The 144,179-nt window shown below is 32.3% G+C and overlaps 3 protein-coding genes across 4 annotated transcripts; 2 read left to right on the top strand and 1 right to left on the bottom strand.

The window, feature by feature from the left end:
- Window positions 1-27,386: 27,386 nt before the first annotated feature.
- Window positions 27,387-48,588, top strand: LOC133190709 (S-adenosylmethionine-dependent nucleotide dehydratase RSAD2-like). Its single transcript, XM_061326395.1, has 7 exons — window positions 27,387-27,681; window positions 46,979-47,140; window positions 47,367-47,509; window positions 47,669-47,761; window positions 47,963-48,112; window positions 48,258-48,290; window positions 48,379-48,588. Exons 1-7 carry the CDS (start codon window positions 27,387-27,389, stop codon window positions 48,541-48,543), a joined length of 1,041 nt encoding a protein of 346 aa, XP_061182379.1. The 3' UTR covers window positions 48,544-48,588.
- Window positions 48,589-56,766: 8,178 nt separating this feature from the next.
- Window positions 56,767-58,934, bottom strand: LOC133190708 (E3 ubiquitin-protein ligase Midline-1-like). Its single transcript, XM_061326394.1, has one exon. It carries the CDS (start codon window positions 58,909-58,911, stop codon window positions 56,767-56,769), a length of 2,145 nt encoding a protein of 714 aa, XP_061182378.1. The 5' UTR covers window positions 58,912-58,934.
- A 2,388-nt stretch (window positions 58,935-61,322) lies between these two features.
- Window positions 61,323-82,970, top strand: LOC133190896 (pituitary homeobox x-like). 2 transcript variants are annotated; one of them, XM_061326578.1, is made up of 3 exons: window positions 61,323-61,518; window positions 80,088-80,287; window positions 81,804-82,970. In XM_061326578.1, exons 1-3 carry the CDS (start codon window positions 61,362-61,364, stop codon window positions 82,329-82,331), a joined length of 885 nt encoding a protein of 294 aa, XP_061182562.1. In that variant the 5' UTR covers window positions 61,323-61,361; the 3' UTR covers window positions 82,332-82,970. The 2 variants fall into 2 exon arrangements, with proteins under 2 accessions (XP_061182562.1, XP_061182561.1); XM_061326577.1 differs by lacking the exon at window positions 61,323-61,518 and adding an exon at window positions 76,801-77,372 and having other exon boundaries at window positions 81,804-82,964.
- The last annotated feature ends 61,209 nt before the right edge of the window (window positions 82,971-144,179 follow it).

The raw sequence follows: 144,179 nt of genomic DNA, 5'->3' as shown, positions 1-144,179 counted from the left end.
TTCATTTATCCCTCTGTCTTCCTTACTCTAACATGACTAACCATCTCCCTTCCCCTCCTCTACTCTCACCTCTCTTATGTCCTTTCCCAAAGTAACAGTCTCCTTTTGCTAACTTAGCTTTCAAGTAATTTTGTAATTTTTGTTGATAATTTTGTGAATTTTTGCAATTGATTTGTGAATTTCTATTTCATTTGTGTAATTGTTTTGATTTTTTACTAATCTTTTGTCAGTTGTATATTTTCAGGGGTTCAGATGAGGGACGACGACAGAAGAGGAATTTGGCCGGCCAAAAGAAGAAGAGGACTGCATTGCCCAGCTATGAGCAGAAACCAACATTGGCCAGAGTGGTAAGAACATACTGCATTTGTTGCTATTTTGATTCCCTGTTGTTTTTATTCTAAGTTGATCTAAACATTCAGGGTATTTCTTTAACATCCTGACTCTCTGTGTTAATAGGAGGATGCCTGGATCCCAATGTTAGGAACAACTTCCTTGTTTGTCAGGAGGAGGGTGGGGAGCAGGGAGGGGAATTTACTGCAGACAAGCAGAGAAGAAAAGGTAAGATTCATGTGATGAAATGTATCTTGTGTGGATTTCTTGGACTATTGTTGAGTTGATATGAAGTCTTAAAATTCATTTGACATCTTGAATTTTGTTTCATTTCAGCAGTAGGCGGTTTGGATGATCTGCAGCCCCTGGTGTGGACGAATCTTGCCTGCCAATCAACTGCAGTCATCGTTGAAGATGCGGTAAGATTTGAGATCTGCTCGCTACAAACTTTCCCCATCTTTTACTTGTCAATTGATGTTGACCTGGTTTGGCCTTGACCTCTTGACTTCCACTGACAGGACGCAGAAGAGAAGGACCCATCCCAAGGAACAGAAGAAGACCCAGTTCATCAGCCAGAGAGCCTGATAGAGAAGCTTTTTTCGTTTATCCCTCTGTCTTCCTTACTCTAACATGACTAACCATCTCCCTTCCCCTCCTCTACTCTCACCTCTCTTATGTCCTTTCCCAAAGTAACAGTCCCCTTTTGCTAACTTAGTTTTCAAGTAATTTTGTAATGTTTGTTGATAATTTTGTGAATTTTTGCAATTGATTTGTGAATTTCTATTTCATTTGTGTAATTGTTTTGATTTTTTACTAATCTTTTGTCAGTTGTATATTTTCAGGGGTTCAGATGAGGGACGACGACAGAAGAGGAATTTGGCCGGCCAAAAGAAGAAGAGGACTGCATTGCCCAGCTATGAGCAGAAACCAACATTGGCCAGAGTGGTAAGAACATACTGCATTTGTTGCTATTTTGATTCCCTGTTGTTTTTATTCTAAGTTGATCTAAACATTTAGGGTATTTCTTTAACATCCTGACTCTCTGTGTTAATAGGAGGATGCCTGGATCCCAATGTTAGGAACAACTTCCTTGTTTGTCAGGAGGAGGGTGGGGAGCAGGGAGGGTTATTTACTGCAGAAAAGCAGAGAAGAAAAGGTAAGATTCGTGTGATGAAATGTATCTTGTGTGGATTTCTTGGACTATTGTTGAGTTGATATGAAGTCTTAAAATTCATTTGACATCTTGAATTTTGTTTCATTTCAGCAGTAGGCGGTTTGGATGATCTGCAGCCCCTGGTGTGGACGAATCTTGCCTGCCAATCAACTGCAGTCATCGTTGGAAGATGCGGTAAGATTTGAGATCTGCTCGCTACAAACTTTCCCCATCTTTTACTTGTCAATTGATGTTGACCTGGTTTGGCCTTGACCTCTTGACTTCCACTGACAGGACGCAGAAGAGAAGGACCCATCTCAAGGAACAGAAGAAGACCCAGTTCATCAGCCAGAGAGCCTGATAGAGAAGCTTTTTTCATTTATCCCTCTGTCTTCCTTACTCTAACATGACTAACCATCTCCCTTCCCCTCCTCTACTCTCACCTCTCTTATGTCCTTTCCCAAAGTAACAGTCCCCTTTTGCTAACTTAGCTTTCAAGTAATTTTGTAATTTTTGTTGATAATTTTGTGAATTTTTGCAATTGATTTGTGAATTTCTATTTCATTTGTGTAATTGTTTTGATTTTTTACTAATCTTTTGTCAGTTGTATATTTTCAGGGGTTCAGATGAGGGACGACGACAGAAGAGGAATTTGGCCGGCCAAAAGAAGAAGAGGACTGCATTGCCCAGCTATGAGCAGAAACCAACATTGGCCAGAGTGGTAAGAACATACTCTATTTGTTGCTATTTTGATTCCCTGTTGTTTTTATTCTAAGTTGATCAAAACATTCAGGGTATTTCTTTAACATCCTGACTCTCTGTGTTAATAGGAGGATGCCTGGATCCCAATGTTAGGAACAACTTCCTTGTTTGTCAGGAGGAGGGTGGGGAGCAGGGAGGGGAATTTACTGCAGACAAGCAGAGAAGAAAAGGTAAGATTCATGTGATGAAATGTATCTTGTGTGGATTTCTTGGACTATTGTTGAGTTGATATGAAGTCTTAAAATTCATTTGACATCTTGAATTTTGTTTCATTTCAGCAGTAGGCGGTTTGGATGATCTGCAGCCCCTGGTGTGGACGAATCTTGCCTGCCAATCAATTGCAGTCATCGTTGAAGATGCGGTAAGATTTGAGATCTGCTCGCTACAAACTTTCCCCATCTTTTACTTGTCAATTGATGTTGACCTGGTTTGGCCTTGACCTCTTGACTTCCACTGACAGGACGCAGAAGAGAAGGACCCATCCCAAGGAACAGAAGAAGACCCAGTTCATCAGCCAGAGAGCCTGATAGAGAAGCTTTTTTCGTTTATCCCTCTGTCTTCCTTACTCTAACATGACTAACCATCTCCCTTCCCCTCCTCTACTCTCACCTCTCTTATGTCCTTTCCCAAAGTAACAGTCCCCTTTTGCTAACTTAGTTTTCAAGTAATTTTGTAATGTTTGTTGATAATTTTGTGAATTTTTGCAATTGATTTGTGAATTTCTATTTCATTTGTGTAATTGTTTTGATTTTTTACTAATCTTTTGTCAGTTGTATATTTTCAGGGGTTCAGATGAGGGACGACGACAGAAGAGGAATTTGGCCGGCCAAAAGAAGAAGAGGACTGCATTGCCCAGCTATGAGCAGAAACCAACATTGGCCAGAGTGGTAAGAACATACTGCATTTGTTGCTATTTTGATTCCCTGTTGTTTTTATTCTAAGTTGTTCTAAACATTCAGGGTATTTCTTTAACATCCTGACTCTCTGTGTTAATAGGAGGATGCCTGGATCCCAATGTTAGGAACAACTTCCTTGTTTGTCAGGAGGAGGGTGGGGAGCAGGGCGGGTTATTTACTGCAGAAAAGCAGAGAAGAAAAGGTAAGATTCATGTGATGAAATGTATCTTGTGTGGATTTCTTGGGCTATTGTTGAGTTGATATGAAGTCTTAAAATTCATTTGACATCTTGAATTTTGTTTCATTTCAGCAGTAGGCGGTTTGGATGATCTGCAGCCCCTGGTGTGGACGAATCTTGGCTGCCAATCAACTGCAGTCATCGTTGGAAGATGCGGTAAGATTTGAGATCTGCTCGCTACAAACTTTCCCCATCTTTTACTTGTCAATTGATGTTGACCTGGTTTGGCCTTGACCTCTTGACTTCCACTGACAGGATGCAGAAGAGAAGGACCCATCCCAAGGAGCAGAAGAGGACCCAGTTCATCAGCCAGAGAGCCTGATAGAGAAGCTTTTTTCATTTATCCCTCTGTCTTCCTTACTCTAACATGACTAACCATCTCCCTTCCCCTCCTCTACTCTCACCTCTCTTATGTCCTTTCCCAAAGTAACAGTCCCCTTTTGCTAACTTATTTTTCAAGGAATTTTGCAATTTTTGTTGATAATTTTGTGATTTTTTGCAATTGATTTGTGAATTTCTATTTCATTTCTGTAACTGTTTTGATTTTTTACTAATCTTTTGTCAGTTGTATATTTTCAGGGGTTCAGATGAGGGACGACGACAGAAGAGGAATTTGGCCGGCCAAAAGAAGAAGAGGACTGCATTGCCCAGCTATGAGAGAAACCAACATTGGCCAGAGTGGTAAGAACATACTGCATTTGTTGCTATTTTGATTCCCTGTTGTTTTTATTCTAAGTTGATCAAAACATTTAGGGTATTTCTTTAACATCCTGACTCTCAGTGTTAATAGGAGGATGTCTGGATCCCTTGACCTCTTGACTTCCACTGACAGGATGCAGAAGAGAAGGATCAATCCCAAGGAGCAGAAGAGAAGGTCCTTAGCCAAGAGGTAATAGAGAAGGGCCCATCCTAAGGACCAAAAGAGAAGGACCCAACCCGAGGAGCGGAGGAGAAGGACTTATCCTAAGGAACAGAAGAGGTGGACCAATCCCCATGAGCAGAAGAGAAGGACCCATCCTAAGGACCAGAAGTGAATGACTCATCCCAAGGAGAACAAGAGAGGACCTCTCAAAGAGCAGAGTAGAAGTACCCATCCAGAGAAGCAAAAGAGAAGGACCCATCCCAAGGAGCAGAAGAGGACTCAGTTCATTAGCTGCGAGTGGGTTAGAAGCAGGGAATTTAATGTGGCAAATAATAGACTAAAGGGTGAGATTCATATCAGAATAGTTGTATTGTCATAGGAAATTAAGGGGGGGGGGGGGGGGCTGGGTTTGCTTTTGAGACAAAATTGTAAATCGTATTGAGCTATATAGCAAATCTTTTATTATAGTATTCCTTTGACCCTTTGTTTGCAGTATTCATGAATCATTTGACCCTTGGTTTATTTTCTTTGCTAGCAGAAGGAACCTTGGCTTACCTAGATCCCTTATTGAGAAGAAGCATGTCTTGAACTCAACTGCAGCAATAATTGGAAGATGCAGAAGATTTAGGCTTGGAAATTGGTTATAGAGGTACTAAGTCCAGTCAACAGAAGATGGAGAGTCCATTGCCCAGCTATGACCAGCAGAAAATATTGGCCAATGTGGTAAGTAACAAGTAGCTCTTTTGAATCCCTCGTTTTAATTGTAATTTGATCAATGCAGCAAGTAATAGTATTACTCCGTTCTTACTTTTTGTGTTAGCAAGAGAATGGTTTGGCAAGCTTCAATCCCAGTGTAAGATACGACTCCATTATTTGTCAGCAGGAGCTTTAAGATAAGAGATCGATTGTGGCAAACCATGGACAAAAGGGTAAGATTCATGTCATAATGCCAGTACTCTCTAGTTTTTTGGGTAGCTCATCCATACTATATTGAGATTGTTTCTCTACTTTTATTGAGCAGTTTAAGATAAACCTCTATCCAGAATCCTTAAGAGAAGAATCTCTCCTGAAAGCAAGAGTGCTGAGCGCTTTGGGATAGACTGCTGTAAACCCTAGGATGATGGTAAGATGCGATGTGCCAATCCAGTATTCTATTGATTTTCATCATTTTTCCACTTTACAAGTGTAAGGAATTCTTTTAGTATTTGATATTTTTTATTAATAGGTCAGGGTTAGATCTAGTGTAGTGCTAGTGTAGATCCCGAGACAAGCTTGTGACTCTCATCTGACAGAAAGTGTGCAAAATGTTTGAGGGATCAAAAGCAGGCAACCCAAGAATTGATGGTAAAATATTTATATGTAGATGTGCTTCTGGCTCTCTGAAGACCTATAGCTCTCCAAGTGTCAAGAACATCCTTTTTCCTTAGACCTATAGATGTTCTTTGTTCATATATACAGGGTTGGGCTGGTTTTCATTCTCAAAAGAAGAGCATACAGTTACCTACCAGCAAAAGTTCAGGGATTGGCTGTGACCAATTCAAGACATGATGTAAGACACAATGGCACATCTTGCACTGTCTGACTTTTTTTTTTTTTTATCAAAATTTGTCTGTTGTTGTCAGCGTTGTCATCATTCTTTTCTTTGTACACTTTTTACAATTTCATCTTTTCTCGACAACGTATAGAAATTTCATGGAAATCTCTCCCCGAAATATTAGGCTTCGAATTGTCAAATTACTACAAAAATGCTTTCAAGTATAGTTTAAATTGAAATTTGTGTAAATCTTTGCCCTTTAAATCTTGATGAAGCTGACTCCAGTTTTGTGAAAAAAGTAGTTTATAACAAAAGAACAAACTTTGGCTCAGAAAAAATTTCAGTGACATTCATGTGATTGTAAAAGCCTTTGGACCTCTGAATTTGGTATTGTTTCTCAAATGCATTGGTTGATTTTATATTGTTGAAATACAGTTCCTTACTTGTTTTTATTTTCATAGGTACTGAAGTCTATACAATATCACTTTTTTTACTTTTCATTTGTTAAACCGACATTTTTTTATTTGATAGAACACATCCTATGAATCATCTGAGCTGTCTTGATATTTGTGGAAGAAAGAAAGTTGGGCAACACATCAAAATAAATTCAAGTTATGGATCATTAGAAATGAAAGGAGAGACATTTGTTGTTGAAGGAGATTCAGAACTCTATTCTGAACAAGTGTGAAGGATTTGTGACCTTGTATTATGGATCTGTGACCTTATGTGAAGGATCTGTTACCTACATGTAGTGTGAAAATTGGTGACCTTTTATGAAAAGATTTGTTACCTTGTGAAGGATTTGACCTTTTGTGAAGTATATCTGTGACCTTATGAAAAGGTTCTGTTGCCTTGTATTAAGGATCTGTAGCCTTGTGTGAAGGATATGTGACCTTTTGTGAAAGATCTGTGACCTTATGTGAAAGATTTGTGATCAAGTGTGAATGATCTGTGACATTATGTGAAGGATCTTTGACCTTGTGTGAAGGATCTGTGATGTTATGTGAAGGATCTGTGACCTTATGTGAAGGATCTGTGACCTTGTGTGAAGGACCTGTGACCTTATGTGAAGGATTTTTTACCTTGAAGGATCCGTGACCTTATGTGAAGGATCTGTGACCTTGTGAGAAGGATATTGCATTTTCCAGCCTTAGTTCTTTTCTTTCTTTTGTTGGTCTTTTGAACCAAAAAACTTATGTACTATCATCACCCCCAGCAGTAAATTTCCTTGTTACACAGGTGTAGTATTGACCAGTTTATAAATCCATCAAATGAATGTACGTCTTGCATTCACCCTTAGACTTGCATTAATTTTTTGCCTTGGACACATGTGTGAATTTTTATCCATGTTCTCCCTGGAAAGTTTTTAATGTCAGTGATTATACTCTAACCTTTGATGTTTAATACTGATTGGAAAGTTTAGGATGAGTGCAGTATAACAATTTTTTGTGCTACGTAGTATTAGGAAAAATTAATCGCCCAAACAACATGTAAACAATGCTACGGAAATGTCGTGTTACTAAGTTTTATTTATTTAGGCTACAGCCAAAAAATTTCAGAATATATCGCATGGGCAAACATTCGAGTATTAAAGGGGTATTATCAAATGGTCACTTTCTAGTGCACACTATCCTGAGGAAGTCCAGTTTTTTATCAATATAAATTTATGTCTATATTGCAAAATCCATAATTCTTGAAAATATTGTCTCATAATTAAATAGAGTGAGGTTCCGCCACTCAAATTTTTGCTTACTCTGCATTTTGCCGCGGTTCACAGGTTTCCATCATTTTTTTCAAATTTTGAAATATTTTGTTTTTAATATATGGTTTTTCCTGGGCGGCAGAGGAGGCTTATTTTATTTTTGGATGCATTTTAATGTGCATTTTGTTATGAATATGCAATGTTGTATGAAAACTGCTTTGTTTGCATGTTAATTTCTTTGGAAAATAAACCTGGCCTAAACCTGCATGGTGCTCTGTAATGCAATTTAAGGGTTTTTAATAACCATTTATGTAGGCATCAAGTGTAGTGAAGAGACTTTGCTTCCTAAAATCTTTTCAGAGTTATATGTATAATAGTAACCATTATTTTCAAATATTCTTTTCAAAGTACATGTACATGTAATAACATGTAAATTTAATATTCATGTAAATCTTCACAAATTATGACAACAAATAAACAACATTGAATAATATGTAAATCTGAGTACTTTTTTCATTGCAGCCATCTTAGAGAGTTTTGTAGTGAAATGTTATTGGAACTTTATATACTTATCAAATATAAAACATAACTGCCATAATTCTTCATGTTCATGATGTGATAACAAATAAACAGTAAGTGACATAAATCCAGGGTTTTTTTTCTCTGTATTGCAGCGATCTGAGAGAGTATTTTGCAATGACGTTGGGAAATCTATAGTTATCAAACTTGACACTGACATATACTGTTAATCTTTACTTTGTGCAGTACTGGTAAATGAAATGGAGGTTTTTTCCTTCCTTTAAATTCCCCTCCTTTTTATTGTAGCCAATTAATTGAATTAATTAATTAAGATACATATATCTTTTTTTCAAATTAGACCTTTGAATTTAAGATATCAAATTATTTGATGCATTACACAGCAATTCAATTAGAGATATCTTCAATTATTCAAGATAATTTTCAATTCTGAATTAATTTACAAAATACTTCATTAATTGTTGATATATAACATTAATTCATTTGCAGAATTGTCTGCACAAATGATTGAATTTGTTGCTTTCTTCCAATGAATTAACTAATTCAATAACAGAATCAATAAATTATAATTAATTATTAGGGATGGCAATCGAATACAGAATTGCTAATCGGTTAACCGCAAGACGTTCTGACCGATTAACCGGTTAGTTGTATCGTATCAAAATACACATTTTTTGACTTTTTTGATGTATTTGTATTTATATACACAAGAAGACTGAAAGAGAGACGCGGTTAGCAGTTAGAAACATTCTGCTCATTATCTTGATCAGGAAACTATATGTACATATAAATTATTTTATTTCAATTTCAATAGTTAGACTAGAAAATAAATAAAAAAACCATGAATCTTGCATGAGAAATCAGACACAGAAAGATATCTTTCCAGCGCAGATGTCGCACAAATTCATTCTTCATTGTCACAGAAATCAAAACTTTGTCCGAACTTAACTTATACAATGTTTTTCTAATAATATAATAGAGAACGGCAAAAGATCGATACGTATACATACTCATTAAAAGTGCTCAATGGAGATTATGTAAAATCAAAAGTATTACGGGAGGGTCAGGGTACCAATATAATGTTTTAAAAACAGTAATTAATACTTCACAAACTGACCAATTATTACCTCGCGATCTCAATCCGGAGAGCCATAATTACCTCCAAATCAGCTTAATAAGATGTGTAAAAACGCTGAACTACAACTTTTATGCAGAGATTTCCTTTTTTAAAAATGAAATTTAAGAAAATTGCGTTCAATTTTACATATCTTAAATTTTCCGACTAACCGATTGCAGATTTTCTAACCGATTACCGTCGTTCCGACCGATTAATCGATTGACCGGTTACAAATTGTCATCCCTATTAATTATAAAAAGCAATAATGCAATAAATGCACACAATATATATTTTATTATTTTCTCTTTAATTTGTTAAAAAAAATTGAGGAGTTGTGCTGATGACAAACCAGGCTTGGCTAATGGTGATGATGTCTTCAATTAAATTCAAAATTCCCTTAATTCTGCAATGATGCATTCATAATTCCTTTAAAGAGAGCAGCCACTTATAAAAATTGCATGCTGCTATGGAATTCCATATATGACAGCCAACTGCTTACTGCCAACTGCCACTGCTCATAGATGATACTGCCTGTTTTGTTATTTTTAATATCTCTAATACAAATGGTAAACCCCATGATAGCAAGAATAATACAATAATTACAAAAATTAAAAGGTGAAGGCTAGGTAGGAATAAATAGGAGGAAGGAGTATTTCTTCTTAAATATAATACATTTAATCCCCACATTTCCTTGCAGGCAATTTTTTTTGACAGGGGAGAGATTAAGGCTTATATAACGTGAAAGGGGGGTGTTAGTAGGATCCTTGATAATATTTTTGGTAAAAGCATTTTTAAAACCAGAAATACTTTTGAAAACTTAAAATACAAGGCATTAATTTTACTCTATGTAAAAACAGTTGACCTTAAGTAAAGGGGGGCACAGCCCAACAGAAATCCCTTGACAAGTAATAAAAAAGGTCACAGGCGTCTTTATTGAGGAAGCGCTAATGTATAGTTTATTGACATCCCCCCACCAGTGTTTTACAGATAATCCGTTTTCTCAGAGATCACCATCGTCTAAGCGGAGTAGTCTATCATTCAAATACCGCTTCTACCATGTACACACACATGCATGGCTCGCTTTCGACATATTTCCTTCGTCCTCCGGCATTTTCAAAGTTTTTTATGGAGTTTTCCAGAGTACAACATAAAATTGTATGGTTAACTGCTGCCCCGTTACGTTCTACGATGTCATCTTTTTTTGGCTTTTTCAATGAGGACTACCTATCTTCTGAAACTGATTTCTTTTCAATGAAGCAAAATATTGCGTCAAAATTTGGAATTAGAAGAGATTAAGCAATTCTTAATTTGAACGTGTAGAATTTTTCCGATTTTGTTTTATTTTACAGAAGATATGACCTCAGACATTATTTAATCTCTTGATTGTAAATTACAAAATTTTGACCTGCTCCGTGATCCGATTTTCGCATTTTTTAAGTCTAAATAAGTTTGAAATAAACCATGATATTTTAAAAAATTTTAATATATATCATTTAAATTTACTGTTGAAATATTTCTTCCAACTTTGGATATAATATGACGTTAAGTACATGTAAAAAAGTTATGACGGTAGTCCACGAACTTTCCGAACATCCCTCGTATAACCCTTAAATCTCTCCATTTGTTTAACTTATGTAGAATTCAACATACATTGTATCAGATTATTTATTTCTTTATATTCAAGCAAAGACTGTAGACGTCTTATGATATACTTATTTAACGGTAGTAAACTCCTGTCCAAATCTGCGCTTGTCTCGTTCTACATTGAGTCTATTTTACAGATACTCTTTATATTTAGCTTTTCAGTCATCATCCTCTAACTCATCGAAAATTTCTCAGTCTCTTAAAGTCTATTTAATCTGACATTTTTACAGTGAACATTCAAATCCATGATTACTGTGTACAATTTACTTATAATGATTAGTGTTTATAACCTAGGTTCCACTAGTATTTCAAAAGTATCCCAAAAATAAATTTTTGCATCTATACACGTATGCCATGCTGAGAGTGATATTGGAATCAGTTATTAATAAAACTGCCCCCCCCCCCACGAAAAACTGAAATTCATATACCAGTATTAAATGGAGATAATTATTTTCTTTAGTGCATAATATGAATAGAGGAATGTTTTAACGTTGAGATTTATCATTTAATGGTTGTAAATATGTGTATAAGATAGTTAAGACATACTTAAGTCACCTCTACCGGCCGCTTAAGTTTTGTCAAATCTTAGCACACTTCTAGTTACGGTCTTAAGTCTACTGTCACAGTTGTAATTAAATTATTATTATTATTATTAAGGGAGCCGACTGGGGTTTTATTGTGTGAAAACTACTATAGAGAAACTCTTTAATTTTATACTATATGTACCTTACATTGACTTCAGTATATATGCCAAGTTTAGTGAAAATCTACCGTCTGGTTATTTTTTAGGGACCATCTCAAAATACAGGTACATTTACTATAGGATTATATAGGAAAATACCATTTTTTCGCACTTAGGAGAAAATTATACAAATACTACTATAGACTTTTTGCTCAAATTACATTATTTGATGGATAATACTATATTGTACATTTTGGGCAAGAAACACAAAATTCTACAAAATTCTGGTTTCCAGATGGGGCATCACAAAATGTCAAAATTCAAGATATTTTCCTGTTTTTTATGGAGTACAACAAAACATGACATATACCACAGATTTACATAAAAAATAATAAAAATGATTGCTAGATTCTCAATTTCCTATATTCAAAATTTCAAGAGCATATATTTTATACTTTTTATTTTATGGCATAATTAATGACCCCGCTTAAAGAATTCCGGTTATTCATAACGTCAAAAACACACTATCACTACGTCTGTCTACCCATCGTTTCAAAAATCGTTTAAAAATCAGTTATTTAAAAACGTAATTAAATTTTTTAACCTGAGAATTCCTAAATTTGTTAATTTTTATAAATTATGTAAAAATAGTTGCTTTCAAAGAGTAAATACGCTTTATTTTACTATGCTGCGCGAAGTATTGCGCAATGAAAACCCCAGTCGGCCCCCTTAAATTAAATATACGCTTTGCGAAATATTTAGTATCGTATTCCGATTGACGCGCATAGCCAATCGAATACAACCGGTTTTGCAGTTATGTGAGAGCCATGTGCGAGTGTTTCGTTTTGTACAGGTGAATTTCTATTTTTAGCATTCCTATACATGTACGTATGACTGGTCAGTGACCTACCATGGACCAATGGATTTCACTATACTAATTTATATGTATGCTTTTACTAACTCGTGCACTATATAAAGTAAGAAACCCGTCAAATTCCCCACCCTAAGCTTTTGTGCCTTTACGGTAACAGACCACGTATTTGTTATACCTTAGATCGATTCAATCGATGTGTATTATTTATTCCTGGCTTTAATACTGGATGCCTGGTATGTTGTACATTAATCTTGTAATTCATTTACTTGTTAAATATATGTAACGATCTTCTGGCAGTCGTATTAATATCTTAATTACCCCTACTTTTCGTTTAACTGTCTTTTTGTTTCGTGTTTGTCTATGTCTATTGTTTTAAATGAGTGTTGTGAGCGTGTTTTTCTATTTTCTAGGTTTTTTCTGTATCCATAATTATATTATAAGACCAAACCAGTTTTGTTTTAACTGAAAAAAGCAAGACCGTGACCCTGTGACACTAAGATTGTTCTTAAGCCCTTCTTAAGCATGGTCATAGACTTAAGTAGGTCTGGACGGCCTCCGTTTTTGGAGGATAGGTTTTATCCTCTAAAAACAGAGGATAGATGTGTCGCCACCTACCGGACTTTTCAAAACAAAGGGCAGTTAACTCTTAACCAAACAAATAACCATCACCGTACTTGAACGGCCATTTATCAAAAATGAAAGTACACTTTTAATCAAACTTACCAAATTACGATAATTATTATGCGAATGAAATCTGAATATTGTTCACGGACTTCATCTACGAGGGTTGTTAGGACAGTTCGCGGACATCTGTCATAACTTTTTTTACTTAACGTCATGTTCTATCAAATTTGGTAGAATGTTTAAACGATAAATTCAAATGATATGTATTAATTTTTTTAGTAATTTACAAACAATAGACTAAATAATATCTGTGTTCATATTCTCTGTAAAATGGAGCAAAAAAGAAAAAAATTCCTAGACGTCTAAATTAAGAAATGTTACATCGTTTCAGATTCCAAATTATGGATTAATACTTTGCTTCATTGAAAAGAAATCAATTTCAGATCATTGTAAACGACAAAAAAAGATGACGTTGTAGAACGTCACGGAGCAGCAGTTAACGATACAATTTTGTGTTATACTCGGGAAAAACCCCTGCAGGCCCGTAGGAAGCAATTTCACTTTGAGGGGGCACAACCATACATTTTCAGTGGGGGGGGGGGGGTGACTATCAACTACCAAAATTCTTTGACAAGCAAAAAAAGGTCATCAGACGTTATTATTGAGAGGGCACAAGCACATAGTAGCTATATTTTCTATAGTATTCTATATATCGGCAAAATTATTGGGGGGTACGCCCCCCCCCACTCCCCCTGGTTCCTACGGCATGTCCTGAATAAACTCAAAGAATGCTGGAGGAATCAGGAAATATGTCAGAAGCGAGTCGTGCATGTGTGTCTAAATGGGACAGGTGGCATTTGAGTGATTGAGACTCTGATTCGGACGAGGACGATCTGTGAAGAAACAAGTTAAGTGTAAAAATCTAATAAAAACTTTAAATTTGGAACGTTATGGAGAGAATTGGTGCTTCACAGTTGCTGATCTTGTTAAAGCACAGTTAAGTTAAGCTGTAAAAGAAATTAAAACATTGACAAAGAAATTATGCAACTGGAACAATTGTTAGAAAAATAAATTTCAAGTGATAGAAAAAGGTTTTTAATGAGTGGGTATTGGACTATACAGTGTGAAATGTAGTAGAAAGAGTATTTTTGAGAAGATCTTGACGCTATGTTTTTGACGTTACATTGTTGTTAAGTATGCTCCGTGGTTACAAAACATGTTGATTAAAAAATTTAGTAACGTGATTTCTATCAAATCACATGGAATGAAACTTCACACATCAACAAAAACTTTCCGAACAACCTTCGTAATATACCTAGTGTAATATTAGAGGATTAAGTATGAACTCTGGTGCAGGCGTTTCGGAGTTTATTTGCAAAATTTACTAATTTATAAGCATAGATGACTAATATGTGCCGTATTTATAGAACTGAGGCCCCCTAAAACTAATTCCATTTGTGCTTTAACTTCAAATAAAACCTTTTTTTTCACTGTATACATGCATCTCCTTCTAACACTGAAAGAAAAGAAAAAAAAAACACCTATACATGTATCATAATGTACGAAAGCCTAGAAGGGTCAAATAAAGAAAATGAAAAAAAATAATAAAAGTCGTAATAACGACTTTTTTTCCTCGTTAATTATGACTTTTTATCTCGTTATTACGACTTAAGAAAGTCGTAATAACGACTTTTTATGTAGTTATAACGACTTTCTTAAGTCGTAATAACGACTTTTTATCTCGTTATTATGACTTTCTTAAGGTCAAGATCTAGTAAATGACTTAAGGTAGAACCTATGTCGGAAAAGTCTTTGTCACAAGATTTTCAAACTTTTCAAAATGATAAATTAGCTCTCGCTTATCAATCAGTTAAAAATATTACCACTTATACGAGCCTGGTCTCGGATAAGTGAGTTTATTTCAGTAACCCTAGTAATATTTATCTATTCCGGATAAGTTACGTACATTCGAATAAATATAAATTTTCACCCTTAGTCACAAGCTATCATTCCGGATAATTTAGGTCCATTTGTATATAGTCTAATAATAAGTTCTTTTCTACCTCCTTTCTAGAAGAATCAATTAAACGGTAAGGTCATGGAAAATTTTTGGGAGTTAAATTGTGGCAATGTTTTAAATTTTTTTAATCAAATAAGTTTGATTTTTAGTATAACTATTGGGGTTTGTAGTTTCAAAGCAAATTAGACGTATCGATGGCGAAGTTTGACTTTGGATTTGGCCTGATTGGACTTTTTCGTAAATTGAATTGATTTTACGCGATGTTGTAATTTGTGAGACTTTACAGGTAACAGGAATATATTAAGATCAGTTTGGGGGTCAAATGATTGTTTAACTTGAGTTATTATTTTTAGGAGCGAAATGTTAAACTGCGAGTCCATCATAGCTATAACGGGGGGGGGGGGGATAATTTCATAAAACACGGAATATCCTCAGAAGCTGGGCTTACTAGAAGGATTTTAGTTTGTTTTCTACATAGATTTATCGTGCTCGAAGGAGGTATATTGATTCGCATTTTACAAAATGTAATCGTCGTTAAATCGGAGAAAGCATTCACGAGAATTTGTGCACTTTCACTTTTCAAGTAATCAAAGTACTGTGTGTACTGAGAGGAGGTTTATTAAATTGTGTAAGTGTTATGCTCTATTTGCAGACTTGTATCATTTCATTTGTTTGTTGGTCTTTTGAAAAGGTTTGGAACAGAACTGTTTGTCATCTTTTTTTTTTTTTTTTTTTTTTTTTAAGAAAACAAAAAGGTGTAAGGTTTTATGGATGATATTGTATGAACTGATTTTCCTATTACATAATGGGATGGGCGTTAACTTGTATATTATGTTACACAACATATGGGAGCTCATTTGGTCCACATGGTCAATTTCTGCATAAAAATCCAACTAATGAAAGCAAAATCACAGTTTATTGAAATAGGATGAAAACATTTCTTATTAATTTTGCAAGCATTTATTTTTAACAGTTAGCAGTCAAACTGCAGCAAAGCTGTGGAAAAGTATTCTTCATATGCATTAGAATAGGTAGGCAAATTTGCAGGGTTCAGGCACAAGCAAGGAGCAAATTATATTGGTACAAAAGGCAGTAAGTACATAAAAAACCTTAAGTAATTGATAGTGATTACAGATGTATGTTACCATGATTATTTATTTTCAGGTACATTACCAAAAACAGGTCAACATTTTTAATTTTATTTTTTTAAGACAGCTATATCAGTGAGTCAACAGCTGCAATGGGCACAACATTCCTTTCCATCAAAGCATGACCTTATCACTTCCCCAGTAATTCATTAGAATAGTAATTAAAGATTTGCAAAAAAGAAACAAGTAGGAAATGTTGCAGTTGTGCTAATACTAGATATAAAAGTGGAATTGGCAAATGATATAGATCCTAATCCAGCTTCAATTAATCGCAGCTATTAGATTACATTCTAGGGAAAAGTATAATTTGGTTAAGCGAGTCTTTGTGTGAAGGGGGGGGGGGCATATTTCAAATAAACTGGTAATTTTTTTTTAAAAAAGATGGTCAAAATCAAATTGGTTCCTCGTCTCCTTCGGATGGACTAGTTCTGATATTTAGTTAAGCTATTAGAGCACTGTGATAGGCAGATTAATAAAAGTGATTGGTCAGGAGTCTCACTAGGATAAGCAGCACCCAGTACTTGCTCCGTATGTTGCTTATCAGGCTATCTTTGAATGGATAGTCTGCTAATGTGTTCGACGAGACGGGGAAACAAAACTTGTCAAATAATCAGTTAAATTATATATGAATCAGTTATTATTATTATTTAAAGATTTAATAGGTTGATATGAAATTGCAATATTGAATTTACTAGTACATAAGAAAAGTCAAAACCAAGGAGTTAATAATGTGTTGTCAAAACAATATTGATCCATTTATTTAAGGTACACTGACATTCAATTTTAAGCTAATCTGGTAAGGGATATCCAAGATATCTCCAGAAGTATGCCTTATAAAGTATACCAGTTTTTTTCCACCGCACATACCCATGGACAAAGAGTTGCAACGTACTCAAGAATTTGTTTTCTCGGATATTTTATTGTGTTTATCTATTTTATTGCACACCTATGTCAGTGTCTAATGGGGATTTAAGCCTTGAAACTAATTTTATCATTCTGTTTAATTTTTACCAAATACATGTATAATTGTGTGTAATACACAATGGTCCACGATTATACCTTAAATTTCCCAGAGATAAAACTACTCCCTTACAGATATTTTTTGTATGCTCAGAACACTTAGTATCGCAATTACCTCGAATTGTATAACTTACTGCGGCTGTTTTGCAATAAAGTCAAGAAACTTATAAATCTCCATTCATTTTCGGGGCATAACATGTTGTTTACATATATTGTTTACGCTAGTGACAATTGAATGATACGAACAATAAGTATGCCGAAGGTACAATGTAATGCCGATGGTTGCACTTCAGAAAGCAAGTCAAAGTATTCGGAATATTTAGACTTCCAAAATAACGTTTATCAGAAAGAAAATGATTAAACTTATTATTAGAATAGTCTACTTAGCGGGAAATATCCACAAAAAATTAACACAAGAGAGCTAGCATTTTAATTTCATAGCGTGGTGCAACGAACATTTAGCTAGGTATTTCACCAGGGCTTCTTTCTTATATTATATGTCCCTTAAGAATCTGCAGTGATCGATCTCATAGTGTAGTCAATAGCTATAGCACATTGTCCTCAGCTATTAATCAACGTTTCCTACATTCAACGCAAAAGAGTTTCATTACGTTAAGTAATAGCGGTATAAAGTATTCTTCCTTTTGTTTGAAATAGGTTAAACTACCCTTATGGCATGGGGTTATATAAAACTATATAAAACACTTAATAGGTGATGATTAAATTAATAAGCCTTGGCAGTTATTTTTAATTAAAACAGTTTAACGATTCGAATGTAGTTGCAAGTACTTCCATGACCAGTCATAAAAGGTGTTTATCCTTTTTTCAGGGAAACTTCGAGCAGGTTTAGTCAGTATTGGATACGGCATATCATGCCCATATGTTTTATTATTTGTAGAATACAAAATTTAAATCTCATTCACTACAATTGGGGAGCAACCGCTAAAGCACATTTGCCACCAACATGCAGGGGGGTTATTTTAGCTTTGAAACGCTGGCTATAAAATGTACATGTTTAGGCATCCATTAAGTAGTTGTTACAAGGCTCACATATTTTTACTTTCTTTCATTTCAATGATTTATTTAATTTTTTTTTTTATTTTACTATGGATTATAGTTGTTTGATAAATTGTGAAGAGGAAATATGATTTATGCAGCTGGGGAAATGAGAAGGGGGGGGGGTTAAGTACACAAATATTGTTTTTAAAAGTATTCTAAGTTCAGAGATGACGTAAATATCTCGTTTTTGTTCAATTTGGGTCTGATACACTCCACACTTTTTAGTACAACTATAACCAATACTTGCAAAGATAGTTTAAATTTTTATAAAAGCCATAAAAATGCGTAACAGGAGTAACAACCTAGTAGGTAAGTAATACAATAAAATAAACCAACGGGACAGGGAATAGAGTGCAGGTATGGATCCACAATTTTAGATTAAACCGGGAGTTATTTTATTCTCACAAGTCCATAATTGCATTTCAACACATATAACGGAATAGGTCAATGACCGTTGACGATTTAAATTCATATTTTGTTTTAATGTATTGTATAGTAATTGACTAATAAGTCACTTGTTTTATAAGTTGTATTGGTGAATGAGCAGGCCCTGGTCGACGGTGACCATTTGCGTTGAGGTACTGCCGCCGTCACCATGGTTCTTGGCACCCCCATTGGTGGCGGTTGCAGTTCCATTCTTACTCGTGGTAGACACGAGTATTCATGGCCCTTGCAAGTGGCGTATTCCGTCGCACCTCAACGCAACTGGAGGAGTGCAACACATATTCTTACGCTCATTCCATTGTTTATCCTATTGCACATGTAAATTGAAATTCAGGATTTGAATTTGTGCATTGGCTTGTAATTGACAAGCAGTTGACTTGATTGATATTGAATTGATTGATTGAATGATGATTGATTGATTGAACTTGATTGATTATTGATTTATTGATTGAACTTGATTGATAATTGAATTGGTGACGTTCATGCACTTGTGACCTACCCAGTGCATGATCCGCCCGATTTGGGTCGTCACATTTGTTGTATTGATTGTTGATTGTGGGGCAGCCCTGTGGTAGCCCCAGCAAATTGATCACCGCGGCCAGAAGCGCCACATTAAACAAGCAAAATAATATCTGTTGTTTGTTTGATTAATAGGGAATCTGTAATAATACCACTTATACGAGCCTGGTCTCGGATAAGTGAGTTTATTTCAGTAACCCTAGTAATATTTATCTATTCCGGATAAGTTACGTACATTCGAATAAATATAAATTTTCACCCTTAGTCACAAGCTATCATTCCGGATAATTTAGGTCCATTTGTATATAGTCTAATAATAAGTTCTTTTCTACCTCCTTTCTAGAAGAATCAATTAAACGGTAAGGTCATGGAAAATTTTTGGGAGTTAAATTGTGGCAATGTTTTAAATTTTACCCACCCACCCTCCTCTTGTTTTTAGAACAAATACTGCTGCTTTTTGTTATGTCATTGTAGCTGAAGACTGCCTGCTTCGCCCAGCTTCCACAACAGCCTATGTCGCGGTGGTGGATTATGTGTGTTCGGATATTATATGTACGTAGGGACGGCTTGCTTGGTCCAGCACCTACATCAGCCGATATGCCGATGGTGAATTTTGTGTGTTTGCTCATTCCGTAAATACAGCCTGATTGGTCCAGCGTCCACATCAGCCTATGTCAAGGTGGTGAATTCTGTGTGTTTACGTATTCCGTGATGACTGCCTGCTTGATACAGCGTCCATTTCAACCGATGTCGCGGTGGTAATTCTGTGTGTTTGCGTATTCCGTCGCACCTCAACGCAACTGGAGGAGTGCAACACATATTCTTACGCTCATTCCATTGTTTATCCTATTGCACATGTAAATTGAAATTCAGGATTTGAATTTGTGCATTGGCTTGTAATTGACAAGCAGTTGACTTGATTGATATTGAATTGATTGATTGAATGATGATTGATTGATTGAACTTGATTGATTATTGATTTATTGATTGAACTTGATTGATAATTGAATTGGTGACGTTCATGCACTTGTGACCTACCCAGTGCATGATCCGCCCGATTTGGGTCGTCACATTTGTTGTATTGATTGTTGATTGTGGGGCAGCCCTGTGGTAGCCCCAGCAAATTGATCACCGCGGCCAGAAGCGCCACATTAAACAAGCAAAATAATATCTGTTGTTTGTTTGATTAATAGGGAATCTGTAATAAATGGTATGTTTCTTCGTTATTAAATGTAGTGCAGTCTGTGCAACTTGGAAGGATAATTTTACACAGCGACTACATATTTTCAGCCATTTTTAGGGGTACTGGTCATAAGGAGAATATAATAAATCACTAAATTACTTCTTCAAACATCATCGTTTATAGACTTTATTAACTGAACCAAATTTAGCAATATTATTCAAGAATAAATTCTTTTTTATTCAATTGACATAAAAGATTGAGTCCACATTTCAACGAATATAGGCAAATGTGCTCAATATTTTTTGAGTCAATTTACCACCTAAATTTGTAAATATTTTTCTAAAGTCTTTGTCAGAATGTCTTCAATCTTTAATATGATGAAGAACACACCCAAATAATTACAAAAAGTGATTAAAATATATACCTTTCCCCGCAAACGAATGAGAACACTCTATTTATCCATACTTCTTTTGTTGACCTTTTTGCACTTACACAGGATTTAATTATTAAATTAGTACTGTTTTGGGGTTTCGTTCAGATTTACAATGTGAATATTTATCAAAAAATGTATTTTTTTATTTAAAAAGATAATATTTTCGGGAAACATTATTATTATACACCAACCATTATGAATAATTAACAAATAATTATGAAAGGGAATGCACGTCATTTCATGATAGACATTACAAAATTTACACACAATTTTTAACAGATCTTTGACTCAGACACTTTTCATCAAGATATTGTACTATTTAGATTTCTTAGGATTTTTGATTTCCTTCAAAATAGTTGCATGTCATTCACATTATCACAGTTGTGTAACTTCATTACATGAGACATTCTTGAAGAAACTACGGGAAAAAGTAACATTAAATGGATCTAGCACCAAAAAAGACAGTCTAAACTAATTTTCTCAGTATGACGTCATACGACGTAGGTTCTACGTTAAGACTGTCTTTTTGGTGCTAGATCCATTATGACGTCATTATCAATTAAAACTTTCTTTATCCCGTACTTTACGGCTCTGATAGAATTATGTAGAACAAAATTTTTTTTCATGGAATTCAATTTGAAATCATGTGAAAATTAATCCCGAAACCTATATTCAATTTGAATTTAATTTAAAGAAGAGGATAAGAACAAACAAATTACCGTTTTCTGAGAGACTGTAGGCAACCTGGATACATTTCCTTTGTCCGATAAGGAAAAAACTCCCATATTCATGACTTATTTTATTAATTTTTCATCAAAAAAGACAGTTTAAAATATGATTTTTGATCTTGTTTACCTAGAAAATATGCTCCGATACACCTTATTTGACCAAGCTATACTTAAAAAGCATCTTTAAAGGAATTTATTTCTCAAATTTACTTGATCTTGACCTTAAGTCGTTGTATCAACTTTTTATTTCGTTATTACGGCTTTCTTAAGTCGTTATAACGACTTTTTTTCTCGTAATTACGACTTTTTATCTCGTTATTACGACTTTCTTAAATCCTAACAACGACTTTTTATCTCGTAATTACGACTTTCTTAAGTCGTAATAACGACTTTTTATCTCGAAATAACGACTTTTTGACTCGTAATTACGACTTTTTATCTCGTTTTTACGACTTTCTTAAGTCGTAATAACGACTTTTTATCTCGTTATTACGACTTTTTATCTCGTATTTACGACTTTTATTATTTTTTTTTTTATTTTGAACATTTTCCTAATTTGATCCTTTTAGGTTACGAAAGTGTAGAAGTACGGAAAAGTATAACTATCTCATGCTGTTGAGTTGGAATGCTATTTTTTTTTATTATAATATTGTCCAAAACGGTTAATTGCTTCAAAGTTTGCAGATTTATCTGTGACAACAATCCCTAATGAAGGACACTTTTTTGACGTGTTTTGGACGACTTGCACACTATAATCATTCAAAGTCGAATTCATCAATGTCGCACTTAAATAATTCATATAAATTATACCGCTAAATTGAATATCGCAGATATTACTGCTGTTTTGAACATATTTTATTGAGTACATCAAAAGGATTGGAAACAAGTTCTTTACAACTTACAAAGTTCCTCTCCTTATATATAACAATTTGTCATGCAAAATAGAAGAAAATAATACAATTAATACAAGTGAAAAAGCAATTAAATAGCATATCAACTAGAAAATCTACATGTTTCGTCAATAAATTTATGAACAGCAGCAAAAATACTGTTATTTATCTGTAAAGGCAAATTAACATCACCACATAATAATAGATTTATATCAATAGTAACCAATTCAAGAGTGAACAAGCGATTAAAAAGAGTACTTCTTGCATTAGAATAATTTTTGCATGCAAAAAAGAAATGGTACACATCTTCATTTTTTCCACATAAACATAAGGGACTATTTATAATGTTTCGTTTATAAAGATCATAATTTAGAATACAGGAATGTCTTAGCTTAGTATGAATGATATTGGTGTATCGCTTACCAAAAGAGAAGTATGATGGTGGATTTTTAATTTTTGTTATCAAGTTTTTTCGGAATGTTTTGATTGAGATGGCTTCTCTAACCTCTGTTTTTAGTAAATTCCATTGTTTTGCAGCATCAGGTACGAAAGAGTTTCTAAATAATTCTAATCTACACCTTGGAACAATATAATCTTGTTTATTACGGGTATTGTATAGAGATACATGCTCACGCTTATTGGGGATAATATCATGCAAATACTCAGGTACTCTTCCCGTGTGAATTTTGAACATAGTTGTCATTTTTGCAATATATCGCCTGCTTTTTAAAGTTTCCCAACCAGTTTCAGAATATAGTGCTTCTCTAGACACAAAAATCGGAAGTCCTGTTACAATTCTAGCGGCGGTTAATTGTACTTTTTCAAGCTTTTCAGAATCTCGTTTAGAGCAGCCATCCCAAACAACTGAAGCATATTCAAGCATAGGTCTGATAAACGAAATATACAATTTTGATAAGTTTTTTCTACCCATTTTGAACTTCAATTTCTTTAAGAGGCCTAGTTTTTTATAAGCACTGTTTACAACACCATCAATATATTCTGACCAACTAAGATTTTGTGACAATAGTAAACCCAAATGGCGATGGACTGGAACACACTCCAGTCTATCGCCTTTAAAAAATAGTTTAGGCATAACAGAAATGTTTTTCTTACTGAAATAAACGACCTTTGTTTTGGATGGATTGAATTTAAGAAGCCACTTGTTTGACCATAGTTCCAAATTATGTAAATCATGATTCAATTTATATTCCATATCTAATATATTGTATGATGATTGTTGAAGGGAATTATCATCCGCAAACAATCTACACATTGAAATCATGTTTTCAGCAACATCATTAATATAAATGAGAAATAATAGTGGTCCTAAAACAGAACCCTGAGGTACACCTGCAAAAATATCTTGTTTTGATGATAACAGATCCTTATACATAACTTTTTGTGACCTTTGACATAGATAACTGGAAAACCATTGGAGAAGATCACCAGATATACCATAAGTTTTTAATTTAAAAATGAGACCTTTGTGCCATACTCTATCAAAAGCCTTTGAAAGATCACAAAAAACCATACAACATGATTTACCATCATCAATGTTTTGAACTATACTATGATACGTTTCTAGTAATTGATATACAGTTGAATGACCAGGCAGGAATCCTGCTTGGTATCGATAAAATAAATCATTAATATGAAAATAATTGTACACGTGTTTAAATATTATTCTCTCCATAATTTTACTAACACAGGATAATAACGATACAGGTCTGTAATTGGAAACCACAGAGGGATCATCCTTTTTGAAAAGAGGAATAACATGTGCTAATTTCCAAAACGATGGAAAAACTTTATCTGACAAAGACCTATTAAATAACATAGTAAGTGGTTTAACAACAGTAGAAAGAGTGGATTTTAACATTTTATGACTAATACAATCAGGACCAATAGCTTTATTCACGGGAAGTATTGATATTATGTCTAATACTTCTTGTTCATCAATTTTAATATTGCATAGTGTGTCATTACACATAAAGTACATTTGTGGCAGTGTTTCTTTAGAATCATCAATAGAAGAAATCGAAGAAAAATACGAATTTAATGCTTCAATCTTGTCTAAGTCGGAATAAGCTACTTGTCTTAAACCGTCATTAAATATTTGTATTGGTGGTATTTCGTTAGATAATTTAATATTAAATGAATCTTTCATTAACTTCCAATATAACTTATTGTTATTTTTACTTGAGTCTTCCAAGTAGGTTTCTATATTACCATAATAATTTGAAATTGCGTGCTTTTTCATATTGTTAACTGAATTTCGGACTTTTCTATAAGCAGACCTATCAGAATCTTTCTTAGTTTTCTGTGCTTTATTACGAAGACGGTTTCTAATTCTTATTGTTTTACGTAACATTGAATCAAACCATGGTTTGTCACGAGGGCGAATGGTTATAGTTTGTTCTGGTATGCATTCACGAACACAGGAAAGGAATTCTACTGTAAAATTTTCAGCTGCAAGGTCTATAGTTTTAGCTTCGTTGATGTTTTTGATCCAATCACAATTTTCGATAAGAGATATTACTGCTACGCATCGCAGACATTATTTCAACGTATTATATATGACACATAGGCGTGGGAAGCATATTTGAAACGGGGGGGGGGGGGGGGGGCTAAACCAACCAACCAAAAAAAAAAAAAAACGTTTGGGGGCTAAGCCCCAATTTTCAATGCCTATATCGAAAATCTGTGTCTTTGCAGTCTAATAATTATATTCATTCATAGAAAAAGTACATTGTAAATGGAATTGTAATTGCCATAACCGTTTTCTTGATTATAACTTCCGTTTATAATGCGTTTTTACATATTGATGAAATTTTTTTTATAGAAAATCGAAAACAATTACGCGCAGAGAAAATAAACTAATTTTTTTACACTATGTGCACTTCTACCCATTACTTTTAATATATATTTTGCTAGTGAGTCAAATACCTAAAGGATCGATTAATTTTTTTTTATAGTAGCTCACAAATAAAATAAAACATATTTATTTTTTCATTGTTTGATCATTCGGTCAAGAAAAATTATGTGAATTTTTTTTCATATAAAGCAGCAACGACAAGAATTTTAAAAGAATGGTAGACGAAGTAAAAGTACATGTATGGGGATTTATAAAATTAAACTAAGTCTTATCTATTTACAAGTGTAATAAGTGAATATGTAAAATAATGATTGTGTTCGATTAGGAATAAAAGAATACATGTATCTACGTTTATACATTTTTTAAAAAATAATGCAGAAAGGCTGCAACCAAAATATTTTTTTCATCCTTGTTATACAGTGTTTGTTGATTTGTTCGATTTATTTCCAAAATATCAAACTATAAATTAAAACAACATAAAATAAATAAAAACTAGTCAGAACATAAATTTAAAAAAAAAAGATAAGAAAACTGGTTTCATGTAATAACGAAAAGTTAATATTTATGACAACTAGTTAAAAATGCTTGCGACACTGTCCTTTCATTTACATAAAATAAAGAGATTGATAAATAAATAAAGAATGAAATGTATGGAGATAACGAACAGTATTCAAGCTCAAAAGTCCATCAAACAATACAAATTTTGGAGCAGAGCAAACACGGACCTCTAAAACATCAGAGGTGGGATCAGGTGCCATGAAGGAGTGAGCATCCCCTGCCGACCGGTCACACCCCCGTGTGCTCCTTGTCATGATCGGGAAATAACGGGGGAATCTGTCGACGATTCAGTGTGTAAATAATGGCCTAACAATTGGTATGAAAAACGTCCGTCAGCATTTGACTTAATGATAAATTGTATTTGCTGACAAGGTCATTGTATCGACCATAGAACTTACGAAATGACGACATGAAACGAGACTGTCGATATTCTTGTTTCATCAATTTGTTTGTCAATAACTTACCTCGTTTTAGAAATTGTTCATACGTAGAGCATGCTCTTGCGTATCGAATCAACTGAGAGATATAAACCCTGTATGCAGCTGGTGATGAAGGTATATATTGCTGCATAAGTAAGGGAAGTTGACGATTGAAAAGTTAAAGTCATCACGTTTATCATAAAGCTTGGTTGTTAGATTACCATTAACGTCTTTCTCTAGTAAAATATCCAAATATGAAACAGATGTGTCTGACTCTGAGGTATCTTTATTTCAAGCTCACTGGGATATATCGTATCGACAAGAATGGAAATAAGAAAGAATTAAAAGACATTATCTAGTAGCCAATTATTTACTAAAGCGTACATGCAGGTTCCGCCCACCTAATTTGAATACCGTACCATCCACAAAACGAAACGAAACGTTCACAAAACGAAACGAACCGTGCACAAAACGAAAAGTATCGTTCACAAAAACGAAACGCACGTTTTGGGGTCTGTATCAAAATTTTCTGACAAGTCGAAATATAATTATCTAGGTCGACTTGTCAGATGTTATATCGACTTGTCAGATAATTTTGACGACTTGTTAGAAAGTTATGTTGATTTGTCAGATGATTGTTGACTTACTAGATCTGTATGTTGACTTTTCATATGATTATATTGACGTGTCCGAAAAATATTTTATCAATTGGATGTTATAAACTGGTCATGAACACGTTTCCATGTTAAAATTTTACTCAAGTGAATGAGTGACATGTCGACATACATGTAAAGATCTGACAAGTTGACACAAAGATCTGACAAGTCGATATGATCATCTGACAAGTCGATATAAACATCGTAGAAGTAATGGCAAAAATATGCCACCATACAAAACAAAACGAAATCAAAACAAAGAAGTAAACATAGATACGAAGAAAAGGTAATTTAACAAAAACAATAAACAACAAAATGCCTTTATGACCTAAATACTATGTACGCGCGTATTTCAAAGAATCAATATAGAAAGTAAAAGTAGACAAACCCAATTTATTTTTGAAAACTATTCAAAACAGGCTTGTATTCAGGTTGTTCAGATAAACATTACATATCAGCTGTACAATACAAGCATAAACATGGAAGAAACAACACTCTCTATTGTCGCACTGTCTGCATTTGCTATGATTTTTCTTTTTATACTCTTTGCACTGAAACAAAAGAGAGGAATTATAAAGGGGAAAAATTATTCAAGTTCAATTGTCACATATGAGGAAGAAGGAGGCTCCAAAGAATTAAAACCGACAAGTGTAAATTATCATCTAACACGACAGTGTAACTACAAATGTGGATTCTGCTTTCACACAGCCAAAACGTCGTACGTGTTACCAATCGAGGAGGCAAAGAAGGGATTGACGTTGCTGAAAGAAAATGGTAATCTTATTTCATCTTTTTATGCCCCTGGATCGAAAGATCCCGGGGGTATATTGTTTTTTTTCCTGAGAAACTGAAACATTTTAAATTTAGAATGATGCATTATTTTTTCTTTGGGTCAAACCAGGCTTGGGTGAATTACACATGTTCATTGTAAAGTAATGTATTACATGGGTTACTATTACTTATAGAGTTTGGGTAGTTGTAAAGTATCGCATTACCATTACATTTTGGGTTTTCAAAAATAGAAATTCAAAATTTGTGCAATTTTCTTGAACATTCCCACCCCTTCAAAACTAAATGTGATGAATGTTGATTCGAATTTGATTATCAAGTGCTTGTATTTTTGTAAAAAACTTAATTAAATATCTTTTGTTTACTCATAAGAGGAAACTTTCAATTACCAAGATAAAATCATGTAAAATGTGTACTTTTTGTGTAACTTATTGATGTCAGACAACAAAAAAATTTGTGGCACTTAACCCTTTGCTGAACTATTTGAATTTCAGACATACATGTAGGTTGTTTTGATGGGTAGTTTATTATGAAAAAAAAAATCAATACATTGACAACTAAAAGGGTTTGGACAGTGTGTATATGTGCATTTTGTTTACTAAAAGTAATATGTCTGTCTTCCATTCCTTTTGGTCCAATGGATTTGTCATGGTCAGCACTTGCTATAGACCAGTTCAATTAATGTTTCATATATTAATAACAACTAGGGGAAAGGGACTGGTTTTTTAGCACTTCTAAAAGCAATATATTGTTTGTGTTTTGTTGACACTCAATTAATTGTATCCTAAATTTAAAAAGATATTTTAAATGCCATTGAAAATTCTTTGAAATTAAAACTAATCTAAGTAAGAAAATTCAAAGGTAGTATATGTAATTGTAAATTAGACAACATTACTCTATAGTTTTGAGAAAGTAATGCATTACATTACTATTACATCTACATGTACATGTACATGTAATGCAGAATTTTTTGGCCTTACACATTACTAGCATATTTTGATTACTTTGATTTCAAGCAATGTTTTGCATTACATTTCCTTTACATTTAGCATTACCCCAAGCATGGGGAATACATTTAGTGCTTAGAGAAATTTATTTACTACACTGTATCGGCCAATTTAATTGGTTTTCGGTCTACTCTGCTCGCCACAAAGCGGTCCTTTTCCGTGGGAAGCGGTGCAGATCGAAAACCCTTGGTATGCAGAGGTGACAAACACTAGGTCATGATAGGTATGTACGACTAGGCGTTCGTTCCATTTTGATGAGAGAAAAAGATTTCAACACTGATAATACAATATAAAATCATGACATAATGAACATCTCATTCCGAAACGGGTCTCATTCAGTTGAAAATCGAGGAGGATCGAGGACCCCCCCCCTTTTTTGTAATAAATTTTTGCTATGCCGTACGATCGAGATACTGAGACGTACAAATGTACGTAAGGGATAATAAGTCGTAATTACGAGATAATATTAGTCATCCAGGTCCAATCAAGGGTGTACGGGGATTTACCCCGGGTTTTATCCCATGGATACACCCTGAGGCCAAAGGCCGAAGGGTGTATGGAATACCATCCGGAGTAAATCCCCGTACACCCTTGATTGGACCTGGATAACGAATTTATTTCCTATGTACTCTAATAAATTCTTTTTAAAACAAGTCCAATCAACTATGTTTCAATTTACTACGTCCTAAATTTGCATCGTGACGTCATGTTATTTGCTTTTTATCATAGCGAAACTATGCATTGTGACGTCACGTTTTTTACACCCGGCTCAAGTCGGGTGTACGGAAATTTACACCCTACTTTGTAACCAACCAAAGCTTGTGTTACAAGCTACATAGGAAATAATGTGTCGTACGTACGCGATGCTAAGTCGTACGAACGACAAAATAAGTTGAGGGACATAATTATACGAACTTAAAGCTGTACGTAGGAGATAGTAACACGTAATAACGAAAGAATATGTCGTAATTAAGAGGAGATACGTTATACGAACGATAGTCGTAATAACGAGATACTAAGTCGTATAGGAATTGTATAAATACGAGATAATAACTCGTACAAACGACAAATACTTAGTCGTAATATCGAGATAATAAGTCGTAATAACAAGTAATAAGGCCATCTTTAAAAAAAAATGTTTGGTTGCCCTCTCCCGACCGACTGGATAAAAATGGCTCGACTCAAATCTTTTTTTAACTTCAAGGGAACACCAATTTTTTTATGCATTCTGGGAAATATAGTTTGAAAATTCAGCATTGATATTGAAATTTTCTGAGAAAAAAATGTTTCCACCTACCGACCGAATATTTTCATCCTGAGTCGGGAGAGGGCAAACAAACACTATTTTAAAGTTGGCCAAAGTCGTGCGAACGACACGATCATGCAGTCGTTATATCGAGATACATTATAGGAGAATAGTTGTTTAATATCATACATTATTATTGAATGTAAATAATGTTGCTGAAAATATGATATCTGTTTGTAGTTTACATGCTGATGATAATTCTTAACAGCAATATTAAGATAATTTTATCGAGCAAAATCTTAATCATACTGATGATACGTATGTGAATGTAATATAATCTTCACATTTATCGTACTTTCCTTTTATAATTCTTTTCAATATCGATTTCTATTATCATGTCACCCCGAACGAAGTCGGGGGACATATTGCTATTGTACGCATGAAAACGTTGTCCGGGGACTTTCTGGCTGATGGCTGGGGCATTGTTGCTGGAACTTTCCATAAAAGATGAAGACCAACTGTATATATGTGGAAAAAAAATTCAGTTTCAGCATGGCTACCGTTGCCGTGGAAACGTACGAAAAGTGAAGAATTTTGTCCAGAAGTGTTCTCGCTGATATCTTAGTAGATCGTAATGAATCTTCATAGAAATGATAACCAGTAATTGTAGTTTTGCAAATCGCATTTAAAATTTTCATGCCACCCATCGTTGCCATGGAAACAGAAGAAAAGTAAAAATTGCTAAACTTCGATTTTTTCACAAACTGCTCAGGCAATTATTTTGAAACTTGTACGGATTGTTCCTTGCATTTTGTCAAAGTAATTTCTATTTAAAAAAAATTAGGATCTTTTGCAAACAGTTGCCTTAGGAATGAAAGAAACAGAAAAAGGTTAATATACGCACAGATGTTTTCCGAGGTAGCTTGGACAATTGTGATGAAAATTTACAGGAATTATGATAAGACACTCTATTTGTTCAGTCAACATTCAAAAATTTCTAAATGCCTACCGTTGCCATGGAAGCAGGAAAAAGGTGATTTTTTTTTAATATTTTCATTTTTCTCGGTAAATAACAAAGCAAACTTTTCAAAACTTTATTGGTTTAATCCTTTCAATGTATCACAGTGGTTTCTGCATAAAATGGAATTGATGGTCAGCGGAAGGAAGGTCGGGACGACTTATTGTTTTTGATTCTCCTTTCTTTCGTCTTGGAGCGTTCTCGTAGAAGGCTTAGAAAACCTTTAGCAAACTTCACAGAAATAAAGGTCAACACCAATAGTTGTGCGGATACATGCATATATTAAATTTTCAAAGGATGTCTATTTAAAAACTGAAAGTTCTTATTTGCAGTTTCTTGATACGAGTGGCCAATAAACGTTATATATACGTTTATGTTTGATCTTTTTAAAGCTATAAATTGTTCAATTTCTTTGTCTTCCTAATTTCTTTTTTTTTTGTCTAATATTACTAGGGCACGTAAATGCTAATCTATAGAGCTTGTATATTTCACCAGTTTCTTGATATGATTAAGAAAAAATAAAATATCTTAGGATTTCCATAAAACGTAGGACCAATGTTTCTTAAACACTACAAACTATTCATTTTATTTTTATTTAAGTAGTTTACGGGGACTGCACCAGTATAATACTCATAGTACGGAATGTAGAGATAAAACTTCCTGGTGACAGAGAAGATACGGAAAACTTTCCTATTGCCATAGAAACGAGTTTCTATGAAATAAAAAGGGTTGTATCTGGTATATATCTGATGGGCGCATTTTTTATTTCCCTCTTTTCAAATATACATGTATAAAAGACCATGTCATAGTTTAACCTCCCCCCCCCCTCTCTCTCTCTTTATATATACCTTTCTCTAATTGTTAAGAAGGCAAGTTTTGCTTTATGCTTTGGATTCTTAATGAAATGACCTTCAAAAGCAACCCTTCATCATGAAGTTTTCAAAATGCTACTGCTTAATACTCACTAAAAAATGATGGTAAATTAACATGTCTATTTTCAAGACCCCCCCCCCCTTCCGAAAACAGCTAGATATAACGCAGATATAAAATTTACAATTTACAATTGAAGAAGATCTTAAGAGTTTCATGAATAAAATTCAGTTCCGTTGATGTGATCTGATATTTTGGCAGCATTCAGTCTTCTTCTGTTTTGTCTAGAGAATTTATAATAATTTTATTTACAATTAAATTATCTTTAAAAAGTAGCGATTGTCAGCTGTTTTCATTAGCATTTCACAATTTCTTGTTAATATATTAATTGCATATGAATAACTTCATTCAATGATAGTTAGAATCAGTAAAATTCTAATTCCCATCGTTTTTATTAATTTGAACTGGGATCCGCTCCCGCACTTGCGTGAAGGCCTCATCACTACTGTTTATATATAGCACGCCGGAAACGTACTTTTCTGATTCTGTTAAACTAAGAAAGTTTACACATACTTTATGATCTCATATAAAAAAAAAATAGCCCCTGTTCTATGTAAAATTACCCGATCTGAAGAGGAAAATTCAGGAATTATTTTCTTCAGCCATGAACCTGGTATTCTGTTAATTAAGGTCTTCTGTCTTCTACAGAAGGCCTTCTTGTTATTCCGGAAAATTTAATAATTTTATTTTACACCAATCAAATCTCTCAAAAACAATTTTCATATAATAATTTATATAGCTTGTGTGTGAAAAGGTGGGGTGGGGGGCTTTTTCTGCAAATACTCACTTTTTTAAGCATTGGAGCAATCTTACAGCTTATGGTTCAGTTCGGGGTGACATACGCTATTGCTTGCAGTAGCAGATTTTCTAGTTAGTTTTTCTTTTTCTTAATCTTTAATTTATGTACGTAGGAATACACTGTACCTCGATCTTTTTAGCGAAAAGGGCGGTAAAAATAGATATCTTCCTAATGCACGCGATAAATGGAAAATCTGATAAACGCAAAGCCTGGTAAACGATAAACGGAAAATCTGAAAGGATACACGCGCGATACGATAGGATACACACACGATATGACTCGATAGAATTGTCAAGAATAACGTTGGGGGTACTGTACTACATTGTACATAAAGATGAATGGTCAAGGAAATGGTTGTTGAAATTTAACCCATATAGAACACTAAAGCAACAAACTCCTAATTAATTTTTTTGAGAATTGCCAATAAGAATATGTCGCAGAAAACTAACATCTTGGGATACTGCTGTCTTCAAACTAAGGATGGTCTGATCACATTTATAAAATTGTAAAGAAAACTTGCAAAAACTTGGGTTACTCAAAAAAACTAAAATTTACTGTGTCAAGGGATAATTTGTCCCAGATGTATATACCTTTTATTAGACCACAACTAGAATATGCCGTTGAAGCTTGGTTTGAATGCGCAAAGGTAGACATTAAAAGGTTTCAAAAAGTTCAATTATTTGCTGCAAGAATAGTTACTGGGTACACAACTATTGCTTCGAGAGAACGCAGAAGAGATAAATACAGAAAGAAGAGATAAATACAGAAAGAAACTTAAAACAATGTACAAAATGCACAAAAATTTAGTACCTTAATTTATATACAAACTATTACAGTACATGCACCTGATACAATATTTCACGATACACTACCAGAAATTCCTTAGACTATTCTTTGCCAAAATGCAGATTAGGTTTATTTAACAAATTATTTGTTCCAGATACTGTCAGAACGTGGAATGCCCTTAGCCTGAAAACAAGGAAGGCATGTTTCAACGAAAAATGTAATAACGACGCAAAATGTAATAAACTGAGATAACATTTCGTGTTATTACATTATTACAGTTTGCCACGTGTCAGGGTCATCGAAGACTGTACATGTAATAATGAAAATGTAAAAAAAAAAACTTTTTGGATTCATTTTGCGTTATTACATTTTGCGGTGAGGTTAACGAAGAATGTAATAACACACGCTTTGGATTTCACTAATTTTATTAACGCCAATTAGAATAATAACATGTGTTTGTTAGAGGTAAATACTTATTTTAGGGAGAAACCATTTCCCAAGGCGCAAAAGTTTAAAAAGATCCAAAATAAAATAAAACAGAATAGCTTTAACATATAAGCTGTATTACAATGCAAAATGTAATAACGACGCAAAGTGTAATAAACTGAGATAATTACACTTCGCGTTATTACATTTTGTGTCGAAATCAACTTAGAATGTAATAACGCAAAGTGTAATTTAATTCTTTTTTAATATTACATTTTGCTTCGAGATCAACGCAGAATGTAATATTAAGCAAAATGTAAAAATTTTGGATTATTACACTTTCTGTTATTACATGTTGCGTCATTGTTACGCCCTGGTTAAACGGAAAGTATGATTTTATCATTATGGATTTAAAGTTTAGATTTCATTTGAAACTATTTTAAATCATATTTCCTGAAGTTTAAAAAATCTGTCAATTCTATATGTTATTAAAAAATATAAATACATGTATATTCACTGTTTATACTCCTAGCATTCGGTGTCGAAAATTGCACAAATTCTATAAGCGCCAATTGAAATAATTATCTGTGTTACTAGAGGTAACAACTTATCCCTCCAAATTCAGGGAGAACCATTTCCCAAGACGCAACAAGTTAAAGAACTTACAATAGAATATACTAGTAACAAAAAAGCTTTGACATATAAGCTGTAGAAAAAAAACTAAATCCTATTTGATTTTTATAAAAGTATTTTGAGGTATAAGTACAATTCAAACAATAAGACTTTCAAAAGTTCGAAAATATGGCTATCATTTTGTTATGGCATCTAATAAGGATTATGACATTTTGTTTTATAAATTTTTCCTCGGGATCAATGTAAAACGTCATATCGAGAGGAAATTCAGGAATGTTTTAGATAAGGTAGTCAAAGTTATATAAAGAAAAATTAACTGATTGCAATATACCCACGGGTGATCTTGTCTTTTACTCATAAATTGACGAGATCACCTTTGGGTATCCGACGATGTGCTACAAACTGTATTCCTACTTTCAACGAAAAAATGCATTTAATTGTGGATCGAGATAATAAGCGATAATTACATTCTGCGGTATTAGTTTTAACTTCGACGCAGAATGTAATGATCCCAAAAAAGTGTTTTTACATTTTGCGTTGACCTCGGCGCAAAATGTAATAACACAAAATGTAATAATCCAAAAAGTGTGTTATTGCATTTCGCCCTATTAAATTCTGCGTTTATCTCGACGCAAAATGTAATTAGTGCAAAATATAATATTCTCGGTTTATTTCATTTTGCGTCGTTGTTACATTCTGCGTTGTGAGAAAGCTGTCAATAAAAATTAAATCCTATTCTATTATTTGAAAATATTTTTAAAACAAGAAAACTTCCAAAAGTTTGAAAATATGGTTGTCATTTTGTTATGGCAACTAACAAGGATTATAACATTTTGTTTTAACTAAAACTGTACATACCGACAGAAAAAATGGGAATATTTTGGATAAGGAAGTCAAACTTGTGTGAAGAAAACTAAATTGATTGCAATATATTCCCACTTTCTATGGAAAAATCATATATTTGTTGAGATAAAAATTGATCATTACATTCTGCGATATAACATTTTGCGTTGTCTTCGACGCAAAATGTACATGTAATAGTACAATATGTAATAAACCACAAAGTGTGTTGTTATACCCCTACTAAACAGTCCTTATATAATTTCTTACTTTAAAAAGTCCAACAATTCGACTGTTTTCCCCGACTGTCGGTCCAGGAACTTTTAAAATAGACTGTTAAAAAAGACTGTTGCCCGCTGACGTCAAATGGCGCAAAAGTGTGTTATCTTTTCCTCATTCGCCAAACCTCGGCTGATTCGGGTAACCGTGAGCTAAATGTAATCAGCCGAGGAGTGCCGAGTAAATTAAACTCGTTAAGATAAACAGAAGTTTTGCTGCGGCGAACGAGGATGAAATCCAGGCGATACTTGAAAGTAGGGACAGTCATAATACGAAAAATGTTGTGAAAACGGCTGAAAATATTCTCGAATATCTGGTGACTCTATTTTTATTTTCTGTTAAATTTATAAATCTGATTTAGTAGGAGTATAACAAAACAGTTGTTGACAGGAGTCTCGGGAAACAGTCGACCTACGGCCTTGGGCAACAGCTTGCACTCCGGTCCAACAGATCGACTGTTTCCCTCTACCCCAGTCAACAACTGTATATTATTACATTTTGCGTTATAATTCTGCGTTGATCTCGACGCAAAACGTAATAATCTCAGTTTATTACATTTTGCGTAATTATTACATTTTGTGTTTTAACACTTTTGCATTTGCGTGACAACTTCCATTAAGATTGAGACACAACTGTATTTTAAACTCAGACCTATTTAGTTGTAACTTAATTGCCAGTCCTAATTGTTCACGTGGATTATAAGAAGATGCATGTAATCGGGGGGGGGGGGGTTATTTGTAAAAATTATGCAAAAGCATGACATTCTGTAATGAATAAGCTACTTTCATTTAATGTTTTGTACATTATGCTCATTTGATGCTAGGGGGGATTCTTTCGCTTATATACAAAATGCTGAACCTTTCAAGATAATTCAAATTTTTCTAAATGAACGTGGTCGTTTTTGGTTTGAACATATTTTATTGTAATTAATAAATACAATGGGATTGGGCACAAGTTCTGAAAACTTATTACGCCCTCTCCCTACATGTAAATTACACATTTAAATCGTCACAGTTAAACATGAAGTTTTAAAGTATAAAGTGGTCGTTTTTCTATAAAAGCTTACATTTTACAATGAAAATTTATATTTTGTATATCTTAAGGAAGAATTTATTTTTCTTTTTAATACTTCTTTGAATGTGTAGTAGACCATTTCTATCCATGTATTTATGTTGTTTAAAGAGAAGAGTACTTAAGTTTTAGAATTTTTGTCTGATCCATTTGACTTTTTGTCAATAAAATACATGTGTGTTCAATTCAATTCTCCAGTTCAAGGTCAAAGTCATGCATGTACACTCAAGTTATTTATTTACATAACATTGAAATGGTTTTATATATATATATATTTACATTTGCAAATGTTTTCCCTTATATAACACTATTGAAAGCAACGCGTATCTATATCCGTATAAACACAGGTTCCTCGCATCATAAACGTTCGACGTAATTTCTCAGTGACGTCATAAAGGGTCGACGCGCAAACAATGGATCAAATACGTGCCGTTGAGTTTGAAAAATAAAACATTTCACGCGTGAAAGATTATAATCAGGAAAATATAAAATATGAATAAGTCATAAATGTAAATATAAGTAATAATGTATCATTTTTAAACATCTATCGGATATAAATACGGGTTGGTACGAGATCAAATTTACCATAAAGCCCTTCGGGCTTTATGGAATTTGATCTCGTGACCAACCCGTATTTATATCCCGATAGATGTTTAAAAATGATACCTTATTTCTTAAATATATATATATATATATATATATATATATATATATATATATATATATATATATATATATATATATATATATATATATATATATATATATATATATATATATGTATGTTGTTGATATTATTGATTCATTTGAATAGAGAAATGATTAAATTATTGCGTGCATCAATTCAGCAAATTAATTAAGGAATGTTTTTAAGTTTAATTTGTGTGAGTTATTTGTGTGTAAATCACACAGACTTGTCACGTAGGCATATTTCATGAAGCGCGCTAGCGCTTCATGAAAAATATGCCTACGTGCAAGTCTGTGTGATTTACACACCAATAATTCACACTAAACTTAAAAACATTCCTTATATTTACATTTTACAAGTTTAAAAGCACAAATGATATAGTCAATATTTGACTTTCTTGCTGCCCTATATCGTTACATTTTTATTAACGTCTCTGTAGCCTCATTGTGACGTCACTTTAGCGCGAGTTTCACCGTGTATATTTCTACGCGTGAGTATACACAAAAATGACTTTCAAATCAATTTCACAGTTGGCTTAGTAGAAAAATACAGCAAATGTAAATATTTACATGTAATACTATAAACAATTGATTTAATGCGTGCAATAATTCAGAATTGAAGATATTCTTGGTTATTTAAAAAGATCTTGAATTGAATTCATCAAATGAATAAAAAATATCTTCAAATAATTAAGAAATGACTTTAATTTTTGAAGATTCATGAGGACATGAACTACGACGCTTCATGACGGCATATTTCATGAAGCGCGTTAGCGCTTCATGACAAATATGCCGGCGTGAAGCGTTGTAGTTCATGTACCTCATGAATTTTAAAAAATTAAATTCATTTCTTATATTTACATTATTTTTCTGATGAATCACCATAAATTACGCTATTCATCTATCATTTTTTAAAGCAAAACCGTTTGCACTATAGTTTTGACGTCGAGTGCGGTATTATGACGTAACAATGGAGATATTCATGCTCATCCATGCTAGTTCATGAGAAAATGAACAGTCTTCTAATTTGCAAAGAATCTAAAGGAAAAATATTTGGAAATGTAAATATTTAAAGATAATACATGTGTTACATTAAAATTTTAAAAGAACGAGGGCGCTTTTGATTGACATTCGGCAGGAATCGGGGCGCATTTGAAAAGTGAAAACTGTATTGTAAAATTAAATTTTAACATTCTTTTGATGTATCATGTTCCTATGAAACAGGAAAGGAAAACATTTTCCCAATAGTGTGTTTTGATTTCCTTAAAAATAACTTGAAACATGGCTAGATGCGTCATTTGGTACAAAATATTACTAAGCATTGAATCATTATTTTTTTTTAAGATATAGTCCCATAACTGCAACGGTGTGTGCAAACAAATTGAGTAACGCGCGTTAGCTCGTTATGAAAATTTGTTTGCAAACATCGTTGCAGTTATGAGACTATATCTTTCAAAAAATAATGATTCATTGCTTATATTTACATTTTTCAACTCCTTGCGTTGACTGCAAATGTGATTTATATTTCAAAATCCATATATTATCCTTCGGGTAAGTTACAATTAATGGAAGAGCCATTGCAACAGCTTCTGTTCAATGTGAGCGTGAATTTTGATTTTCGCTTATGACGTTGCACTTCCACAGCGTTCAGCGTTTTTGACGTCAAAATAAAACGTATATCTTAACCTTTTGACCCCCTGTGCGTGTTATGGAGTTTTGAATGTTGTAGCTTTCCATACACTTTATAAGCAAAATACATGTATAATGTAAATATCATTTTTTAAACACGTTTTTGTAAAAATTTGTTATCTCTGGGTCATCTCTCCACGATTTTAAAAAAAAAATATTTGTGTGGATTTGTATTGAAAGAAACGAACAAACATTTGTAAAAAATGGAGGGAAGACCCAGAGACTATAAAAAATGAACTTTTTCCAAATAAATAGCAATGTGTAAATGCGTTGCTTCTTTGTCATTTTAAATTCCTGAGTGTTTGTGTAGCGATGATAGCTCAGCAGTATGCGTTACCAGTACAACGCACTAAGGAGTTTGAGGAGTTTTTGGTTCGATCCTCGCATGGAGCAATTTATTTATTTTTCTTTTTTTATACAAACAATCAAGTGAATTTTATTTACTGATTTATAAGTTTAGAAAGAGATAAATTTTGGTTCAGTTGCACGGGGAGCGAAAGCAATTTTTCAAACCTACTGAAACTTCATTTCATATGTCATACCCAATTATCTTGTTAGGTGTTTATTATTTATGTGATAAATAAAATATTTATTTCATTTTTGAAAGCTATTTCAATGTAAATCTAAACATTTTCCTAACTTAGTAAAGTCTGTCCACTTCTGGTCAGCCGACCAAGTCGTGGACATTTAAACCATAAATGTTTCGTACACATGATTCCTGCAGATCGCACGCCAAGTACGCCCATCATCTTTATCAATTTAAACTTGTTAAGTTGAAATTGATAAATTTTAAACTTTTAATGTAACACACGTACTACGTTTATACAGATCATAGTTAAGTATACAGTTGTGTCTTAAACAGGTGTGTGGAATATGCATATGTCAGTAAAGCATTTTCTATGGAACGCCATAGCTGCCTGAAGGTCATTTTCATTTTATATGAGGTGGTATAACCTTTATGTGAAGTGGTTAAGTCATTATATATAGTGGTAAAATCATTATATTCAATGAAAACTTTATTATATGCAGTGGTTTTATCTTTATATACAGTGATAAAATCATTATATACAGTGATAAAATCATTACATTCATTGATAACTTTATTATATGCAGTGGTTTTATCTTTATATACAGTGATAAAATCATTATATACAGTGATAAAATCATTATATTCATTGATAACTTTATTATATGCAGTGGTTTTATCATTATATTCAGTGGCAATGTCATTACATGTATATGTAGTGGTTAAATAATGTAATGAAGTGATAGTACCATTACATTATGCTGTAAAATCATTATATGCAGTGGTTTTTCCATTATATACATTATTGATATCTTTCTGTGATGTGATAAATTCAATATATACAATACAAACATAATTTGTGTGATAAAGCAATCATTACATTGTATGAAACCCGCTGCATGTGGAGTGCCAAGTTAATTTCATTCAGTGCGACACCTTTACATGAAGTGAAAAATCTATTATGTGCAGTACTAAGATCATTATATTATATAGTAAAATTATTATATATATTCCTAAAATCATACTTTGCAGTAGTAACATCTTTATATGAGGTGGTTAATTATTAATTATATGATGTTGTTAATTTGTTATATGATGTGGTCAATTCTTTATATGCATTAGTCGTTTCATGATATACAGTGGTAACTTCTTTATCATCATCTAAACTGGTCCTCTTGCAAAAACATTTTTAAAAAATGCGCGGAGATCCAGTTTAAAGAGTGTTTGAAAATAGGAAACCCGGGCCGTGGCAAATTAAAAGCCGGGACTATTCGAGATTTTTTCAAATTTCTGATTTAAAATTTTCAGACTCTTTTTTTAGGCTAATGTGTTTTCGCTGTAAAAATTGTATTTAAATACTTGGTATTTTAGATTTTCTTTACGATTTTTGGTTTCAAGTAAAATTGGTAGGCAGTTTCAATTTTCTGATTTAATATTTTATCCATTGTGCTATAAGTACTTAGCATTTTAGATTTTTTTTTTGGCGATTGTTGATTTCCATGTTGGTAAAATGGGTAGACTGGGTTGGCGATATTTTATGTGTGTGTGTTTTTTTTTTGGACATATTTGATAAAAATCTAATAAACTTAAAAATTATTCCGATGTTAAACACTGTATTTTAACTAAAAAAAACTTTTTCTTTTTGATAGTTATTTCTTTATTTGAAAATGCTATTTTTATGCAAAATACACATTTTCATTAAAAAAAAGATTATTAAACCAGATCCGATCATCCGGGAAGAACCTGGTGCAAAACACCATAAATCATTTCTAATTTCATAATATGCAAATGTGCACTGGTACATGTATCTATATGTTAGTAGATGGAAGGAAACTGGATTACGTTAAATATGTAATTTGTTTAATACTTTTTTCGGGGGGGGGGGGATGTTAAATTACTAATATCAACTATTTATAAGACTGTTTCTAAGACTTCAGAAAACCTTAAATCACATTGAAATGCTTAAAATAAAAATTGCTGCATGAAAACATTTCATTTTCAAGTTTCATCTTTGCCGTCGCCAACGTGGCACGGTGATTAGAGTGTCTGCTCTAAGAGACGCGGAATAAGGAGTCAATCCTTACGTCACGGGTTCGAATCTGACAGTGGGACTTTTTTTTTTTTCTATTTAAATAATATTTTATTATGATTAAACATAACTGGATTGGACAGCAGGCACTGCCTATATAAGTCCTCTCCACAATACAGGTCAAGTGGGACGTTGAGACCGCTCCTTCGTAAGAGACCGCATAAAGTCATAAACCGAGGTCCCGTTCCACAGTAGGTGTTGGCACGAAAAAAATCCCTCACTGCTCAATGGCCGTAAGTGTCGAGTATAGGACAAAATTTGCAGCTCTCCACTGGCAAATTGTGGCGTCTCCATATGAGTGAAAAATTCTCGAGAGGGACGTTAAACAGCAAACAAACAACCAAATTAAAATCATTTTAGCTTTTTTGAATAAAATGATAAAATTAAGAGTTATCCTTCAAGGCTGAGGATCGGATATCCTTAAACCAAGCAACTTACGCGTGATTAAAGTTTGACACAAGGCTTTGCATTAATAGTCCTATAATTACATGTATATGTGATAATTCTTTAATTAATTTATATTTTATTAAATGGCATGTAGATAATGAATAAGTATTTCGAATTTTTTATGTTTGACTTCCGGGAGATCAAATCCGATTTTAATGAACCATTGGCGTCGGAAGGAAATTGATAGTGGGGTGGCTAATTGAAATAGAAAAAAAAAATCAAACCTGAAAAAAAAAACTTGACAAGCAAAAATAAAAAAAAGGAAAATTGTTCTTTCTCCAAACCCGAAAATCCTATTTCGGGGGTGGGGGGGGGGGGGGGGTCGAAATCTTTCAGTACCAAATTCTTTTAAACACTACCAATTACCCTTCTTTCACTACAATGAATCGTGCCTGTAGAAAGTGGGGAGGGAGGGGGGAGGCTAGACCTACGCCCGAATTTTCAATGCCTATATTATGTCTACCTTTATAAAAAAAAAAGGGGGGGCGATAGCCCCCCCCCCCCGGTTCCGACGCCTATGTGAACCGGTTTTTCTTAAACGTGTCATTTCACTCAAAAAATGTCTTTCAAAGAATGAATAATTTTTAACATCAGAATAATTTAAAAGTTTAATAGCTTTCTGTCAAATATGACCAAAAAAAAAACAACAAACAAACAAATAAACAAAAAAAAAAACAAACAAACAAAACACGTATATAAAATGTCTACTTGATTGCCTACCCGATTTACCAACCTCACGGGCGGATTCAGAGAGGGCCTATGGGGCCCGCCCCCCCCCCCTTGTGTCCAAAATATACATAAGATTTAATAAATCAATTGTTTTTTGGTTTGGCTGTGGGCTACCTACCCCGACCAAAAACTTGTCGGGCCCCCCTTTTCAAGATTCCTGGATCTACCACTGAACTTGGAAATCAACAATCTAAATTACTAAGTATTTTAAAATTAAATGCAAGTTTTACAGCGAATACACATTAACCTATAAAAATGAGTCTTAAAATTTCAGCACAGTTGATAAAATCAGGAAGCTGTATAATAGAATCAGAAATTAGAAAAATCTCGAATAGTCCCGGCTTTTAATTTGCCACGGCCCAGGTTTCCTATTTTCAAACACTCTTTAAACTGGAACTCCGCGCATTTTTTTTTAAATAAAAGGACCAGTTTAGATGATGATAAAGAAGTTACCACTGCATAACATGAAACGTCTAATGCATATAAAGATTTGAGCACATCATATAACAAATTAACAACATCATATAATTAATTAACCACCTCATATAAAGATGTTACTACTGCAAAGCATGATTTAAGGAATATATATAATAATTTTACTATATAATATAATGATGTTAGTACTGCACATAATAGATTTTTCACTTCATGTAAAGGTGTCGCACTGAATGAAATTAACTTGGCACTCCACATGCAGCGGGTTTCATACAATGTAATGATTGCTTTATCACACAAATTATGTTTGTACTGTATATATTGAATTTATCACATGACAGAAAGATATCAATAATGTATATAATGGAAAAACCACTGCATATAATGATTTTACAAATAATGTATCGATATTATCACTTCATTACATTATTTAACCACTACATATAATGACATTGCCACTGAATATAATGATAAAACCACTGCATACAATAAAGTTATCAATGAAAATAATGATTTTATCACTGTATATAATGATAAAACCACTGCATATAATAAAGTTTTCATTGAATATAATGATTTTATCACTGTATATAATGATAAAACCACTGCATATAATAAAGTTTTCATTGAATATAATGATTTTACCACTATATATAATGACTTGACCACTTCACATAAAGGTTATTCCACCTCATATAATATGAAAATGACCTTCAGGCAGCTATGGCGTTCCATAATTTTCTAAATGAAAAGTACGTTGGGGGATGGCTTCTCTCGTCTCTCCATTGTTATACCTTAAATTGGTTCCTTTATATAAAAGGCTTACATTTTCCATGTTTTTCTGAGCCTAACGGCCTCAGGCAAACAGTTTGGTTCTTGGGTCTGACAAAATGCATGTTGCCCTCGAATCCAGTTAATAATGTATATTGTTCCACAGCATCTGATATGAAAGATCTTTTAAACAATTTTAATCTGCATTTTGGGACAGTGAATTATTCTTTATTACATTTTATTACATTACTTTTTGTGTCCTATGACGTAGACAACTAGAAATACATTGGAGGAGATCCTCAGATATACCTTAACTTTGTAATTTAAAATTTTTGAGACCTTTTTGCCATACCCTGTCAAAAGCTTTAGAAAGATCACAGAAAACCAGGACTGTGTATTCATCAATACACATGTATTTTGAACAATACTATGATATATTTCTAATAATTGGTACACAGTTGAATGACCGGGTAGAAAATCGGCTTGATATCGATAAAACAAAATATTACAATGAAAATAAGAATTATTCTCTCCATAGTTTTACTAACAAGGAACCAAAGAAACCTTAGAAACCAAAGAGATATCATCCTTAAAAAAATTGACATGAGCTATTTTCCAGAAAGATGGAAACTTTTTTTTACAGATAATGACCTAGCTGTTAAATGACATAGTGCAGCTGTAGTGAGTGCATGGTTTAACAACTGTATGAAGAGTTTTGACTAACACTGTCAAGACCTATGGCGTTATTCACGGGAAGTATTGAAATGTCTACTACTTCCTGTTCGTCTATGATAATACTCGTATTACAGAGTGTGTCGTTACACATTACACAGATTATATATATTTGTTAGTGTTTCATTTGAGTCGACTAGAGTCGAAATAGATGAAAAATGTGAGTTTAATGCTTCTATCTTGTCTATATCAGAATACACCATTTTTTTTTTTATACCTTTATCATTATATATTTGTATCGGTGGTATTTCGTTCGGTAGTTTCACTTTGAATGAATCATCAACTTCCAATATACAAGTAACTTGTTATTGTCCCCCGCTTTCGCGAAAGCGGAGGGACATTAAATCTCATTCGTCTGTCAGTCACTCAGTCTGTCTGTCTGGCACAAAAACTTTAATCTTGATCATCACTTTTAAATGAGAAGAGATAGGGCTTTCATATTTCACTTGTACAAAACCTTTCCAAATATACTATGATTTTTGACCCCCTGACCTTGACCTTGAAAATTGACCTACTTTTCAAAAAGAAGATGGGCGTACTTGGCATGCGATCTGCAGGAATCATGTGTACGAAACATTTATGGTTTAAATGTCCACGATTTGGTCGGCTGACCATTAGTGGACAGACCTTACAAGGTTACGCACATAGGAAAATGTTTAGATTTACATTGAAATTGCTTGCAAATTTGAAATATTTAGTCCACTTATCTAAATACTTACGATAACACAGTAACACTTCATATAAATGATAAACACCTAACAAGATAATAGGGTATGATATATAAAAAATGAAGTTTCAGTAGGTTTGACAAATTGCTTTCGCTCACCGTGCAAAATCTATCTCTTTTAAAACTTTTATATATCAGTAAATAAAATTCAAATGATAAACGACTTGATTGTTTGTATAAAAAAAAAAATAAAATACTTCATATTAGCATCGAACCAAAAACTTCTCGACTCCCATGTGTGTTGGACTCGTAACGCATACACTGAGCTATCATCGCTACACAAACTCTGTGGAATTTAAAATGACAAAGAAGCAACGCATTTAAACATTGGTATTTTCGGGGGGGGGGGGGGGAGTTCATTTTTTATAGTCTTTCGGTCTTCTCTCCATTTTTTTTACAAATGTTTGATTGTTTATTTGAATACAAATGCACGCAAATTTCTTTTTTAAAATCGTGGAGAGATGACCCAGAGATAGCAAATTTTTAGAAAAACGTGTTTAAAAATGTAACATTTTGTACCAAATGACTCATCTAGCCATGTTTAAAGTTATTTTTAAGGAAATCAAAACACACTATAGGGGAAACATTATTTATAACTTTTGAAAGAGATAAGGTAGCATTCATATTTGACATGTGCCTTACCTGTGACAAGACGTTTCTAATCATGCTATGATATTTGACCCCAAGACCTTCACCTGGAAGTTTGACCTAATTTTCAAAAATTTTAACATTAGTGATAACTTTTGAATGACAGAAGATAGGGCATTCAGATTTGATAAGTACATAACCTGTGACAAGAAGTTTTCGAATGTGCTATGATACTTGACCAAGTGAACTTGAGCTTCAAGTTTGACCTAATTTTCAAAAAAAGTAATCATTGCTGCTAACTGTTGAAGGAGAGAAGATAAGGCATTCATATTTGACATGTGCATTACCTGTGACAAGATGTTCCAAATCTGCTATGATTTTTAACCCCCTGACCTTAACCTTGAGGTGTGACCCAATTTTCAAAAAAAATCCATTGCTGATAACTTTTGAATGAGAGAAGATAGGGCATTTATATTTGACATGTGCATTGCCTGTTTCAAAAATGTACTCTGGTTTTGACCTCGTGACCTTGACCTTAATTCTTTGAATTAGCTTGGTTTTGCTTGAATCCTCATAATATGTTTCTATATATTTCAATAAGAATCGGTGAGACGATGATGTGATTTGAAGAAAAGTTTACGATGATACATGTATGATTTAAAATCTGAGAGTTTTAGACTTAATTTAAGGATGGAAGGGGAGGCTTAGCCTTCAACTTCTTTATTCAATTCTGCCACTGCATGTTTTATAGAATTACATGTACTATCTCAATTATGGCTAAACATCAGTGTTAAGAACTTAATTAAATACATACATTTAAATTACAGGTATGGAAAAGGTGAATTTTGCTGGTGGGGAACCTTTCATTGTAAAGCGTGGATCATTTCTGGGAGAGCTGGTGAGATTTTGTAAGGAGGACCTAGAATTGCCAAGTGTCACCATTGTAAGCAATGGAAGTCTCATAACTGAAAAATGGTTTGAAAAATATGGTGAGTATTATTCAACTTATTAAAAGGAATTGTTCAGTAATTTACTTTGTTTTTTGTTAAAAGAATTTGTATACGTATTTCCCCCATTTATTTTTGTATTAGTATTATATTTAAAATTTTATTCAGTTCCAGATTTCTAGGATTTCATATGATGTATATATATACATTATTAACTTTTCAACCACCTTCTGAAGAATTTACATTGACATTGATTTATCTGTTTCAGGGGAATACCTGGATATTTTAGCTGTGTCGTGCGACAGTTTTGTCCCGGAAACAAACAGACACATTGGTCGTTGCCAGAACTCAAGCAAAAAAGACCATCTGGAAAGTTTGTATCGAGTGCGAGACTGGTGCATAAAGTACAAGGTGCGACTTAAAAAATGGCGTTATTAAAGAACTCTTATTTAAATACAATGTAGCATGCATGGCAAAGAATTTTAAGATGGAAGTTTTTGTTAGTAAGAATTTGTGTACATTTTTTACATTTTTCCATCAACATTCTATGTATTGTGAAACTTTTCAAAGGTTGCCTTCAAGATTAATACCGTGGTCAATACTCACAACAAAGATGAAGATATGAGTGAACATATTGCTGAACTTTCACCCTGTCGCTGGAAGGTAAGTAGAACGGTTACTGAAACTCTTCTCAGAAAATTGCTTTCTTCATCCCCTTAAATATTGTAATGTATTAAGATGGAATTTGAAAAACTGCCGGTACATGATTGCTTGATACATCAATGTGCGTGTATGTATACTGAAACCCTAGATGTACAGAATTATTAAAAGAAAAAAATAAATATTTTGTTACCTTTTTATCAGGTATTTCAGTGTCTTCTGATCGGTGGAGAAAATGTCGGTGAAAATGCAATCAGAAACGCAGAAAATATGGTCGTGACGTCAGAAGAATTCCAAGCCTTTTGTGAACGACACAGGGATATCTCTTGTTTAGTTCCAGAATCAAACGTACAGGTTACATCACTTAATATTACGTACTTTAATTCAAATTTTGGTTTGCGTGAATTCTGCTCAATCATTTATAAACAAATGAATACGTAAGTAAAAAAAATTACATGCTGAGTTTTACTGGTGATTACCTTTCACATTATTTTTGTAGATGAAGGATAGCTATCTCATCCTTGATGAATATGTAAGTTATTTTATAGCAGTGTCAACTAACAAATCACTTTACGTGAATGCAACTCGGTAGTTTTGTATCACCAATATTTTGATTTTAGATGAGGTTTTTGGACTGTACACGTGGTAACAAAGATCCCTCTCGCTCTATTCTCGATGTTGGAGTAAAAAATGCCCTTAAATTCAGCGGTTTTGACGAAAAAATGTTTCTCAAAAGAGGTGGCAAATACAAATGGAGCAAGGCGGACATGAATCTCGAATGGTAAACCCTGTAAAATAATCCTGCATTCTAATACATGTACATGTATATTATCTATTATTTTTACGGCCAGAAATAAGTTTTACTCTATTAAAAACGAATGTCATTTTTAACACAGATGCTATTATATTTATTTTCCTGCATAGAGATTTATATTTTAAAACAATTTGTGATTGCGAAACGTGTACAGTATCTAAGTGATATACACTAATTAGCTCACCTGAGCTGAAAGCTCAAGTGAGCTTTTCTGATCACCCGTTGTCCGTCGTCCGTCCGTCTAGCTGTTTGTCCGTCCGTCCGTCTGTAAACTTTTCACATTTTCAACTTCTTCTCAAGAACCACTGGGCCAATTTTAACCAAACTTAGTACAAAGTATCCTTAGGTAAAGGGGAGTTTAAATTTTTAAAATAAAGGGCCAAGTCCCCTTACAAGGGGAGATAATCAAGAAAAGACAAAAATAGGGTGGGGTCATAAAAAAAAATCTTCTTCTCAAGAACCACTGGGCCAAAAATGTTGAAACTTATTTGGAAGCATTCTGGGATAGTGTAGATTCTAAATTGTTAAAATCATGACCCCCGGGAGTAGGGCAGGGCCACAGTAGGGAATCGTAGTTTTACATTGAAATACATAGGAAAAATCTTCTTCTCAAGAACCACTGGGCTAGAAAAGCTGAAACTTATATGGAAGCATCCTGGGGTAGTGTAGATTCTAAATTGTTCAAATCAGGACCCCCGGGGGTAGGGTGGGGCCACTATAGGGAATCCAAGTTTTACATTGAAATATATAGGAAAAATCTTTAAAAATCTTCTTCTCAAGAACCACTGGGCCAGAAAAGCTGAAACTTGTGTGGAAGCATCCTGGGGTCGCGTAGAAACTAAGTTGTTAAAATCATGACCCCCGGGGGTAGGGCGGGGCCACAATAGGGAATCCAAGTTTTACATTGAAATATATAAGAAAAATCTTTAAAAATCTTCTTCTCAAGAACCACTGGGCCACAAAAGCTGAAACTTATATGGAAGCATCCTGGGGTAGTAAAGATTCTAAATTGTTCAAATCAGGACCCCCGGGGGTAGGGCGGGGCCACAATAGGGAATCCAAGTTTTACATTAAAATATATACGAAAAATCTTCCTCTCAAGAACCACTGGACCGGGAAAGCTGAAACTTATGTGGAAGCATCCTTGGGTAGTGTAGATTCTAAATTGTTAAAATCATGACCCCGGGGGTAGGGCAGGCCACAATAAGTATAACATGGGGGAAATCTGGTAAAGAACAGCATGGCCAAAGTTGCTCAGGTGAGCGATGTGGCCCATGGGCCTCTTGTTTTTCATGTTTATGACAGGAAGTTGTTATAAATACATGCATAGGATAGTCAATTTTTCTACTTCTCTAACATTGATGCCTATTCATAAACTTGTGGGAATTACTGTTTTTAGCTCACCTGAGCCGAAGGATCACGTGAGCTTTTCTGATCAAAATTTGTCCGTTGTCTGTCGTCGTCGTTGTTGGCGTTGTTGTCGTTGTAAACTTTTCACAATTTCATCTTCTTCTCCAGAACCACTGGGACAATTTCAACCAAACTTGCCACAAAGCATCGTTGGGTGAAGGAGATTCAAGTTTGTTCAAATGAATGGCCACGCCCACTTTCAAGGGGAGATAATAGAGAATTTGTGAAAAATTAATAGCATCTTTTAAAAATCTTCTTCTCAAGAACCACAGGGTCAGGAAAGATGAAACTCATGTGGAAGCATCCTCAGATAGTGTTAATTCAAGTTTGTTCAAATCATGACCCCCGGGGTAGGGCGGGGACACAATGGAGGATCAATTCTTTACTTAGAAATATATAGGAAAAATCTTTAAAAATTTTCTTCTCAATAGCAGAAAATCCATTATGAGTCATATTTATATGGAAGCATCCTCAGGTAGTGTAGATTCAAGTTTGTTCAAATCATGACCCCCCGGGGGTAGGGCAGGGCCACAATGGAGGATCAAAAGTTTTACATTGCAATATATAGGAAAAATCTTTAAAAAATCTTCTTCTCAGGAACAGGAAAGCCCTGATTGGTCATATTTATATGGAAGCATCCTCAGGTAGTGTAGATTCCAATTTGTTCAAATCATGACTCCCGGGGGTAGGGTGGGGCCACAATGGACTATCAAAGTTTTACATTGAAATATATAGGAAAAATCTTTTAAAAAATCTTCTTCTCAGGAACAGGAAAGCCCTGATTGGTCATATTTATATGGAAGCATCCTCAGGTAGTGTATATTCAAATTTATTCAAATTATGACCCCCGGGGGTAGGGTGGGGCCACAATGGAGGATCAAAGTATAGGAAAATATCTGAAGAACTGCAAAGCCATGATAAGTCATTTTGATATGGAAGCATCCTCAGGTATAGTGTAAATTTAATTTTGTTCAAATGATGACCCTTGGGGTAGGGTGAGGCCCAATATGGGATTGAAAATTTTACATAGGAATATATAGGAAAATATCTTCTCAAGAACTGAAAATCATGTTTAGTCATTTAGATATGGAAGCATCCTCAGGTAGTGTAAATTCAATTTTGTTCAAATGATGACCCCCGGGGCAGTGGTGTATCCATGAATTTCGTAAGGGGGGGGGGCAGTAGAGGCATTGGGTCTGGGGGCTGCATTGAAGCCCCTAGTGGGTCTAGAGCAAGGCCCTGGTAGGGGTCCGGGAAGCTGACGAATTCTTACAAAGAAGAGATTTTTTTCCTTGATTTTAGGATAATGGACCTATAAGTTCTACATAAAAAAAATTCAAACGGGGGGCGCACGCCCGGCGTGCCGGCCCTGGATCCGCTTTTGCAGGGGTAGGCTGGGGCCCAATAGGGTGTCGAAAGTTTTATATAAGAACATATGGAAAAATATTTCTTCTCAAGAACAGAAAAACTATGTTTAGTCATATTGATATGGAAGCATCCTCAGGTGGTGTAGATTCAAGTTTGTTCAAATGATGACCCCTGGGATAGGGAGGAGCCACAATGGGGTATCAAATTTTTACAAAGGAATATATGGGAAATTTTTTTTAAAAACTTTTCAAATACAACAAAGCTATTTGTTGAATTGACAAGGAAGGTACCGGTAGTTTAAAATTCAACCCCCCCCCCCCCAGGTAATCTTTCAATACTGAACTGATTTGTGCTTTTGCCTAGCCAATTTGCTCAGGTGAGCGATGTGGCCCATGGGCCTCTTGTTTTTGTTTTTTGTTTCTAAAAATATAATAGGTCTTATTTAACTAAGGTAAACACATTGAGACTTGTTAATCTTCTCTGCTCTGTACAAGATAATACAATTATTGCTGTTTTTTTTTGAGGTCAATACGATGATTTAACGCACCTAAGTGGTACTATATTCGGCCCAAAGGGCGTGGTGATTATTGTACCTCGAGGATGGCTAAATCATCCTGTTGACTGAAAAAAAAACAGAAATATATAATTGTTTCATTATATGATTAAATGATACAAACTCGCTAAGCAAAGCATGACTTCTTTCTTGATTATTTATATTTGCTGAAGTCCTAGCAAAACACAGTGAGGAATCAAAGTAAAAGATTAATAGCGATTCTCTGTAACCACTTAAACTTCTTTGCCACGCATGGTCACCGATTTTGATGAAACTTTGCCCATTATTACAACTTGACACCAGAAACATATATCAAATAAAATTTCGTTGCTAAGTGTCTTGGTTGCCATGGTAACAGCCAGAAAAGTTGGAAAAATTGAGATTTTCAGCTACTTTGAATATTTATTAAGCCTTAATAAAGAATAAGAATAACAAACAAACCATTCTCCCCAAAACCTGACACCTTGTTGCCACTTATGCTATAAAGAAACTATTTAGAATTTATCTCTAAGTAAGTGGTAACCATGGGTACATTTGGAATACATTCTAGATGCTGAAAAATGCAGAAAAACGCTCAATATTCACTAATGATAGGTGTTAAATGATCAAACTCAAACAACAATGTAAGAAAAACAATGAAAAATATTTGACCTTAAGTAATTAGGTATTGGCAATATTATTCTAAAAATAACTTTTATGGTTGCCATGGTAACACAGTGTTACCATCCAAAATGTGTTGCTAAGATTGGGTTAATGCTACTATCTTCAGGAAAAATCATAAATTTCATGACTGGCACATATACATCCTTAGGACCTTGCAACACCGACAACATAAGAAAAATTGGGATTAATTGTTACTTTGCAGTGTAACCATGGAAACAATGTACCAGTAGTTTAAAGTGATATTTTTTTGCTGCCTTAGGAATTTACTTACCTTTTATTCAAGAAACATATTATTTGACTCACCTTGAATAGTACTTATCTGGTAAAACTAAAGTTGAATATCATATATTGATAACGTTTGTTGAAAAATACAACACTGTTGCTATGGTAACCAAGAAGGGAAAATGTCCGATTTTGTTAATTTTATATCAATATTAAACCCTATGTGCCAGCTTTTTGCATCCAGTTAGAGATTGGGTGGCAGTCAAAATTGAAAGTCAGGTTAGTTGTTCATATTTACCAATCATAAAAGTTTTGGGAATCTACATACAAGGGTACGTATCCAAGGAAACAGAATATTTTTCAGATTTTTATGCATATTTTTTCGGCTTATTTCCATAGCAACGCTCTATTTAAAGAATTGAATTTGAATTTTTTGAAATGTGAGAATTAGGGTCACATGAACATCTTTAACAATTGATCATTTGTTATATAGAAATATGCTTTTTAAAAAGATAGGATTAAATTTAATCACTAAGAGAGTAAATTTAAAATCCTTTCTTGGTATTAAAACCATGGCAACCATTGCCAACCTATAAGAAATATCATATTTCTTCCTTGGTATATGTTACAAGGATCTTTTGTCTATTATTTGCTTGCATTTCAACCTATATATTTTTTTTTATTCTTAAGTGTATGACTTTATAAAATTAAATGAGCAAAATTATTACTTTTGAATACTTTGTTTCCATAGTAACGTATGTAGTAGTTGATTTACCAAACATGTTTATCATGCATTTAAGACATCAGACCTTCAATTTTCAGAAACAATCATTGCCACTTGTTTGCTTTGCTGCAAACGTTAACTGTGGGACTCTGAACATGTTGAAAAATGCCATTTTTCAAACTTTAGGACATGTTGCCATGGTAACCATGACACGTAGCAACCAATTTCTGCCTGATTTGAGTTTACGGTATCAAAGACTTTTATCATAGAGAGTTTGGAGAAATTCTGAGACTATGCGTGCCACAGCTTCTATATAAAAGTTCAAGTCGTTACAGAGAATGGCTCTTAACATAACCAGTTTTATTTATTCGGAATTCCTTAATGAACATTGGAGGGATTTGAATATACTAGTAGATCTGAAGGGGGCAACCAGTCTTACAATGAACATTTTCATACTAAATTAACAGTAAAAATGTACTTTAAGAAAAGATCTTTTTTTTTTGGTGGTGGTGGTGGTGTGTGTGTGGGGGGGGGGGGGGGTCCCCACACAAATACCGCATGCCTGAATGTTATGTTTAACTGAGTGGAAGTTGGGTGCGGGTGAAATAACTTTTCATAATCAATTGTATCAGTATGGAAGTTCTCAAACTATTTTTAGTCCAAAGTAGAAAAATAAAATCCTCATGTTCACCTGGAAAGGAAAGTTACATGCAGGTGAACATTTTCTACAGTGTTGGATCTTAGCCAATTTGAGAGCTAAGACTTATTCAATCTTATAATAAAGTGTATTATTATGTTTCCTCTAAGTTTGTCTCTGTATAATTATTACCCAATTTTTTTCACATAGTTCTATGGTCGATACAATGACCTTGTCAGCAAATACAATTTATTATTCAGTCAAATGCTAACTGACGTTTTTCGTACTAATTGTTAGGCCATTATTTACACACTGAATTGTCGACAGATTCCCCCGTTATTTCCCGATCATGACAAGGAGAACACGGTGGGTGTGATCTGTCAGCAGGGGATGCTCACTCCTCCATAGCACCTGATCCCACCTCTGATGTTTTAGAGGTCAGTGTTTGCTCTGCTCCAAAATTTGTATTGTTTAATGGACCTTTGAGTTTGAATACTGTTCGTTATCTCCATATATTTCATAGTACATGTATACAAAGGATTGATATAAAAGCATACTATGTCGAAATAGTGCACAGCTTCCATTTCTATAGAAAATTTGGCAGAACCCACGCTAGGGATCGAACTCTCAACTCCTAAAACGTCAGTCCACAGAAACTGTTATGTTTTATACATTTGACACATAACAAGAAATAAACAAATCTAACTGTAAAAATACTGTCATATTTAATGAAGATTTTAAATTATAAAAAATTACTAACAATTTACAGAGTACATACATCGATATGTGAACTGTATCCATGGAGTCGTGAAAACGTTTAAATTTCATATAATGCTTGATTAAAGAATGTACAAGAAAATTTAATGTGCATGCAAAAATGGCACATTCTTATATACGACTGACGGTTTTTAATGATATTTGCTTTGATTACTTAGCGGGTAATATATGTGATCTTGCTATTCTTCACAAAAATTTATTTATATACGTACTTCTGTTTGTTAGAATATTTTGTTTTTCGTTATTATTTATTACGATTTCCTTTGTACTTGCTCTTTTTTTATTTTATTTCACTTGAGTGGATAGATGTATGACTTTAAAGTAGCAGCAAGGAGTATCTCTTGCTAAAGAAATTAATGACTTTCTCAAAACTACCATTTTTTGTTTGCATTTTTTATATTGTTAGCATCATTAAAACTTCACATACTTTTTTTCTGATTTTGTGCTCTGTTTTGTGATATAATTATACAGTAAGGCACATGGTTTATTTTAATAGGGTCATAGACCTGCAGAAGCATTTTCTTCAGCTAATTGGAACAATGCATTCATTAACTTGAGAAAAGAAAGAACCCAATTTATTGTCTCCAAGCAGGCTATATAAGCCTTAGATGTAGAAATGAAATAAGTAAATTGATAAATACAATGCATCAGAATTTATTTTGTAACCGACAATGAATATGAAGGTGTAACGGAGATTTTATGGTAGTTATTTACACAACATTGGCAATTAAATGTATTACGTCTGTATCCTTCGTTCTGAAACAAAAAAATGATGATACTATAATTCAGTATCTCCAAGAGTTTTTTTTTTTTTTTTTTTTTTTTTTTTTTTACATGTATTTTGATTAATATTTAACAATTCACTGAAAAAGTATTTTTGCACAGAAAAGGAAAGCTAAGACTACAGTTTTGCAATAAAAACTTTTCTACTATGAAATTTATTTCCTTTGGACTCCTTCTTGTGGAAACACTTTAAAATGCTTAGCATTAAACATTCCTGTGGCCGATTTGATGTTTTATGGGTTCTAGACATCTAATGAAATCGGAGTTATCCCTCTTCAAGTGCAATCGATAACACATAGCAAAATGTAAATAAATCCGTGCGCATCGTGAATGCTGCAATCAAGACCATAAGGAAGATTGCACTTCTGTCAGCCTGCATTTGATTCCTTTATCACTGATACTATCTGAAGATTGAAACATTCATTTTATCTTCTCTTTATGAATTTTAGTGAAAAAAAATTTTCTTTATTTTTTTAAAACTTTAAGTATTTGTAATAAAAATATATCAGTTTTCTACTTCGATCTCTTGTTTTAGAGCAAGGCAATGGTCAAAAGGAAGAAAAACTAAAAATGAAGAAATCTTATGATACTGACAATATATCTAGCATTATTTGTGATTTCTTTGTGTAAGCCACATGTACATGTGATAAAAACTTTTGCACATATTTATGTTTTCTTTCCGCAAAATACATGTACCTCGATTTTAGCGGAAGGTAAAAATTAATAGTACTATTAGTTTTTCATGTTGGGTGGTGAACTACAAGTATTTGACAATAAGTAATTCAAAATAATCACAAAATATAAGCCCAATGAATTATAATACTGTGCTGACCTAGAAAACACCCTTTAAAAAATCAATAAAAAGCTACTTATTATTTTAAAGAAATATTTTTGATCAATTAATAGTGACTCACAAAATTGCCTAAGACCCAAACATTATTCAAAAAATGACACACACTGTATATAATACATCTATGTCAGATAATTTTGATAGAACAGGATTACAAGGACTAAAAGGATCTACATTAATCATTTCAGTTTTGGCCAGGCATATTCTCTAGCATTGATTATATATCAACACATTGTCACAGGCATCGATAGATTGATTTGTAATGAAGAAGATGTTTCTCAGTCGTGGATTGAAGCACAGTTTAACGGGGTATTTGACTTTGTCTATGATGACCTGCTGTTTCGTGAAGTTCTCCACAAGACGAACAACTAGACTGGCTCCATTGCTGCAAACGTACACATTATTGTCGATGTCCACCTCCACGCCAGCGGCACCTTTTAGGTTCACTTCGTCCTGGAGGACCAGTTCTATGGTTTGATCAGGGTTAACAACCAGAAGCATGTGTTGTCGTATGTCTGTGACGAAGAACCTTCCGTTTTCGTCCGGACGAGATGATATGTAATACGGTCCTTTAAGTTTGTTGATTCCGGTTTTATCTCCGTGGAGAATCTTAGAAATTTTTCCTCGTTTGTCGATGAATTTTATGGCCGCTTTGAATTTGCCCATTTCAGAGAAAGTGACGATGAATCCGTCATTATGGAAGGCGATTCCTCTACAGGCCCCGTAAGTTTCAAAGTATCTGACGGGAGCAATACTTTCCCGGACTCGGTAAATTCTTATCTTCTTCCGGTGTGGAAAGGTTACAGCAATGTGGTCTCCATCAATGCTTGTCATGTCCCACGGTGCATCAAACTTGACGTCTCCACAGCTGAGACTATGCTTGAATTTTCCATCTTGGTTGAAGAGTTTAAGACTTCCATTTTCATTATCTGCAAGAATGATATTTCCATTCTCCATGTAGACTGCTCCAGTAAAATTGCAAACCTTGAGATCAGATGAGATACCTCCACTAAACTGAGACAGTTTCTCGACAGCGCTGTCAGACAGAGACTTGTGCTTTGGAGGGTCTGCCACTTTTATTTTGTTGTCATGAGCAGTAAGATGACCGATTACTTTCTCTGCCAAAGCGTTTTCCTCAAAATCAGGCGAGAAAGTGTAATTGTAAGACCTCTGCTTGTTAGCGTTTTTATCAGATACAAATTCTTTTTCCGTGTACCTCTTTAATTCGTCAGCAGCAGGAGCATGGAAAAGTATGTGACCCTTGATGTTCCTCTTGATACTTGAATCAAGTTTCTCTTTTCTGTCAACCATGGCGTTCATCATTTTTCTGTAACGTGCAATTTGCTCATCCAACAGATCCATTTCTCCTTGATGGACTTTTTCTATTTGCTGCACTGCTTTTGATTCCATGGTGTCCAAAACCATCTTGAAATCTTTTATCTTTGCTGCCACCTTCTCTGTAGCTTGCCTTTTTTCTTTTATCAGTTTCTTCTTATTTTCGCCTTTGAATTGTATGACGGAGTCTGCGTACAGAGCACATTCTTCCACTTCATCCAGCAAATTATCGAGATTTATTCCAAGGTCTTTTTCCACTTCCACTTCTTCCACATGCTTGACGTTTCCGCATTTTCGATGATCCAACGCAACACAAGTCACGCACACAAGACATGCATGATCCACGCAAAACAAATCCAATTCTTTCTCAGTATGGAAAGAACAAGTGGTTGTGCTTTCCTTGTCATACACATGTTCTGGTTTCAAGGAAAATATGTCAACAATCTCATGATCTTTCAGAAGTTTCATGCTTTTATGCTGGTCGATGCAGAATGCACACAACCCTTCCTGGCAGTTAACACACCAGTGAGACGCGGCCTTGAGCGGTTCCCCTTTACCTTGACATGGTTCGCAAAATCTCACCTGAAAAGTTTTGTCCATAAAGGAAGAAAATGGACGTTCCGAAATCTGCAGTTTTGGGTGTTGTAGAGTATTGCGAGCACTTTGGGAACCAGGTAAGCCTGTAGTTGATCGCGGACTCAATTTTGCAGTCATCGGAGTCTGAGATGAGTCCAAAAGGTCGTTATAAGACGACGAATACCGCTTGGACCTGTGAGACAATGGCGTTGGAGAAAAGATATCCTCAATGAGTGGCATAGCTTCTCTACAAACAGGGCATGGTACTTCGATGTTTGGAAGTTTCCCGTTTTGAGAAAATCCGGTCACGTAAGATTTAATGCATGATTCACAGAAAATGTGAGAACAAGGTAGCGCACTTGGGTTTTTGAGACCCTCATCACACAAGGGACATAACAATAGGGAATCTCTCCTAGAATGGCTGAAGAGAGATGAAGCCATTGCGATTTATAGAAAGGACGCCGTAAACTGTATATACAGGGAAATATATCATTTGTAGTTATTTATTAAACTTAAAAAATTATACTGAAAGGACTTTAAAATTACAAAGACAATGGAGGTCTTCGTGCGTTTCGATGATTTTTTTTCTTTGTGTTAAATGTGTATTAGTAAAAAAATTTTAAAAAGATTTAAAAGGTTTTACAATGAGAAATTTAACTGGCTGTCGTTGTAACGAGATCGAAGTCATTGATTTAATATTTAAAATACACCTACAGGCATTCACTGCAATAACTTTTAAGTGGAATATGAGAAAACATGACGTAATTATCAATAAAAGAAAAAAATTAAAACGATAGGAAATACGTTGTTCTTGAAGGATGTCACTGCTCGTGAGCAATTTAAGGATTAGTCAATCTTTATTTGACTACAATTTAATGTAACCCATCTATCGTCTTTAATGTTGTTATAACCTGTGACTTATGCTAATGCACAATTGACTTAAGGTCGATACCCGCTTTATGTAATTGTCAAAATATTTGTAAATTTGCAGCTGTCCAGCAATAAACGAGCATTAATTTTCTATTCTCAAACCCCCTTAAATTTGGGGCTTCAATAACTTGACTGCTGTTTCGGACCAATTTATCAAAGATGCGTAACGTACACGGCATATTATCTTCTGCTCATTACAAATAGGTGCAATTAAATTCACAAGAATAAATGAAATAATAATTATATAGTTAGCACGAGTGCTAGTCGAGTCGATATTTGTGTTCACGTAATCGAATATTTCAATCTTGCCTAGATTATACTCATGGGGCAAACGCGCTTGTTCACATTAGCGACCTACTGAGCAAAAATTTAGAAAAGTATCTTTCTTCAACAGTTTGTTTAACGTTTATTTTTGATCTCCAAAGTTGTACATCTTTCATTATAAAACTTATTATGTATTCTACAAGCAAATTGTATGAAAAAATTAACTTGAAATCTATCTTCAAATGAATTTGTAATCCGAAAAACGCATGAAACTGTTAGGTAAGCTTGTTGCGAGAATTCTTTAAATAATTCAATTTTAACATTTGACCGAACCCAGGGTTCATTAACGATGTTATATTTTATTTTGAATTATTTTACGCAAGAGTACTTGAAATTTGTTATTGAAATAAATTAAGGAATGAGAATTAAAGAGCTGAAATAATTTTTTCTTCATAAGCGGCATATGGTTTTATTGCAGATTAAAATTAAGAATCTATTTGATATCTGAAGCAAACTGAAATAGCCGGAAGGTCTCATATAAATGAATACCCACTTAAAAGTACAAAGAACCATCTCTCCGGACAAGATATTAACAGCCCACGGGATGCTGGTGCCCAAGTCAGAAATGTCCCTCTTGAATTATTAAACTTCAAAAGATTAAAACGCCAGATTAACGTTACGGGACGTCCTAACCGCATGCAATTTGGCGAGAGAGCAGCTAACATTAGTTTTGAGTTTCTATGAGACCTTGTTTTTATTCATTACTTATCAAAAGAATAATTTTCGGTAAGTAGTTGCATCATACGTTTTTATCAATGGAAGTTTTATTTTATGATTTGAATGAAAACCACTTAATTGAGCTGTCAATCCTTGCTTGTAGAATGAAGACAATTTATCTCTGAAATCTGGCGTTCTTGAGATATTTACAGACGATGGCTAATAAAGATATACGGAATTCAAATAATCCTCATTTAAAACAACAAAAACTCGCGAAAATAATCATATCAGAAAATTGTTTACACAGTTTCCCCCACTAAATGGTCATTTCAATGATAATCAGTAGTCCGACTGTGGAAATCATTGGCAATTTATTCAAGTTGGACCAGAGAACATAATGCAAAATAGAGAAGTGTTATGACATCTTCATCTCGGCGGAAAATCATCTTGATCCCTGTAATTCCAACATTAAAAGACCATTATTGTGATACGAATTATCCGCTCATCTATCGTATAATTAATCACAAAAGTTACAACAAATTATAGAGATAGAAGTTTTCTCATTAACTCGCCACAATCTGATTGCCATTTTCCAATTAATTCGGAGGATATGACGAATTTTCCCTTTCGTCACTTTGCAACATTGGTCATTGTACAAAATCTTTGATTAATACAAGAAAAGAGACGATCTGTTAAACGATAAGGAAGAAACTTTCGTTGTTTATATGATAATAAAATTATGAAGTTCTCTCAGGATATTAAATTTATTTGGGTTTTAATTTTTATCTCGGCGGACTTAGACGTTATTTCAGCGTCTTTGCTCGTCTTAGTGTCGGGATAAGAAAAGATCAAGAGACTTTACAACACCGTATTTTGATATCAAATACAACGTTGCCGCAGTCTTGCAATATCACAGATCAGAAACGGAACCCCATCTAAATCAGACCTGCTTGAGAAGTGATTGCAAGCATTTGGTCAGGATGAATTCTGTGGGGAACGGAATGTTGCTCCCCCATGCCCCTGATCAGAGACGAGAGAGCTGTCCACTATCCCCGTCAGCGATAAAGACCGAAAAAATGACCGAGGTGGATAAAATGAAATATGAAAATATGGCCTCGGTGTCAAGCACCTTCAAAGGTAGGTGATAGTAAGAATATATATTTAAGAACACGAATAAACCAGATTTATTTTTGTAAATCTCTCTGGATAAGAATGTGTTAATCAAATGAAAATGAAATTAACTGAATTAAGGTTAAATTTTTAATATTATTAAAATTTTTGTTAGGACATTTCTTAAAAATATGTGAAGTCCTATAAAAAAAATCTATAATTTTTTAAATTTGTTACTTTAAATAAATAAGACATGCTTCTTCACTTTTATACTAAATTACCATAACTTATAAAAATGAACTATTCTCAACAAAGAAAACGTTTTTCTTTACAAAAAAAAACCTTATAGCTTTCAATAGAATAACATGTACATTATTTTTTAAACAAGAATAGAACAGCAATTAGTTTTCTATAGATATTCAAACCGATTGCTTTCAAATTGGTCTTCATCTGTCAGAGGACAACCCAGATTGACAGAATCATTTTGTATCTGCATAATCCCCCGTGTCTCGGGACCTCTGTTATTCAAATGTTCTTGTTATCCCCTTGAAACTGTCTAAGGCCCATCTGCTGTGATCATCGCATTCATATGCAGGTCTAATTAGGATCGGTTTCTTCTCTGTGTTAATACTTTGTCCGACGGTAAGAGTCCGAATAAAATAGGTGTAAATGGCTTCATATTCATGACTCAATAAATCTGGTATAATTATGTTCTGTTTTTAATAAACATTTACCTTAATCTTATAATGCTTTTCAAAAGAAAATCATTAAATGTTTGTAAAATTTCATGTAGACCTTTACCCCTTCTTTATTAAATCTTAATTCTAACAATCAACGAAAGAAAAAAACAAACACTTTTATTAAAAAAAGAAAGCTTTCTTGCATAAAATATAAATGTGTTTTGTTTTTAGATGAAAATTCTAACATGTGCAGAGATATATATATATATATATATATATATATATATATATATATATATATATATATATATATATATATATATATATATATATATCCTTCTCAAATCTTATTTCTAATAATTAGCCAAAGGAATTGCATTGATATCTCATGCATCGTGTAGCTCTCAAAGTTATGTCATTTTAGAAAAATATATATAAAAACCTGCAAACAAGAGATAAAAACTATTTAATTTTTACACAATTTATTTTGTAAACATTGGCTGTTATATATTTGAATTGTTATCTGCTTTATTATTACTACTTACACAAAAGGCAGTCTGGGACGGTGATATTAACGTGATTAAAGCTTTAAAATGATTAAAAATATATTAATCTCCAAACCCCTAAACAAGATTTATTTGCATCATGGGTGACAGGTTATTTGTTTCAATCATTTAATCAAACGAAGTCGGTCGGAGAGTCACCACATGGGACGACATATTGTCACATTTCTTATTTCTGTTTGCCACTCTATAAATTGAAATCAGGTTTCGGATTTTATTATCCGCAATTAAAGCGCCTAAATGATCCGGATCATCACTTATCCTGCTGGCAGCCTAATTCCGGTCAGGACAATTGATAGGCATGTAAGAGACGAAATGATTGGCTATTAGCATACAAATGTCCTATCAGATGTCCAGTAATGATCATGGACCAAGGAAGAACAATTGATATTTATATTTATTGGTTGCTGACAAAGATAGCATTTTTCTTCATTTCGATTTCTTTGATTCTTTCATTGCTGTGTCTCTTTACAAAAAGGGCAATAATCTAGTACTGTAAGGAAAAACCTGTTAATAATAAAGTCTGTCGAACGTGTAAGCATGCACTTAAACGGCAAGATGAATGGAAAGATCCTTCGTAATGGACATCTTTTAAGACAATCATGAACATTTTTGACTTGAATAACTCATCAAACATCACATTTGTAAACTTACACATGTATTTTGTATTTTTAGTTTTGCATGTGTATTTGAATTGCACCACAAAACCTAAATTTTGTGTGAGTACAGTTTTACTCAAAGTCTTAAAATTCTCAACCTAGAATAGTTTTCAATGAAAATTTGGATATTAATACCACTTAGGTCAATTTATCTTTGATTGTAAATTTTAAGCTATAATTTCTTTTTCGTTTTTTTTTAATTTGTTTTTTTTTTAATTTTGTTTGTTTGTTTTTGGTAGCTCTATTTTCGTTATTTAGTATTTTTACATAAAACACTTTATAAACTCAAGTGCCTTTTGTGAATAGATTTATGTGTAAATAAGTCTGTCAGTTTAGAGATTTAAGTATACATACAGCTGTATATGCAGAGTAAAAAGTAAAAATATTTCTTTTTCTTTTTTTTTTTTTGGGGGGGGGGGGGTGGGGTGGTTCTTGTGGTTTGAATATGGAGTATATAGAATTGCTGACACGATATTAGCGAAACTTCCCACTCCCTTATTTTTCTGTCCGGGTGTATATTTTTAAAAAAAAATTAAATATGATATGCTTTTTCTGCATTACAACACTCAATCAAATCAAAAATTAGTAATGTAAGTATTTTCATTTTTGCTTCATGGACATTTTGAAAACTTTAATCTTTTCTTCAGAATAGTTTTAACTTACAAGTGAACAATGATATTATAGATATTTGCTCTCATAAACCATTGCGATGCCGCTGCACTTTCTAATTTACACTACCAGCATTGATGATTTGCCGAGAACTGTTAACTAGTGAATTGCCTTAATATCAAAGGAAAGAAATAGATTGCGAAATTTGTTTGATTTTCTAATAATATGTTATTTATTTTTTGGCAAGTGCCAATTGTGCCATACTGAAAAATTCTGAGTGCATATTGTTTATTCACAGACGACAGAAGTGTTATGCATGTACTTATTACCACCTTGTTAATTCAACATTGTACAGTTTGTGAAAACTAAATGATTATGCAATGAAAAGTCGTGCTTTCTTGGTTTTCATCTTTGGCACGTTTACATTATTTCATATAGGAACTCAATAAAAAGTTGAGTTCGTGTGTAATATTAATCAAAAATATATCATAATGTTTTTCTGGATATGGGTATCTTCTCAAAAGCAAATTCAAGTGCTATCATTTGTAACATAAAATGTGCCTTACATCAAAAGAATTTTTTAGGATATTTCCTTTGTACTCAAAAACTATCGACAACAATCCGATGGTTGCAAAAAAGTTTGTTTAGAATATAGTTTATTAAGGCCAATGACAGCAAGCATGTGTTAAGACTTTGCAAGTACGCGTGCGGGCTCTCTAGATTAAATACGAGAGCAGTAAGAAAACACAGCTTTTTGGACAATCGTTGATGTTTTTGATCTACAATAAATAAGGAAATCATAGTTAATGCTATTTTGATTCATTAATTTTTAAGTCTACAATTTGTGAGATATAATTGAAATATATTAAACTTTGAAATCGAGCACCTTGTCGCAAGACCACCCGAAACATAAAAAAGAGAGAATGGCATAAACTTAAGGTGGTATCATGACAATCGATATAACCAGTTTTCATTTTTTCTTTTTATAATAATTTGTATTAAGTAACATATATGGCCTTCAGAATAATACGAAGAATTGCACTGAATGCTCGAATTTAAGATTGTTTGTACTTAGTTGAAAAAGAGGAAGATATTATGAACACTTGAAAACCAAATAAAGTCTGATATTTCATCTTATAGATTATTAAAATCACCACTGGTGATCTCACTATTTCAAAGTACGACGACTTATCAATTACAATTTGATATAAGATAACGAACAGAAATAATTCTCTGATTAGAAATTTTGCTGGATCGCTACGAGCAATTTTATTATTTCATATCCTTTAGAAATTGAACTGCCTCTTTTATTTCTATCGAAACCAGTGGGGTCTTTATATAGTTATATATAGCTTGTTCCCTCTGCTCCCCTTTAAACAAAATCCTCTCTCTTTGAGGTAGTCCGTTTTCGCCCCGTTCCCTGCTAGCGTTTCCCCATTAACCGTTCCAAATTTCCTCCGATGTCGACTGAAGACTTCTCGTTAATGCGTAATGAAGAGGAATGCTGAAGCGTATGCAAACTCAATTTCCCGACCTAATCCTGTGGTATTAAGATCTTATGTCCAAGCGAACAATTTCATCATGCGAGGGATTACTTCCTATCTTCTGCAACAAATATAATGGCAATATATTCTGATTCCTTGGAAAAATAGGGTTTTTCGTGGAAGCCTCAGACTACAATAGCAAGATGCTCTTGAGTTATAGACCGAGCTTTGTTTTCAATCTCAAATGAGCTTAAAACCGCTTCAAGTTTATACCGCTAAAGTCTTAATTTTCCCTTCAGTTTGATGTCTGTAATTGAAATAAACGACAATTTTTTCGTACAACCAGTCTTTGCATCAAGTTTCTTCTTACTTATCTAGCAATCTTAGAAAAGCTAAAAGGGATTCCGAAGAGCTCTTGAAGATGGCAAGTATCAGATCCACTTCAAGCTTTGTAGAACATTCGGAATCCCGAAGCGTCAAAAAGGATTCGTTTAGAATCCCATGAACGGTGGCCGGGATTCGTCTCAATTACTTAAGCATACGATAAAGAATTATACGATTTGTCAGTTTATGTGTTAACAAGCCTTTTGTTGACTACTTTAGATCTGTAAATATTTTAAGATAATATTAGCTTGACCTGAGCTCAGATCACATCATTTTATATTACATTTTGCCTTTGTTTTAAACTTAAAGTCAATGCAAATGCAGATGTAAACATACAGAGCTAATATAGCGTTATAAGGCCTTATATTATGACACTGAAATTCTTTTAGGTGTGCAAAATTACCAATTTCCTTCAATATTCACAATATTTGGCTTCCGGCACCCAAAATCAACGCAAAGTGTCCAATAATATCCAAAGTAAACCAGAATTATTCCGGCATTCTCATTTCTCGAAGAACTAAATCAGCATTTCTGTGTTGTCCAAAGTATGCAACTATATTTTTCATCAATATTATCATGGGAAATTACTTGCTATTATCAGAAACATTGTATTTGTGCTGCTAAAAGATGAGTGACATTTTAATTCGCTAATCTACGCATTGACACTTATATGACCACTGTGTTTACCTAAACCATGATTTAATGTTTTCACTTTAATAAAACATACGATTTATTGTAAATAAGGACTACTGCTTATCACTTGACAAGTTTTATTAGTTGCTACACAAGCTAAAACTAGTCCCCCCTAGTCGCGTACTTTTTTGTTTCAGAATGATTTACCTCCACCATATCAGTATTCCTGCGATGTAAAAAGTATTACCAAATAAAGACTCCGTTAAGAAAATGAGTGAATTGATAGCATATTGAAATTGAATGAGGGCAAGTGTAACTATATATCTTTTATTTATCAGGGGATGAATCTAAAATATTATTCCATTATCTTTGGGAAAGTGGGGTTTTTGTTTTGTTATAAGAAAAGAAAAAGAAGGAAACAACTAGTGCATTATCGAAACTACCTCTTCAATTCTATTTCGTAGGGAAGTTTTCTTCTTAAATGATTTCTTAATTCAATGGATATTGCATAGTTGCTTTTAATGTATGTAAATTCTGTATCAATAATATTAATTATGGAACTGTTTTGGTGGCATTAATGAATTGAAAAAAAAAAGAGAGCTATACTAGTACACGTGGAATTGTCAAACGACAAGTACACTAATACTAGTGAAGTACACTAATTTATTTTTCTATTTTATATTACTTATGTAACATTTTTAAAATGTTTTTTTAATGTTTTAAGTGACATAATACATAAAGTTCAGTTTCAAAATAATGTGTATAAAATGTATAAAACTATATTTGAAAAGAAATTCCTATTAAATCTCCATTAAATATTAAAACAAATTAAATTTACTTTTGCTTATAAATATTTTTTCAATATACATGTATGTCGTTTTATCTCGAAAACGTTAAGAAATGATACGACTGCACCAATATAGGTTTAGTATTTTTCATTTGAAATATCTTCAATAAATTCTAGAAATTATTTTATTTTATGTATTTATACATGTGTACATGTATATAGTTTCAAGAATTTCAAGCATTCAAAAAGAAAACATGTATTATTAAAAATTGATGTCAATTCTGTGCAGAACTAAATTTTTATCTGAGTGTAAAATGAACGAAGAGTAATGGATTGCAGTTTCATTCCTATGATAATTTTCAGTGTACAGTATTCAATAACAATGTATATAGTTTGTGAATTTTTTCGTTGAATGTGTTTATTACGCTAAAACTTTCAAATTATTATTTTTCATTTAATTTTAGAGAAAATAGAAGTATTAATGCAAGTCCAAGACCGCATTTTTTTTTAAATACATGAACTAGTATTCCTTAGAAACCAAGTTATAGAAAATTATTTCTATTTTATTCCAAATCTGGCGTTCTGAAGATTTTTGCTTTAAATTAAGGGAACGATTTCCCAAGCAAACAAATTTTAAATAAAACAATCCATAGACGATCAATGAAAACTTCTTGCGAAAAATCTCCCAAACCTTGCACGATAAACCCTTTCTAAACCAGGGATTCCACGGCAATCAGGTGATCCCACTAAAACAAGCAAAGAAAATCCGCTCAAAATTCTTTCAAGAGATTTTTCGTCGTGATTTTGTAGCCATAAATATGCTAGAGAATTTGTCAAAATAATTTAAAACCTTATTTCAAGGAGTAGAAAAACAAACGTGGTTTTCAAAAATGCATACACAATTTTCTTCAGCGAAATAATGAATAACAGTTACATGAGTTCAGAGTAAATAAAATAAATCTTTTTTTGCCGTTTTGAAAGGAATTTATGGGTTATTTTTTAAATCCTACTTTTGAAAGTTAAATAATAATTTTTTGAATTCAGTTTTGGATACACCACCTTCAATTTGTGCATGTATTAAAATGTTTATATACTGTTTCAGACAAAATATTGTCTAAAGCGTAAAATCGCACTCGATCGAGAAAAATCTAAAACAGTGTTTGTCTTTGTGAAAGGTTATATTTATGTCGAAGATGTTTTAGTCAATAGTGTAATAACTGCAATATTTCAGTATTTTATTACAAACAGGCTTAAACCATTTTTTTTATGTAAGAGTTACATGTTGTTTGTCATGAATTTTAATCACACAAAATTAAGCAATAGCGTATCAATAAATTCTGTATCAAAAATGGTTCTGTAGCCTGCAATTACATTTTGTTTTCTTGGTATCTTGGTAAATATTAGTTAAGAAACCATAGATATGTGTAAGCTTGTTGAAAGTATGCATTTTATATTTATACAAATAAATTGTGTTAAATGGGAGAGAACATTTCATTTTCGTACTCTGTTTGAATGCTGCTAATCAAATTACTGTCTTTTTTTGAAAGGAGCGAAGAATTTCGACCTCTTCTTTATACGCAACGAAGTTTAATATAAAAGTATTAGAAAGTGTTAGGAACGGCCTACCGAGAGATTAATTTACTTCGTATATTTCATCTGTAAATTAACGAAACATGTTATGCGTCAAAATTTTAATTTGCACAATATTGCAAACACGTCTATTAATAATAAAATATGAAGCCCAAAATAATGCTTGAACGTTAATGAAAATTTTATTAAAACTCAAAGGTAAAAGAAAATGAAGTGAGGAATATTTACCTCAGGGCTAATTAGAGAGATAAATTGTATCATTTAAAGAAACCAAATAAATTTCAAGACTTCCAACGTAGATAAAAGATATTTCGTTAATTCTGTGGTGATTCTTGGGTCTTCATGGAGACATTTTACGTCGAATCGCCACGCGACTTCGATTGGAAATACTTGAAGCTCAAGTCTAGCTCAGCCACTGTAATCACTTATTAAGTGCGCGCGCAGTGTGATATTGCACGCGACCGCTTATTCCCGCTGTTTCGACGTCTCCAGTATTTAAAATGAGAAAAATATCATTCATGCTGCATTAATTTGAAAACGAGGGGTTTTAGTAAATGAGCTAACGAACTAATCGTTTAGACATCCCCTGAAATTTTTCAGTAACTTAGAAGTGATAGGATATTGTTCTTAGTTTTCATTTGTTATATGTATTTTTAAATCAGTGTTAAGGTCTTTCAATTTTCTTGGTTTTTCAAAAAGTCTCGGTAGTCTTTTGAGAAAATATGAAAGTTGCTTAAAGAATGGACATTTGTTCACAAATGATTAACACTGACTTATGCATATTCAGTAACTCCCAAACAAAACATCCAATTTCCCTAAGCATACACGATTCCATTGATAAAAAGATTTTAGGGTCAAAGTTAAAGTAATCAAACGTGGAGACATATTTCTTAATTACTCACAGTGGACACATAACGAACACGATATGCTGGTTCCCAGTGCCATAAAAGAGCAATTAGCATCCGTGGACGTTTTCTTAAACGATAGAAACCTCTTACGACGCATGTATCGGAACAGATGAAGGCACTTCAAAAGTAACGGTATTATGCAAATACAGTCCTCTTACAATACAGGCACTTCAGTAACTCATGATAGTCTGTTCCAAGAATACCCGATTCTTGAAAAATTGATGTTTAATAATGACACATTGAATTACCTCCCTTAGGACACTAGCATATTGTATGTATAGGAACCCTCAGATGTGAAAAAAAAATCACGTTGGGTAGAGGAAAACAGGGGGTAAGAAAATTGTCATTCAATTATTGAATTTTTTTTATTATTCAGAACATTCTTTATATAATATAATTAATCGTTTGAGATGGATTAAAATAATAATAATGAGATAATGTTTACTTCTAGGAATTTCAATATGTACATGTATAGATCTAAAACATTCTGCTTATGAAGACAAAGTAGAAAGAGGCGTTAAGAATATTTTCATCCCTTTTATCCTTAAACGCATAAATCCTTAAAACCCTTTCTATTTCCAACAAGTAAAATCCATTCGAATGTCAATATGATGGACATCTTGCTGCACGCATCATGTTGATGCTTGTATAATTTTCGGAATGCAATGTAGCGGAACGAACACAGAATATTGAGCATGCGAACGCGTGTCGCATGTTATAAGGGTGTTTTTAATCCTTTAAAATTGACTTAATCCTGAATTGATGGTCAAATAAGAGTTCTCATTTGAAGCAAACACAGGTAGGATTATTGTTAGAATATTAGACTTTCATACCATATCTTATGGTTTTTCACGGTTTGGGGATTTTGGCTTTTTAAGGATATTGAACATGAAAATAAAGAAAAGGCATGTTTAATTTTATTTAGATATGTTTGTTGTTTTGATTGGACTTTTCTTCTTCTTTTTTTATTTGAAGATGATAAAAAGATTTTTTCCAACAGAACATTTTTGAATGACTTTTTGTACTAAGTGTAAAATTCTACATAAAAAATCTATGTTTTAATCGTTAACTCAAATTATGCGTGGTACAAGATACTTTATCCTAAAAAAATAAAACACAATTTTAGATAAGGCATGAATCCTGTAGAAATCACTCTATATCGAACGTTCCAAGTTTCAATATCTTTCAATTGTTTGTCCTAAGAAGGCCGTGGATCGGGCCTAAGCTTATGAAATGATATTATTATTATGCATCCTATCTTCTCATCAGTTTATGAAATATTCGTGTTTTTATCACTAAAACAAAACCAGATAGACTTAACGGATTTGCAAAGTTGAGCCTTTTTTTAATTGTGATTTCTCCCCTAGATTTTCTTTCCTCGTTATTGCAGCATAAAAACAATCTTCCTCTATAGATATCACTGCTTCTAAGGTCTTGGAACATTTTAATTTTGATTCACTTAAGATTTGAGCTCAAAGAGAGTTGTCAAGTGAGTAAGTTTTTGAGTCTCTTTTTTGAGACAAGTTTAGGTATGAGAAATGACAAAAGGTTTTAAAATGTGAATTTCCCTAGATTATTTTCTTGAAATTGCAATATTTTGTCATTTACTGATGAATGATAAAATCAAATTCCTTATTACATATCAATAAATTTACACATTACAAACAGACTTCTTCTGATATTTTTATATCATTTTAGATTTTTGTTAAGCTTTATTATCATTTTTCCAAAGCGTTCACAAGATCATTTTTTTTCTTTCTAAAAGTGAACGTTTAGGTAACACAGATCCAGTAAAGGCAACAATGCTTTATTCATGTATTTTGGTGCCTTGTCAAGAAAATGCTTATGAAATCAATGAATTCTGCATGAAATTTAGACATGCGTTGCCTCTTTTTCACTTTCCTGGGACAAAGTTTCAATTTTGACATATTAAAAAATCGATCGATTCCTTGTTAAGTTGTCAGTCTTTTGGCTGAAAAATAAATTCGTGTGATTATGGGACAACCACAAGCCTGTGATCATATGAAAAAATCTATGCCCTCCAAACTTTCAATACCTTCACTTTTAATTTGATCAATGTTGTAGATTTGATCAAGAAGGTAAGGCGGGGCTATAGGGATCGTTATTTTGACAACTCTTGTCATGAATGGTTTCTCAAAAAAATAAAAATGGTTTCTCGGGCCGAGAGGGCAGAAAGTGCTTCATATCCTTATAATTTCTAGATTATGTATTTTTAATTGAGGTAAGCCCCTCTATTCTCTGCTTAAAGAAGTTCATTCTTGAGTTCATAACAAATCAACAATGAGCATGGAATGATTTCTCTATGAGCCAAAAACCCTCAGCTTTTTTGCATGTCAGTGATCTATTAGTTTTTTTTTTTTTGCAAACTGTTGGCATTGTGTTCTCCCACCTTCTTTTAAATGACCTCGATTACCAAACTCCCCTTTGAATATTTTTTTACTACTACCGAATACATTATAACCTGCTGAACCGAAAACGAGGCGAAAACAGCAACCGGTGACAGGAAACCCAGGATAACGTTAAGAGGTCTCAACAGATGATGTTTTTTACGACATAAATAACTTTGATTAACAAATATCAGATTTGGCCAGTGTGAGTATTTGTTTGATTTTATTTGTTTGATGAGATTTTGAATCTCTGTCTGTAAGCTTCTTTTGTCAGAGTTTTTTTTTCCCTTTCGCTCTGATGTACATTTCTTCGGTATTGAAGGGAACTTAATCTATGCATGTATCTCATATACGATTGCCCGAGCTTCCCTTTTTCATTTGTCCTTTTTTCTACGTCGAGCTTTAAAGATTGCAGTTAAAAGCTTTCTCTCTCTGCATTCATTGACATACATATATTTAAAACTTTTTTTTTCTCTCTAAAGTAGAGTGTTTTAAGGGGTTATATAAATTTATTTTGTTTTGCTGAATATACAAATTTAAATCAATATACATTGTATCTATGACAAATTAAGAGTAGTTTTTAAAGATATATCTAACACAATTTATTTGCATTTTATTTCAAAAATATTGATAAAATTTATAATCACAAATACATTAATCCAAATTTATGCCCAATCGTTTATCTATGAAAAATAATCAGCTTGTCTGTCTCTCAAGCATTGGCAACAAGTGTTTCTTAACCTGCATGGTAATAAATCTATCAATAAAATAATAAAAAAAAAAAAATATACACCATTTATCATTTTTTTAACACGTAAACTCTCTTAAACATCTTATCCTATGAGGCATATAAATTGTAATGCTCCGCGAGATGACAAAAACAGCTGTACCTTTGCATTAACAGTAACATCTTGCTTTTAAGGAGAAGGGTTTACAAAATTTGTAACTACAAGAATTTGCCTTCTTCAAAATAAGCGACATTGAAATCCAAACACGGGGTGTTTAGTTCTCTTGCATTGCATAATGGATTCTCAATAGATGTGTTTGACTTTTTATGTTCTGTTTTATCAGAATATGGCATATTTTTTGACCAGAAACCTTTATTCTAAATGTCTGGTAGATTTTTTACAAGACTGATATGTAAGTCTAGGGTATATATTTTTTTTAGCAATGTCTACACTATTTTAATGTCATTTACTAAAACTTAATTGCTTCTTGAACAGGAAACTAAATAACAATAAGAATTGTCTTGTAAAATAAAAATAAATAAATAAAATTCAAAATAAAATAATAATAGGATACTGGAATACCCTTTGTACCATTTTTGTAAAATTGCGAATCTTTCATTGCATGGAGATTGGTAATGAATTGATAATGAGATCCAATTTTATACTGAATGTTCTCTTGGGGTTTTCTTCTCTTTTAGAACCAAGATATTAAAATAAATCAAAAAGACACATTTTTTATTACAGTAGTGTTGATTTTCTCTCCTTGATGAACATCAGTTGAAATAATCACAGCTCGAATAAGTAGATGAACTAATGAAATAGAATAATACTGACAAATATTCAATTCTTATAGTTTTTTTTAAAGATTTTTTTTCTTTTAAAGAAAGGAGACGAATGTGCCGCTAAAACTGATCTCTGACTTATTCCTTTGTTTCCTGGGAATTCTTAATCTGTAAACATTTCCTCCTTGGAACTTTTTAAACTGGCTGGTTTCTAATTAAGCATCAGAATTTTCAAATAATTATTTAACATGCATTTTATAGCTGAATGAAAAAAAAATCAAAAGAAATTATATACATTTGTAACATTAAGATGTTTTCTTTCTATTTTCTGTGTATTTGAAGTGATGTCATTAATTCTAGTTCTATTCTAGTACTAATTCTAGAAATTTTGATATGTTATAATTGCTTCTACACAAAGCTGAATATTTCTTGTACCTGCCTGTTTCTAAATCTAATTTAGAATTGACTTTCCAAAATTGCCCAGAAGTCAGGCTTGTTATATTGAAACCATATAGCAATAATGATAATTAACGAATTCTTGCGTTTTGTTTAATAATCTCTATTACCGTATTTGAACAAATATTTGATTAAATTGGAGAGACTGACTAAGGACTTCAATACAAATTTAGTTTAATGACAAAACAAATATCATTTCTCCAGGTTCCTTTGATTCGTGTTAGAAATTCCAATTCCTTGCAAAATGTTCCATTTGGCGGGCCTTTAGAAATTTTTGATCAGTTTTGTAGTTTCTTATCAGTTGCTAAAATTCCACAAAATGACTGCCAACGAGGTCTAAGCCAAAGTAAAAAGACTTGTCCCGTCTCACCAATGTGTCGAAAAGGCTACTGTCAACACTATATAACGCTTCACTCGACTGGTGCAATACTGGCCAAGGGGTACAGGTCGAGAGAACTTGGGGTAAGTGCAATTAAACCGACTGGGGAAGTTTGTGTGAATATTTAAAGATTACAGCTTGTTAACAACAATTAAACTTAGGGATCGGTATTTCCATAAGGTGACTAAGCTCGACACTATTTTTGATAATTAATAAAGACCTTTAATTCCTCTTTGACACTTTCCATGTTGAGAGCAAATGCTTGTGCTGAATGGCACGCGTTTGGTCGAAAATTATTCCGTCTCAGACACCAAGTATTATTTCTCAATTAGTGATGTCACTAATTCTCATTGAAAAATAAATATTTATCTAAATAAATGTTTTTATTGAAACTTTTTGGTTAAAAAGATGGGAAGTGTTTAATTGTTTTTTTTTAATTCTTGGATGGTTTGAGAAGTGTAAATTTTTTTCCGAATAATGAGTGTCAACACTTTGGAATCGAAAAATTAATTATTTTTCATCTAAAATGATTTCATTAAATTATACAGAGAAATAAGCTAGTTGAAAATTTAACAAACGCCATGGTATAATATTTTTTAAAGCAACAATTTTACTTTTTTCAAATGCCAAATTTTAGAACACTAGTTCATTCCGTAGAAATAACAATGAAAAGATACAGTTTGATTCTTTTAAGACTTTAAATTGTTTTAAATTATTTAATTTTCTTTAATTTCTATTATTTATTTTTATTTTTATTTATTTATTTTTTTGCTGTGACCATATTTTTATTGTGAACAATTTAAAAAAAAAATCTATAGATAAACCAAAGACATTATTCTTTTTAATGATAAAGATGAATCAAAATTTCTTTTCAATCTTAAATATCCTACTTGAATATATTTTTATTTCAAAAATTAGAAATTTTGAAGAAAGATAAAAAAAAATCCCGGTTTAACCTTTTGTGTAAGATAATTTGCAAAGTGTTAGAATCAGAAACCTGGATTTATTGGTATGTTACAGTTTCTTTGTAAGTGGGTTTGAAATCTAAAAGCAAAATTTACCAAGATTCAAGTCTAAATCTCCCGGTTTACTATTCTGTAACAAATATGTCAATCAGCCAAACTCAGCCGTCCTGTGAGACGTGATGATAAGGAACAACATTCTGAGAGAGAGAGAGAGAGAGAAAGAGAGATTCCTTCCCTGCATCCTTGGATCAAACACTTGTTCCATTCTAAAGGACAAGACATTAATTTGAAATTAAAATTTTATGCCTGTTTTTTATCATTTATTTTACATTATAAAAAAAGAGAAAAAAAACTTGTAAGAAATTTAAAAGTATGCAAAAACGAAAAAAAATTAAGAAAGAGAACGTGAAATAAATTAAGCCCAAGAATGAATTCTAAAAAAAATCTGACGCACAGAAAATTCCAATTTTTGTTTGGTAATGTACTTCTTAATGTGTGCCCCTCTTTTGTGACTATTGACATTCATTAAACACTATAATGCAATAGCTCACTTCTTGAAATAAGATATATCAAATAATACGCACAGTCACTCAGGCATAGCAATTTTTTTTCAAAATATTTTTTTTTATCGCTGAACATTCTTGGGAAAAAAAAATATTCCGTTACAATTGATTGATTTTACAATGCTAAAAAAGAAGCGAGTCATTTACAATAATGCTGCATATTAGTAGAAAATTTCAAAAGTTAAGAGGAATAAATCCGGTGGATTATCAAAACATGAAAAACTAACAGACCTGAAAATTCTCCAGTTTTAGTGAAGGCAGGCTAATGATATTAAAAAGGTGTAAAAAGGCATCTAATTATTGCAAATGTTTATCACATCTACAAAAACAATGCCTAGAGGGCGGTACCATAACATATCGTCTGTAGTGTATCAGCAGACATAGTAACTGTTATTCAGAAATAGCCGCGGAAAAAAAATCATTGACATTGGCGCACAAAAACCACGCAACGAATCACTTAAGCTAATTATGTATAGAAAGAAATGAATTATTCAAGTGAACTGTAAACAAATCGCCAATAATATTTTTGATTGCATATCTTTCATATGCAAATTTTTCGCGTGGCAGAAGATAAGGATCTCGGTGATCACTGGCTAATCAGAGTCGGAGGGCTGTCAGAATTGATTTTAAAGAAACAGTTTGATTGTGACGTCATATCAAGCATGCCCAAACGCCCCTAAAATTGGAGATAACGTATATAAATATATATTTCTCATGGATGCAGTAGATATTAAGGTTTTAAGCCTCAGATAAACAGTTTCACAAGTGAAAGCGGCTATATGATTCTTGGGAGAGATGAGCTAAATCCGCTTACATTTCCCGAGCTATTGATAGAAAGCCCAGCCATTACGGAAGGAGGGATAGAGCATATTCAACTAGGGTTGTACTTATCTGATATAGAACAATCGACAGTGAGACTCTAATGCCGTCTACTGATATAGTGTTTCAGGCTTCAAAGTGTATCACATTTACCGCCAAGACTTTAAAACAAAACGTGTGGACTGTGATTAGCATAAGGGGATTATAAACCGAAAATTTGCGGGTAAAAAGAAAAACAGAACCAGGAATTCTATCCTGAGTTTTCTGTTTGCGTAGATGGACTCTTTAACTGATCATTTAACTCTAGAGGAATTCGTAGCTAGTGTTTCATCTTCAGAATCTAATATGACAATGCATCATATGGATACTGCAGCGAACAACAGTACCGAAAACGCTTCTTTAGGGATGTCCACCCCTCACGGAGGGGGTGCATTAGGAAGCCTCTCCCCCAGTTCCACAGATACTTCCTTAGACAAAACCACAGGTAGGGCGACGTTTGCAAACTTCCCCCTCTCAATATTTTAAGCTTATTATAAATCGATTTTTTTCTCCGTTTCATCTTTGACGGGAGAGCAGTGAAGTGTTGATTCTAAAAATCAAATCAAACAGATAATTATCCTATGAACTGCTAAACAAACTGTATCGATTTCCAGTGGAAAAAAATTCTCATATAACTGCTATGCAATAGAATTATTAATGATTTTTCTTCTACCATTTCCCATTTTTATTAAGAAACACGCAACAATGCAATACGGAAGTCTCTTTTTCTTAGTTCGAAGTGACCAGAAGCACACAAATTTCCTGATTTATAGCAATTAATTTAAAAGTTTCAAACTAATAGATCGATACAGAGTAGTGATTGTAATTCCTTTTTCGTCAAGTAAAATTCAATAAATACTTGTAGCTTCTTTATGTTTTAAGGATGAAATAAGGGTATAAGGTCGGCTGTGATATTGACAGCAAGTGGAAGGAGAGAGGGTCGCAAGAATGCACTTTGTCAAAATCTGCCCAGAGCCGTATCTCAAGACTGTCAGTGTCACAACACAAGAACCCATTTTATTCTAATCTCTGTTGCATGTTATAATCATCAAAATCACTGATCAATATTTAAACAAAAACCGGACATGACAGAAATATGTGTGTTATCTTGAGACCATATTTGACAGATGCACGTGAATATTTCGAGAGAAAAAAGTCTTTAAAATAAATGTATTTCCTGCTTGTATATTAAAAAAAAAACAACTTAATATCAATGATTAAAATCAATCTAATGTTAATAAGTATTCATAATATTTATAAAATTATTTAAATAAAAATGAATTGGAACAATTATGAGGAAGATATAGAATTCAAATAGCAAGCAGTGGTGAAAAAAGTGCATATCACTGAGAAGATTTTAGACTTTTTTTTGTATTCTTTATGCAAAATATTCAGTGTGAATAAACAGTTTGAAGTGTGTTCTCAGTTGAGCGATTTTTTATGGGAATAATAAAATCTGCATGACTAAATCTGGATTTAAGAAATCCAAAAAAGTCTAGCTTTCTGTAAATATTTAGAAACTTAATTTCATGGCGGTCTTTAAAAGATTATAATGTCAAATAAATAACTAAATATACATGGATTGACAAGAGTTTTAAATCCAGCATATTTTTTATGATGATCACAGATTTTCCAGAAGTGTGCAAGTAGCATTCAAACAAGACTGACACTTTGAATATTCATGGCTGTAAAAGCAAAATGTTTTTCTTAAAGACTTGATTATTTATTGCACTCACATAAAAATCTTAAATCTCTAAAAAAAAATTTAAATGTTAAAAAAAAGAAAAAATGTAATGACATTCCCCTCTTCTAATGCATGGTATAGCTTATGTGGTTAATGTCATGAATGAAACGGGGGGCTGTTCGCTCACTTTGTATCTTTTGAGTAAATAAACTAAAACTTGCATTGGTTTCAAGTGGTTATTACCGTAATTCGTTAATATCAAGCAGAGCTGACCAGGATCTTATTGCATTGAGTTGAAGTGGTGTAGGGATGAAAACATTCCGGGGTTGGGGATCAAGCTTGGCGCCATCAGATAGTTAGAGTGCCTTGAAAAACAACCAAAGACTCTGAAGACAGGACTTTAACTGTTACAATATTATCACAGGAATATACATGCAAATACGCAATTGACAGATATTTCCATATCTTAAGAACATTAATTTTTTTTCAAACGTGATATATATTTTTTAATCCCAGCAGCCCTGGAGTGAATGTTCTGTTTAGGATCATTGGTTAACAATGGTTGTTTTCATATGCTACTGATGTCTTTGAATTGGTTTAGGTATGAATGGGTTATTCTATAGTGGTAATTGTCGCATAATGAGAGTGAATTGCTGTCACAGAAAATGTGAACACAAATGAAAAAAAAACCTTTGAAATTATTTACCTATAAACTTCTTTTTTAAATCAGACTTCGTCTAGTCTTTACTTCGTATTTCTGAAAAGTAGTGTGAAAGTGAAATACGAATACTAAAATAACCCACTCTTCAATTCATGACAGATAAATTACAATGAACGGTCCGACTCTTTTGATGTTAAAAGAGGAAAATATTTTTGCCCCAAAGAGGAAACACAATATTTTTCAATAACCTGAACCCATCTTTCATTAAGCTGAAAAAATACACTAGAAGATGTGTGAATATATTTCACTTGCCACCGAGAAATTAAATAGGATATATAAAATACCACTCGTTTAAAAATATTTCATAGTAACATTTAACTCGGGCAAGGTGAGAGTATGTTAATTTTTTGTGCTACTCATTTTACCAGGTTCTTTATTCCAGCTTTTTTTGTAAAGTTCAACTTACAGAATATTTGCTTAGCAAATATCTTGAAGTGTAATTGGACATTGGGAAGATATATTACATGAATTCGTTTTGGAATTTTTGATTAAGCGGCCTTGTGCATTTACTTGATGCAATCAAAGACTACATTTTGCACTTCACGTGTCGAATTTCACCCTAGAGCAATTTCACGTTGTTTTTGATCTGTTCATTTGAGAAGAATATAAATTTATGAGTTGTGTATTTTCCTTTTCTTTCGTTATTCCTATTCGAATTAGCACGCATATCAGAAAGTCTATAAACAAAAGTTCAAAGATTTCAAGTTTTCCCCACAGAAAAAATATAAAAAATACTCTTATGTGTTTCTTTGTAGAAGATCTGACAAAAAGCAAAATGGACGACAGCACTTCCGATGACGACAAGAAAAAGAAAAGACAGCGAAGACAGAGAACACATTTTACCAGCCAGCAACTCCAGGAACTTGAAGCAACCTTTGCTCGCAACCGCTATCCAGACATGGCAACAAGGGAAGAGATCGCAGCTTGGACTAATCTAACGGAAGCAAGAGTCAGAGTAAGTGCCCCATGTAAACGGTGGATTCTATTTTTTAAAAGAATTATTAAATATAGCCTTTCAAAATATTTTTCTTTATTGTAAAAAAAAAAAAAAAAAAAGGATTTTTAGTGTCTTAAAAGTTGACAAATTCTGACTATAGAATGTTGGATTTAAAACAGATTGTATAAACTTAATACATTTTCTACTTTTTATTTTTTCTATTTTAAAAGAAGATCTAAAAAAAAAATGAAATAAGCTGCAAATAATATGTAATACTCATGATCCGATTTTTTTAACCTCAAAAAGTGGCGAACCAGTAAATAAATGTCATTTCCCATGGAGTTCATATCTTAGGTGAAAAAAATACCCGACAAGTAGATTTATTACAATAAATTTAAATATGTGAATAAATTTTGTACCAATCTAAAATCTAAAATGAATTCGTTCAAGAAAGTCTTTTCAACTGCCTACTTTTATTTATTTTCACTAATGTTCTTCGCGCCAAAGCTCAAATAAACATAAATGATTTCAAGATAAAAAAAAAAAAAAAACTTTCATTCCTTGTAAGGTAGAGGAAAAATGATTGGTGCTATTGACGCAGCATTTAGTGAATACATTTGTCAAAAAATGTTCCTTTTCTTGAAGGCTTCTTCCTGAAAAAATAAACAAAAGTATTTTGATTAAAGTGCTAATTATTCAAATTAGACTTTCGTTGAAAGACAGAACCGAATTTGATAAATCATATCATGGGTGTACTATTTTCACGCAATGCGCCCCAGCGGGTCGTTTTTAAGGTTATCGAAGAACATTCTGTTATCAGCCAAGTTCAACTCGAAGAGGCACAAATAAGCAAGAAACGTGCTATTTTTCATATCAATATTGTTTTCTATTTAACAGCAAACATTAAAGATGAGTGATAGCTAATAGTCAGCAATTCACAGAAGGTTGCCCTTCTCAATCAGTTAACTCTCGGGTGACATCAAATTTTTATCTCCCGTGCATAGTCCGAAGAATTCTCTATTGTTATTTCTCCAAATAAGAGTTGAAATTTTCCATTATTTATGTACCTACGAACATCTGTATTTTGTAGGTGTATTATCTATGAGCAAACAAAATTGCAGTAAGTCCGTTAGCCCAAGAAAATTGACAACTCCGCCTCGCGTAACACTTGGCTGTTATATTTGATAGGGTTTGAATTTTAGGCTATATATCACGAGCTAAGGGGACGGCTATCACCACTGGTCACCGAGAGGGACCACACGCTTTATTTATTAAAGTCCGGTTATTAAACTACCGTCAATTGGTGTAATTCACGAACAAGCACTTAGACTTCTTAATTTGATAACCTTTCTCAACAACAGACAAGATTTTTGCCCCTCAAAAGTGAAGTTATCTTCAAAGTAACTTGTCAATGATTTTGACCGATGTCGTATGCACGTTCCTTTTTTTCTTATTATGTATTCAGTGGGTGTCTGAAATACTTTAATTGAAGGTTATCAACTATACTTTTCATATATATTTATTTTATTAATAGGTATGGTTCAAGAATAGAAGAGCAAAATGGAGAAAAAGAGAGCGCAATATAGACACATATAAAACTGGTTTTGGATCCCAGTTCACGGGTCTAATGCAGACACCATTTGAGGACCCTCTGTACAACGGATATACCAACAATTACTGGGCTGCAAAAGTGCCAAGCCCTCTCGGAACCAAGACATTTCCCTGGGGACTCAATGGCGTCAACCCACATCTGTCGTCAGTGGTGTCCACACAGCCCATGTGTTTCTCAAATCCAGCCAGTAGTATAAGCAACACAATGGTTGGAAACATGCCTAGCGTCCCTACCAATATGTCTAACACAGGGGCACCTTGCCCCTACGCCCCTCCAGCCCCACCATACATCTATAGTCCCAACCGTGACCAGTGTTCAAGTAGTATTGCTTCTCTAAGACTGAAAGCTAAACATCATTCTACGTCATTTGGTTATCCCCCAGTCAATCACAGGCAGCCCACATTATCGGCGTGTCAGTATGCAACAGTAGGAAACAGTGGAGGTGTGTGAGAACGTTCTAGAGATATTTCGGTAGTGGTAGAAGACCAAAAATGTCTGACATGACCACGTGTCATTCACGTGAATAATTGAAAATGAGACCGGAAGTGCTGGATGATGGCTCTTATAAATTTTGTGTGAACCGTTGTGTTTAGCAGGAGAATGAAAAAAATCAACATCTAGAACATTTTTTTATGAAATGCCAAAAGCACTCTTGCCAATATTAAATGCAGTGTTCACATTCTCAAATAAAACAGCTTAATATTTTCATTCAGGAATGATATGATCAATAAGTTTAGAGGCATTCCGAACGTGAGGGTAGAGGACATAACATCCCTTGAATGATGAAAACTTTGAAATATTGATGACGTGTATAGATGGTGCTATATTCGGCATTTAACCTGGGTATATATTGTGGTAATAGAAGTGCATATTACTTGGCTGTAGTAACACGTTAATGTTTTGTATATTTTTATAAGATGACGTTGAGTACAATAATCAAAATTATTGCATGATTTTGATGAAAGTTAATCCAATCGGTATTAATGATAATAGATAGTGCTACTTTCATTGATTATTATAAATTATTTTGTATGAACCAGAAAGGTTATGGACTGATGATATATCAAAACTATTCAATTTATTATTGTAAGTTACAAATTTCAGGAATTTTATGATTAAAATCTTTGAAAAAGTAAAATGTAATTGCTGCATTTTATTTTAAAGAATATGGTGTTACTTTACACAAAAGGACGGGAATGTTTTTTTTTCCACTCTGTGTGGGAAAGATATATGTGAATGAAATCGTTCAGGAAATCAAAATTAAGATAGGGGATAAAGATTTTAAATAAAAAAAAAAAGAAAAAAAAGAAAAAAGACAGATAAGATATTCATTTAAAGAAAAAGATTTTTAAAGAAAAGCTAACTTCATGGTATTTTATGCAGAAGATTTCTATAACTCGTCTTTTTACCTACGTAGTTTTGTCAAAACTTGATTTTCTTTTTTTTAAAGACTTTAAAAAAAAACAACTTGTATTTTTCTATCCCTCCTTATATATCCCTATCATCAATATTTTTCCATGAATACATGTATGTTCAAAACTTTGTGTTTCTCTGAAATAAAGTAAGAGAGCTATCTTTTCCCATCTACTCAAATATTCAAGTAGCGCATCTTGAAAAAAAAATGTTGATTTATGAATGTGGTATTTTCTTAACCTTAGTGGTTTATAATAAGAAAAGAATGTATTAATAAGAAGTTTGAAAACTGATAAAATCAAGGTACCCGTACATCAATTTAATATGACGTCACCTCCAGGGGTTTTATTACTTTCGTTCCCCAGCTTGTAAATCAAATGCAAAGTTAACGATCGGCATGATGAGTCTAAATTATGATTTCTTTGTAAAACACAATATCTTAAAGGAGTAGGGCCGTATTTGTACTGAACACGTTAATTATACAATAAACTGTACACAAATATAGAACACGGGTCATATATTTCACGAAATAAAATCTCTTATCCTAGTTGCACTCACTCCCTATGAAAATATTTCTAAGTACTTATATATGTAAATTATAGCTTCGAGTTTCAGAGTGATTACATATTTAGCGACCAAGAATGCTGCTTTCTGGTAAAACTAGTCCCCGCTCAATTTTAGATGACCCGTAAATTTGGTTTTATCAGTAAATCCCACTAGATGTTTTTAAACACGCCAGAAAGTCATTAATTTCTTGCTAATTTTGTCACGTGTTATTCAATTCCACAAACAATGGGAGTGGTTAAATACATATATGCGCGACTAACTTTTGAAAATAAAAAGTAGTGGTTTTTTAGTGTTGTATTTGACTCATAACTCTCATTTGACACATCAAAATTTATGTAGGAACATCAACATGTGTTTCAGTTATTCCACCGCTAAAAATATTTTTTAAATCTATTTAGAAAAGGTAAAATTAAAATAGATTCACCATGGAGCTTATAAAAGTTATTGAAATATGAAATTAATCAAAGTTTTCTTATTCAATTCCAATATGATTTTTATGTTTGCATTATTAAAGTTTTGTTCAAGTACATGTATCTAAATACATGTATGTGAAATTTTTCATACATTAAATTTCTCTAAAACTGTTTAAATGAACCGAAATTGCATACTTCTTGGGAGTTTATTTACTACTGAAATCCAGAACAAATTATACCTGCTTTAAATTTTTGAAGAGTGTAGTGTGTCTGTGAGAATATGTAAATAAGATATGCTTGCTACCTAAACTCACTTTGTTTGCCTACAGAGACACTTAAGATAGATATATTTATCTGGATAAAGAAACATTTTCAAGAAAAAACTACAGTTCTTTGAAAAATTATTTTGTATTTATAAGTTATAGGTATAAATAGATTTTAGGATTTAAAAATATTAGGTTAGCATTTTTTTTTTTATCTTACCTTTTTTTACAAAAAGTTCACCAAAAATTGGTATATCCATGTTATATTTCAGATATATCGAAGAAGGTAGGTATTAAATTTTATGTATTTAAATCATATCATCTTTAATATTTTGTAATTAAGTTTACATTAAAGTTTAATAATAGTAACTGATAAAAGTATTTCAGAATATAGAAGATTAGGCAATGCCTCCACGGTCCTGGAAGGGGAGCACTGGAACTCTGTGCACTAGATATTCTCTGATTCAAGGACATAACATCTTGTCGAAAGTTACTAAAATAGGATGAATTTATACAAGGTTTTTTATGCAATTAATCCGATTGAGTGACTTTTATTACAATTGTTTGCTTTCATCTCTCAACTCGTAACTTAATCATCCTCCCTTAAATTTAATGTGAAATAAATTCGGAGAGAATTATTCAAATTGTGAAATCAGACAGGATTCCGAAAATGGTAACTTGTCGGTAATATTCTCCGCCATTATTGGTCGATAAGGCATGTTAAACTTTTTACGGGAATCAATAATTTGCCAATAACTGCTTAATATGAACTAGCCCCTATCGACAAATCATCCTAAGAGTAATTTGTCGGCGGGGCCCCTGTATTTACCCTATCAAAATCTCATACCAAGGAAGACCAAGTGGACTGCTTTACCAAGATAAATCATGTCGAAATATGTGATATACCTTTAAAATCCGGAAACCATGCAAATATCATTATGGATAGTTCTTCAGTTTATCTTTAAAAATCCAAATTTTATATAAATTATCAAAGATAAATATTCTGGAAAAAGATAAAAATAAAACTCTGTGCATTGGGCCGTAAGTTTTGTTGAAGTATCTTGATAATGTCATATGCACTTTCACAAGCCTTGCTTTCCATGACGACAACGCATATTGGATGTTTCTAAAATATGTCTAGAAGAACATGCATGCTGTCGTGCTCAAAAGATAATGTTTTTAAGACCTTAAAGCATGCTATCAAGGAACTGAATGTCGTAACTATAGCAGACACACAAGCAAAGGTTTGGGGAATGAAGAAAGGACTCTAAAATTAATGAAGCGAAAATAAGGCCTTTGTATTCACCTGTTCAAATGCCTTGTTGTCGCTATAATTAATTAGTTTCTGCCTAAAAATGGAAAGAGCCTTGCAATTTATAATTCATAATTCTTTAAAAAGAAAATGTCAGAAGACTATTTTGTAAAGTCATTAGAATTCACAGCCTAAACGATTTATCTTGCTGGGGTTCATCTCGATTTCACAACCAACTTATAGTCTATAGTAAAGGTAACCCTAAAACGAATCGGAATGCCCCAAATTAAATAGATTCTGCCCTCTTCGGAGAATACAGATATAATACAGCTTACACAGATCGAACACACGGCTGAGTGCATGAAGCTGAATTGATATAATATAAACCTGATCATAAATTTAAATAAATACTGAACTCTGGTGATAAAAAGTGCTCTAGGAAGGTGATATTTCTCTTTATCTGCAAAATACAAATTCACAAAATGATATTTAACGTCTGATTAAAGGATTAAGAGTAAAAAAAATCTATAAAAAAATATATTACGTACATTTTAAAGGCAACAACAAAAAATAAAATAATTTAACTATATCTTTCATAAAGAGATCTAGAACATTATCCAAAAAAAAAGTTTGGTGTTCATTCAGAATAGATATTTGTTTAAAAACACATTCATGCGACACCATAACATCAAACGGATGTGTATTTTTGCGAAACTGCAGATCTTAAAATTCTTTCATCTTTTTACTGACAATTTATCACAGAATGTGGGCTGTGTTGCTTCCGCGAGAAACTTACACCTTGCTGGTATGCAGAAAGTATAAGGGACATGATGCAGTGTAAAAGCTCCATTCAATCAAGGTGTTGAATATGTTTAATTGATTACCAGCCTTCATCTTGCAGATCTGATCAAAAGATACCAACCTTCACGAATGCACCAGATTTGTTTTCTTCTGCGCGACTGGAAAGGGATCATTTAAGACCAAGATTCTCAGCACAGGTCAACACTTTGTACAGAATTCCATTAGATTCCCTTTTTATTGGACTGGATTAAGGTAATCCGTTTATCCCTTAATGGGTTTAATACCTGGTAATTTTCGCATTATGCCAATGTCACTGGATATAGATCATGTTGCATTACCTTCGCTATCTTCATCAGTTCAGTCGCGTTGTATCGGAGTAGCTTTTTCTATCCTTTAAGTAATTTTTGTTAATCTTCATAAATCTAACTTGAATGTAGGTGAGAAAAACTTAATCTTGTGTCAAACCCAATACATTCCCTCTTTAGCTTTTTGTAATCCCCATGCTGAAAAACTTGAATAGATAAATATATGTAACGTAGTCTGTCATCTGTTGAATTACCAAATTGGTTTAAGATTTTAACATTTTATTCGTCAATTTTCACGATGCAAGCCTTAAGCAAAATGTATTTACTGCACTTGAGTTGTTGAGTTGTAATTTAGTTGAGTTTGTTTTAAATCATGTAATATAGTTTGTCATCTTTTTAAATACCAGACTTTTTTATCTCACTTTCTTAAGCAAAGTATCTTTCAGAACTTGTTGCGTTTGTTCAAATGGCTGTTCCATATCTCAAGATATTTGAACAAGAAAATATCGCATATACCTTTTCTTCATTTATGGTGAAAAACAGACGTTTGGCCCATTCCAAAGTCCAGAACTGTATGGATGTGAAAAAAAAATGTGGCTTTTGAACCCAAATTCGCAAAGCAAAACCTGAATGTAATTGGCCGGAAGTGACGTACTGCTCATGACGCTGTCGATAAGAAAACTCTGCTAGTGTACTATATTCTCGTAGCAGATTCTACCTACCGATAACACAAAGAGCTCAAAACTACCGGCCGAAGACAGAATAATTCTGAAAAAAGCAAGAAACTATTGCTGGAAACTTAACTTTCCAGAAAATATTACTTGTAAATAGCCCTAATTAGCTTATCAAGCCAAGTCTGATGAAAAGAAGGAAATCAGATTGGGACTTCTAAAATGTTATAATATTGACAAAATACCCATAGTCAGGCATCAGTGAAAATGACATAAAAACGCAATAAAACCTGTACCAGCAGAAAGAACTAAACATGAAAGAGAGATTCGTACGAAAGAGTCAACAAAAATCAATTCGGAACATCATGAAAGACATTTTTTTTCTCGAAAGATTCAGAAGATGCTAGAGGAACACCAAAGAATAGTGGATGATAGATACGTTGTATTTCTGTGTAATATGGTATTCTAAGAACAAAAAATGACATTGTACTAGCTTTTTCCTCATTGACTAAGTGCAATAGAATTAGAATCATTTATTTTTTCTCAAGTTCTCCCAAGGTCAGTTTGGTACTCTTGCATTAATGCTGCAAACTCGTGATGAACGTGAGTAAGGAATTGGAAATGCTGTACCGAAAAATATACAATTTTGAAGATAGGAATGGAAGATAGGACATTGTACAAAACACTGCGCTGCGATTTTCCAAGTATTTGGATTGAACCATGAAAAAAGAAATCATTCTACCGTACGGCACCATAAAACCACAAATATCTAAATTAAACATCATAAACAACAATAGATGAATAATGTACTGGCTTGAACACAGTAATTTGGTTCCAGAGCATACAGGAAGTCAACATGCACCAGACATGGGTGTTTTATCTCTATGGTAGATCGACACTAAATCAAAATCGTATTCCAGGTTTGGAATGATTTTGCAACACTAGTCTGATTTGAGCAACATAGCTTTTTTCCCCTATTGATTAAGAACACTGAAAAAAAGTGAGCGCAGCATATGAAGCGCATAAATGGTTAAAGGGCTTAGTGTAGCAGAAATTTCTCACATTGCGGAAACAAATTTATTTTTATCATTTAAATCATCGATATTTATGGGGGGAAAAGTTAAAAACAAGTCTGTATGTGATGCACAGGAAGCCTTGAATTTGTGGCTGGACTTTAAAGGATTATAAAAATTTTCAAAGTTTATTTGGAATTTTCTTTTTTACATCTATGGGCTCATCTGAAACAAAATTTGTACAGAATGTAAGCATATCTTTTTAATGTAAAGGTTGTCTCTTATTTATATTTTTTTAGAGGATAACCTTACCACACATGACAACAAAGAAAATTTATTGATCCATGACAGAAAACAGAACAGAACTAGCAATCTGAAGACATAATTTCATTTCAAGTCAAGTGTTTGATTTCATTAGTTTTCCGTTGTTGTCCGTTTGTCTTAATTTTCGTCAAACTGGAGATTCTCCATTTCTTACCGACCGTTCGCATTTGGGATATTTCTTTTTTACCTGTCAAGTGCTTGATAATTTTCCCGACCATTCCATCACCTTACAGTGGTAAAATAATTATTACGAGGTAATAAACCATTTATTGTCTCTTTATAGTGCGATCAATTTTCATCTTCTTGAGTGGCATTTGGTGAAAAATAAATACGCATCTCACTAATCAGGGAGCTTTAGTTTCAGTTCATGAATCTCTAAGAAAATGTCTTTTATTAATTGCTAATAAAACGTACTCAGCCGAAACAGCGACAGACTATAGAAATGCAAATATATATCGAAATGTATACATACCTACTTTCTAGAATCAACAGTTGTGAGTTATTTAAAACATCATTAAAAATCTGTTACGAGATTTAATTTTTCCACATTTAGATAGTCCATGGTTTTTCGCTAGCAGATAGGTACATGTAAGTGGCTGAACCGTACCCCCACATGCAAGAAAAGATGGCCAATAGAGTAAACATGTGTGAATAAACTGAACACTAACTGTAAACCAATATGTATTGCTGAACCATATCGTAAAGCCAAGCGTGAAAATTTCACGAAAAACAAATATAAATTGACAGGTCAGTGATGCTCAAAACTCAAAAGATTTTATCAATTGTAAAGCAAAGCGATACTCTGAAATTAATGAAGAATTCGTTTTTTCACGAGAAGAAGGGAGTAGCTTTTACACGCCATTCATTGGGTGTTTGTTTCAAAGTCACTAGAATTTAAACATGAACTTCTCGTACTTGGTCATTAAAGTGCTTTTCAAGCCAATGAATGGCTTTTGTTCAATGACTGTTTCGGAATGGGTGAGCGCTTGAAGACTATACGTAGTTGAAGAAATCCGTATCTGTGTCCATTGTTTTTCCGAGTTATTCGATTTTTATCAGTAACTTAAACTTTACCATACAATGGAACTGACAACTTCTATTTCTATGATAAAATGCTGAAGCAAGATGTTGACAAAACTAAATTCCCACCCACTGTCCATTGTTCAGATGATTGTACATTGTAAAGTGCATGTGTAATGGGGAAAAAGGTCGTTGACTTCGACCAAAAAATTACATGAAATCTTTTAATCATGATAGTCATCGACATTGTTTTATCAGTCAATTTGTGGTTTTAAAAATGTGTCAAGGTAATTTGAATTTTGCAACTTGCTTTCTCTTTCAGTTTATTTTTTTGTAACTGCCACCACTATTAAATGTTCAACTAGTTATTGACTAAAACAAAATTATACTGCCAAGATTTTTTTTCCCCTAACATTTTGCTTCCTGCCTGAAAGGAGTGTAATTTTTCTTTCTTGTATTTTAGTATGTTAATACCGCCTTTAAGGTAAATCAAGTCAAATTTATTCAGAATATGACGCTTCAGTTTCCTTTACAAATACTAAAAACCCATAATAATTCGCATGAAAACCTGGAAGCTGATCGCCGCCATCAAGTAGAAAGGCCGAGAAAATTATAAAATCTCATAGAAATAACATGAAATATGTATAAAAGTCCGGCACTAAAGAAATATCTTTCATATTTATGTTCATAATTCCTTTAAGGCGGTAGGGGAATGTCATTTATGTGTCTCGGTAAACTAAGTCTGATTTTGACAATAACGATATGATAATCAGCAATACAATTTCTTAGCATTCATATAGACACTCGTTTTTTGTATCTTTGCAAATAAAAGATATGATAAATTACACCACAGTACGTTATTTAAATGAAAATATTTTCAAAGGATCATTTCAGTTAGTTTTGTAACTGTATTCGAGTTCCATGATGTGGTAAGGTTGTGTATAGGTTAATGTTTTCAAAAAATTGTATCTTTGCAAAAAAAAAAGGTATGATGAATAACACCACAGTATCATATTAAAATGAAAATATTTTCAAAAGATCAATTCAGTTAGTATGCCAGTTCCACTCTTTGGTTGTATATATAGTGTATGGTATTATAATTTTTAAAAAAAAAAGATACTGGTCATCTTTCACACTGTGCCTATTTTTGATAAAATCAGTTAAAATAAATGTGATTTAGACGAATGGTTTTTAATTTATAAATGACTTACATGTTTTTGATATTCAAACTAGAAGAATAGTTGAATTCTGTATAAATAGGTTGAGTGTTTTTCCTATAGCATACATTTACCCTTTTTGATAACTTTGGACATACATGTAAAGTGTGTTAAAATATTTTGAAGGATAGCGAAAGAGTGGTCAAAAACTCATGACCTCTTTTTCTTTTAAGTATAACTATAATTATTTGACAATAAAATATACTTTCTGTAAATAGGCCCCCACAGAGTACTCCAGAGTGCAAGAACCCAAAGCAACAATGTGCTTATTCCCAAGTGTTCTCTGTTTCCTTGGAAACTGATCAGATACCACTCTGTTTCGGTCTATACCAGAATGGCCTTGGCATAAAAAACTGCGTGAGTAACACTAAGTTTTATTCACGGTGTCCCGATAAAGGATAAATGACTATTCATTGAAGTACTAGAAGTCATAAGGGACAAATACATATATTTAACGGAGAAAAAGCAATGTTGTGTTCAAACTCAATGGCAGGCCCGAGGGCCGACTATTTGATTGAATTGCATACTTCAACCGAAATCACCGGCTGATATCGAAAATTGCAAAAATTAAAGCAAAAATATCAATTTTAACGGCACTTCTGGGTTAAATAACCTTTAGTTATCAAAAGATTAATAAAAACAGATAGTAAGTGCCTCCAATTTAGGTATTGTAAGTACAGATCTATATATTTGGTACATAGACTCTTCTTGTCATGTGGCCAAAGAAAATTAAAAAAAAATGTAGTTTGTTTATCTGCCTTCTTTGGGAAAACATCACTGCCATGTTTTTGATCTGATGGAAAATAGTTGATCAGGAATCAAGGTGGTAAAATAAAAAAAGCATTTTAAGAAATATAAATAATTTATCATAAAATCATAATTTAAGATATATTCTCTCTCTCTCTCTCTCTCTCTCTCTCTCTCTTGAACTAGCAAGTTTTATTTGAATGAAAAAAAATCAATATATATTTTTCCTGGTAAATAAAACAAAAATAACTGTAATTGCATATAAAAATTACCATCAATTATTCTTTAAGCTTTCAGGTTCAAACGTCAAATATTCATATTTGACTTCATGTTTCAAACGTTCAGTTAGTGCAGAGAGAAAGGAAATATCCAAACGGCTTTGAAAGATAAACAAATGTCCACAAACACAGCTAGGTGGCAGTAGCGTTCAGTTTCTTTTTTGCGTTAAATTAACAAACAGAACAAGTTTACATTTCCGTGCAAGATTTGTTTTATTTTTTCAGATTATTTTAAAATCGCGCTTTCCTGTGTTTTTTAAGAAATAAATAAACACAGCAAATTATTACGAAAATATGTGTAATCTCCCGCTGCTTCTCGGTTGTCGTAAACGTTTGCCATATGCATTGGATTCTGGATTTTCGGCGCGAAATACCACGCTGTCAAACAGTATAATTCTTAATTAGCAATCGATTAAGTTCCTATCCGACTCACTTAGCGTCAAGTGGATAGAATACCTGTTACTTTAGAAAAAAATCTCTGCCAATCTTCGTCTAAAGATTACCAATAAATGGTAGTGTTAAGAATTTTCTTGAAAGCCGTCGGTTAGGATAATCAAATTATTTGAGAAAACCATTCTAATTTTGAAAACTATTTTTTGTCCTTAAGATATTTTTCAATTGATTTGGGTAAGGATAATAAAAGAAATGTCTTAGAATTGACTCGGTGCAAGTAAAAATACTCTGTATAGATTTAAACGAGTGTAAATAATTAGTAGTTATTAAACCTACAGAATAAAGATATAGAACTAACACCCCTCCCCCGATATTGGGCAATAAACATAATAGATAAAAAATTGAATAAGACACATATTCATGGTACAGGACTATAACTCTTTGCCTTATAAATGCCCCCATTCTTACCCAGTTGACAGATCCTTGTATAACATATGGATTAAATTACTGATATCTTACAATCTGTTATAAAAGGTTACCACTTTTCAATTTTTTACTCAATTTTATAAATCAACAATTCTTTTCATTGTGAATCTCCCACAGTAACCTATTTGCATTCGTGATAAGTGCAGCAAGTTCGAATTATTACCCTCCCAAAATTATAAGTTGATTTTGAGCACCCTTCATATATCTTGGAGTATTTTTCATTATATGGGTACTCTATCGTTGAATAACCTTCTAGCTTTCTAAATTTGATTAGAAAGGAAATTCGTATGAAGAAGACTCTTTCTTGGGTTCTTCAATGTCCACAGAAAACTCCGTGTGGTCTTGCACATTTCAGACAGTTCTCGCTAAAGGTATCTATGGAGAGAAACGGTCGTGTTTCATTTAAAAGTTTCATAAAAAGTTTTATCTAGAAATTGTTTTCTCTTGGATTAAAATTCGTCTCCTCTTTCCTCCTCTACATGTAAAACTCTATCTCAACGTGTCCGCGTGACCTTTGGCGGTCGTCTGCGTCTTCGCTAACGATACCGAAATTCGGGCCATAGGAGGGGGTATTTCGCGACTCTGCGCTGTTCTGTTTACCCCGCGGTGTGATACAATTAGAGTCTATTATTCAGTAGCCATAGATAACCGTTGCGTTTCCCGCTTTTTAAATCTCTCGCCATGAAAACAGACGATTCAATTGCTATAAGTCTGTCTGCATATTAAATTGCCTTGTTTTTCCATCAAATTTCTCTGTCTTAAATCCGTAGCTCACTTGGACAAATAGAACTTGTTGAATAGTTGTAATATAGTATTTGTTCGGCCCAAAGGACAATCGTCTGAAGTCTTTATCCAAGGCTTAAGGCCAACCAATAGCATTTTTTGATCGTATGCTAGATATAGATTTGGCATGATGCAGTAATTCTTTTTCAAGTCTCCACCACTGGAATTATATCATGCTAATTGAGCTAAATCCATTAAGACTTGAGTTTTGTGCTCCAAACCTGGTTTTGTTCGCTCAGCGGAGTTTCATATCCCCTTTAATCCTTTCACCGCCATTTTGAATCGAATGACATTGTAGGAAGCCCGGTTCCCTCGTTAGTTTTGCACCAAAGAGAGTCTGCGAAAGTCTTGTTTTTATGTAAAATTGTGCCCTCAGATATAAAATTGGAAGGAATATGATTGTCAGTGGTAAGTCATATTGACGATGTATATAATACTTCATTTAGAGTAACGCTTGTTGTCAAAAGGGAACTAGTTTTGAAATTAGTTAACAATAGAATGTGTCATCCCAAGTGTCTTTGTTCATTTTTTATCGAATTTTTAAAAAAATCTAATTAATTCTTTGAAGTAAATTTATTATCATATATGATAAAACTCAATAGTTTTGCTTCTCGAGGAAGAACTTGCAGTTTTCGGTTTTCATGAAACAAGCAGAAAATCACGAAGTAAACAAAGTCTATAGTTATACTTTCAGATTGATATTTCATACCCCCTTTTTCCCTCCATTTTTTTTTTTTTTTTTTGAAATTCTGTAATAATTGACAAACATTGACGTAAATTAATTTTTATTTTTTAAATTCATTATTTGTTTTGTATACTTTCCTAAATTAAAAAAAAAATTATATATTTATAGGGTCAAAATTCAAGTATTTTTTTAAAACTGAGAAGATAAAATAGGAGAAATTTTAATATTTTTCGATATTTATTGTTAAGATAAGAAATAACATCTAATTATGTTAATGAAAATTAATTATCTAGGTAAGAATAATATGAATTTTAAAAATAATATCAATTGATTCTCTTTATTCTTAACCGGGCCATTCTTAATCCACCCTTTGAGTTTAAAAATAAACGAAGTCTTGAGAACTAATGACCAAATATTCTTTCTAGTTATTATAAAAAAAATGTGAATAATGTAATTCATCATTCTTCGTTATACTTTGCCCTTAAATCAAGTCAATATTCCACTTTTTTACTTTACAAGTGAACGTTTTCTTTAGCTCCCAGACGCCATCTTGAAAAAAGAGTTTCAGCTAAAATAAATCAATATATCTGGCTGGTGCTCGCCAATGTTTACAGATTTATTTGAAAGGTGGTTAATAATTAATTGTTTATCTAATATTACACAATGCATACAGAGAAAAATGGACACATTATAAATATTAATATTGCAAGATTTTTTCCCGAGATTTCCTAATATTTATACATATTTTAAATTATTTTATTGCTGTTTACTCAGGAAAAAAAAAATCTTTAAAGATACATAAAAACATCTAAAAAAAAAAATCGAAAAGAAATAATTTTGCTACAGGAGATTATGTTTTTTTATATAGATAAAAAATTGGGAATGTCCACAAATTTTCGGACAAGATTTATCGAATAAACTTGACCTGAGAGAAGACAGTAGCCAGTGAAATTGCAATTAAGTTGTCTGTAATCGCGACCCGTTAACATAGTTCTTGAAATTTTCCCATGTAATTGATTGTAAATTTCAAATTTAAGTTCAAGCCAATAGATTGAAACATAAAAACGTTTTTGTTTGTATCCCACAATTTTTTTTTTATTATTTCATTTTATTTTAAAACTAAATAAATTTGAGTTTTTATAAATTTTTAATGGCATGATTAAGTTTAATAAATGATATAATTTGGAAATATTTAAAAAATTTCAATTTTTATTCTTACATTAAATATGAATAAAAAATAAATATGCAGATAATAAGCTTACGAATTCTGATAAATAATTTAAAAATATTCTCTATTGTATTTTACTAAAAGTAAATTTAAAAAAAAAAAGATTCGGAAAAAAAGTCTTTCTGAAGAAATGAACTGATATTGAAAATTAGTTTTACTGTGCATTTTACTCTTTTTTTTCAAACTTAAAAATATTAAAATTTTCCTTAAGATTTATTTTAGATTAATAAACTGTGTGCTCATGTTTATCTTAAATTCTAAATATTTGATACTTGAAAATATTAAATAATTAAATAAATATTATTTAAGACTCATTCGAGGTTTATTTTATTTATTTATTTATTTATTTTTTGCTATATTTGTTAACATTAATTGATGTTAAAAATAATTCTCATTTTTACTTTTCGGAAATGCGTTTAAGTTCCATAAATTACAATATCCCAAAAATAAAAAGAGAAAAAAGTCATTTTCTTCAATTTTATAGAGTTACAGAATTATTAAGCTATATACAGAAACAGGAAAACTAATCTATTGAGTAATTTGACGAAACGATAATATTTATAACAGGGTAAATTGGACATTCGGAATACTCCATTGATATTGTCGATGAAGTCCAAATGATTTGCTATGTCAATTATTGTCGAAAATAACTGATTTACGATCCCGTTTCTATTGATTTTGATTGACCCGTTGTGTTTGCATTTCACGTTATGAGTGTTAAACACAATAACTCATGCAAATAAAAAAAATATAACACATCACACATGAGAGTAAAAAATACTGCTTGTTATGAAAAAAAATCATTTTAATGGTCTCCGAAGGAACAAAATCTACTACTTTCAAAGGGAAAAATCTAAAGCATCGCGAGAACAAGAAGGTCAAAGAACATGCATAAATATCGATAATTTAAAGAAATATTTGTTAAGGTTAATCCTTGCATAATTTAATGGATTAAGAGGAATTCAAATGAAAAATTGATTGTAATTTATGATACTGTGTTACGATTAAAGATCGTTTTAAAAACCCCATCAAACAGATAAATTATCATACACTTAGTTCATAGTTAAATTAGTGTTTACTTTGAGGTGTATGGCAAAAAGAAACTCGAACAAGTCTGATTTAAATTTTTATAACGATCGCATACAAATTTTAAATTTCACCTACTGTATGTTAAAACTTGTGCAAACAGAGCTGCTGACTTATGTAAACGAATTAATGATATGGTTAGACATATATTTGATCAAATTGAGGACATAATTTACATCTCGCTACTAATCCCTCCCCTTTGCTAAGTTTATTGTATCAGTTAATCCCCCGACAGAAAAAAATCCATTCGGATCTTTGTAATATTTTTGGGCATTCTTTTAAAAGGTCATATACTGGTTTAAAGGTGGTCACTATTTTCACATCTTACGTATTTTTACGAACAAATTTTACAAACCTAGAGAGGAATCCGAATTTTTGTTCTATTGAATTGACTTGTAAGATCAGGCAATTTATCATTTAGATTTAGAAAATTAACAAAAGTACGTGAAGATAATTTGGTAAATGATACAACATTGAACGCTTATCACCAACATGTAAATATCGCTTTTAAAGATAACTTTTGTTTGAAATGCTTAGATAAGGTACAAACTCATGTCGCTAAGGTGTATATGGAGAATTAAAAATTTGATATAACATTTACATATCTTACACCCAGACTGGGTTTATTGCACTTAACTTGCCCCTAAACAAATATTGCAGGTATCTTTATTACCCGAGACAGTGTATGAAGTTAAATTAAATATCTATGGTGTCAAAAAAGAATTATTATTTCCCAGTGACGATCGTCAAAAGATTTAGAACCGAAAATTTGTTAATGATGGATATTCTTATTTTTTGAAATTCAATTATCGAATTTTTTCTTATAATGATCAATGAAAAGAGCACAAGAAAAGAAGGAAGGAATGTTCAAAATTAATATGTGAGCACGAAAATTTGATTCTAATCGTTCAGTTCATTAATTTCGTAAAAATTGAAATACATATTGAAATGTGAAAATGGTTTATTTTGTTATTTAGGCGGCCATGATGGCCACGTGACCTATATCTCTGGTTACACCTTGCCCTATGATGTCTCTGGAATTTAAACAAGATGTTGTCGAAGCGTATCATCTTCTCCACTAAGTCAGAAATCTCAAACCTGTTTCAAAGCATTAAAATTTTCCTTTATGGACTTGGACGTATACTTTCAAGACCCTCAATTCTTACATCTTTTTATTAGACGACATGGCAGAATATTGTATAATTGATTGATAAATATAAATACTAGATATGCTTACAAAACTACTCTAATGGATTCTCTTTATTCATATTCGTAAATAGGACATCGTGTACTTTTTCTGCGGGTTTATTGACTCGTGAAAAATATTTATAGATAGAAACATTATTTCTACGCAAAGAGCTGCTATTGCCCAGCGACTAATATCCTGATTTTTTTCCACGTGGGTAATTTTCATCGATCAGTTTAGCTAACTGTTTTGCATTAAACATATATCAATATATAATATCTCAAATGAACTTGATATAGGCATGAACGAATGGACTTTAAAGAAAAAAAAAACTTTTGTGCTAAAAAAATATCATGGTATAAACAGGGAGAAAAAAAAGAGTATTTTAATTCTTTAAGATAAAGAAGTTTAAGCGTTAACAAGCGTTCATAGAAAAAGAAGCATTTTGTATGTAGCTAAACAAAAATTGTGTTGAACGTAACATTATCTGGCACAGTAATCAAAAAGTTTCTTCACTGCTCTAAAATATTGAAATAAATAATTCTTACCTGGTCGGGTGTCAAACTCATTTTTCTAGGTTTTATTTCATTCAAAAGAAATTCATAATATTAGATATCATATCCCGTCCTTTAGTCCTCCTTGGGAGAAAAAAGCCTCGCTAGAGATCATTTTTCATCATGGGGAGCCGAAGCAAAACCACGGCCATACTGTATCAGGACTCTGGTTTGTACGGTGGTTACTGACAAACGAGAAAATAACTTCTATGTGCAAGAATAGTAGTGACCAAAAGCATTAGAGGTGATGGTTTAATGATGAAATTTGTCATAAACTTGGCACCGTCATTGGACCCAATAAACAGACGCACATTAAAACAATAACCAAGGGCCAGACCCTGATGATGTTAATCCCCTACCTTGTTTGTTATTTTCCTGGGGTCAAACGTAACTCTCTCATCTCTGAGGGTAATCCCAAATCAGGTTGAACTGGTGATTTTCTCTTTTTTGGGGAGAACCATCCCTTGAATGCCCCCTCAACCTTCTTTTCGGATACTAAGCTTGAATGACTTATTTTTTTGAAATAGGCCTTTCAAATCTTAAAGAAATATAATCATTAAATGGAAACATTACTTATTTCAGCCGAGCGAGCCTAAAGGTCATAGGATGAGCAAGCCCTCGTTTTTTGGAGGATCTGAATTCTACTTGGTCCAATGCTGTGATCCTTAGGTTGACAACCTTTGAGACGCCTACCGGGTAAAATACTTTGGTTATTAGATTTCATTTTTTTTTCATTTTTCCATACAAGTATCTTATGTATGGGACAATATCTCCGTAGATTGTATCCATTTGTTTTAATTTTTAAAAAGTAAATTGCAACATTTTCAGCATTCGTAGACATGCATTGCAACGATAGTTTTTAGAAAACAAAACTATGTAGTTTTTTGTTTGGATGTAAATCAACCTAATTTTAATAACCCTAGTGGAGATATGTTACATTTAAAGTGTAAAATAAAAACAGAATAAAAAAGAAATTACCTTAATGTAATAACTGTATTCATTACAAAGATGTGGTTTTAATGGAGAAGACAAACAATAAACATGTCTATTCTTTTTTTAATTTCATGTAACTGGATCTCTGCCCAAAGAACATTAAAGCCACGTTCAAGAAAATCACCCACAAAGGCCAAGAAATTGTAGAATATAAATAATAATAAAGATAATAAAGTGAAAAATTTATATCACTCTGTTTTTATCTTTTTGGATGATTTGCCTTTTCTGGATATAACAGACAAAGAGTAGTTTAAGGCAAAAAATATTTATATGGAATAAGAATTAAATATGAATACAATGCAAAAAACAAACATCCCAATGCCCAATAATTATGTTCGAATTAGAAGAGATAGTTGTCCATCTCGAAAAGAGGATACCATGAATAATCCAAATGAGTAGCCCTAGTAATGATGAATGGATCTTCACATAAATCGAGGCTGTATGCAGTGTGCAACTAAAAACCCCAAATGACATAAAAATGAGGTTCAAGTTTCAAGCAGTCTAACAAGTTTCTTACATGTTGCCTAGAAGAAAAATGAGGTCAATTTTTTTTTCTCTTAGACTGTGTTTATTTAAGTCATAAAGGCACTGCTAATGAATTTAGAAGATGTTTGGTTAAGTACTCTATCAATGCACAGACAGCGGTGCTGATGACACAGTCTAAATAGCTAATTGGCACCAAGTTTCGATCGTGAAATAAAGAAACTACCATGATTTTCTCAAGTGCAAAATTTGACAAAACACCGCTATGTTCCCTTTGAAAAATAGAAGTGACGCACATGATGCAATTTGGAATGTAACGAGGAATATTCCAGACATTGTAATATAATTTGAGCACAGAACAACTTTTCTGTCAAAATCAATAAAAGGGGTTGATTATAAGCTATTTTTTGTTGTTGGAATTCTTGATGAGGAGAACCTTAACATTGCAAAAAGAGTCTTTTGTTTTTATCACAATTTGACATCTTTATAAGAAGCAACTTGTAAACCAAACAACTGCAAATTTATCATTTTTGAAACAGGTCATTTTTTTCTCTGACTATTTTCATACTAATGTTACTAAGGGATTAAGATTGTCAGATTTAGCTATTGATGTGGCTGTCCAGTCTATGTCTTTCTTGTTTCTTTCTGTCGTTAAGCAATGTAAATGCTTTACAATATAGCCAGTGGACAGAATGTCGTTAATAATCTAACATTAATCTTATTCTTCGCTCAGGCAATCTATCCTATATCTATATTTGGGTTTGAAAAAAAGAATATGAAGAAATGATTATATAATTACATTATACTTTCAAAATTGAAAAAAAGTAAAGGTTAAAAGATATTGATAAAAGAAAGATTTTGCCCCTGAATTTTGATGACCATGTTATTGGTTGCAGTAACGGCGAATTTAGAAAGTAGAAATTTGACTCGTTCTTTTTAATTTATCTTACACCAGGTGTAATAATTTAGATTCTAGGTGTGAATAGCAAATGTCAAAAATGTTCTAAATGATAGACAAACAAGAGCGAAAACATTCTATCATTTGTTGCATTTTTGAACTCTTGAAACTGACACCCAAACAAAGATAAAAGAACAACCTTTTCTTAAGAAGGGAATTTACTACAAACAAAACAACCTCACAAGAAAAAACAAAACCATCACCTTAAAAAGGATTTAATAAAAAATAACTTGTTGATACAAATACTGATATGGATTCATAAATGTATTATGAATTAGTTTAAAACTAAGAAAAATATGGTAAAAAATTCAAAATTCATATCCAGACGCACACATGTAGGATACATTTTCTAATGCAATTCCAGCACACTGACCGATAGTAGATAGACGTCTAACTCTGATCACGAAAAAGAAAGTAACAAATATATATAGGTATATAATATATATTTATATCAACCTAGTTTATTCATCCTTACGAGATTATAGTGAGATCAAATGAAAATATTAATGGTATTCCACGTAAATGAGTAAGTTTTATAATTACCTGACAGCGAAAAGAGAGTACAATTTTTTTCATATGTATACTGCATAATTATGACCCCATGAATGTTTTTCAGTTTTATTAATAATTTTGGAAAAACTGTTTATGATTATAATGAGTTTAAGGTACCAATTCATCATTAAAAAAAAAAAATAACAAATTTCCGAATCAAAGAAAATTTGACACAGATGTTTGCATGACTTTGAATTAAAAATATAATGTTACATTCAAATGAAAAAAAAAACAACTCAAAAAGAAAAAAAATATAGGATGATATCAGATCAAAACTAAACTAAACAAAAACCATGTCGCCTCCCCATATTTAAAAGAGAAAAATCATCATTGATATTAATGCAAAAGATTATTGAAGGATACTGTCTTAATCACGATGAAGTATACCCAATATAGCAAAATAAATAAATAATAATGTCCATAGAGTAAATATTTTTATAACAACATAAATATGACTGCTGTTATACAACTAAAAAGTAAAGAAAAAATTAGTAAATCTAATCCATCTTTAACATAAATCATAATAATGTATTGCGAGTACGAGTTGTCCTTCCTGATGAAATATACATTCACTGTGTGCTGTTCTGCTTTGTGTCTATTTGGAATTGAGTGTGATGTCTATTTTCAGGTTTTAATATTTAGTGATGAGAACTTTGGAAGATGCTAAATACTATAAAATTAAATTACCTTTTGTGAACGCTTTAGTTGTTTAAATAAGTCTTGTTCTAAACGTTACAAATGAATTTTGGAATAAAAATAAAATTTCCGCGGCATATTGTAATCTTTGCATAATAATAATAATAATGAAAGTTAAAATAAGGGGTGATCTGATTCGAATGTTGACAAAATATAAATTTTTCACTTCAAAATGAAAGCTCAAAATAGAAAACTGATTTTAAAAACATAAATCCTTCTCACGAATATTGACAGATCTTATCCAGAGATAAAGAAAAGTATTGGAGCATTTGTAAGCTTAGTTATTTTTTACATGATATACCGGGAGGGAAATTGCTGAATTTTTTGACAAGTAACATAGTCCTGTGAATGATTACTTCAGACAAGGGACAATTTTTTTAAAATAAGAACAGAAAAAAGGATGTTGAATAAGAGAAACTGTGGAAGAACCCCCTTCTGGAAATCAAGCATTTATTTTATCTAAATAAGGCTCTTTTAGGAACAAGTTCCAAATGGAATTAGGTCTGCCTTGTTAATTCACAAATTACTTCCTTTTAAAAAATATGAGACTGTGTTTTTTTTTAAAAAAATAAAAGAGAGAAAAGTATTTAGTATGTGATGAAAACAACCCAAATATTTTTTCCTAAAAGAGAAATCAGGAGATTTTTATTTCTTGTTCCCCTTTTGGACCAATAAAGCTGACTTGCCTTTTATGATTATGTTTCTAAAGGACAAACCTAGGAAAAAGATTCGCCTGATATTTAATTTGCCAAAAGCAATTTTCCACCATATTCTCTGCGTTGTTTCCTTTTCCTAGAACCAAAATAGTTTCTGAGATATATAACATTCAATTTAATTTGTTCATATCTAAAAGCGAATCTTTTTAATACATTATACAAAACGATACTATTCTAAAACAAATTACCTCTAAACATTCTACAACACGATCTCATAAAACGATTTGATTTCATTGTGAATATACGGTGTTTTTGGCTAAAACATTAAAACGAAGCTTTAATCGTTGATTTTTTTTTTTTAACTTGAAAAAGAGAAAAAAAAATTGTTTATAAGATTAACCAGCATCACACATATCACGTGATAAAGTTTTACTAATTCCGGGTCAGCAAACCGAGAGATAAGATTTTGGACCTCGGAGCAAACTAAGTTCAAATATTCGGATGAAATACAAATTACAAACAGGGTCGTTATTTTACGTGATACAAACAATAGATCACTTAAAGATAACATAAAATAGCTCTCTCTGGACAAAGTGATTGACCTCTCTAATTATATAGCTTTACGGTTTCTGAATCGAATCAGTATGACCATTTTGAACACGTAATTCTTATGAGTAGTGTATCTGTTTCTTTTAATGAATAGCTTGACTTTGCTTGTTTGGCTAAAGCTTGTAATCCTAGGCTTTATCCTGACCATAAAACGAAGAAATGTGCTTTCAATAATAACATGAACATTATATAGTTGAAAAAAATATAGAGGCTTCTTAAGGATAAACTTGTTCTATATTATTTGTTAGATGTTACATAAATTAAAGAATGATAAATAAATTAAGTCTATATTCTTTTCAGCAAACCAGCAACTTAACTTATCTGCTAAAATTCTATAAAAAAAAAAAAAAAAAAAAAAAAAAAAAAAAAAAAAAAAAAAAATTAAAAGTAAACACGAACAAAATGTTACACATCCACTTTCTAAATAAAAGCAAAATTACTGATGCAGTACTAATGAAGAGATTTTTTTTCTCTCTCCCGTCACAATGTGATAATTCAAATTCTTTACAAGCACATACGATCAAGATTGAAAGTTATTTTTAACAATTCAATTTACAAACACATTTTAAAACGTTGACATTATAACTGTAATATATTGGTACACAACAATTTTGTTACATTTACATGTATTACAAAAATTTTACGTACACTAAAACAGATGTTCAGATCATTAAATAGTTTTCTAGATTCCTGATACATGTAACTAGGAAAGTACATAATCGGTACACATGATTGATGATCAAGATTTAATGACAAGAAATTACCCTTATCTCTTGCAGGCAATTTCTATCACAAACCAAATTGGTTGTCTACATCCTTCCTAAAACAAAAAATACTCAATCCGGATCAAACGGATGGTATCCGAAAACTCTACAATATATATTCTCGGATTTTACCCCAACGGCCTGTTGTCTCCAATTAAAGCCATTGATGTCAACGTTTAGCAGTGCAACCATCGCGTAATCGCCCCATATCTGACTATTCTGATTGCACCATCCCTTGTCAAAACTCCTACCTACAGTATATCAGAAATCTAGAAAAGAGATAAAAGTTGTTTAAACATTCAGTAAAAAGTACTTTTTGAAATGAACTTTGAGGCAAATCGAGCTTAATTATACCATTTACTGACATTAATGGCAACACTTTTCCGTTTTATCTGTCGTGAACAATATTGCAGGTTCAAAAACGACAGACCAAAGTGTCAATGTCCCTTCATTGATACCTTTGGAATGCCATTAAAAAAATCATAATTTGGAATTTATTTGAATCTGGCATATAAAGAAAGTTTAGTTTCAAAGTCATTATTAATTTATGTGGATCAATTCCATAGTCTTATCACATGGATTTATGGTGGATAATGTTTTGAACAAGTTTTATATATATATATATTATTACTTCTAGTTTCATCATATGAATTTATGCGGAACACTTTTGGTCTTATCATATGAATTATGATATGAATTTCTGCATCACCAGTACAATCCATTGATATATCAAATAGTAATCAAGATTTTATAATCCAATAGATATCAAGTATTTTGTTTTTTAATTAATGAAAAGTATCATTTAGGAATATAAGAATTTCAGTCCTTCCCTCTAATAATTCCCCTCACCCTATCAGGCAGTTTTATATTTCCGTTTATTTTATACACTTCCTGTTGTGTGCTGTTGTTCAAAGTTACTGGTTTTGAAAACAGAAAACCTATATAAGATATGTATTAGTAAGGAATTGTTAAACCTTGTGATATTTCTGACACACGGAGTATTTTCTATCTACTTTGTATTGTGTGGTACAAAATATCGAAAAGAAGAGGAATTCAGTTAAGGAAAGGAGATGGTAGGCCAAGTAAACTAACATTTACAGATCAAAGAATGCTTGGATATTTACTCAGTAAGAACAAAAGTAAGTGTAGAAAAATGAAGTTACTTTTCTAACCCTACCAGTTCTTTCCATCTGTTGAATTCCTTTCCATTTTTTAATATTTTGTCACACATGAAACAAAAGTAGACAGCGGAATACTCAGTGTTTTAGAAGTATCACCACTTTTCAATTCTCTGATAATACAAATCTACAATAGACTTTTTTTTTCAAAAGAACTCATTTTGAACACTAGCAATGGGCAGGAAGTATTCAAAGCAAACGATAGATTATTCATGAAAACAGCACATAACATAAGAAAGTATCAAGTATTGTCCTAGGATAAAAAAATGATTTCAAACTATAAATATTTTATTTTAAAATATATTTTTAAAAACTACATCACTAAAAAAATATTCAATTATTTCTTAGAACACTATAGGTAAATGTATTGTTGAGGAAGATGAATTTTTTTTAACCCCTCTTGATGTTTGAAGAAAAATGAGCAAGTCAAAATTTGTGATGCTTCACCTAAGAATGTGATGTCCCAAAATGAGTGAAAAATTCTCAAAGGGGCGTTAAACAACATACAATCAATCATATAAAATATCCCTTAATGATAAAATCATATCATTCATCTTAGGCCTCCATCTTGTCTTTGTTTGAAAACATGTACAGGGAAAAGTGTGTTTTCATTATTGTGGATATACTGCTAAATCCTAAATATTTATACATTCATAAAGATTATATACTACACTAAAATTTGCAAAAGTAATTAATCATATGAATTTTAAAAAGAATGAATACGTCAAGTCAATAATGATATATTGATAAGTAACCAAATTAAAAACAGCAACAACAACAAAAATCAATATAATATAAGAATCAATTACACAAAAGAAAACTACACATTACAACATATTTCGGAATCTGTATCCCAATATTTAGAATATATACTGTTTCATATGGGGGGAAATATGTCTTTCATGCGAATTTTACATTTTGATTCAGGTAATCTTAAAATACTACTGGTCTAGTCATCATGAAAGATGTTGCACTATATGCTTAAATATAGGTAACTAAAAACAAAGAAGGAAATACAGTGCTTAATGAGTGAATAAAATAAGTCTCACATGTAACTGCTTGGTTATGAATGATTTTGCCAGTTGATGTTTAAATATTATAAGTATAGCGCAACACTAATATATTTAGATAATATATTCACTTTTTTCACAAACAGATCAATCACAAAAAAGATATTGGATAAAAAATTATTAAAAGTATTCTTTGATATTTTATGATCATTACATACAATTAGGTAATGCTATGTTAAATAGAACGATAATTGATTCAGTAATATAGTTGCAACACACTAGCTGATAGCGAGGAAATTTGCTCCAATGTAAAAAAAAAATATATATATATATGGCATAATTCATTCTTTAAACTTTAAACTAGATATTATCATAATTTTTTATCTGCATTTTAAGAATATGTTATAATTATGTCACCACAAATGATGTAGGGTGTCATATTGTTTATGTTTCATCTAATTTTATCAGGGAGTTCTGACACATTGCTTAAACAAACTTAATGAAACTTCACAGTAAGATGCTCGGGAAGTGTAGAACTTTGAGCATGCAAGGTCATGACATTTGAAATCTTAAACTGAATACATTGCTATACATTTTTTGTTTGAAAAATTGAATTTCGTAAAGTAAGAAATTAATACCGGTATTTGCTTACTCTGATTTCAACTCCAATATTTCTCCACTGGGGTCAGTTTAGGGTGACACGTGCTATTGGTTGCAATAGCAGAGTCTCTAGTTTTAATCTCCTTTCTCTCCATCAAATCCAACTTTCGTATTAGTTCTTAAGTTGTAAAAAAAAAAAATCTTTGAGAACTTAAGAAGCAATTTATTACAGTTGCAAGATGAAACTAAACACAGAAATCAACACGTGCTACTGAAGGAGGAGTATTAGTTGTATGTCAATTAATGATATAATTAATAAATGCCATAAAAATAAACTACATTAATTAACATACATCTACAGTTCTGCAAAAGCAAATACTTTCAAATTAAAAAATCAAACAGCAGTATTTAAATTATCAAAATTATGAAAAGAGTATTAAAAATAGTATGTACAATATATGAAGTTCACTTTAAATCCATCTTTGTTTAGAAACAAAATCACTTTGGTGTGTATATTTGGCCTAATCTAACACTGCATTTCACTAGAATTTCATATTGGTTTATAACAGGGGCCAATTTCCTCAAAACTGCTGATTTTTCAACTTCACATTTATTGTCAAGCTATTGAAATGAAGTTCGAAAGAAGAAACCCATATGTCTCAGACAAACACACCTAATCATATATCAAAAGCTGCAATATTGTTCACGACACTTTCTCCCCATATCTTGCATTGGAGATCATCAGGTTGTGTTTTATTGCTTTTCAATAAAAACATTGAGCTAAAAGTAAAGCCAGGTGTTGTGGCCCTCTCTTCTTCCTTTTTGCAATAAATTGGGTGGAAGTACCCGGGGCGAAATATTTTGAAAGGTTTAAGCTGATAAAGCACGACATTAAGAAAGTTGCAGATGTTCGCCCTGTTTGAAAAGAAAAACGTCAAACCGGAAATGAAGCAAAACTTCTGAAAACAATGAAAGTGAAGGGACAACCATCTTGATATCTGGATCTTGTAGCTAAATAAGGAAAATAAGCAGCTAAGCATAAGGATTTTTCCTTAAACCGAAAGTTCATCTACAGACTGGTTTGTACGTGAAAGGATATGCAGAAAACAGTAATCTGAATGGAAATTATTTTTTGTAGGGAAAAAAAAGATTTTCTTAAAAAAATATTTCTTTTGTCCAAGGACAAACATTTCTTATGAAGTACAAAAGTCCAGTGAAAATATAAAATGGGTATCCAGTTTGGTCGTTGATTAGATTTGTTCAAGCTGGAAAAATTTCGAGTAACTGGAATGCAAAAGCAGCACAGATGTTTTAATGGTGAATGTTTTCAAGAGTCTATAGTTCACCTACCCTGTTGAGTCATAGTCATCTTATCAATGAAAACGATACAGTTCTCTCCTATCTCTCAGTAACAAATTCCAACACAGAAACGTTTCAAAACTCATAATTATATAAACAACGCCTCACAATGCGTCTACATTTACCCAGCGCCGATTTGGTCAACAGCTCTGTCAAAAAGCTATTTCTTCTCTCGATAAATTTGACTGCATGATAAAGTGCTTTCTACCAAAGAAAGCCTGTTCTTCGACTCATCATCGTATTGTTGAGGGATAATATACGAGTTTACCCATTATATCATGAAGTCATTTATTTTGCAAGAAAGGCTCTATTTGTTCATTAAATTTCATTTAGACACAAGGTAGCTATCATTCGTCTAAACCCCACGTGCTACCCAACCATGTTTTCCACCGCTGCCCCTATCTTTATGCGGACAAGCACCATTATTCCTTAATATATTGCCTCCTCTGTTATCACATATTTTACGAATTATATCACATTTGAGACTATGTGAAGAATGTGAAAAGCAATTTCACATAAATATAAATCTAAATGTACACAAATAGCGTTTCGTCGTATCTTCGATAACCCGTATGCATACTCCTACCGAATTTGTTCTTACCGATAGTTGCTGAGTGAAACCTTCATGATTGTAGTAAGAAATTGGATTTTCTCAATGGAAATAAGCAGCAATTTATATAAGTGGCTGTATATCGCAAGTGATTGAGAAATGCCGGATTGATCAATCTTGTTTCGAGATAGCATTGCCTTACCTACATCTCAGTAACTTTGCAACTGATAGCATTGTAAGCTTTATCGATATGCCAGCCCTGTGCTTTGCCTTTTGCACGATGATTCCATTCGCTCTTATTTTCTACATCTTCTTGTCTAGTTAAGCGTGTAAATGGACAAGCTTGACATAGAAAGTAGATTTATTCTTGGGAATAATTTATGATGTACATAGTTTAGGGCTCAAGAAGGCTATCTTATACAACTTTCTTTGAGACATTGATATCATTAGTGCATTAAGAAGTCACGAAAAACGCAGTATTTGGTTGTTGAAAACAAATCGTGACCGAAAGCTACACGGATGATACAGTTTTTTTTTTGTTCTGTTCATTCTTTTTTAACTTTGGTAAATTATCAAACATAATTTATATGTGTTTTGCAGCAAAACAGACATACATATTTAATTCAAATTACTGTAGTTCTTTAAAAAAAAAAAAAATTAAAATAATTACGTTGAAATATGAGTCCTAAACAATTTTTTGATGAAAAAGGTTAAATTTACTTTTTTTTAAAAAATGGTTTTTGTATATTTGTTTGGATTTTAAAAAAAAAAATCAATATAAATGAATATATCTGTATGTCTCAATTTGAATTGTTTTGCTGCAAGTTAATACAAACTAAGAGTTTTTCTAACAGAAGTAAACAAATACATTTGCCATACTGCTGTTTTCGTAATGAACTTTTGTTTTGACTTTTTCCTATTCAATCAAATCAAAACTCTTAACAAAATTAGTATTTCTGATCTTCTTTTAAGGAAGTTTGTTCAGTATATAATACATGTATATTGTTATTTGAAGAAACAAATACTAACGGTACCCTCTATATAGGCAAGCCTCACTTTAACCGTTTCAGATAGACATCAACCAATTGAACGTGATATTCGTAATATGATTAGATCATTACGAGTCCCACGGTAATTATTAATGGCAACTGTGCTTTAAGTTAAGAACAGCATATATTGACTTTTTATTGATGTTTGTTTTTTTTCTTATTTTGAATGTTGTCTTTACATTAACATATAAAAGTACGATTTGTTTGATGTCTTTATATCTACAATGGCGACGAACATTTTCAGTAGTTGGATTCAATTTTAACCAAGAGAGAGAGAGAGAGAGGATCAAATTAAATGAAAAAGATAAAGAAACATATACTTATTTGAAGCAACACTGTTCCCTAGAATTTTTTCTCTTAAAACCAATGTTGTAGAGTATGACGTCAAATGTAAGGGTAGAGTAGGTTAAGTCATAGTGCGTTGGGGTCATTGCCCGACCCTTCTTGAGGTATGTAGGATAAGGTTGCAACAAAACAGAACTAATGTTTTAATTACTTATACACTCTCTCTGGCCAGTTACGTGACAGGTCGATTTTTATGACATGATTTGTAGTTCTACGATTTCGTCTTTCAGTAAAGATCATTCTGGATAATTAAACTTGAATAGAAAATCTGGCCTTGTCATTTCAGGTCATGATTTCAACGACTACTTTCTAAAGAACCCCAGAGTGTGTCCAATTTATCTTAAAAGAAATCAACTAAAAATAGTCATACTAGTTAAAGAGTTAAGTTGATATCTTTCATCGCTTAGGATTGAGTGTGATAGGTTCATGGAAAAAAACCCAACTACACATATAGTAAACCTAAAAAGTATCGGCAGTGAAATGGCCTACATTCAAAGTTACAAGAATGATGAGTAAAACTGACACGAAGTTGTCTAACAATTCACAAGACACTGCTGACAGTGTCCGATTACATATCCCCTGTAATGCTAAATATTCTTGCTTCTCCATTACTTAATTGTTTCATTTCAAGTTTTGGAAAAGTGGATATAATTAAAAACAAGTACCAAGGTGATTTGTTGTTGTTGTTGTAAATGTTCTCCCTCTATTGGGGTAAATGATCGGCCTCTATATTTTATAGTAGATTGCAAAAGATATCTTGGAATGCATTAAGGAAACTGTAAATCGATTTGAGTCGAGAACTTCATGAAAGTGGTAATTTACTCATGATATGTTTTGTGAATGATCACATAAAAACATCAAAACAACAATAACTGATATATTTCACGATCATTTGAATGGCCATAAAAAGGATATGCGAAGTTCAAGCATTTATATGGTTAACCAATAATTTAGTTTGCTGATTCGTTGTAAATATCACTTTTAGAGTAAGAGTTGTACATGTGGAACATGTAATAAGTAAAAAATAGTGCAAATACGCTTTCTAATTTTAGATTGGTTTTAAATAATAACTACAATTTCTTTTATTTAATTTTCTTTTTAAAAAGAAATGAAATAGCTAATCTGACATATGGTGTCTTTTAAATTAAAGTATTCATCACTTACATAACATTGTTCTAAATTGCACCTTGGCCTGGTTTCATTGAACATTTCTCAATTACAGAGGTTTCCTGCACCTTTCACTTAGCCCACGCCTTTGTTAACCTATATGCTTTGAACTGCAACAATATAAGCAGCCTTTGAACCACCTTTGACATTGTGTTGTTGAATAAAGTATTTAGTAGAACACTAAATTTTACATCTGCAGAATGAGGACAATTATGACGTCATCAACATACGAGGCATTCCTGGCTAAGAAGTTTTGACCCAGATGTTGACAAATGTACTTTATCTAAATGAAAAATTGCCATTCATTTTTCAACAACATAAAACATATGCAAATCAAGGAATTTTAATGTGGGAAAATAGTCAATCCATTTCCAATACCAACAAACATTAGCAAAACATTAAAACGAAAACTTCAAACAATGTGTTTCATCAAATATTGTATAAATCATTATAATGCCAATACATCTAAATATCAGTGCAAAATGAAATTTAAAATTATATGAAGTGACATTCAGACCAAGTTTTGAAGGTTTCGTAAGAGTTAAATTGTCCTTTTTGCCTTCTGTGTTAACCATAAACTATTTAAATGAACGAAGTGTATACAAACATGACGTCATTAATGGTTCTTGATGAAATAAAAAAAAAGTCTAATTAGAAAACTATGTGAAATATGTCCGGCATAGCAATCGATTTAATTACATTAAGTTTCATTATCATTAGCCATCAGGGTTTCTAGGTTCTCTAGGCAGCTTTGATGTTGATTTTGATGTTCCTCTGCTTTTCCCGAATTTGTTTGACCTATTATGTCTAGATGTGGGCCTTCCTTTTGTGTTGACCTAGATGGATTTTTGAATTGTTTTGGAAGTACCGTAATGTTCGTCGTTTAAATACTCATGCAAACTGTCGGAGTACCACTATGTTGTATATTGTTCTCATATTTCTTGGGATTAGTCAAATTACCAACCATTTCAATAACATAGTTGGCAATAAAGTCAATCCTCGATCTCTAAAATGTGCAATCAAATCTCCCATGAGGTTTTAAAACATAACCTTTAACATTTGGTCTGCCCTAACTTTCCAATACGTATTAAAAGACTTCAGAGACACCCATTTACAATAAACGACAAATAAGAGTCATTTATTATACAATAAAACCAATGAATAGTCAACTTGTAAAAGATAGAGAAGAATGCAGGTGTCAATGACCACATGGAAATACATTTTTAATATGCATTAAACAAAAATATAAATGTTTTGGTGATATTTAATTGCAAGATAAATATTTGTGTAAATATGTAAATAATACAAAGGACATACACACTATTTAGATAACATAGTACTACTGTAGATCTGAACACGTGAGAATACACAGCAAAGGGAAAATTATGTACTTTATAATTCAATCATTTTGTATGCTTTAATGAACATAATTGATTTATTTTAAATATCTATCTATCTAGGTCATTTGAATATCAGGACACTGATATTGACCAATCTTTTCTTTCCCTCCTTTGGTGTAAAGTCCCCTGCTCCCTGACTCCCTTTTGTTTTAAGATGTCAGAATTTGGCATATTATAACCAGACAAGGTTCTTTGATCAAATTTCATCCTGTCCTTTTTTTGATAACTTCTTGCGATGACGCTACCCTGTCTTCGACCCTCTTATTTGACTTGTCATTGAGGATTATGTAGATTTGTTAAGCTGTATTGCTTTCCGTGTTCTTAACTGTAGGCCATGCCATTCAAATTTACACTTTGATAATTTGTGATTGTTTGAAGTGCTATGTGCGACTAAATTTATGCACTATAGTTTCACAGAGGGTGGTTTTCTGTCAGTTGGTTTCCTTGTAATGTTCTGCTAGTAGTTTATCTTGCTTAGTATTGTGTTGTCAAGACTGCAGATATATAGAATTACATGAGTAAAAGAGGGTAACCTGTGTAAAATGTTCTTTAAGAAAAAAAAGTTTCAAATTAATTTTACCTTTAATATACTAGTTATCTTTCATTTCATCCACCATCTTTAAAACATTTTTTTTTCTTTTATAATATGAACTCAGCTGAATTCTACAAATTGCATGATATATTACATTTTGAAATTATATAAGTTGTATCAATAAAAAACTACCAATAATGGTTTCAGTAATTTTTGAAATCATGGATAATGATTAAATTTTAAGAAGTCTGTTATTATTATTGATTATGAATTTAGAAAAATAATAAGTTTAGAACTTCAAAACAAAATTTTAAACATTTTACGTACAACTAAATAAAAAAAAAATAATATAGTTTTGATAAGATATGATTTTATCCAATGGGCTGTGTTTCCCAGGCTATTTCTGAGCCTTTGGTAAAGGAATAGGTATTGAAATCGTCTTTTTTCCTTTTTTTCTTGTCGGCTGTTTTATTATGCATTAGAACATCAACAATATTACGCCGATTAAAATAGTGAAATAAATTAAAAAGTGTATATTTGTTGTTTAAATAATTTTATTAGTTAAATTATTTGGAATTCTACCTTCGTCTTCCACCATATTTACTAATGCGCAAAATATGCGTGTTTATATAACATCACGAAATGTCATTAGAAAAATATCCATTGAGTGATATCCACCGAATAAAGGGATGCATGTACATGTATAATTTTCATCTTTTCTTAAATTCAGTTACAGAAATGTCAGATTTTAGTTTTTCAAAAAAGAAATTGATCATTTTAATGATAAATTACATTCAACTTGAAAAGTCTCCTGAAAATAGAAAGTTTTATTGAATCTTTACCTTAGTAGCAACCTTTTCCTGATTTGTTTAACCTTGAAACATAGTTTTCAAAGCAGCTGTATAATGTAAAATTATTTCACACCTTTCCTCCCAAAGGAACGATAATACCATTTTGATCTGTAATCTTTTGACATTAATTACTTAAACCCATTAATAATTCAACTAGTTAAAATGTAATTGTATGGCAGGCAGTTATTATTTGATTCCATACCTGGCACTTCTTGTAATAAAATTTGTAAGAATTTGTTAATCGCTTTAAACATTTCTAATCACAGGGTAATTAAAGATTCTTTTTTTTTATTTGGTTCTTTCCATCAGGACTGCAGATGGAAAAGTGCTTGATCCATTGCAGGCCAAATCTGCAACTATGCAAAAGAACAACATTGATGTACAAGACGCAAAGGAAACAACAAGAAAAGAAGTGTGCAAAAACTACCTGATATTTTCATCAGATATGGACCCTTTTTACCGTATTATGATACATCAAAGGCCCTCCGTTACAGTTCTGCACATACACTAAAATAAAAATGAAATATTCATCTTAATCTTCTTTATTCACTGTGGTTTCTTTCTGCGAGCCATCCCATGAGTGTTTCAATAAATAAAGAAAAGTAGAGCTTTACACAGCAGACAAGACAATCCCCTCCATTCTCTGAACAAGGCGTATTTAAAATATATAATTATTATTGTTAACGGAGATATACAAGTAATTCCTTCAATAAATATTCTTAGCATTTTGCTTTAATAGAAAATGAAATATAGAATTTTTCACATTTGTTTTACTGGAAATTGCACAATTATAAATCTTAAAGTAGAATATATTCATCGAATTGCCTACGAAAATATATCTTCGTGTGTTTATATTTCTTTACCTTTTCAGATTTTCTGCCAAAATAGATCAAGAGTATTCAAAACGTATTCTTGTATAGGGTTGAAAATGATCATCTTCAAAGCTGACTTGCTATCTCATGATCACAGTCCAGACCCATTTCGAACTTCAACAATATCTATGTTTTGTTATACCATTGCTTTAAAGCATGTAAACATTCATATTTAAAAAAAAGCACCAAACAATACCTTTTCTGAAAAAAAAAAAAGATTACAAAACAAAAACGTTCTTAAATTCATCGTTTTAGAGAAAAAGTTTTGTTGAACTGTTAATTATTTCTTTGTCCATAAGATTTTGCAGTATGATATAGTTGCAGTTTATGTTTAAACTTATGTACAAGCTTCATTACATAATGTACATTCAAGTTTGTTCAAATCATGAAAACCCAAGGGGTAGGGTTGGGTTACAATGGACGATTCACAAGATTTAACCCGAAAAAAATATACCATGAATGTCAAAACATAGGTCAGTCGAACAAATATTCCAAGATAGCCACAAAAATGAACATCATATTTACGAATTCCCAGGGTCGATAATTGAGTTACTTCAGAGCTTTAATTAAAATGATTGGGGGATATTACCGATTCCAGTTCAGCCACGTGTAATAAAAGGAAGTCAATTACGTTTTTGACTAGTGGGAGGTACCAGGGTTCAAGCATGGTAAGGCTTGACATATCAGGTTCCCCTCCAGGATTTACGAGGAGCTATGGGTCAGGAATTCTTAAAGAAGATCGCGATCTATTACCTCAATGTAGAAAGGTTATTTAATGGTTTTAAGTCTTTGAATCTTTTATCTCTGCTACCAAAATGGTTTTCTATTCCCCTTTTGTGATTTACTACCAAAATTACTGAAAACTGAAAGATTGAAAGGTATTCTATACCTTATTTTATACATATATAACATATGGCGTACCATATCATGAAAGAGTGTTATCTTGATGAAATCATCCTGAAATTATTTATCATCGTTTGTTCTTATATGGACAGAATTCATAAAAACAAGACAACGTTGGTTCGATGCTGTATTTACGCTTCTTGGCAACCAGAATGTACTGAAACGATAGAGAAACTTCTTTAACAAAGAAGATATTTTATTTGGAAAATAAGATATATTTCTTAGATCCTTATAAACAACCCATCAACATAAGTGTTCCTCTGCGGGTAAGTGTCACTGGCTTCTTTTACAAAGGGAAAAGTATTCATCAACATGTAAGCACCTAAACAGTTGCTTTTAGAACACAGTAAACATCCTTTAACCACAAGCGTTATGTTCAAGGAAACAAAACCGACTAATAATGATTATATAATGTACGATGTATTCCCCAACTTACTTAGCTGGCTGTGTGGTTTTGAAAACTAGATTTAAAGGGATTACCTACCTTTTACAGAAAATGGCCTGATGCATTAACATCTTGGTAGTTTACACGAGGGGGAGTGTTTATTAAAATGACGCTATATTTGAAATCCGATTTTTGTCTTTTCAGAAGGATACAAAGGATTTACAAGGAAGCAAACATTTCGAACAATTGGTCATGATGTGAACATTCAAAAATTGGCAGTTTGTTAAACAAACTAAACATCCTAAGTGAATGTATAGTAGTATAACTAGACATTTACACGGATAGTTATGATTCCCAAGCTCAAAAGAAATTGGAAAGGAATATCCTTCTAGCATCTGGGTTTTTTTTTTTTATAAATGAGATTTCAAAAGTTTAATCATTAGAAATTTCAAATGTCACATTTACTAGAGCGAATATAAGTAAACTAAATCATGGTGATAAATTATTTTTGCTCGTTTTTTCCCTTTTTGTGTTATAAGATTGTTTGCATCCAAGTTATCATAATCACTTTTATGGAAATAAAAATAGCTAAATAGTTAGACAGACATACATGTACAGTCATTAGAGGTAAAACACTTATAGAAAATAACAGATTTGAATGCAAATTAGCAATACCCAGTTTTGATTCAAATATTTGGGAAAATAATGTAATTTGACAGACATACATGTACAGTCATTAGAGGTAAAACACTAGAAAATAACAGATTTGAATGCAAATTAGCAGTACCCAGTTTTGATTCAAATATTTGGGAAAATAATGTAATTTGAGTCTCTAGTACCTAATTCTTAGAGGCTCAAACTATTAGTCATTGGGTTTTGTACTGGATTATTTTCTAATTGAATATGAAAGGATTAAAAGAATCTCATTCACAACGATGAAAATTAAATGATATACATCCATCTAGCAAAAACTTTCTGTTCATTAATCATCTAACAACTTTGGGGTTCTCTCTGCTACACAAAAGTCTCGTACCCTAATCCGAAACCTATGCTATTTTTTATCTCCTTAATGACTTTTAAATGACAACAATTTTAACTTTTTGAGAATTTTTGACAAATGTTCAAATAAAAGTAACGATGATTGATTGTATTTGTGCAAAATTACCGATGATTATTTGTGAGCTTTTTGGCGTGTCTTTCTTTAGTATTATAATTTATATATGAATTATGCAAAACTCATCCAATTCTCAAATTTTACTGTCCTAGGCATATCAAATTTATATTGCTACCTTGATGTAAGTGAATACTCGTGGTCCTTAGCCTTATGTAGGCCAATTTCAGAGTATTATTCTACAAATGATAGACAGAAATTATTATAGCACCACCAAGAAGAAAGCCAAGACAGTTCATTTATATGCAGATATCTTATATATCACAAAAATGAATTTGAAGTGTTCAAAAGGGATTCCAAGGTTTGATACCCGATATGGCGACAAAACTGTCTTATCCCCTATTTTACTCGGTGTTAATGAATGAGGTGAAATTGAAAAAAATACCTTAAGAAAGAAAATCTTTTGAGATGAACTTTAAAATAATTAAATTTAAGAAAAGTAATTCTATTTCATCTTGATGCTTAAAAGGTATACAATTCAAAGTTACCAAAAATTGGTAGCGTTTTTTCAAAGATTGTATCAGTTCAAGCTTCTTGTTTTAGTTATCTTATTGTTTAGGGTATTTCTCTGATAAATACCTCCCCTGGTACATTTTAATATGGGATCAGTCTAAAGATTGATCTACATTTATAGAGAAAGAAGTCTTAGAAATACAATTAAAGGATCTTTGAAATCCTAACTATTTTGCCATCAAAATTTGCCAAACATCTCTTTTTGCATATGCATGTTTTTGGTGTCAGATATTGCCAATATTCAAATATTTTAATGATATGCGTAAATTAACTTATTTGTGAAAATTTTCGCTTACTTTGATTCATTTATATAGAAGAACAAAGGTTCATTCTTAACTTTTCTTTAAAAAAAAATTTGCTGATAAAATTCACCACCTACATCCTCCAGTGCAAACCCTCTGTTTAGATCTGAGCGCAAACTCCAAGACTGGTTTTATAACGACAAGTAACGCAATTCTTTTTGCAATATTCAGAATCATAATTTTGTTCCCAGATATTGAAAGGTAAATAGGTTTGGTATTTCAGCTATCAAGATTTTGTAAAATAAATCTTCACATTATGTATCAAATTTAAAAAACAAAGCATTTGTTGGACCAAATTTACCCCAAATTATCCCTTTAAATGATATGTATAGCCCAGAGTAAAAACTTCATAATGAAGGGTGTATTCGTGTTTTCACTTCCAAAGATATTCGTTTATGAACCAATCATGGAATAATAGGACCCCCGGCAAAGTGTTTTGTCATATATCACCAGTTTTGTAACTAAATTATATAATATTGATCTAAGCTATCTACTCGGCATAGGTTGAATTGAAAGGCACATTATGGTTTTATTAGTGTGATAAGCTACTTTAGAAATCAATGTATAATATATCAGTGAATTGGTTTTGCAGTTCCTGTAAAGGGAGATAATTTTTTTTATCATATATATGCAAATGAATCCCATGCAACAATACAGATAGTGATATATATAATATCATATATGAATAAGATGGTTCACTATCCTTGAAAAGAAGATATGACCAATAAGCTTTGCAAGTGAGTTGCATTAAAGGACAATTGATCCAAGCAACATTAACTTTTCTTTGATTACAAGCTGTATTAAACAGCTATAAAGGACAACCAAATTTGTTGTGATGGACCTTAAATGGGGTATAACATTTCACATCAAAATCTTTCAACACCGTCGTTAAGCTGAGAAGATCAATATTAACTATTTAGTTCCGCAATATTTTTTGTGAGTGCAGAAATAGGACTCTTTTCAGGTTCTGTTTTTAGGCATAAATGCGTTCTCCATTTTTACAAGTCGAAATGATTCAAAACTTAAAATAACTATACAAAAACTATAATATTGGCAAGTTGAGTGATGAGTTAAATTTATTATCGTGTTGAATGTGCATTAATTTAATTATTTAGCTAGTTTAAGTGGAACTATTGACAATAAATGGATAATCAATTAATAATGATTCATTTCAAAGATGAAGAATTAGCAGTGTTTATTCAATACTACTCAGTGTTATTTCTTTTTCTTGTTTCTTTTTTTTCTATCGTTTTTTACCCCCTAATTGGCTCTAAGGTCAAAATTTAAAATTCCAAAATCTTATTGCACATCTACAGGACAACACCAATCATATTTCAAAAATGATATGGATATTATTGCTATTTTATTTTCATCCTGGGGGCCAATACGGGATTAAATACGATGCATAAAAAACCCGTGGTTCCCAGAGCTCATCTTGCAATTTACGCAGTAGCCAATTCATCCCTTGGAATATGATTTGTGGGGTCCTGTAGATGTGCAATAAGGTTGCGGAATTTTCATTTTCACCCAAAAGGCAAAATGAGATTGAAAAAAGGTTCTCTGTTCACAAAAACCCTTATTCTTTAATGTTATTCTGAAAAAGAAGAAGAAGAAGAAAAAAGAAACTTGTGATGAATTTAGCATATGAAATACTAACATAAGAGGCCAATGGCCAACGTGCTCTCATGTGCATTGTATGCTTAATATTTATAAACATTATAGAATAACTATTGTGATTTCTTCCCCAAGTACTCATGTACAAAGGAGAGTACATTTAGAGGCAAATACTTACGGGCGTGTATTACTGTCATATGACAGCATCTACTTGCTTTTGTTTTGTAGTTGTTGATTCCGATGTGTAGATCGGAACCATAGCAAACAAAAATGTCAGAGTTAACCACAGATAAGAAAGAAAAGAAACGAAAAGAAAAAAAAAAACACGAGACGACATCTTTCTTTTGTATGAATATATGATGAATAGCTCCAAAACATCAGAGAGAAGTGACATTTTATTTAAATCTGACACTAAATCCAACTGTTGTTATTAGTAGTCCGGATTTTCTATCGGGACGATCCCAGAGAGGTCTGATCTTCTGCTTCAAAGAGAGGCAGGCAACCTAACTAATTATCCAAAATAAAGAACAGAATCAGAGGTTGTCTGCCATAATTATTCCACGTGGACCTGTCTGGGACAGACACCATCTTTGATTAGATATATTCTCACAAAGAGGACAACATTTTTATCTCCTCTGAGTATAGTTATTCTATGCTTGTTTCATTCGGCTGAGTGTAAACTGTAAACAAAATGATAATCATTTGCAAAGATTAAAGACTTTTGTAATTGGGGAAGACTGTTAATTTGATTGAAAATGTTCATGCACTCATACGATTCATGACGTAATATGGCTACTTGAGTATTCAATTTGAGGGCAATAAAACCATATTTGGTTACAGAAATCATAGTCTTTTTAAACATTTATATATATCATTGCAAATAAGCTATGCATTTAAAAAAAATATGCCGATTTCTTTTTCTATTTTTTTTTCAGCAGTGTATCTTTAACAGATAAAAAAACTTATTTTCCATTTTCCATTTTAAAAAAGTTGTGTCTTGCAGTCCTTTCACTGTTTTCATGTTTAAAATGTTAAAAATTTTATAAGCGTCAAAAACATAGCAGGGATATTTTTCTTTTACTTCTTTTTTCGACTGCTGTTAATTTTGTGTAGGTTTGTGGTTGTTTTCAAGCTCGTAAATCCTATGATTCCTATTTTCTTTTTCTTAGTCTAACCACTCTTATTGTATAAGAGGGGTATGCGTGTAAACTCTATGCTTGATCAAGGAATTTACAGTTTTAAGCGTCATTGTAGAAATCCATAAAACAAAGTAAAAAAAAAATGTAGAAGGATACTTGTAAGAATATTTTGTAAAAGTATTTTTTTGAATAACCATATTGCTCATTCTAGTTGAAAGATGGAACACAACTGTGATATAAGAAGCTTAGATAAGGGTTATGCGTTTATCAAAGAATTAGATTAATACATGTACAAACTTAAGAAAATTATTCACAAGGCTGAAGCGATTCGACAATTCGAATGATATTTATTTTAAATGAGATATATTGTATAGCTGCTATTCAAGGGCATTGCAATTTTCTTGTGCACGCAGTAAAAAGAATAATTTTCGAGAAATATTGTCGTATTTGGTACAACTATTATCTTTATCTTTGAAAAGGTTGGTTTGCCTGCATCAAAAACTGTCAAGCATCCTTGTCAAAGATAATCGTAATTTACAATTTTTCATCGGTTGATTGGGTGATTTTTTTAAAGCTTCTATGCAAGTAGGGCACAAAAATTGAATGACCTTGATTAGGGGTAAAGATTTCATCGATTTAAGCATTGCTTATAGGAATTTCTCTCTATAAAAGAGAAATAATATTTTTCTCTAGGCCAAAAAGAGCCCCCATATATTTTCTTATTTCGGTGGTAAATGTCGCAACTCATGGTGTAAAAAGCTGTGACAAGACACATATTTTTCCTGAAGGAATTAAATTTGATACAGAAACCATTCTATTTTTTTTTTAATTTTTAAAAGGTAATATAAAGTTAAACAGCGTAATTAATGCCAAAGTGTCATAGAAACATTTATTTATGTGAGCTAAATTTAGGTTAGCTTTTTTGCGGTGTGTCTCAAATTTCTACTTTATGAACACATAACACATTCATGAATAGTAACATGTATTTGTTGCATGTCAGTTACAATTCTTCGTTATAGTGCATAGGTACTCTAAAATCAACCTCCATTCGCAAAATATCAACCTCTGTACTATAAACGATCAGATACATCAATTCACATTATATAAAGCCAATGTCACTTATGACGTAGCAAAATTCTGATTGATTGTTTCAACTTCATTATTTAGTACTAGTAAATAACCGCCAGTTATTTCTAGTGTCTACGAGGGTATGGCATGCGATACCGTCACATGTGGGAATGCAGTTCCTATTTTAGCTATGGACGTCCTTGTCTTTCTAAACTCCATTTCGTTCGAGTGGGTTCCAGTAACTTTATTGCACTATTAACAGGTGCACTTATGTTATATTATGAATGGTTGAATGACCATCAATGTAACAAAAAAAAACCTTCCTAGCACTTACTAAAACGTCACATGGCTATAAAACTGTGATCCGATTATCTTTTAGGTGATGCCTCTTAATTCAAATTTTGGAACGCATTAAGTTTAATCTTTCGTGATATCAATTATGTTCCACTTAACGAAAGTTTTTTTAAGTTATAAAAGCAAAGTCATCCAGAGAAGTCTACCAAATATAATCATTTGAATTTTGCATAAAGGACCAAACACGATTGAGATGTTTATCTCTATTGTAGGTCGATAATTTTTCCCTTTTTTCATAATTGATTGCTCTAGTTTTCTTAATTAATGTAATACTATCAATATGCAGATCAAGTTTAGAAACGCCGTGTTCCTGTTGAGTTTCCTTGGCAGCGCTATGTTCAAGAGAGAGCTATTGACATAGGTACCCTCTGTCAGGTGATAAAACATATCAGATGACATCATTTCGAGACAAAAATGTAGTTACTCTTGATATGTATCTGGAAATGGTAGGTTCATCACCTTCAGATTGAACCTAGCTCCATTGTGTTCAAACTACTTAAAGATGTAATAAATGAGAATTTAACACGTAATTATTACAACTAATCAAAGTAGCTGCCACTAGTGTTCTATTGATTCTAACTGACATGAGGATCGGAGAGACAGCTGGGGTAGTTTCAACTGTCATAATGATTTTTGAAGGCATTTGCCTTTCTGTGGGTCTCTGGAATGAATTTCTTTTGAAACACCCCCCTCACGTAATTTCTCCCTGTCTTACATTTATCGCTAATTATGCAAACAAACGTGTATAAATGTCTTTTTTATTCATTTAATTTTTTCAAGTTCTCATATAATTGGTTTCCTTATTAGATTCCATGTATGAATGACATTTAAAAACGCAATAGAAAGTCAGTAATACGTTAGAAAACAGCTAGTTAGGATTTTATTCAATTGTCAAATAAAGTAAATTCGTAGTAAAGGATTTTTTTAAAATTTACTTTCTAAAACATGACATTGCTTTACCGGTAGAACAATCTTAACCAATGACTTCTGATTTTAAATCAACTGAACAGCTATTTTACAAGTCTACTTTGACTTCAAATAAAACTATTTTGGTATATCTATTCTGATCTTCTTTCTTGATATTACCCTCCTGATTCGAAAGCAGTTGTAAATGTGGTCATCTCTGTTGTTTTGTGTTAACAGATCACAAGGTCTCTTGATATTTCAAGACACATACTCTTTTAGTTAAAATTTTTATTTTCTGAATGCATTTTTCTTTTCAAATGAATATTCATCATAATATGGAAAATACAAAATACAAATAAAAGAAAAATTTGAAGAAAAAAAGCAAAATCTGAAGGGAAAAAAATAAATATTTCCAATTAAGTGTTACCATATGACAAATGTGAATCCAGTTTTATGCAAGAAAACAAGTCATTTTATTGTAGCAAACATTAGAATTGACCAGTAAATATTGTTAAATGAAAAGCAAGAGATTTGTTTTCTTATATAAGTATAACGTTTGATGGACCGTTTTGGATGACGGTGATGAAAAAGACTATGTTTCCATGGCTTAACAAACTTCAACAAATCCCAACCAAATAACCAAGAAATAAATCTATAATATTTTAAGGTTTTCAGTAATTTGCTTTAAAATAATCATGCACTGGTTTGATTGAGTTGATTTTCAAGCTTGGGATAGGAATAGAGATATAGTACATGTATACTAATTTTAGCAAACTGCACAGAGATTGAACAAATTTATATTCATAAACAATAGAACTAGAATTACCTATATTATTAATTCTATAGTAGTTTATTTATCGTTTGATGAAATTTTATATCCTTACAAGAAAGTTTTGCAAAGCTTCTAAATCTTAAGCTCTTTGGACCTCCATATGCAGCTTTAGAAATTTTCAAAGGTCAAAGGTAAAGGTCAAAATTTGAAGCCCTTCACCGACATATAGTGACGTCTCTATATGAGTGAAAAATTATTTTTAGAATCGGTAGGAGAAGAAAGTAGTGCAGAAAAAATTACAAGTTCCTTAATTTGCAGACCTGAATTAAAAAAAAAAGTGATAAGGTATTAAACTGAGCCTCATACTTGTTGATAAGGAGTATGTTCCCTTGCAAAAAAGCTTGGCAGATGAAATTTATCAAGAAAATCAGCAGAATTATTTTATGTATTATAACACCAGTGAGAAGTCTTGAAATCCCCCTACTTTCACTTTCATTTTCAGAGGTTAACGCAGACAGACGCATTTTGCCGGAAAACGAATCTGACATGCCACCTCGAGATTTTAACCAAGGAAAGACAACTTGATGTGCTTTGATTTGAGGGGTCACTCAATGCTGAACGAAAATTAGGGACATTGCTATGTGAAGAAACGTTAACATTGCATGCCGCCTATGGGAAAACAATTAGTGGGCTGTACCCATATTCCAGGAGTGAACTATCAAATACAGTAGTCATCGTTTGTCGTGTTTTGATTTCAATTCTCTTGTCAAGAGTAAATATTTTATTATGGCTTTAATTTTGACTTTAAACTGAAAGCTTTTTTTAAAAATCCGCTTTCTTTGTATTTCCTTTAGAAAGCTAAAAAATACATTTATTCTATTATTCCTATATATAAAGTTCATCGTTTGTTTTAGTTCAAGACATATTTCTAAGTTTTTAGGTGCCTTCAAAGGAAATACATATTGTATTTTATTCATCGAACCTTGTCTGTGCTCTTCATTCTGATGCAGAATTATATTTAATCATAAAGCAATATCTGTTCAAAGATAGATGTTTATTTTCCATACGAAATAAATCAAATTATTATAGCCATGAAAAAACTTAAGGATACTTCAACTTTATGCTTATTTTTAAATTTAATTTTAAAATTACTCAATGCTTAGGCACTGTGTCGTCATACATTGGTTTTCATTACGTCACTCTCTACAACTATTGTAAACATATAATTCATAAATAAGCTGGACGAGGAAGACCTTTTTTTTTTTTATATCCACCCATCCACTCCATATACGTGAAATCAGATATACATGTATATAATCTCAAAATACACTGTATCGTTATATGTATGTTTACATGATCCATTAACTTCAAACCAATAGTATTTTATTCTGTCATTACTTTTTCATCTTTTTTTTTTGTAGTTTACTATTGTTCCAGTGCGCTCCAAAAGATACCAAACTGACATTGTAATTTGTCTTGTGTGTCAAACTTTGCTGTTTCAAGAAGGAGGGAAACTTCAGTTGAAGAATCTTTTCATCGTCAGGGCCTTGCTATTGTGAACTATATTTAAATGTGTATATTGGTAAACATAAGCGATTTTTTCCCGACACTTGGACTTTGATAGCATTATTATACTGAGTTCCCAGTACCAGATTAATTTTATCTGTCTATCTCATTCATAAAACCAATAATGTAAAATGTTATGTATGCATAATGTCATAGTGTATAATGCCATATTATTATATAGAGAATATTACATACTAATATCATATCAGCTCGAGTCAGAAGACCCGAGGGCTAATATGACGAGGCATAGGTTTGAAATAAATAATGAGGGGGGGGGGGGTCAACATCTTCATAACTATTTCAATTCGCCTGACCACTCCATACTTTCAATGAGGATTAGAATTTGGGGAAAAAATATATTATCCAACTGATATCCCCCATTAAATAGCCATTCCATAGACAACGAGAAGAATATTGGAGCAGAAAAATAAAATAGGCACCGCGTTTCTGTATGGTTGTAACGACCAAATAAATAATGTAAGGAATCTTTCAAGCCCACAATGTGCCAATGTGAATGTGACGAGACTTTTTAACAATTCGCTTTTACATTACGTCAATTCACTACTTCATCACATTCGCACTAAACTTTACTCGGTTCCCTTGAAAGTCTTAATGAACTATTTGAAGAAGCTAAAGAAGTCTATACTTGGATTCTTCAACTGCAGAATACAAGCTAGTGTTGGTGATTATGAATATTGCCCAGCACAGACTTTTTGATCCGCCACGTGTGTCGGAAGATACTAATACCAATTCACTCGTCGGTTCCTTAATTAGTAACATTCTTAATCATAAAAAAAGTTCAGTCTTTACATTCCCATCATATTTCAAGCTGAAGTCAACACCACGCATTTCCTACAGATATTCCCAAACTTTTGCTTCCAAACTACATTATAAACAACCTTGCACCGTCTAGATATTGAATATATAATACAAAAACCTCTCATGTGTTCTTGCTCTTCCTCTTCTTTCAACTATAGTCCCTTTGGGCACGTCATTACTGGTGATGTTAATATACTTGAAAATGACGACCTAAAAGCAGTCATTTAAAAAGGTCCTAGATACAGGCAGTCCCTATCTTTAAATTGGTGGCAAAAATTCATTTCTATTATGAATTCTGTCGAAGATTATACAAGACGTTGGGGGAAATATGAAGAGGAAGACCTGAACGCTTTTTCAGAATGGATTAATAAATATGTCTTAGAAATATATTAAAGAATCGTATTAGAAAATTAAAAGGCAATTTGCGAACCATCTATCCTTCCGTTTTCACTAAAACCGAAGGTGAAAAAGAATTAGAAAGACTGCATGAACAATATGTTATGGTTCCAGCAGATAGGACTTGTAACAATATCTTCTTCGTTTGTAAGGCTCATTATTCGAGCTGTATTTTTTTAATTCTACATCTGGAAATCCTACTTATACTCACAGTTCACTTTCTAAGGATGAAGTTCTTCAAAATCATAGTTCAATCTTTAATACTTTTAACATTCCAGTCAACCAAGGTGAGTTCGGTCTACCCTACCTATACTGGATTCCTAAACTTCATAAAAACAATTACTAAGATATATTGCCGGATTCAGTAAATGCTCTACCGAGCCCTATCTTTACTCCTCACAAAAATATTAACTGCTCTAAAGGAGAAACGTCAGACGTACTGTGCTGCAGCATATTCTAGAAGTGGTGTAAATCAATTGTAAATTCTCAAAAACTCCAAAGAACTTTTAGAAAAACTAAAATCACATTTTTTATCAAAAGTTGATAATATCAAAACTTTTGACTTTTCTCTACTTTATACAGCCATTCCTCACGATAAATAAAAAAAAACCTAGGTATTTTTTTGTTTTATAGATAACTGCTTCTTCCCTAAAAATGACACTCAAAAATTTTCATATCTTATGATTGGTTCTCAACAAAAATTTCTTTGTAAAAATCACTCAGATTCTACACACAAGTACTCTGAAGTTGATATTAAAAAGATGCTTGAGTAAATCATTTCCAATATTCTATGCAGTCTTTGGAAACTAAGTCTTTCAACAATCTGTTGGACTTCTGATGGGCAAAAATTGTGCAAATTTTCAAAATTACTATATGTTGAGTTGAAGGTCACAACATTTTTTTTTTTTTGTGTAGAAGTTTTTGAATAATTTCTGCTTCATAGGAATATGATAACAGGTCGGTTAATAAAGGGGCATAATTTGTATCCATCAGAATTCCAACAGATTGTCGGAAGACCTGGTGCCCGAAGACTACATAGATATTGTCAATGAGGAACTCCAACATCCTTTTAATATCAATTTCAGAATAATTCTATGTACAATCAGAATGATTTTTAAACAAAGAAATCTTATAGCTGTCCAATCACAAGATGTTAAAAATTTGCAAGTTTCATTTTATTGAGGAAGCAGTTGTCTATGGTGTAAAAAGACCCACTGTTTAATTTATCGCAAGAAATTGTTTTATAAAGCGTAGAGAAGTAATATGTTTTGATGTTCGAAAATTTTTGAGATTATAAATCATCCAAAAATTCTTTGGAGGTTTTTTTTCCCCTTAGAATCCACATTTGATTTGCACCACTTTTCAATATGTAATTGCACAATATATCTGAAGTTTCTCCTTCACAGCAGTTAATATTTTGGTGAGTAGTAAGGATAGGATTTACTGAACCCGCAATATACATCATAATTTCTAGTCTTTTCTGACCCCCATTATTTGTACAAGTTTTATATTCGTCATTTTTGATTAAATGACATTTTTCAATTCAACACTGTGTTACTGGTTCTGCTTGTCTGGTCAAAAAACAAGCTTCTTCAACTCGGCAAGGTATTTAGGCAATCAATGGAAAATAAAGTATCTTTGTTTGTAAGGTTTGGAATCCACTATCCAGTATAGATAAAGTAAATCAAACTCATTTCCGTTGACTGGAATGTTAAAAGTGCATGTTTTAAACTTAGAGGTTGTTTTCATGTCTTAAAGGGGAACTCTGAGAATAGGTTGGGTATATCCAAGTGAACTCGAAATAATAGACACCACAGAGTCTGCCACATCTGTTTCATATTTGGATGTTTTATTGACTTTAGACGATTATACCGAACTAACAACTAAACTGTATCACAAACGAGATGAATTCAGGTTTTCCGTCGTCAACTTTCCGTATTTATCTAGTTATATTCTGCTACCACCTGCATATGGTGTTTATGTCTCCAAACTTATTCAATACTCAAGAGAATGCTCTGAGTATGATCATTTCTTAAACCGAGGAAGGTTACTGACAGATAAGTTGATGTAACGGGATTTCAATTTTTAATTTAAATTCAAAATTTTGTAAATTCTATGGTTGTTAAAATGACCTTATTGGCAAATAAAACCTGTCATTGGGTCGTATTTTGACTGCCATATATCATATCGATTGTTGGGCCTTGGTTTTTATTCTACGGCACATTCCATCTACATGATCAATACATAGGGCTCACGGTGGGTATGGCCGGTCGACATGGGATGCTTGCTCCTCCTGGACACCTGATCACACCTCTCAAATTTCCAGGGGTCTGTGTTTTATACCCTATTCACAAATTTTGTATTGTTTGTAGTTTTTATTTTTTTTTTTAGATCGATCACTGTTCGTTATCTTCACCTTTTTCATATGAGTCCCTAAGGCTGATTAAACATGCATGTAGTATTATGATATGGGTTTTAGTATAAAGTATTCTATTTATCATATATTTCAAATATTCCAGTAACATTTTATTTGTTCTTTATATATATACCTTTGTCTTTAAAATTAAATAGAACCAATTTTAGGTCCTTTTAAAACATTAAGTCAGCAAAAGTTTAGTAAATGAATTATATAACATGTATATTTCACTAAAATCGATTTTAATAACTTTTGATTTTCCCATTTTGATATGCATTTTGGCATATCCGGTCTGATACGTGATATGAGTTTTCGGACATGTCCTTGATTCAGATATGCAGCACTGTGACGTCACTCAAATCTCACACTAATATACTAAGTATATGATTTGATGCCATAACTTATAATGATCGAATGCATAATGTATGCATAATGAATAACGTATAATGATGGAATGCAAAATTTATGCATAATGGATTATGTATAATGATCTCTCTAATAGAGGGCTCAACATTGGACATTAGCTATAGTTGAAAACGTTTAAATAAGGTTTTGACTATTAGCCCTCAAATGATAACGTTGCATAATGGATAATGTACTTGATTTTGCTTAATGTAATTTATACTGTTATATGTTGCATAATAGAATCTATAATGTCTTAAAATTAAGGGCTAATCACTTAACACGCGGCAGCCTTAAGGCCTTGTTCGTCAACAAAATAAATCTTATTGAACTTTACGTTTTCCTTCATTGTCTTTAATAAAAGATTTCTTTGGTTTCAAACTTGTCTAAAATGATATGGTTGATATTAATATATATATATGGTTTTTTTTTTTTTGGTTTTTTTTTTTTTTTTTTTTTTTTTGTTTGAAGTTTTTTTTTTCTGTTTTGCAATAACGTTTACTAAATTCATGATGAATATGCAGAGCTGCTGACGTTGAACTGGAAAACAAGAAATGTTGAACCTGTCGTATTGTCTTCGTACTAATTCTACTCTTAAATTAAGATAAAAACATTATTCGTTCTTTCCTCAGTGATTAATAGAACTGGGTGTTGAAAGCTAACATATGATAAATAATTTTGTTCAAATAATTATCTAATATTATCAGTAGTTCTCTTTACTAAGGACTTAAACACTGGTTATAAATTTGTCCATAAAAATTCAATATAAATATTGAAAAGCCGTATGGGGTGCCAATGGCAAGACGAATTTTCATAAACCAAAAATTTGATAAGAATGGATTTCTCGTGCTATCCGTCTCTCTGCACAACCCTGTAACCCCATTCTTATTTAAGACAAACGTTTGTTAGTATAGCACTTTTCTTGTCTCGAATAAACCCACAGTGCCTTCAAACACGTAAGGGTCAGATGGGGGTGTTGCTAGTGTTTGTGAGTTTATGTATTTGGAAACATAGCCTAAATTCGACAGTTTACATGGCTTGGAATTACCAAACTACTTGTTAACGTAAAACAAGATTTATGTCAGTAAAAGTTAAAGTTTGTGCTTATTCCTCCCTTTTTATAGCCTTCATTTTAAGGGATACAGGACGAAATGAACACTGATAAAGGGAAACGAGGGAAACCCAAACCAAATGACCCATCTCTGAATAGTTAAGCTAGAGCGTTGTTTGGCTAAAACGTAAAATCAGGGATTAGCCTGCTCCCGTCGCTAGAGGCTACTTCATGAGAGCTCCAGAATGCATCCTCTCGCGGAAGGTTAATCATTGGAGAAGCGCAGGGATATCTCTTAAGCAAAAAGACAACAAGAAAAAATAGACATGTATCTATTTTAACAAGGAGTAGCTGATTTGAGGTTGTTTGCGCATGACGTTATAATACTTAACGTGCAGAGCAACCAGTCAAAATTTGGCACATTTGTTTGTTCCCAACTTTATTGTGAGATTATTATACAGCTTTCATATGACGATAATCATATATCAAAATTTGAAATTTCAAACAGGTGTCTATACACTCAAATGTTTAAACTAAGTAGAATTGTTGGGTAACTAGTGTCGATGGACAGATCAATAGTTGCTAGTGTTTCAACTTTGATTTTTTTGAAATGTTATCATAAAAAAGTTGGTCACGTTTGAAGTTGTTGGATATTACAGAGAAGAAGTCACCCCAGGAAACATAGTCATGTACTTATTTATTATGAAATCTGAAATGACAATAGCAACATAGCAATTATCTGTATGTTGTTTCCAGTATCATATGTAAAATTGAGTTATAAATTTTAATAAGACTATCTACATGATACAATTTTTGCTGATTGAGGTCAAGACAACGATTAAGGTACCGAAGAGTAAAATATTCACTGAGCCAGAAGGGCAAGGTAAATAGTCAGTGTGTACACTAATGGTTGCTAAATCATCGTATTGACTTCCCGAAGTATTTATTATCATGTGATTCGATAATTAAATATTTTTAATATGTTTGAGCAAATCTCGCCATTTTTCTTCTGCAGAAGTCTTGGCCAAATACACAGAGAGGCGCAGGATAAGTAAACATAAACGTGTCACTCAGGAAGGTCCCGATCAATTTTAGTCCAAAGTAGAAAAATGTAAACCCCATGTTGTCCTGTAAATACATCTGTTTTAAAAAGGCAAATGTATTTTTTTTTTCAATTTTAATGTTATACTAATTTTAGATTGATGACGTCCGCCTTAAATAGATAGTTTTCAGTAGGCCCAAATTATCAAGAGTTATTTCCCTTTGGACACCATATTGGAGGTCAACATGCTCATATTCCTTCATTATTCAACGAACTTTAACTTTATATACTGGCCATTGTGGGGTAGGCAGCATTGTTTTTCTAAAAAATATACATTTGGTAAAGCCTCCTTTTTTCATAATTTTTATTCCATAAAGATTTTCCTCCAAATATTTCTGCTACACCCTCTTAAATTTGGTAAGACAAAGAGGAAAAATTACCAGGTTGACCACCAAAATGGCGGCCAAGGGAAATAACTCGAAGAGAAAATATGTCATATGAAAACTATCTATTGTTAAAAAATATATATATTTCTCATATCAATATGTATGCAGCAGCGAGTCTGTCATCGTAAGGATAAAATTGTATATAGAATATTTTTAGATCATTATTGGGGTTTCCTAGTTTCTTTCTTCAATGTAAATTTAAGGGTTTGATTGTTCAACTTAATCCTGAAATTTTCATCATAGGCATAGTGTCTCTGAATGCAAGGTAGAGGTACAATTCCATGAGCGAAAGCAAAGTTATAACTACACTTTAGATATATACTGCTTCATTGCAAATATTTTGCAGCATGATATTAGTAGGTTTTTTCAATGCACCAAAATATTTTCTTACAATTAAGGATCTCTATCTCAGATTAAGTTAGAATGCAAAAAAAGTTAAAAAAGACAAAGAAGCCATTGTTTTTGTGCACCAAAATATTTTTGTCAATTCATTTAGGTAAGCCAGAATCTTTTTTATTTGGTCTTCCAAGAAGGTCATGTAATCAAAGATTCTGAAAGTGTTAAATATTTAGGAATCTGTATTTGACAAGTTTCTTTCATGTGAAAATATTGTATTAAGCACTATATAAAAAGTAAATGCCAGATCTAATTTTTTTTTATATATAAAAATGCCTTTTGTCCTAGTACACAGTCTAGAAAGACCCTATGTTCTGCTTTGAAACAATGTTACTTTGACTATGCCTGTTCTTTTTGGTATTGTGGAATGAACAAGCAACTCAGATTACAAGTTACCCAGAACTAAGTAGTACGGTTCATTTTAAAACCCTGGTCCCAGAGAGAGTATATTTTGTAACATTTTAGACCCTCTGAATATGTTGAGAGTTGAAGATAGAGTTAAACAATTAAGAATATACCATGGTTTTAATATACATAATGGAAATGCACCAGCTTATTTCTATGATCATACTGTATTAAACAATAATATTACAAGAAGTGCAACTAATAAGAATTTTCATATACTAGTACCTAAGATAATAGATTGTTTCCTACAATGCTGTTAAAGACTGGAATGCATTGCCATTAGAGATCAGAGATTAGAGATGAGTACTAAACCAAAAAATATGAAAACTGTAAGAACCTTTTTAGCTACAAATGCAAGAGATACTATTTGATGGCTTGTACAATTTTATTTTCATAGCATTACTGTGATAATTTTACAAATGCAAGAGATATTATTTGATGCATGGCTTGTCCAATTTTATTTTTATAGCATTACTGTGATAATTTTAGGCATAAATAACTTAGGAAACAGGTCATTTTTCAAAGCATATATTATGCTATATTCTTGAAAGTATCCTGCCTAAATTCCATTCTGTAAATTATTTTTTTTTTTTCATGTAATTTTTTTTTTATTACTAACCTAATTGTAATTTAAGGATCCCATTGGAAATAAGCTTTTTTAAAAAGCTTTTATGGGCTATCCTTAGGTAATACTTATTATATGTGTGTCATGTAACTTATACAATAATATATGCTCAAATAGATCTTTATCAAGTTGCATAGTGCTTATATGTTTTATATGTGTGGTATCATTGCATTCAGTGATATTTTTACCTGAATAAAATAAAATGAAAAGAAATGTGAAGTTTTGCCGAAGATGCTCCCTTTTAATTTTCATCGAACCTTCTCTATGCATTGGGGTTTCTCTTAATATATGCATGTTTAAGGTTGACAAAGGTTAACCTAACATTTTACCGACATTTTCAAATCAAACAGCTGCCCCCAGAGTGGATTTGTCTTTCGTGACAAAATGGTCATTTTACTCAAAAGTAAAAACGTTCTATTTTGAATAATTAAAATAAATGAACGAACAGAATCGACATATTTCAGCTCGTCCAAAACGTTTCATTCAAATATTCATGATTGAAACTTTTTTATTGATTAAAAGATTATCTTAGGTGTTGATACCGTTATATTTATCAATAGAAGCATGACATTCGTACATAGCAGTAATATAGGAAGGGAAGCCACTCTAAGTCAAAATAGCAATGAATATACCATAACATCAATCAACATAAAAAGATTTATTCAAAAATGTTTGAATTTTTTTGGTTTCAATTACAATGAGTTTCTTAGTATATATGTAGGACTCCAAAGTGCGATGGGACACCAAAGTTCGATGGTCACGCCAAAGTCCGATGGTCTGCGCCAAACCCCGATGGTCCGACGGCGCAGAAAAATAACTATTGTTTATGACGTCATAGTACTTCTGCGCCAAATTGCAATGACGCGCCAGGCCAAGGTAAAACGGTTTAAAATAAATTAAATGAATTTTAAGTATTTAAACGCCAAAGTAATATGGTTCACTAAAAAACGCAAAAATATATTGTACCACTAGCCATAATTTCTTAAGTGGTTGCGAGGCTAACCTTTTCCTCTCGGACGGGTGCGAGGCTAACCCTAATCTCTCGGATGGGTGCGAGGCTGACCCTAATCTCTTGGATGGGTGCTAGGCTAACCCTAATTGGTCAAAAAGTCTGTAACATCCTGGATGGGAGAGAAACTAACCCTAATCAGCAAAACCTCTTTTGGGGTGCGAGACTAAAACTATTCAATCGAATAGTGTAAATGTACAAAGATTAACCCTTTATGTCTTGGGTGGGTGCAACCCATCCTATAATACATGTAAGTGTAATTGTGCACAAGGACTAACCCTTATCAGCCAAGTGGTGTGCAAGGACTAATCCTAATAACTCAGGTAAGTGCAAACATTAACTTAAAGTTAAATCAGTCAAATTGTATTCGATGACTCATCCTAAATTATTGGTTTTGAATTACGGACTATGGCGTCTAGGATTGACGTAGGAATTCAATATTGTGACGTCATAAACGTTAAATGTTTCTCCGCACCATCGGACTTTGGGGTGTCAGACCAGCGCACGTTTGTCATAGGAAACGAGTCATCGGACTTTAGCGTGACCATCGGACTTTGGCGTCCGTACCGACGTCAAACCATCGGGGTTTGGCGCAGACCATCGGACTTTGGCGTCACCATCGGACATTGGAGTCCTACATATATAATTAACTTGCGTAAAATATTGACATTTCTTTAAAAGCAGTCTTTGGTATGGCTTTCTCCTATTTGTAATTCTACATGTACTTGATGTTACATTAATAAATTCTATTGCATGTACGTACCAGCAGTCATGTGAATCTTTTCAATAAAAATAGAAATGTAGAGTACTTAAAATACAATTCTATGAAACAGAAAAAAAGTAAAATCTGATATATTCTGTATGTATACAATACAATCTATTATGATAGTATGCCTAACACATTTGATTGTCGAAGAATTTATCATCAGTTCCAACGTCCATGTAAATATTAGTGAAATTTGTCAATAGCTTTTGTATGATCTATGGTATTTTTTAGTGCTATATAAGCGGAAAACAATTACGCAAAATTCATAAATATGCTTTTAACATGTACTTATTTTTTGTTGTTGTAGAATAAAACGAAATTAAATTTCTAGGAAAATGCACAACTTTTACAGATGTGTTGCTTTTTTAAGAGAATATTAGAAGGTCGATTCATCGTTTGTTTGTGACGTACGGTAAACCAAATAAAGTTGACGAATAAAGATCAACAAAATACAGATCACATTAGTATATAACCCAACTATCTCTAAATTAAATTTTTTAAAAAAAATAAAAGAACCATGGACGACTAGTAGTAGGTTAACCAAAATGAATCATCAAAATTTTCGTTCATTATTCTCAAAGAATTTAATCTTTAATTGTGTTGGTTCAAAATTACATTTCAGAAAATGAATAAAATAATTAAGTAATAACCAGCAAACCTACTCTCACCAAAAACTTATCTGGTTTCGCGACGATGGCCGATGTATTATTTTTATGCATATTACTTAATTGATATACTTCCAAATATTTAAACGAAGAATTGCTTATCGTTCACATGTAGGAAACATTTGTATACTCTTAATCTTACAAAAAACAACAAAACTATAATGGAACATCTTTATCTTCAAATGTAAAGGAAGCAACGGTACCATAAAGATTAAAAGTAAACATATAAACGACAAAGAAAAAAAAAGAACTTGAAAATATATAAATTCATCTGATAGTATGTTAATTAGCTTTGGAAGTTATATGCCAGTGATTACAAGCCATTTAAAGTTTTGTTTGTTTTATCAATAGAAGGCTTTGTCTTAGATCAATTAACTACCAGTTTGTAAAACTAAGCTTATCTTTGGCTTATCTATGGTCTTTACTGAAGGCTTTGTCTTTCTGATTCTTAATGTCAATATTATGTTGTTTTTTTTGTTTTTTGTTTTTTTAAAATCTATGGACTAGTTTTCCTCTTTGGATCTAAGTGGTTTAAACAATCTAAATCCATTTTTTAATTTTTTTCCCCCCTTTTGACATATATGACTTTCTAAGATACCTCGGAAGGGTAAGAGCAGAGGTGAGTCGCTGTGTCGCTTATTGTGTTCAGATATGATTTGGTATAAAGGCATTATAATGATGTTATCGCCCAAATTTTAATTTCACAGGTGTGAATTTAGTTGTGAACGATTTATCACATCTTAAGTTTACACGAGGATTTGTTTTAAAATAAATGATAACATCTTAAAATTCAATTAATAAAGAATTGATACGGATTTTAAGTCATTAAAGGATAACACCTAAGCACAGCTTTTCTGAGATATTAAGCTCAATTTTGTAGCTATCTCACTTTGCGCGTCGCTCATATATTTTACAAAAGTATGAAATGAAATATTTGATGGCACTATTTATCCACCATTCTAAACATAATCCCCCGGTTTACAGCTAGGACAAGCAGTGCAACGTAAATCTAAGTTCTGTTAGATTTAAGGGATTTGATATTTGTTCTTTCACTATTCTCAATTATAACGATGCTCAGCAACGATGTTTGTGCTACAATTCAATGATATTGCAAAAATAGACTACAGCATGCTCGGGCAATATGAACAATGTTAATAAAACTCACAAAGACCACAGACGTACACAAGGGTTTGTCAAACAGTTGAGAGCAAGACTGAAAAAGCAGCCAATAGACTATGTTTCAACACTTCCAATGTCATCAGTCATTGTTGCATAGGTTTTGTTTATGTCTCTTTGTTCTTCAACTCATTCTTTTAATAATTCGACGCCTGCGAAACAATACAAAACAAAACAAACTAAAAGAAACAAAAAAGATTAAAAACAAACAAACAAACAAAAACAAAGTCACAAAAAGTGACAAAAGTATTCCAAGCATGTGCTTTTGAAAATTCTGAAGTTCTGCGTTCCTTTGATACCAAAAGTCAGTTAACTTTAAGCAAGGAATGATAAATATCTCTTTTATTAATATACATTCTTTTAGATCTGACAAATAGAAGTAGGAAAAATATCAATGTTATTGAAGTATAAATAAATCATGAACAAATACTGACTGTATGACGTTTCATTTCTACATTTAACATTTTATTAGGCAAACTTAATTAACATTTAAGTTATACAAATGCATCAATATGCATTAAAAGGTATTAGATATGCAAGAGATATCGAGTTTGTTTATTCCCCAATAGAGGATTATTCTATAATGCGTTTAACCCTTACATACGGATAAATATAAACATTTGAATTTACTTGTTTATATAAGTAAATCTCTTGGACATATTCTGTATACCTTTCCTTAATAGAGTGTGAAACACAAACAAAAGATAGCTCAGAAAGCTACCATATTCCTTTCAAACTAGTTATATATAATCCTAATAAATACCACTTTGACGTTATATGCGTTTAACACAGGATTTCATATAAAGCCTACCACTAAAGACTACAAACCAGTTATTTCATGTATACAAATTTTGCTAAATATATTTTTCATTGATATTTCTTAATTCTTTTGTTTCAAGACTGTATTTATAGTTTCTGGAAGACTCTAGCTTCCTAAAATAGATTTCTAATTATTTATTCAACGAGATTTATCCATGAAAGTTTGAATTACCACAATTTTCTCTTTTTTATTTATTTGTTGTTCAATCTTATTTAGACCTGCTCTCTTTCTTTCTTTCTTTCTCTCCCCTTTTTTGTTTTGTTTCATTTATTTAAATATTTTTTAAGCCAAATGGCTCATCAGATTTTATACAATCAACAGGATAGAAAATATTCAAAAATGAGGCATCTTACATTTGCATAATATAAAAAAAAGGATATAAATATCCATAGATGAATCAGTGGAAGTTTTTTTTTTCGTGAGGTAAGTAATATGTTTTTTGCTGCTGTAAGTTACAAAATTGAAGTCCTGGTAGAGTTTTTTTTTTTTACTCTTGTGAATAATTGATCACATCCTGCGCGTGCCTTTTTGGTGTCTGTTGTCGTTTTTATATATTGTCTCCATGATAAATTATCATCAGAAATGTCAGTTTTCTTCCATGCTTACAATTTATAATTCTAAAAAGCTACAAATTACAACATGCTAATACCCTGTTGTCGATTAGACAGAATTTATGATAGCGAGTTAATGCTAGAAATATCCCAACTCTCATGCTTATCCATATGAAATGCTTGAATTTGACATGAAGGAATAGGATATAAGACTTAAGGAGGGCACCGTAAAACGCTTAATCACTTATCTGAACAATCACTTCTTCTATTCTGAAGATTCAATTTGTTGTGCAGTTTTCTTATATCTAAATTAATTGATGGAACAAAAAATAACTTTTTGCCATGGGAAAAATATCTGTATTTGTTTCCAGTAATGACTTTGCTAAAATCAACACAGGGAATTAGAGATGGGCAATATAACTGGCTAATACTAATAGTAATTTATGAAAAAAAATGTCTGATATACATGTACATGTAGGTGTCTTAACATTACATATAAGTAATGTATTTGCATTATTTAGATTTGTTACTGATAGATTTCAATGATGCATAAAACAAAAAGGAAATAGATAAAAATATTTTGTATGTAGGTATAATTTCTTGTCACGACAACATTGTAATTAATCCCCTACAGGTGTAACCGGACTTTTCTCTCCGTCTTATGTCCGTCTGTCTGTCAAGCTGTACGCCAGTCAGTCTGTACCACATGGTTTTCCGGACTTTTTTTAAGACGCTTGCATTTTTGGTATGTGAGTCGAATTTGCATTTCGTTCCGCTTCGATGATTTTAAGGGAATCATACCGTTTCTCAGTATTGCTTCTGCAATATTCTCAGTATGCTTCATACCTCGTGTTGATGACACAGTGCAATACACTATGAAATCGTCATTTTTCGAAAGAATATTTCGGAAAAAAGAAACTTTAACCACAAGAGTTTTTGCATTGCCAGAAGGTAGAAAGGAAACCAATCCTATATTATCTGTCCAGGCCGCAGTCTGATTTTCTGCCTATCATGCACTTTAACTGTCTGATTTCATAGATACTCTGTTTGTATGCGTTCAGCATAAATTCGATTATTAGCACCATGCTCTAGTGCAAATTGGGTCTCTGTTCGAGAACTAATTACATTATGGCGGACTATTTAACTGTTTGTTATTGGCTTTTGTTTTACAAGGACAGATATTTTTATTTTTCATTGTACAATATACATGTAATTCATTTTGATTTGATTGTTTTACCTATAAACAAATATTATGTATACTCTTCTGCAAGATTACTTGACTATACATATACTATGAAAGAAACTATTTTAGCCATTTCTTTAGTGCAATGTATAAGGCTTAAATGTTCAGAAGTGCTTTTATTGAAACATGTATCAGTAGTAAATAAAATGTTCCACTACCATCTCATTACATATTTGTAAAGGTCATTTAAGAATAATAATATTTAATGAACAGTCAAATCACCCAAGGGTATACAAGTATATAACTATATTCTAAATATCAATATCCATGTTTCACTTATATCAGTTATATTATTGATCACCCACCTGTCATATTTAAAGTTACGTACTCTTTGCCATATTTTCCATTCTCGCTTAGTATTTTTATCGCACATTGTAAGAAAAAGAAGAAAAATTAATCACAATATTTTGATGGTATTTTGTGTATTGTACACCTTTTTCTTCACTCTCAATGTTTCTTTTCTCTATGAAATTAAGTACAGGATTGACAACACAGATCGTACCTTTCTCTCTCTCTCTCTCTCTCTTTGATCATAACTACCTTGTAGTAAAGAACATTTGGATTATTTTCTGAACTGTGATATCAATATTTATTCTCTGCTGAACGTTGATTTCTACTTGTTTATTCAACATTAATCATTCATGGGCCGATGATGAAAACATTTACCGAAGTATTTTGGTTGATGCTATATTGACAGATTCTAAAAGGCCCTATGGATATATTTTATGTTATCGCTTTAGGTCGTGCACAGATAACGATAAATGTCAATGAGAATATTTAATAATTCAAATATTAGAAAGTACATTCCATTTTTGAAAGAAAAAAATTGGAGACGGTCACAAGTTTTTTTAAGTTCCAAGGGAAACAACTGAGAAGAAAGAACTGATAAAGCGTTCAGAAGAACGTCATACTAAACCATCGTCAGCAAATGAAAGACAATTAAAATGTTCATGTAATCTTTATCTCATGAAAATTAAGGGCCTTATGGTATTTAATTAACAGCATATATTGATAAAAACAATAACGTTCTTATTTTCTGTGTTGGTGACTGGGCAATCGAGTATTATATCAATTAAAATGTATTATTTCACCTCTCAACTCAACACCTGGCAAACACACGGTGTATGTCGATGTTAAATGAAAGTGATTTATGAAACGGCGTGATATTACTTTACTCAATTATGATCAACATATGTTACATAGGGGGGCCCAGTTTCATTTTGTTTCCAAAAACGATAACAGCTCAAAGTAAGCTTGGTGAACAAAGTAGGAATTTATTAGACTTTATTGAAAATTAAAGATAGCGACCTTCGTGTGTTACTATCGAGACGTAAAGATGTTCGTTATTCAGAATCAATGAAAATTTTGACAACGGCGAAAAACTAATATTGACTGCAAATTAAATCCTCGTAGCTTGTCAGTTCTCTGCTGAGCTATCTAACAAAAATCCTCCCAGACAATTAGAGTCGTCAACACGCAAATAAATGACCAAAATGTTATTAAACTTTAAAGGGAGACTACCTAATATGGATCCGATTTTGTCACTCTGTAATGCTTCATTCATGCTGGCGAAAGTTATCGGGGATTTGTTAAGTATTAAGTCCTATTTTCAACATTTGTAATAAAAAGTGGATAGCTTTTTAACAATAAAAGAAAGATTTTAAAAAATTTCTGAATTTAGATTTTTATACAACATGTTAAACTATACATTTGAAAATGACATTTGTAGTTCAAGAATATATATGTAAATAAAAGAAATAATTCATAATAAGTTATTTTACTATCTGATTTAAATAATTATGCAAATCATATAATGTAAGAGCATTTTTTTCTAATTATCACATTCATAAAAATTTAAATGAAATCTTGCACCAACTCACTTTTCAGTATAAATCATAGTGGTAACACACATGCATCTTCTGCGACTAAAACCATATCATCATGACCATAAGTAGAAAGCAAAACATAAAATATTAATAATTTCTTAGGAGCTTTGCTTCTTACAACTCCGTTAAAGAAATAAACTTGATACTTCCAAAAAATTCAGCGGCAAACATTGTCACATGCAGCAAAAATATTGGAAGAAATTGGGAAAACAAACGTTTTCTTCCTCCCGTTGAATCTTTCCTCGTTTTCCCTTTCATAAAATAACATCAGCGCAGCATGAAATCAACACAGACACAAAATGGCAATCACTTGATTTAAACATATCCACGTGGAAAGTCGCTTGAATGTAACTTTCTACACACAAACATGTCAATTACTTAATCCCTTTAAAGCTGTTTTTTGGTTTCGAACTGCCTCCAGTTACAAAACTATTGCGTAGTTATAGACATACTGGCAGCCGATTGTATAAACATAAATAGATACAGTCAAAGAAAAGGGATATTGTCAATATGTTATTTCTTTCTTCAACATTAGAATTGCTGTGAGAAAGTATCTCAGAAAGCATATTGCGTCTGCATTATTTGTAAAATCAAAATTTCGAGAGAAAAAAAGAGAAAGCTTTTACAAATTGCGGTTGTTTGAAGTTAGAGTCGGATTCAAAGGAGAACATTTTTAAAACGGACCAAAGAATATTTTTCTAAGGATTTTTTTTTTTCTTCAAAAAGGCCTTGGTTTTAATATGACATGCAAGCATCATCTTGGATTCTAGGTTAAAGTTTCGCTCAAATCTTTACAAAATAATGCTTTCTTCAAACTTTTTCAATTAAATTTATTATGTTTATTGAATGTAAGATACAATAAGATATCGATATAGCTTAAACTAGTTAATTCAAAAAACAAAGTTTCAGATGTTAATTTCTTTATCATAGCATTTTTTTCATTCGGATGTTTGTTTGTTCTTTTCATATCTTTATTACAGATTATCAGAAACAAACTTATTGATGAAAATATTCCGAGAACTATTGAAAATTTTTAATTGCTGTGTATTATTTTTCCTATTTTCCTCAATGCACAGATTTAATTTCCTTAAAAAATACTATAGTAAATAATGAAATATGAAGATAATAAGGAATCGAATAGTAATCATGCTCAAAAGTCCAATTGATATAAATTGTAAGCAAAATAAACATGGACTTCTGAGACCGGATGCATGGAGGTGGGAACATGTGCCATGGAATAGTAAACATCCCCTGTTGACTGGACACGCCCTCTGTGAGCTCATTGTCATGATCGGATAAAATAAAAAGAGAAATCCATATTAGGCAAGTCAGTAAGAAAATAATGGCTTAACAATTTCAGTGCAAGACGTCAGTCTTATTCGACTTAACGTGAGAATGTATATGTATTTGCAAACAAGGTCATTGTATCGACTATAGAATTTTTCGAAATGTAGATTGTTGATACCATTTTATCATCAACTTATTTTTCAGTAGCCTGTCTGGTTTAGAAATTGTCCGTAACTACAATATGCTCTTACACCGAATCAACTGGGAGACATAAACCAATAAAAGTCATCACACGTTTATCATAAAGTTTATTTGTTCGTGTGCAATCAATGTCTTTAGTTAAACATTCAAAAATGCAACAGATGTGTCAGACTCTGTGGTGTCTTTTATTTTGAGTTTGATGGCAAATATCGAAACAACTTATGAATGAAAATGAATATTGTTAATTGATAAAACATCGTCGATATATCTAAATGTCGAATTAAAGGCCACAGCAAAAGAATTCTTTTCTTTTAAAAGTTTTTAAATAAATTCTGCTTCATAAGAATACAATTGTTGGAAGACCTGGTCTCCAAAGACTACTCAGATATTGTCATCGAGGAACTATTTTTAATATCATCATCAGAGTACTTTTGTATAGAATCAGAATCGTTTTTAACATAAGAGAGTAAGTTTATAGATGACCAATCACAAGATATGAACATTTACGAGTACCATTTTTATTGATGACGCATTTGTCTATGATGTAAAAAAAAAAAAAAAAAAAAAAAAAAAAAACTGAATAGGTCTTTAATTTACCGTGGGAATTGTTGTATAAAGTGTAACATAGTATACTAAAGTAAATCAAACTATCAGATTTTTATTATAAAATAAATCAAAGTATCAAAGATTTTAC

This window comes from Saccostrea echinata, unplaced genomic scaffold (genome assembly GCF_033153115.1).
Source record: "Saccostrea echinata isolate AGI-Se365-2 ecotype Australia unplaced genomic scaffold, CSIRO_AGI_Sech_v1 ptg000022l, whole genome shotgun sequence".
Taxonomy (NCBI): domain Eukaryota; kingdom Metazoa; phylum Mollusca; class Bivalvia; order Ostreida; family Ostreidae; genus Saccostrea; species Saccostrea echinata.
This window is presented reverse-complemented; position numbering and strand designations above follow the sequence as displayed.

Bases quoted from the DNA above. Each gene is read 5' to 3' on its own strand.
- LOC133190709 (XM_061326395.1), top strand. From the start codon at position 27,387: ATGGAAGAAACAACACTCTCTATTGTCGCACTGTCTGCATTTGCTATG. The intron at 47,762-47,962 runs GTAAGTAGAACG...CCTTTTTATCAG, and splicing joins TTTCACCCTGTCGCTGGAAG to GTATTTCAGTGTCTTCTGAT. The intron at 48,291-48,378 runs GTAAGTTATTTT...TTTTGATTTTAG, and splicing joins ATCTCATCCTTGATGAATAT to ATGAGGTTTTTGGACTGTAC.
- LOC133190708 (XM_061326394.1), bottom strand. From the start codon at position 58,911: ATGGCTTCATCTCTCTTCAGCCATTCTAGGAGAGATTCCCTATTGTTA.
- LOC133190896 (XM_061326577.1), top strand. From the start codon at position 77,165: ATGGACTCTTTAACTGATCATTTAACTCTAGAGGAATTCGTAGCTAGT. The intron at 77,373-80,087 runs GTAGGGCGACGT...GTTTCTTTGTAG, and splicing joins TTCCTTAGACAAAACCACAG to AAGATCTGACAAAAAGCAAA. The intron at 80,288-81,803 runs GTAAGTGCCCCA...TTTTATTAATAG, and splicing joins TAACGGAAGCAAGAGTCAGA to GTATGGTTCAAGAATAGAAG.